Consider the following 121,966-nt stretch of genomic DNA (forward strand, 5'->3'; position numbering starts at 1 on the left):
ATCAAAAATCTCCCAACAAACAAGAGCCCAGGGCCAGATGGCTTCCCAGGGGAATTCTATCAAACATTTAAAGAATTAATACCTATCCTTCTGAAACTGTTCCAAAAATAGAAATGGAAGGAAAACTTCCAAACTCCCAGAATTACCTTGACCCCAAACCAGACAAAGACCCCATCAAAAAGGAGAATTACAGACCAATATCCCTGATGAACATGGATGCAAAAATTCTCACCAAAATACTAGCCAATAGGATCCAACAGTACATTAAAAGGATTATTCACCACAACCAAGTGGGATTTATCCCTGGGCTGCAAGTTGGTTCAACATCCACAAATCAATCAATGTGATACAATACATTAATAAAAGAAAGAACAAGAACCATATGATCCTCTCAATAGAGACAGAAAAAACATTTGACAAAATACAGCATCCTTTCTTGATTAAAACTTTTCAGAGTGTAGGGATAGAGGGTACAAACCTCAATATCATAAAAGCCATCTATGAAAAACCTACAGCAAATATCATTCTCAATGGGGAAAAACTGAGAGCTTTTCCCCTAAGGTCAGGAACACGGCAGGGATGTCCAATATCACCACTGCTATTCAACATAGTCCTAGAAGTCTTAGCCTCAGCAATCAGACAACAAAAAGAAATAAAAGGCATCCAAATCAGCAAAGAAGAAGTCAAACTCTCACTCTTTGCAGATGATATGATACTTTATGTGGAAAACCCAAAAGACTCCACCCCAAAACTGCTAGAACTCATACAGGAATTCAGTAAGTGGCAGGATATAAAATCAATGCACAGAAATCAGTTGCATTTCTATACACCAACAACAAGACAGAAGAAAGAGAAATTAAAGAGTCAATCCCATTTACAATTACACCCAAAACCATAAGATACCTAGGAATAAATCTAACCAAAGAGGCAAAAAATCTGTACTCAGAAAACTATAGAATACTAATAAAAGAAATTGAGGAAGACACAAAGAAACGGAAAAACGTTCCATGCTCATGGATTGGAAGAACAAATATTGTGAAGATGTCAATGCTACCTAGAGCAATCTACACATTTAAAGCAATCCCTATCAAAATAGCATCAACTTTTTTCAAAGAAATGGAACAAATAATCCTAAAATTTGTATGGGACCAGAAAAGACCCCAAATAGCCAGAGGAATGTTGAAAAAGAAAAGCAAAGCTGGTGGCATCACAATTCCGGACTTCAAGCTCTATTACAAAGCTGTCATCATCAAGACAGTATGGTACTGGCACAAAAACAGACACATGGATCAATGGAACAGAATAGAGAGCCCAGAAATGGACCCTCAACTCTATGGTCAACTAATCTTCGACAAAGCAGGAAAGAATGTCCAATGGAAAAAAGACAGTCTCTTCAACAAATGGTGTTGGGAAAATTGGCCAGCCACATGCAGAAGAATGAAACAGGACCATTTCCTTACACCACACACAAAAATAGACTCAAAATGGATGAAAGACCTAAATGTGAGACAGGAATCTATCAAAATTCTAAAGGAGAACACAGACAGCAACCTCTTTGACCTCAGCCGCAGCAACTTCTTCCTAGACACACCGCCAAAGGCAAGGGAAGAAAGGGCAAAATGGAATAGTATGCAACCCTCAAAAAACACAAAATCTTGCCATTTGCAACGACGTAGATAGAACTATAGGGTATTATGCTAAGTGAAATAAGTCAATCAGAGAAAGACAAGTATCATAAGATCTCACTGATATGATGAATTCTTAATCTCAGGAAACAAACTGAGGGTTGCTGGAGTGGTGGGGGATGGGAGGGATGGGTTGGGCTGGGTGATGGACATTGAAGAGGGTATGTGCTATGGTGAGTGCTGTGAATTGTGTAAGACTGTTGAATCACAGACCTGTACCTCTGAAACAAATAATACATTATATTTTAAAAAAAAAAGAAGAAGAAGATAGCAGGAAAGGAAGAATGAAGGAGGGGAAATCGGAGGGGTAGACAAACCGTGAGAGACTATGGACTCTGAGAAACAAACTGAGGGTTCTAGAGGGGAGGGGGTGGGGGGATGGGTTAGCCTGGTGATGGGTATTAAAGAGGGCACATACTGCATGGAGCACTGGGTGTTATACGCAAACAATGAATCATGGAACACTACATCAAAAACTAATGATGTAATGTATGGTGATTAACATAACACAATAAAAAATAAAAAATAAGAACATCTGTAAAAAAAACTAATGATGTAATGTATGGTGACTAACATAACATAATAAAATAAAATTAAAAAAAGATTCTTATAAAGTGAATGACAAAAGATGTTAATACATACTAATTGTGATCCAGTTTTAAACTGTCAGTTGACTGCCAGCTGTGAAAGGATGAAATTGGCATTCTCATACTTCCACCTCTTGATTTCGTTATATTTGCACTGTCAAGGTTTATAAAGTCAGTGTTCCAGTTACAACAGCTCATTAATTACAGCTCAAGAGAGAATTAGTGAAATACAAGATCGATCTGAAGAAATTACCAGAATATAAAAGAAGTTAAACTGAAGGTAAAAATCTGGAAAACATGGAAAAAGACATGAGCTAGAATGAGACATACATAATACATACATAATATCCAATTGGAATTTCTGAAAGAAAGGTAAAACATGAGATAGGGGTCATAGTCAAAGAGATTGAGAATTTTTCTGAATTGTTGAAAGACACGATCAGATTTAGGCAGCACGCAGATCCTAAGCAGGATAAAGAAGACAATTTTTTCTGGAAAAAGATATGCCTTTTGAGTTGTAGATCCAACCCTACAGCACTATGCAGTCTTAGAAAATTTTTGCTCCACCTCCTCTCCTAAGATTTGCCAAATATCCCTATGGGAAGAAAGGAGGAAGGAAAGTAGGGGCCAGAAAACCCTAGTCCAGGTTCACATTCGGTAGGGACTCAATGTACCAGTAACAATGTCCAGAAAATGAGTAGAATGTCCCTATATGCCCTAGAATAGTACCAAACGTGGAACAATCCCTCAGAATGTGAAATAGTAATAATAGCTATTATTATTAAGCACTTACTAGAGGAAGTACTGCCTTGTTTGTGGCCCCAGCTACTTAAAGATTGTGATGAAAGTATCCTTCAACACATTTTCAGTGAGGGCTTCTCCTATTAACCACCCCAAGCCCATGGACTCCAGGTTAAGGCAGCCTAAATTAACTGTTTGCCAGAAACTTTATCTCATTAATTCTCACAATTCCCAGAGTACAGATGAAGAACCTGACGTTAGAAGATGATTGAAACCAAAGAATTCATACAGCTAATCAGTGGCAGAGCTAGGAGGCAAGGTGTAACTTTATGTCTCAAAAGTCTAAACTTTCAGCCATTGCCAGTGTTTCTCGAAACATAGAACAAGTACCTCCTGTGTTAGAATCATGAAGGACTGTTCCTAAGAATGTATTTGACTTATTTTCTGCCAACACAATGGAGAAGGGGTTAGAAAACTGAGACTACCTACATTGACTAGGTCTGACTGTTTCATCAGTTCTTTTGAAAATAGAATTTTTCTGACACATATGCCCATTGTAGAAAAAAGAAAAAAATGCTGGAAACTATTAAGTAACAAAAAGCATTACTAATATCTAGTGCATTTCCTTCTACTCAAATATATCACAAATTTGTATCATTCTGCTTTGTAACTTTTGCTTTCACTTAATATGTTGAAAAATACTTACCCATACTATTCAAAACAACAATTTTTAACTTCTGTATACTGCTACATTGTAACCAACCTATTGAATGGCCCTTTCCAGAAGAAAAATGACACTTTTTTCACCTGGAGGGAATTGAAATAGAAGTCAGTCCTATATGGCTGGGGATCCCAGGACTTCCAAGGGAAGGGAGAGCATGAAGGAAAGGTTCTGATTTTTTTTTTTTTAAGATTTTATTTATTTATTTGAGAGAGAGAGAGATAGCAAGAGCAGGAACACGAGCAGGGGGAGTGGGAGAGTGAGAAGCAGGCTTCCTGCTGAGCAGGGAGCCCGATGTGGGACTCGATCCCAGGACCCTGGGATCATGACCTGAGCCAAAGGCAGACACTTAACGACTGAGCCACCCAGGAGCCCGGAAAGGTTCTGATTTGAAAGGGAACCGGCCCTAGCAGAATGGCTGCAAGAGAAATAGGGGTAAGGGGGACTCCTGGAATGGAGTCTGGCCAATGGACTTTGAAAGTGGTCTCTGATGCTGAAGTTTTCCTTTTCTGTGGATAGCCTAAAATCTTCAGTCACCTTCCAAGCCACTAGAATCTAGCATCTATGGTGCTCTATGGGGGCGTGATGAAAGGGTCTACAAGAGAGTCTATGTTAGGTTGTAAGCTTGAGGATCCTGACTTCTAGGCAATTTCCTTATGAACCCCTACCCTGTGGGTTGCGATGTTATAGGAGTCAAGGAGCATTTTATATTTTTAAACATGTGAAGTCTTACCCTGTATTTTATTGCTTTAGAAAGAAAACAAGGGTCACCTGGCTGGCTCAGTAATGTTCCACCTCGGTGGAGCATGCCACGCTTGATCTCAGGGTTGTGGGTTCGAGCCCCACTTTGGATGTAGAGATTACTTAAAAATAAAATCTTAAAAAAAAAAAAAGCTGATGGCATGTACTATTTTAAAAATCACTCTTAAAAGAAAAAGAAAACCAGGCGCCTGGTTGGCTCAGTCATTAAGCGTCTGCCTTCGGCTCAGGTCATGGTCCCAGGGTCCTAGGATCGAGTCCCACATTGGGCTCCCTGCTTGGCGGGAAGCCTGCTTCTCCCTCTCCCACTCCCCCTGCTTGTGTTCCTGCCCTCACTATCTCTCTCTCTGTCAAATAAATAAACAAATCTTTAAAAAAAAAAAAAAAAGAAAGAAAGAAAAAGAAAACCCATTTGTCTTTTTAGGAAAGGGCCTCCCTTTAAAGACAAACCTTTCTCACAGAGAACTTTTATCCTACACAAGGAGATAACCACTCTCATCAACCAAGGAGCAATCATTCCAGGTTGTTTTGGTTGCTTGCCAATCTCAACGGCCAGTCCCTGGAGCTATCCAAGGTTTTATTTCTTGCTGTTCCTGCTCCTGGACCCCTTAATCATACAAAGAGGCAGCAGGGTAAGGAAGAAGAGCACTGACTCTGGAGTCGACTGCCTGGGTTTGAATCCCAGCACCAGCACTGGACAGCTATGTGACCTTCAGCAGTCAAGTAACATTTCTGGGCCTCACTTTCCTCATCTGTCAAAACAGGAATGGTAACAAGAATTCCTAACTTATAAGGTTATTCTGAGGATTTAATCAGTTACTCTTGTGAAAGTATTTGTAACAGTGCCTGGCAAAAAAAAAAAAAAAGGAATCTTTGGCTTCCCTAATTTCTACCATAAATAGATTTTAAAGTTATTTGTCTCCCTAGCACTTTTGCTTTTGTAAATATTACCCTGGCAATCAGGAACACAGAATATGGGAGCATGAGGTGGAAAGAGTGCTCACTGAGCTGTGACTTAGGGTGCCTGGCTTTGCCATTAACCAAGCTGTGTGACCCTTGTTAACTGACTTCTCTGACCTCACTTTCCTCCTCTGTAAAATGAAGTACTTTAACTTCAGTAAATAACCTCTATGCGTTTACTATTCTTTGAATCGCATTCCCTGCTCAGCACTCAATTCAGTGACTTGGCTTCCCTGTTGGTAAACTGTGAAAATATTTGGCACCACCATTAGCGGGAAGGCTATAGTTTGGGAGTAGGCAGGAGATTAGGGATTCACTGCCTAAGTGGTACCAATGGAACCGGACATAATGTCTGCGAGGACCCAGGCAGAGGGTGGTATTAGCACTTCTTTCTGCAGAGCCTAAACCCTGCCAGACTCACCCGAAGGAGCTGTCACGGTGGTTTGCTGAAAACCCCGTTCTGTTGGGAAGATTACTGGGTCGCGGTCTCCCAAGGACACGGAAACCCTTGATCAGGAGGCTCGAGCGGCTCAGTACGAGACGTGAGTTGACGAGAGCTGTGTCAACCTTCTTTGGGCGGTGTCGCCGCTTCCCATCCATGCTGTAGGAGGGACTCTCTCTGCGAGAGGGTCAAACCCCCCTCCTCCAGTGTCCGCGATGGGTGTCCCCGCGCCGCGCACCCACCTCCCTCCAGCGCCCCCTTCCTGGCTGCCATAGAAACCGGCCTATGAAGTCCGGGCCCGCGTCCCGGCGCCTGACCGGCCCCAGGCCTCCTCCCCCGGGCCAGCCCCCCGCTCCCGATTGGTCCTCCGGGAAACGCTGCGGGGCGCCTCTGTGCCCCCCCCTCCACCCCCCCTCCCGCCGCAGAGCCCGGGCCGGGGCCAGCAGGCGGGGTTTGCCGGGGCCGCTGTCGGTCAGGTCGGCCGTCCCTGACAGCTCCAGGGACCTCCCGCGCGGCCGCGGCGCCCGCCAGCCACGCACCCACCGCGCGGCGCGCGCTCCAGCGCCAACCGCTCGGAGCTCCTGGCCCGGCGCCGCCGAGCCCGTGAGCCAGGCTCGCCACGAAGGTAAGCGAGGGCCGCGGGGCTCGCAGCCAGCACCCACACCCCGCCTGTCTGTCCTCCGCCAGGTTGCTGAGTTGGGGAAGGGGGTGCTGCGAGCGGCGCCCGTGCCCCGCGCGAGCCGAGGGGGAAACGGAGACACGACTGCCGGCGGGGCGGGGTGCGGGGGAGCTGGGGTCAGGAGAAGGGTAGGCGCTCGGGCGGGACGGCCCCTCTCGGGCTGCTGGGCGCGCGCGAGCAGAGGGCGTTGGAGCGGGAGGCGCGGGTGTGCCGGCGCGTGCGGGCCGCTGCCTGTGCGGTGCGTGGCGCTCCTGGGTCTGGGCGCGCGTGTATCCCCGCGCCCCGGCGCGGTGCGGGCTCCGCGTCGGTGCACGCGCCCGCACGGGAACCCGGGAGGACCGCTTCGCGCCTCGGCCGGCGCACACCTGGCGCGGACCAGAGCCCCAGGGCGCGAGGCCAGGTGTGGACAGTTCGTCCGGAGCGCTGGGGACTGGCGGCGAGGGCAGTGACCGCGGACGGCCGTGCCCAGCACACCCCACACCACGACGCTCCCTAAAGAACCGTGCTTCTTTTGAAGACTGCACAAGTAGGGAAGAACCTCGTCTCCTCTTCCCGAAGTCCCTTCAGGAATGTTAGGAGCGTCAGGATGACCAGGAAAGGATGGCAAAGGGGTCTTTAAAATGTCATTTCGGGTCAGCTTTGACACAACACCTGGGCAGATGGACAGGTCAAGGGAACAGATAAAGGTGCTCTTAGGGCAGCAAAGATTCAGCCGTCCGCACTTATTTCTTCCCTTCCTTCCCTCCCTCTTCCTTTGCCTCCTTGCCTCTCCTGCCCCTACCCCCAACCCACCCCTCCCCCCCGTTTTCGTCCTCCGGAGTTTAGTAGACAAGAGGGCTCTCTGTTAGACCCACCCTCCCCCACCCCATTTCCTCATCCCGTTTCAAAATGAGAGCAAATGAACCACGTTCTGAGCTCTTCCCCGTGCAATTCAGACAAGTTTGGAAATTAAACAAATCGCGTTTGCGCTTGAGACCGCGGGAATCCAAAAGGGAAACAAACAGAACCAGACCAAAAAATCTATTCCAAGTTAAGTCAAGATTTCAAGGGGGGAATCTAAAAGGAATATTTGTTTATGGCAATATGGTGTGTGTGTGTGTTTGAAAAATATGTATCACTCAAGCTTGCATCATCAGTATTCAGTGTGATTCACAGAAGCGCTTCAAAAGCTGGTTTCTGTTAGTGTTGCAAAAGCACTTCTAATTTTGGTTGCCATGGTAACCGAAGAAGTCGCCCCGCACCGTTGAGACGCTGCCTGGCTGGAACCAGGAACTGTTCTTGAGATCTCCTCACGTCCCCTCATGTCACCATGGTAATAATAACTGAGCTTATAAGATACTTGCTTCTTTTCCTTAAAGTACTAAAAGCCCGGGCATGTTGTTTTTAAATTTTATCTTTTCAGAGTTTGCAATTTGTGAGACAAATCTTCCCTCTCAGACAACTGAGTGTAAACACTGCCCTGCAGCCAGTCGGCCCTGCAGGCCCAGCTCTCTTCCCAAAGCGCACTGCACTAAGGGGAGAAGCCTGAAGGAGGAGAGTGTTTGATGTTAAAGGAATCCTGGCCTGGCACCAGGCTCCCTCCCCATTTAGCATTTAAATCTGGAGTCCTAATTAGCTCTCTAATTGGGAGATGGAAGAATGTGGGTGGGGGTCCCAGAAGGAGGTGAATGGGGGAAAAGCTAAGTCCTGCTCTCCGTGGACTCCTGTTTTGTGTGCTGTTGAATTTGCCTCCATGGATTTATTTTTGGCTTGACCACTGTTCAGTGGTAAGCCTGGAAAACCCTTCAGAGAGGCCTCCTTCTGTGTTAGGAAAAAATGTGGATTGGATCTTTAGTTTGAGGTGTGTGCTTTTTTCTAATAACTAAACTGCATTTAAAATAAAGGCAGGTTTGTATGAAATCTAAATTTCCTGGTAATAACTACAGGTAGGCCATAGAGCCTTCTATGCTCTTGGTTTAAGCTTTAGGGTTTCAGTTGAGATGGATTCATTTGGGGGCAGCAGTGGCATCATTCAGATACTTTCATTAGCAAATGTTGGTGTCTTTAAAGAACCATAATTACTGGGTGCCTGGGTGGCTCAGTTGGTTAAACGACTGCCTTCAGCTCAGGTCATGATCCCGGAGTCCCCCAGGGACCCCCGCATCAGGCTCCTTGCTCAGCAGGGAGTCTGCTTCTCCCTCTGACCCTACCCCCTCTTGTGCTCTCTCTCTCTCAAATAAATTAAAAAAAAATAAAAAACAAATAAAAAATAAAGAACCATAATTATTTATACATCCACAATTCCTGAGCAATGAATCCTGTAAAATCAATTTTGTACATTGATGGCACATGACTGGAAAATTTGAAAACCTCTAGACTTACAGTTTTAAAAAAAGAAAAAAACATTTTGTCCCAGTAGGTTAATGTTTTCAGCCAAATATATAGTTTCATTTTGAGAAATTTAAAAATTAAAATATAATGTGAAATCCAACTTCATGTTTTGAATCTCATTGTAGTATTTCAGTAAGGACTAGAAAGCCTCAAATTCATTGGCTGATTTCTTTCAGTTGTTGAGAGGACCAGTTGTTTATAAAATTAGCCTCATTCTATTGTTTTCATTTCCTATTGTCATTCTAGAAAAAGTTTTCTAGGGGCATCTGGGTGGCTCACTCGTTAAGCATCTGCCTTCCGCTCAGGCCATGATCCCAGGGTCCTGGGATCTAGCCCCGCATAGGGCTCCCTGTTCCGCGGGAAGCCTGCTTCTTCCTCTCCCACTCCCCCGGCTTGTGTTCCCTCTCTCACTGTGTCTCTCTCTGTCAAATAAATAAAATCTTAAAAAAAAAAAAGTTTTCTAGAATTGAAGTTATATATTTCAAGAGAAAAAATATTCAAACTACTTACAAAGACAATAGTCTACAATTTGAATTAAGCAGATCACAGCTTCTAAAATTATTTTCTCCCAAGAACTTCAAAGATAGCTCAGCCAGTATTATACAGTATACTGAGGAGTATTAACCAGTTTTACAGATGAGCAAGTTGCATTCAAAAGACTCAGGTCATTTCAGCTAACCACATGAAAAATTGAGAGACAAAAATACATGAGGGGCAGCTAAGACTTAGAGAAAAACCAGGATGAGAAGAGAGACAAGGTAGGAATGGTGAGAAGAATTTAAGATTAGAGAGAAAAATAAAACTAGGGAAAAGGGAGTCTTTAGTGAGCAGAAAATACATAGATTAAGGGAAAGGGAGTCAAAGAGAAAAAGGCAGGTGCAAAGAGAGTTGCACAGAAACAGACACACAAAACCAAGATAGAGAGCAGGAAACTAAAAAGAACTCTTCATCTTCCAAGGAGAACAGAGAGCTTGATGCTTTTCCAGAAAGCCCAGGTATCCCACTTAGCAAACTCCTCTGACTTATGTCAGAGAACCCGAGGGAGGCCTGATCTGGGCGCATGCTGGCCCACTGCATCCAGTCACCCATCTCCAGCCCTGCCACGGAGCAGCTCACCATTCTGTCTTCCCAGTCCTGTAGTCACCAAGAAAGCCTACATCTCCATTTGTTGGGCTCATTTAGCTGGGATAATTTATAGACACACTTGATTATGTAATTGTAATTTTTTACTTTAAATTACAAGTTTTGACTTTTAAAAACTGCTTGTTATCAAATAATCATCTAATTTTATGAATTAGAGCATTATAAAAGATTCTAACAAAAACAACAGTCCCCCTCCTTGGATATAGTCACTCTCTGCTCTTGGCTGTTTGATCACTTCCCTCCCTATTGCCGAATAATTTGCATATGTAGCTGATCTTGATTTATCAGTTTTGGACAGAATCTATGTGCTTTCTCTTATTGTAGGGGTGGGTATAGCTCTCTCATCCCACCCCTTACAACTTCCCTCCCTTTATTTTTGCAACATAGTTGGTGGGAAGAAATCAGCCAGGGCACCGTTGGCATAACCTTTTATTTGAAAATGCCAGGCATAGGAAAGCCCTTAAGAGCATCTGGCTTGGGGCAGGAGGGCTAAATATTTCCTAGGACTTTAGCCAGATCAGCCAAAGTTCAGCTACTGTCAGAAATAGTTGATCAAGGGTGGCTCTTGGGAGAGGGAGGAATTGCTCTCACAGATTAGCATCCATTGTTTGCGTGATTTGGATTTTATACAAGGGAATGGGGAGGAATAGTCGGGCTAAGTCTTATGGGAAGGTAAGGAGCCAGAGCTGCAGGGGACAAGGCCTTTTTTGAATGATTTGGTTGCTGCTCTTTGGAATCATGCATGCTGCCAGGCCATTTTGCATTCCATTTCTGTTTTCTTGCCACTTTCTGTCTTTTAAAATTGATCAGTGCTCTCATTCATATAGGATCATTCCCTTAGCTCTACTAATAGTTTTTATACTCTGTGCATTTGCTTTATGGGACATGTGGGTTTTAAAATGTAAATTAAAGCACAAAGACAGCAAATTTGCTGTAGACTAATCAATGATGTGATGGCCAAGTCTAAAATGATGAGGCATCTTTCATGTCAACTATTGGTAACGAGCAAGGTAAATATTTCTCTAGAATGTAGTCTTGTTCACCCTCTTGTTTTGCAGGTGAGATAACAAACCCAGAGATACTAAGTGTGGGGTCATTTCTCCTTACTCCATGCTGGGCATGGAGCCTAACATGGACCTTGAACTCACACCCGGAGATCAAGACCTGAGCTGAGATCAAGTCAGACACTTAACCAACCAAGCCACCCAGGCGCCCCTCTCTTGACTCTCTTTTAAACACTCATTCTTTCACCCTCTCTCTCCTTGACTACCTTGTCTTATATTCCTTTTCTTTTTTTAAACCTTTTTTCTTTATTATAAAGAAAGATTAGGGATGCTGGGGTGGCTCAGTTGGTTGAGCATCCCCCTTTGGCTTAGGTCAAGGTCCCAGGGTCCTGGGATTGAGCCCTGCCTACATAGAGCCCCACATTGGGCTCCCTGCTCAGCAGGAAGTCTGCTTCCCCCTCTCCCTCTGCCTTTCCCCCTACATGTGTTCTCTCTCACTCTCTCTGTCAAATAAATAAAATCTTTAAAAAAAGAAAAGAAAGATTATACTTCTTTATTATACATTATGTATTATAAAACAGTACATATTCTAGAGATAGCAAGAAATAGTGGTTAAGTCTTATTTTTTTTTAAGAATTTTTTTAAAGATCATATTTATTTATTTATAAATATGGGAGAAGAGAGCACGAGCTGAGGGTGTGTCAGGGGCAAGGAAGGAGCAGAGGGAGAGGGACAAGCAGACTCCCTGCTAAGCCACAGAGTCTGACAGGGGGCTGGATCCCATGACCCTGAGATCATGACCTGAGCCGAAACCAAAAGTCAGACGCTTTAAATGACTAAGCCACCCAGGCACCCCAAGTCTTATTTACTTTTTAAAAAAATTTTTATAGTTAACATACAGTGTTATATTAGTTTCAGGTATACAATATAGTGATTCAACACTTCCATACAACACCTGGTGCTCATCACAACAGGTGTACTCCTTAATCCCCATCACCTATTTCATCCATCCCCCTACCCACCTCCCCTCTGGTAACCATCAGTTTGTTCTCTATAGTTAAGAGTATGTTTCTTGGTTTGTCTCTTTCTCTTTTTTTTTTCCCCTTTACTTGTTTGTTTTGTTTCTTAAATTACACATATGAGTGAAATCATATGATATTTGTCTTTGACTTAATTAACTTGGCATTATACTGTCTAGCTCCATCCATGTTGTTGCAAATGGCAAGATTTCATTCTTTTTTATGGATGAAGAATATTACATTGTATATACATACATTATTTCTTCTTTATCCATTTATCTACTGATGGATACTTGGGCTGCTTCCATAATTTGGCTATTGTAAATAATGCTGCTATAAACACAGAAGTGCATGTATCCCTTTGAATTAGTGGGGTTTTTTGTTTGTTTTTTGGCGGTTAATACCCAATAGTGCGATTCCTGGGTTGTATGGTAGTTCTATTTTTAACTTTTTGAGGAACCTCCATACTGTTTTCCAGAGTGGCTGCACCAGTTTGCATTTCCACTAACAGTGCATTTTTCTCCACATCCTCTCCAAAACTTGTTTCTTGAGTTGTTGATTTTAGCCATTCTGACAGGTATGAGGTGGTATTTCATTGCAGTTTTGACTTGCATTTCCCTGATGATGAGTAATGTTGAGCATCTTTTCATGTGTCTGTTGGCCATCTGGATATCTTCTTCGGAGAAATGTCTGTTCATGTCTCTTGCCCATTTTAAATTGGATTATTTGTTTCTTGGATGTTGAGTTGTATAAGTTCTTTATATATTTTGGATACTAACCCTTTCTTGGTCATGTCATTTACAAATATCTTTTCCCATTCAGTAGGTTACCTTTTAGTTTTGTTGATTGTTTCCTTCACTCTGCAGAAGCTTTTTATTCTGATGTAGTCCCAATAGTTTATTTTTTTAAACCTTTTAAACCAGGTGGTTAAATCTTAATTCTGGAAATAGCTTGCTGCATTTGAATCCTGGCTCTGTGACTCACTTACTATGTATGTGACCTTGGGCAAGTAATTTGATCTCTGTGCCTCACCTTTCTTTGGCATAGTAACAGCACCTACATTCTAGGATTATTGTAAGAATTAAATGAGTTGGTTCATGTAAAGCTCTTAGAATGGTGCCTGGCACACAATAAATGTCATTGTTGCTGGTATTATTATCAAAAATAGAGAAATAAATAATTATTTTTTATTTTATTTTTATTTATTTTTAAAGATTTTATTTATTTATTTGACATAGAGAGACACAGCGAGAGAGGGAACACAAGCAGGGGGGAGTGGGAGAGGGAGAAGCAGGCTTCCCGCGGAGCAGGGAGCCCAATGCGGGCTCGATCCCAGGACCCTGGGATCATGACCTGAGCTGAAGGCAGACGTTTAACGACTGAGCCACCCAGGTGCCCCTAAATATTATTTTTTAAATAATTTTTTATTTATTCATTTGAGAGAGAGAGATAGAGAGCAGGAGCAGTGGGGAGAGGCAGAGGAAGGGGAGAAGCAGATTCCCTGCTAAGCAGGGAGCCCGACGTGGGGCTCAATCCCAGGACCTGGTGATCATGACCTGAGCCAAAGGCAGATGCCTAACCATCTGAGCCACCCAGACGCCCACAGAAATAAATATTAAAATGAAAGAAATAATCATCTATAATTCTATCTCTAATCCTATCTTTAATCCTAGTCAGAAAGATTACCATTAACATTTCAGAGGGTTGTTTTTTTGGTAGTTAAAAACAAAGCCAAAAAAAATTGAGATATTGTACATACAATCTTATTTGTTGCTCTTCCCACTTATCTTTATGTTTTGAGCTTTTCTCCCACGTTGTTGGATAGTCAATATTCTTCTGTATGGCATATTTGTTTTCTGTATTGATCCTAAGACAGAGCATTACAAATTGTGTTCTCAGTAAGTACTAATAGTCTGGTAAGCCAACCTTTCTTCTGGACCCTTTGGGCTTGGACAGGTGTAAAGAGAGGTCCTCCCATCATGAATTTGAGAAGCCCCCTGCAACTAAGACAGATCTTATCTTTTCCTATGCAGTAGAAACATTCTGGAAATGGCACCTGAAAAGTGTGGACACAGCAGAATAAAGGAATACTCATGTGGGAAGATGATGGAGGAGTATGGGGGTGACAGGGCAAGAACCAGAATGGAAGTAGCGAGACATGACTCAGTGGGGCCATCAAGCTGGGAGGTGTGGGTCTCCATACTGCACAGCAAAGGCCAAAAGAAATGTAGGTCTGATGTTTTGGTTTTTCCTTGCAACCTCAGAGATTAGGTGAGGCTGGGAAGCCAGTGAGAAAGCTTCTGTGTGTGGACACCTCCTGAAGGCTGGCTGCGTTGATCTCCCCAGTCTCCTTCTGGGAGATCTGACCCAGTTTGGCTCTTCCACAGTCCAGGACAGTCACCTGCCTGCTTTACTCATGCAGGACATGAGTGGCCAGAAACAGCCACTTAGCAACACTTTCAGGGTTTTGGAATTAAGCCTTGAGCAGCCCCAGTGAGGATTCGTGCCTCCTAAGAGCACTGCATGGAGCATTGTGGCAAATTTGTGTTAGTGGATTTGTGTTCTGTCAAGTTGCACAGGCCAGAGAATTGCTATCTCCCCAGGAAGCAGAGACGATATTCAGAAGAGTGTAGGCTGGGTGGCGGGCTTTGGCTAGAGACATTTTGTAGGTAATTTAGAAGGTAAAGAGGTGTACTTCTGTCTTGCCTAAACTCAGGCTTCCTTAAGTAGGAATCACTCTCTTTGTGTAGCACATCTCATCCACGTGAAAGCCACTTGTGTGGTTTGTTGATGACTGTCTGCCAAGGAAAGTAAAAAAGATTTGCCAAAGCTCTAAAACAATTGCATTGGTTAATATCTATAGGAAGCAGGGCATCACATGTTTAGAGGTTACTATATAGCAATGCTAGGTAAGGAGACTCTCTGCTCGCTGTTCTTCCTCCTGCTCTCGTATTTCTCATTTCACTGTCCTTAGGTGACCGCTACACCTCGAGACAATGTCCACACAGGAAGAAAGGGAAAGCAGCTGTGCTAGTTACTTGGTGTAAGCCAAGAGTCTCCTTACTTAGCATTGCTATATAGTAACCTTTCAAAGTGTTATGCCCTATTTTATCAGGAAGCACAAGTTATCAGAAATCCCTTACTAAGGTCGCATTATCCAGAGCTGTGGCTCCTGGCCAGTGTTAGCTGTGGGAGAGAAAGAGAAAGTGGGCTTTCCAGCTTCTATAGCAGAAGAAGTCAAGGAAGGGAGAAAAGAGTTCGTAAAGATGTTAAGTGAGCCAGCCCGTTATGTTTGCCACACTGTCACTTAATGATAGGGTGCCCATATGTCCCCATATTTGAGGGATAACCCTGGTTTACACGTGTTGTCCCAGTGTGATTATTAATAGCAACCCCTTCTATTCTCAAAAGTATCCTGGTTTAAATGACAAATTCTATGTTCACTCTACTTATTGAGCACCAGCTATTTATTGTAGGCTCTTGTTAAATAGTGGTTATTAATAAAAAAGATAGAATGTAACCATAAGATAAATAATAAGCCTGTGTGGTACAGGGAGCAGATGTGTTGGGTTTATAGGAAAAAGAGATGAGTGAATCGGTAAGTGAGTTGGAGTGAGCTGATTGGGTTGGAGATGAAGTATAGGGGGAGATGTGACACCATGGCATGAAAAATAAATGGATTGGGCACAGTTTGAAAAATGGAAAAGTTTATGCGCCAGGGTTTGCGTTGAAAAGACTAACATGGGTTCTTGGGTGGCACAGTTGGTTGAGCGCCCATCTCTTGATTTCGGCTCAGGTCGTGGTCTCAGGCTGTGAGATGGAGCCCCATGTCAGGCTTCACACTCAATGTGGAGTCTGCTTGTCCCTCTCCCTCCTCATGTTCCTCCTCCCCCCACTCCTGCACACTTGCTCTCCCTATTTCTAAAATAAATAGATAAATAAAATCTTTAAAAAAAAAGACTAACAACAAATAAGTTTTAATGCTGCCTTTGTTTAAGTGATGAACACTTTGTAATATGGGATACAATACTAAGATACTGATTTGGCCTAAGTATTTTGAAGACTTAAGACACAAACTAAAAAGCCATTTATATATTAAGTCAAATATACTCTTCTGCCATCACAAAATTTATCAGAGAAATTTTACATATGTGAAGAAACATTAGTTTCTAGATTATTATCTTGCAGAGCATGTAGTAGAGTATGACCTTGAGCTATTTAGTAACAAAGTCCTCCTTAATCAAGATAAAATATTGGCATCTTCCAAATTTTCTTTTGAGCTGATTTGAAATGAAAATATTTACTTAGCTGTTTGTTGTTTTTTTTTTCCTTAGCTTGGTTTTAAAATCCCAACAATTTGTTTTACATGTTCATTCATTCTGTTGGGCTGGTTGGTGGGCTAACATAGTGGAAATAAACAAAGTAAGGAAATTTGGATCTTGTCTTGTCCCTGGCCACTAACTAGTAAGTCTCCTTCCTCTGTGAATCTGTTTCTTGAATACAAAATGAGAGATTAAATAATCCTGTGGCTCCTCTACTTTGTGTTCCTAAGAGTCCATGAGTGTGTTTGGGTTATCGAGGGAAACCATGAAACAGCCAATCTGCTTGTAGTCTCAGGTCACTTTGGTTTAAGGAGGTGTTAAGAAGTAAGACTGCAGAGGAAAACTGACATGAGGCCACGAAGTGCCTGACTGTCCATCTAAGCAATTTGCCATTCATTTTTGGCAGAAGGAAGGTTTCTAAGCATCATGGAAGGTCAGTGGCACTCAATGGGTTGGAGGGAAGAAAGACAAGGGAGGAAAAGACTTGTTTTATTCCAGGTTCTGAGCTTTCTGCAGTGTTCAATGACCTAACACGGTTCAAAGAGCAATGAGGCTTAGCTCACCTATTTCCAGGTTTATGTCCTGAGAAGGCACATCACGGGTCTGATCATTCTGACACAGTCTACTGGTGATGGTCCAACACCAGCCCTCCCACTCCCATTCTGCTGCTACAGGTACCCCCCACTTTTCAGAGTTCACGGTACACCATTTCGCTTTTACAAAACATCTACATTGGTACCTGTTTTCGCTAACCCAATGAAATCCAAAGAGGATTTTGGCTTTTATGAAAAGAGGCAAAAAGTGAAAATGCATTCAGCATTGGTTTTGCAGCGAGCCATTCTAGAGGCAGCGCACCCGGAGCGGTGGCAGAGGCCCTACCCAACTCCTTCCCTGGGAACTACACTCCGCATCTCAGCCTCACGCCACCAGAGTTTCCAACAGTGGTCTGTGAGCATCTGTGCTTTATCTCAATTTATTTTGTGCATCCGCTAGCAAACTGTGTCTGAAAGTATCAGAAAAGCCCAAGAGGAGCTATTTTTTGGGGTCTGGGAATGCTAAAAAAAAAAAAATCCCATAAAAATTAATTGGTAATTGCTCCTTTACTTTATGCCATTTCAGCTCATGAAAGGTTTCGTAGCATCCCTCTACTTTCGAAAAGTGACGGAACCCTGTATCTCCTTTCTAAATGACATCGCCAATATTCTACAGCCCCATTTCCCTATTACTTTTATTTTTGAAGGGAAAGATTTAGAATCTAGATAATTTGCCTGTTCTGTCATCCCAACCACTTTGTGTTCAGGTTTTCTCTTGAGAAGTAATGTTATCAAAGAGCTGAAGAGAGGGGCACTCCAATGTCATGCTGCCACTCTCAGGAGTAACCACACCGTGGATTGTGGTATTTAAGTTGCCTGTTGCGGTGGTTATCCCGGACTGATGTCTTCAAGGTTCCAAAGACTGCTGGTCCTGACCCGTTCCACGATCCCATCTCTGACCACCTTTAATGTGGTTTGGAATTATTTTGGAATTTTTTTTTTCTCCTTCTAAGTCCTCATCTTTACCTCCTGTCCAAGTATCTTATCTTCCCCATTCCTAAAAACTCGTTTCTTTTTATGAAATCGTCCTTAGGTAGATTTTTATTTTCTCAACTTTTCACTTGTCAGATTTAGAATCATCTGCTGAGCACTTCCTACTTTAGCTAACTGATGGAAATGTTGAAAAATATTCCTCCCTGTGCCATTCCCAGGACAACTCATTGCTTTGTCCAAAATTGCTCAAAGCGCTGGGCTTCTGTGGCTCTTCTGAACCACTCATAGGTAATAGTTGTGCTCATACCTCTTTCAGAAGCTATGAAGATGTTTGCAGTACCAATATACATTGTGATATTGCAACAGGTCTGCTGGTATGTGGGTGGCATGTAATACAAGACTAAATATACCATTTTAAGCATTTCCACACAGAAAAACAAAAACAGTTGAGATTTCAACTGAAATCCATTAAATTTATAGACTCGTTTGGGGGAGAGTTTACGTCTTTATAATAGTGATTATTCCCTTATCAAACATGATATGTCTTTCCATTTATTAGATCTTCTTTTATGTTTTCCAGTAAGCTTTCATAATTTTCATAACTTATGTCTCTCTCAACTCCTTTGTTGGATTTATGCTTAGGTATCTCATGAATTTTATTGCTACTCACGTCAATGAAATATGTCTTATTATTTCCTTATTATTACCAGATTATTATTGGTGAATACAAATGTTATTGAATTTACACTAATCTTGTCTCCAGCGACCCTATTAAACCTACTTAGCAGTTCTAAGGGTTTATGAGTAGGGGCTCTGGGATTTTCTATGTTTAAAATCTGTGTCTGCAGGGGCGCCTGGGTGGCTCAGTCGGTTAAGCATCTGCCCTCAGCTCAGGTCATGATCCTGGAGTCCTGGGATAGAGCCCCACATTGGGCTCCCTGCTCAGCAGGGAGCCTGCTTCTCCCTCTCCCTCTGCCGCTCCCCCTGCTTCTCTCTCTCTTTTTCTCAAATAAATAAAATCTTTTTAAAAAATTAAAAAAATAAAATCTGTGTTTGCAAATAAGAACAATTTTATTTCTTCCTTTTCAATATTTAGTTATTGTCTTCTTTCATTGGCTAGAGGCTCCAATAAATATTAAATAGAAGCAGTGTTAGCAGGTATCCTTGTTTTCCTGATGTTGTAGAGAATGCTTTTAATATTGAGCCACTTAAAAAGATATTTGCTATAGGTTTTTGGTAGATAGCCTTAATTTGCTTGAGCAAGTTCCCTTGTACACCTAGTTTGCTAATATTTTTATTAAGAATGAGTGTACAATTTTATCAAATGTTTTTTCTGTACCTCCTGAGATATCCTTTCGTTTTTCTCCTTTAACTGATTTATGTGTTGAATTAAATCTACACATCTTCTATTGTTAAGCTATGCTTATATTCTTGGGAGAAATTTTACTCAGATAAGCTTTTATAAATATGTTGCTAGCTTTGATTTAGTATGACTATTTTGCATTTTTGGTATCTATGTTAGGGAGTGAAATTGGATTATAATTTCACTCTCTTGTACAGTCTGCCAGACTTTCAGCAGGAATTCTGTTCCCAAAAGGCCTGAGTAGTGCTTGTAGCTTGAAGTATAGATTGTTTCTTCTGTGGTGTGTGCATGTACAGCAAAGAGTGCTAGCTCTTCTTATTCATTTATAACTTCCTTTGAGGCATTTGGAATCATTTAGTAGTAATGATAATAATCATGACTCATTTTGGACTTTCCCTGTATAGATTGTCATTCAAAAGCACAGGGTTATCTAGTGTTTCATCAGGTCAGTTTGGATACTTGCAGTGGTGATAACAAGTCCATTATGAAGTTGGGAATAAAGAATAATTTAATTTGTGTAATAACTATCACTGATGTTCATCGGACCCAATGGTTTATCTAAAAACAAAGCACTTTAAAGGATATTCCTTGCTGGGGAGGCCTGGGTGGCTCAGTGTTAAGCGTCTGCCTTCGGCTCAGGTCATGATCCCAGGGTCCTGGGATCGAGTCCTGCATCGGGCTCCCTGCTGAGCAGAGAGCCTGCTTCTCCCCCTACTTGCTCGCGCTCTCGCTCTCTGTCTCTCTGACAAATAAATAAAATCTTTTCTTTTTCTTTAAAGAATATTCCTTTCTGATTCTCCTGCCTGCTTTTGCTACTGACACTGATTCATGTCATGCCCAAGCTTGGACTTCATGGTGATTGCTGGTGCCTTAGAGCATTATGTTCCACAGTAGAATCCACCAAATGGAGGCAGCAAGTGGAATCAGGCAGGCTTGGACGCCGTGCTGGCCCTGAGACAAATTCCTTAACCTCTCTAAAACTTTAATTATTCCATCAGTGCAATGGGAATTTTAATATGTCTTACAGAGTTTGTTATAATGATTAAATCTGTAAGAGAGCAGTGTCTGGTATATTGTAAATGCTTAATAAAAGTAGCTTTTAGTATTTTTTTCCCTGTTAGAGTGAATAAAATGCTAACAGTAATATGCTGGCACCAACTAAAAATATGGCTTCTTTCAAATGCCCTTCAAAATGTGCTATTAGTTTCTAGATTTTAAGTTTATGTTATAGTGCCTTTCATATATTCTGTCTTAATTCTTTTTCTTTTAACAAATATTTATTTGGTGCCTCCTATATCCTAGGACTAGATGCTGGGGAAAATTGAAGATATGAGATAAATAAGTAGCAGAGATCAGTCTAAAGAGACCAAACACAATTAGAATATGAACTGATAGAACATAAGATCTGAAATATCAAGATGGACTATAGGATAAGATATGAGAATACCAAGATATGAGTTCAGTGGGACTACTGAGGAAGAAGCAACTAACTGTCTAGGTAAGTAGAAGAAAATACCAAGAAGATGATATTTCAGCAGGGTCTTAAAGGCTGGAAAAGGTAAGGAGCAAATGTGTCCCAGGCCGAGCAAGCTGGGTGTATAAAACTACCCAGGCATGGAAGGATACTTTATGATAGGAAAGGTAAAACTTTAGGAGTAAATTGCATAATTGATTCAGATGTCAGAACTTCCCTTCAGGACTGGATATGTAGCTCTCAGTCTTTGAGCTTGGGGGAAGGGGACCAGGGATGCTTTGGAAGCCCAGGTAAACACTGACCCTCGAGTGTCCTAGAGGTTGGATTTAATTCACTGCTAATTAGTGCTGGTTTCGGCTCCCCTGGGGAAGTGTAAACATAAAGAAGGAAAGGAGTCAGGAGAAAGGCAAAGGCAAGTGCCGGATGTGAGTATTTGCCGAACTGTCAGAGGAATTGAGAAGTGCAGAAGCGGTCTTCAAAACAGAGCAGGGATTATTTTGCATGCTTTAAAATAAAGCAAATTCTGCTGGAGGCTGCTAACATATCACACCCTAAAAATAAAAACAAAGGGATATGGAGCCTTTTTCACTCTTACTGTGATCATTTTAACCTCAGTGACCTTCCAAAGGGAAGCCATAACTGGGTTGTTTTTATTGTCTGTGGGCTGGAGCAAATGCTGGTGTATAAACATTCTGATGCTTCCAACTCAAATAGCCTTCTTAGGAATGTCTACCCACATTTGAGGTGTGCTTCACTGGGAACCTTAGAATGTTGTATAAAAGCGACAGGGCATCTCACCAAACTCCACAATGTTTCAGAAATTTTCCAGCCAGAGGTGCTTTGGTTAGGGGCACTTGTAACAAACCTGCCCTTCTTTCAGGAGGAAACCCTTGAAAGAGTTTTGGGGGTGGTGTTTTTAAAATTTTTTGCCTTTATTTTTTCTTTATCATAGAACAGTTGTTAGTAGTGGTGGTGTTGTTTTTCCACCAGAGAAGGATATGAAAGAAATATCTATGTCTGTATCTTCTGGGATCCATGCTACCTTTTAAAATATCTGTACAACTCAGATCAATTCAGGCAGCATGTACAAACTCCTCCTGGGTATTTGGTGTCCAGAATCATGAAGTTAGTAAGATTGAGGACCTGCCCCATAGAAACCTGCATTCCAGTGGGGAGGACAAATATGTACACAAGTAGCACAAATACTAGACAGAATTTGAAGATGTTCAAGGAAAACACAGAGTTCATGGGGGAAATACCAGAGGAAGAGCTGAATTCTGCTTGGAGTATCAGGAAAGGAAGAGAAGGGAACTGAAGCTACATTTGAATAAGTAGAATTTTAACCATTAGATGATTGAAATAAGAAAAAGAATGGAATGAGCCTCTTGTAAAACAAGAATTTAAAATAATTGTTGTGCTTAACAACAAAATAAATCTGTTATAATTTGTTTATTAATTCGTCTTTTCCATAAACAAGTACTGACTACCTGCATTGTGCCAGGCACCACTTAGAGAGAGGTGAATAGAACATCCTTCGTCCCTGCCTGCAGTACCCTCACGGTTGACACAGACCGACAGAGAAGTGCACACAAGGACAGATGTCCACAGAGAGGTGTATGAAGTACTCTGAGAGTACCTCCTACTTAAAGGAGGCAAGGACGACTTCACAGTGGGATAGAGTTTGGGAGGTTCAATGGTGAATGGGTTGAAGAAAGCAGTCCTTGTAGAAGAAATGCCATGTGCAAAGGCGTACAGGCACAAAGCAGCATGGGATGCTTGTGGGACCTCAAGTATGGCGCTATGTCTCAGATACAGGGCTCCATGGAGGGGAGGAAAAGTGCTCCTTGACCTTCGTAGAGTCCTTGGCTGGGTCTGAGAGTTAAACTGACAAAGATTAACAGGAGAAAAACATGCATGTGTATTCAGTATAAGTTTTATGTGACTTAGGAGCCTTTATAAGGAAATGAAGACTCACAGAAGCAGTTGGACCTGAGTATTTTATGCTAGGTTTGTTGAGGAGTGGATAGTCATGGAGGAATATGATGAACTAAGGAGTGCAGAGGTCCCCCCTTATCTGCGAGTTTGCTTTCCACATGGTTTCAGTTACCTGAGGTCACGTGGGGCCCAGAAGCAGAGGATTCTTCTGACTTACTCTCAGAAGCAGCCCAGGGCTCCATCGCCATCCTGCATCAGTCCCCTCACCCCACCTCCTCATGTAGGCCTTTTATCATGTTACATCATCACAAGAAGGGTGAGTACAGTACAGTAAGGTATTTTCAGAGAGAGACCCCATTCCTATAACTTTTATTACAGTACATTGTTATAATTGTTCTATTTTATTATGAGTTATTGCTCTTAATCTCTTACTGTGCCTAATTTATAAATTAAACTTTACCATAGTTATGCATGTACAGAAAAAAACAGTACATATAATATAGGGTTCAGTATTATCTGTGGTTTCAGACATCCACTGGGGGTCTTGGGACATATCCCCCAAGGATAAGGGGGGACTACTGTATGAGGTAAGTGTAGTAAATTGGGGGAAGCTTAGCAAGGCCCATTTGTTAGGATTCTAATTTTTGCCCCTTGTCTTCAGAGATAAGGATGCTCCTTTCCTCCAGGTATAGCGAGGGTACCTCTCACCTGAAGGTTTTATAACAGGTTTCAGGGAAGAAGGGCAAGGGGAGAAGGAAGTCAGACTGACTCTCCTGCTTAAAATATTCAATATATCAAGGTGCCATATTTGGGGTAGCAGGCCCTGAACCCTATCAGGGCATATGGAGGAGGGCAAGTGGGAGCAGGGAAGATGAGAAATGAGACTAGGAACAAAATCAAGAGCCAGATGTTGAAGAGCTTTCTAGACGGTGCAATGGTGATTGAATTCTATCCAATATTCATTCTAATGAAGTTAGTTTAAGTGGAGCAGTAATAACTACATTTGAGAAAGATCCTGCAGGTGGTTTCCTGGAGCATAAAGTTGAGCTGGGAAAGACAGGAAGTAGGAGGCTGTTTCAGCCAACCAGGTCCAGCATGGGATTAAGACTATTAGAGGCTTTTGGCCCTCAAGAGCCCAAGATGCAATTTCGAATTTAAGCAAAGATAGCCATAAGATGTCTAATAAGACACAGATGCCTTGAAAAAAATATATCAAATATCAAAATATTTTAAGACTTCTATTGCCTCCTCCCTGCTGGTGCCCTAAAGCATGTGCATCTCTCCCTATTGTGGGATCCAGCCCTGCTCAGGAGGCAGCAGTCAGGGTGATGGGTAAAAGAAGTGGAGTGGTATTGAAGTGGGAGAATTTATAGCACTAGGGGAAGGCAAGAGAGAAACCTGGGATGGCGCTTAGGTTTCCGACTTGGCTGACGGTATTGGCCATGGCCTGCCTTTGGATTGCTACTACACATCATTCCTGATGTCTGGCAGAGGCCTCCTCCAAGGCAGGCATGCCTCTAAAATCTGTTCCCCTTGCAGAGTCCCTCCATTTTTTGCACTTAGTCCAGGCTCCAACAAGTATTTTTAAATGTCCTCCTCTGAGGGCCCTAAGCAAATCCCTCACAGACCATCAGATCCTCAGAACAAGATTCAGCCTCTGAAATAAGCACCATTTCAGCACAGTCCTGTCAGGGGGCCTCTAACACAAGCTTGGCTCAGGATAGGAGGGCTCAGCAGGGGCAGCCAATCCTCTCACCCATCTCTTGTAGTTCCCTGGCTAGCGCTCTTCCATGCAAAGGTGTCCTGGTCCCCTTACTCACTGTAGGACTGTGGCTCAGTGACAAAAAAGAGAAGATGCCGCCTGATGGAGACACGTCTTTATCCCAGCATCATGCGTAATTAACCCACTCCCAGCCCCCAGATCTGTCTGGGGACAAAGCCCCAGGCAACAGCCAAATGTATCTCTGGGATTGTTCCTGAATATTCCGAAGTGTCAAGCACTGAGAAGAGAATTTCCCTTATCATCCTGGGCCTCACGTTCACTACACTGTTTTCTTCAGGTTTCCCAAAGCCCCAGCCTCAAAAGAAACCAGACAGTATTTAGAGATACATTCTCAGATAGAGGTTTAGCTCCTCCTCCGCGCTCATCCAGGCCCAGGGCAGGAGTCAGGCTTCAGTTGTACCACTGCTTTTCATGACCAATAACTGAGTGTCTACTTTTGCTTGGGAATATATTCTGTAGTTAGTTGAGAACTATGTCACCATTTCAACAGCTTGATTTACTATGGTGCCGGGTTTCATTTCTAAGTCCTCCTATGTCTGGATTCAAAACTAAAAAAAATCTCAGCTTTGGAGTGCTGGGCCAGACCATTTCAGTCAGGGGGCCTGGTGTATCGTACTGGGGATGAGTCACTTTTACATACGTGGTCATCAGAAGCCGACCACAATCCCCAGATATTGGTGGAGATAAATGTGTATTTTTATCCTGTAAGCCAAGAAAACCTCTGTTGTAATCATAGTCAAAATAGCATCAAGGGGCACCTGGGTGGCTCAGTTGGTTAAGCGACTGCCTTCAGCTCAGGTCATGATCCTGGAGTCCCGGGATCGAGTCCCACATCGGGCTCCCTGCTCGGTGGGGGGTCTGCTTCTCCCTCTGATCCTCTTCCCTCTCGTGCTCTCTGTCTCTCATTCTCTCTCTCAAATAAATAAATAAAATCTTAAAAAAAAAATAGCATCAACAACGAAGGCACATACAGAAGAATATAGAGTAAACTATGATAGAGCTCTTTGAATTCTTCCCCTTTCCCCCAATTTCATTTCCCTCCTCCCTCTCAACAGTTGGGAACTCTTGCACCCAGAACTTTTCCTGCACTTTGCAGATATCTTTCCTTATACATGAATAGATCCCTGCTTAAGTGAATAGTGACTCTTTTCATGAAGCTCCCGGAAATGTGTGCATTTCGTGGACCCTGTGGCTGTCCCTCATGATCCCTTATCCTTAGAACGATGAGTAATTCATAAAATTCAAACTAAAGTAGTAGAGGGCAGTGAGAGGGGAGTGTGGGCTGAGAATCACAGTGGAAACCTTGATGCATCGTTCTGAATCTTTTCATGTTCAGTCCTTGACCTTCTTGCACTTTTATGCTTTGAAATAATATCTAGTCTCTGGAGCTCAAGCTTTGTTTCCGAGCTGCCCTGGGAGATGAGAGATCCTCATTGTCTACTTTGACTTGCCTCCTTGGGGAAATGGTTTCGGGCAGAAATACCGGGTCAATTAGCAAGGACTACGGAACAGCTTGTAATTCTCAGGACTGGCTTCGAAAGCCTCCAGGCTCCCTGGTGGGCAACACTTAAACTGCCTCCTCAGCACTGGGTAATCACTTCTTCCATCAGCCCCAGAATGGTGCCCGCTCTGGGGAAGAAAGCGTCTCCAATTACATTTGCCTTTCTCTTCCTCAATCATGAAGGTCCTGTGTGTGGACGCCTGTGCCGAGCAGTCCTTGGAGGAGTAAAGGCACAGCCAGACGCGGGAAGGCCTGGTCTCTCCTCTCAGAGAGCAGTTTCTTTTGCTTTTCCAAGCCAGGTAGGCCCACAAGATCTTTGACTTCATCACTCCAGTTCTTTAGTGGATTTACATCATTATTTACCAGGCTCCCTGCAGATGAAAGGCCAGTCTGGTTTTGATGAATTTTCTCTTCACATGAAGTCCAGAATGACTGCATGATTTATGAATTTCCTGCCCCCCACCCAAGGTTTTTCTTTTCTTTTTTTTTTTTAAGATTTTTAAAATTTATTTATTTGAGACAGAGAGAATGAGAGAGACAAAGAGCACATGAGAGGGGGGAGGGTCAGAGGGAGAAGCAGGCTCCCTGCCGAGCAGGGAGCCCGACGCAGGACTCGATCCAGGGACTCCAGGATCATGACCTGAGCCGAAGGCAGTCGCTTAACCAACTGAGCCACCCGGGCGCCCTCAAGGTTTTTCTGTTTCCCATCAAGATGAATACTTTTTTGTTTTAAAAAAGCAACTTAATCTTTGATCTCGGTATACTTATAGGTATAAACCTATAAAGACATGTACATGCCCTTCGTAACCATTTTCTTTCCTGAGAGCATTTAAAAATGTAGAGAGGCTGTATTTTATATGGACTGAATCTCTTTTCTGAAGACCTTAGGAATGGTTTTCTGTGAGGTGAGTTGAGGGGTTATCCTTTATGGAAACCGGGCAGGGAGTTTGTCCCTGTGTCTGCTGCTGGCTGGCCCTAAGCCAGCCTCCTACGAATTTTGAGTTGTTCTTCATGACAACAGAGGAAAAGCTGCAGCAGCTGAGATCAGATGTAGTGGCCACGGAGATGAAAGAACCGCTTTTTCCCTCTGGAATGTGAGATTGGAGTTTAAATGTGAATGGTGTCTTGAGATCAGTGCATTTGATACCTTTTAGTAATGCAGTAAAGGTATCTGAGATTGGGTAGAAAAATAAGGAAGCATTTGCTGAACGAGTGGATGCTTTTTGGAGGAGGTGAGTAAGGACAAGCTGTTTTGGGGAACTGTGGACAAGTCATGTAACGTCTCTGGGCCTTTGTCCCCTCATCCCTAAAACGAGGTGGGAGGAGAGGAGCACTGAGGTGACTTCCATTTCTGACCTTCCAGGATTGTGTAATTCTTTGTTCTATCCATTTTGGATAGTCTGGGCAAAGACCAGGAGGCAAAAAAGGAGAGAAAGCTGTTAAGAATGCAAGCAGGAGGGGCGCCTGGGTGGCTCAGTCGTTAGGCGTCTACCTTTGGCTCAGGTCATGATCCCAGGGTCCTGGGATCGAGCCCCGCATAGGGTTCCCTGCTCAGCGGGAAGCCTACTCTCCCTCTCCCACTCCCCCTGCTTGTGTTCCCTTTCTCACTGTCTCTCTCTCTCTGTCAAATAAATAAATAAAACCTTTGAAAAAAAAAATAATGCAAGCAGGAGGGGCGCCTGGGTGGCTCAGTCGGTCAAGCATCTGCCTTCAGCTCAGGTCATGATCCCAGGGTCCTGGGACCGAGCCCTGCATCGAACGCTGCATCGAGCCCTGCATCGGGCTCTGTGCTCAGTGGGAATCTGTTCCTCCCTCTCCCACTCCCCCTGCTTTTGCTCACTCTCTCACTGTCTCTCTCTCTCTGTCAAATAAATAAATAAAATCTTAAAAAAAAAAAAAAAAGAATGTAAGCAGGAATAGAAGTTGCAAGCAGAGATGTGAATGGCCGAAAAGGGAACATGAATGGTCTGGAAGCAGAAAGTTTTTAATTCAAAAGCATGGTCAAGGTGGCTACAGAAAAGATATGGAGGCAGCTGGCTGGGTAGTTTGCATTAAGTGAATATTTTCTAGTGTAACATTTTCATTTTAATTCCTTTCATTATTTTAAATATATTTAAAAGTATACATTTAGAGTATACAGTTCAGTGGCTTTTCGTATATTCACCGAGTTGTGCATACATCACCACAATCAATCTTGGAATAGTTTCATTACCCTAAAAAGAAACCCTGCTCTACTTAGCAGCATTCCCAACCCCTTCCCCAAACCCCAGTCTGCCACGAATCTACGAATCTACTTTCTTTTTTTATTGATTTGCCTATTCTGAACAGTTTATGTAAATTGGATCATATGATATATGGTCCTTTGTGACTGGTTTCTCTCACTTAGCGTATGTTTTCAAGGTGTTTCCGTGTCGTGGTGTATATCAGTACTTCATTTCTTTTTATTGATGAATGATATTCTATTGTCTGTATATACCACCCTTTATTTCTCCCCTCATCAGCTGATGGATATTTAGATTGTTTCCACTTTTTAGCTATTATGAATTATGTTGCTATGAACATAATTGTATAAATTATACAAATTTATAAATTGTATAAATTGCATAAAAGCGTAGACATGTTTTCATTTCTTGTAGGTATAGATCTAGGAGTGAAACTGCTGAGTTATGTGATAACTATATTCAGCTGTTTATTTATTTATTTATTTTTGGTGCCAAAAGGTGATTTTATTAAAGCATGGGGACAGGACCTGTAGGCAGAAAGAGCTGCTGCTATTCAGCTGTTTTAAAAGCTGACAGATTGTTTTTCAAAGTGCTGAACCATTTTACATTCCCATCAGCAGTGTACCAGGGTTCTAGTTTCTCCATATCCTAGCTAACACTTGTTACTATGTCTTTCTGATTCTAGCCATCCTAGTGGGTGTGAAGTGGTATCTTGTGGTTTTATGCTCCCTGATGACTGATGATGTTGAGCATCTTTTCATGTGTTTATTGGCCATTTATATATCTTTTTTGGATAAATGTCTATTCAGATCCTTTGCCCATTTTTAATTGGATTATTTATCTTTTTATTATTGAGCTTTATTTATAGATTCTAGACACAAGTCCCTTACCAGATACATGATTTGCAAAATTTTTTTCCCATTCTGTAGGTTGTCTTCTCACTTTCTTGATGGTGTTCTTTGAAGCATAAAATTTTTAATTAATGATGGCCAATTTATCTATTTGTTGTTGTTGTTGTTGTTGTTGCTTGTATTTTGGTATCACAGTTAACAAATCCAAAGTTGTGAAGATTTATGCCTATGTTTTCTTGTAAGAGCTTTATAATTTTAACTCTTACAATTGGGTCTTTGATGTGTTTTGAGTCAACTTTTGTTTATGGTATGGAGTAGGGGTATAACTTCATTCTTCTGTATGTAGATAGCCTTTTAATTATTTTTAACTTATATTTCTAGTTATTTTCTGAGTGGTTGCTCTAGGGCATAAAATATATATTTTTTTAACTTATCAGAACCTAGTTTAAATTTATACTAACATAATTCCAGTGAGATCTAGAAATTTTACTCCTTTATAGCTCCATTCCCAGCTCCCCTTTGTTTTGCTATTGTTATAATTATTACATCTGTATGTGTTAAAAATATAACATATTGTTATAATTATTACTTTGTATAATTTTATGTCCTTGAAAGAAACTGAGAGAAGGAAGGATAGCAAGTATGGACAGACTTGGGGGTTATTAGGAGCCCCTTAGGTGCAGAAATGATCTCTGCTTTGCTCATCATCATATCCCCTGCACCTAGAACAGTGTTTGTCACATAGTAGGTGCTCATCTAATATGTAAACCAATGAATAATGATCTCCATACAGATAATAAATAGACTCCCAGGGAGAGAGATCATCCCAAAAAGATGGGGAGATGAATAATGAAGAGATTAAGAGAATAAGATTACATGATTGTGGTGGTGTTGTGGGAGAGGTAATAATCACAGTAAAAAGTAAGAAGACAATGTCTTTCTCATTCAGTGTCATGTATCTGATGCTTAGCACAGTGTTGACATTTGGGAGATACTCAGTAAAGGTTGGATGAATAAATGAAGCATCCCATGGCTAGTGCAGGTCTTGGGGGATGAGGCAAGAGAGTTTCAGTCTTAGACATTCCTGTGCTCCCCAAATGGACACATTTTCTGCCTCTTCTCAGTGACCGTGGCTCTGCACTGGTGCTTCTTCTGGGGTTTCTCACCTTGTGTCCCACATCCCCACTGGACTGTCAGTTCCCTTTGTATGTTTTCATCAGAGTGTCCAATCACTGAAGGAAGAGAAGTATAAGCCCATTGGCTTAGGACTTAGCAGAGGGAAGACAGGATAAATTTATCATTAACCAAGTTTGTAGGGTGGAGGCTGGCCTATGAGGAAGAAGAAAGCTATTGGTAATAGACTGAGACAACTGAGAGATTCTAGACTTATTTAACTCATTCATTCCCCCACAATACCTAAAGAAAACCTGCTTTGTACTAGGCTAGAGATGTATATAACAAAGTGTTCAAATTTCCTTACACCAAATATTAAATCCAAGACATAAAGAAATTTACTTCATTGTAGTAAGAACATTCTGGTAATAACTATATAGTCCTTTATAGTGGCTAAGATGTCCAAGATTGGAGCTTCCCTGACTTGGCTTGAATCCCAGCTGGATGGAGTCACCTGATGACCTCCTTATGCTGACTAAAGCTCCCTTTCCTGTAAAATTGAGGTATTAGTACTTACCTTCAAGACTTCTGAATTAAATGGTTAGTACACATAAAGCACCTAGGACAGTGCCTACCACATAACATATAAGAGCTAACTACTATTATTGATATAACAATTACTATTTAAAAAGGACCACAATAGTTAATTGAGATCATCTAGTAAATTTCAATACAATTTTAGACTTCCCATTATCCATAGTACCTAGCTACCTAGAAATCTTCTTAGTAGCAACCATTTATGTGCATAAGAATTTACTTATTTAAAAGCTTGCACTGTTAAGAAGGAACAACCCTCTTCTTATCTATGTTTGTTTCATTTTGTTAAATGATTACTATGGCAAAGAGCTGTTTTCTACTTTTGAAAACCAACTCCATTCCAGAGGTTACCAGAACAGAGGGGAACCCTCTGAATTATCCAGTGGATAATGCCAGCCCTCTGAATTATTATTCAGTTATCCATTGGATAATTCAGAGGGCTGGAAAGAAGTTGCTTTTTTTCAAATTAGGTTCATATGAATGAATTCCCATCTGAGATTTCAAAGCTGTGGCAGATCAATGGGCTCAGGAATCAAAGGCACCAAAGGTGATGTTGCTACTATAAATGTATAAGCCATTCAGAACACTAAAATTAAAGACTGTTCCTAGTTGGTTTTATCATGTAAAAGAGCAGCATCATTAAAGATTCTTTTTGAGGCTTAAAAAAAAAAATCTTTAGATCAGAAAGATACAGTAGAAAGGTTGAATGATTATTTCCATCACTGTATGCAAGAACCTTCCCCCCCACCACCTAGGTGTTCATAACCCACTATTGCTTGGACCCCTAAAGTACAATTCAGGAGTTATTAAGATTTGTTTTACTGTAGAACTGCAGGTTCCCTTCAGTCAATTGTTTTCTAGTAGAAGCATAGAACTTACTTCAAACATTGAACATTAGTACCTGATGTTCTTTTCTCAGCAGCAGATTGCCTCTGTTAAGTCATGCATGTGTAGTGAATGTTCAGAACTTTGGGTCCTGAATGATGCATCATGTGGAGAGGAAGTTGATGGCACATTATAGCTGCTTAATTTTTAAATGAATGAATGATGGTGGTGAAGGTGAACTGAAAATAAATTGATCATAAATAGGAGTCTCATCTAAATAATTTTACCCTGAATGATCCCAGACAAGTCATTTAGCTGGATCATTCCATGCCTCAGTTTCCATGTCTTTAAAAGAGTATTGATTAATATAATGTGGTTTAAAATGAAATTGTCAATTAAAATATTGATTAAAAAGTTGGTGCTCTTAGGAGAAAATAGAACTCTGTTAATTCAAAATAATAACACTGAAGATTCCCACTGTCCAGTTCACATGGTTAGGGAGCAGAGAACCAATCAAAACACCAGGTTTACAGTTGCTCAACCCAGTCATACACTGATCATCAGGAGAATGAGCACTCACTCTTATTTGGCCTGAGATTCCTTCCAGGGAGTGATCCTACAATGGATATGCAACTATGTGGTTATTCTTATCCTCAGGGACTATCCAGAGGAAGAGGAAGAAAAAATAAAGTAAGAGGAAGAAATAACACATATAAGTAGGATGATCACACTATATATCATGCAAACAAAGACACTTTTGAGAGTGAAAAAGCAGCTAATATTGATTACATTGGGAAATGCTTGGATAGTCTTAGGCAAACAGGAATGTCTCATTAGCCTGGGTCTATGCCATGCCCAGAAGCACACTCAAGCATATAGGACCAGTTTAACCCTTTTTACCTGATTTTTTCCCTTACTGACGCCATCTTTTGTGATAAAATTCCTCCCAGCTCCTCTGGGTAAAACACTGGTAGTTCCACCTTCATTTGCTAGTTACAGCATCTACAGTTCTCATAAATTAGCATCACTGAGGCAATGAAGAATGAGATATATGCCTTCTGTTCCATTTGGTGAAATTACACCTGTATTTTGAGCTAATTTACTTATGTGAATGTTCTATAGTTATCCACTCCTTATCTTGTCTGATTCACTGTAAATCCTCATAATCTGTAGACAATTTCTCAAGTTTGCCGACTTGACACATTTTATTTCTACTAACAAACCTTGATACTTTTCTTTCCCCCTAGCTACCACTGTCCCCTCAACAGTCAAAGGGGGTTGACATCTTGGCTGGCTGTACCCGTTAGAATAGCTGTGTGTTATGATGGGAAAGAGGCAGGTCTTTTATACATTTGTTCAACAAATATTTAATCGAGCATTTATTGTGCGCCAGATACTGTTTAGAGCCCTAGATTTGTAGTGCAATCTGTGATCTATCGGCTTTCTAAATGGTATCTTTTGATACCCAGAAATTTTTAGTTCTGATGAAGTCAAATTTACCAATTTTTTTCTCTTTTATGGTTTGTGGTTTTCGTATCTAGTCCAAAACCTTGCCCTACTTCAGGGTCCAGAATATATTCTCTTATGTATACTTCCAGAAACTTTATGGTCCTAGGTTTTATGTTTAGGTCAATGATCCATCTCAAATTCATTTTTGGTTATGGTGTAGGATAAAAGTCAAGATTCAACTTTTATTTGCACAGATATCCAGTTGATCCAGCACCATTTGTTTAAAAAAAAAAAAAAAGTGTTCCCTCTCTCCATTGAATTGGCTTGGTGCCTTGGTGGAAAAACAATTTACCATGTATATGTAGGTCAATCTCTAGACCCTTTATTTTGATCTATTGGTCTATCCTTACATACTTTCTTGATTACTATGGCTTTCATGAATATAGTCCAACTAAGTCAAACACAATCACTATCCTTATGGGTTTACAATCTGATGAGATAAACAGTCTGATGTAGAAGTCGTAATTGTACGAAAAGGTGAAGCAACCCACAGTGCTAGCCACAGATGTTGGAAGTGCAAAGGAGAACTCCAGCTGGTTTAGGGTGAGGTGGGTAGGGAAGCTTCCTGAAAGAGGTGACACTTAAAGTGGACCTTAAAGGATCAGTAGGAGTTTGCAGAAGGTGGAGGCAGGCCTGCTGCCCTCCAGCAAGAGTGAGGGGGCTGGTGTGGCTGAAGTGCAGTGGAATGAAAGGGAGACTAGAGGAGATGATGCCAGAGGGAAGACCACCTTGGGCAGAGCTTGGAAGAACATTTTAAGGGTCTTGGCTTTTATTCTGAGGAAGAAGAGAAGCCATCAAAAGGTTTTGAGTAGAGTAGTAATATGGTCTGACATCTTTTAGAAGGATCTTCCTAGATGCGCTGTTTGAGACAGACCATGTTGGGGGTTGGCACGGGGCAAGTAAAGTCAGAAGCTCTGAGACGAGCTATAAAGACCGTTACTATAATCCAATTAAACCTGATGTGGCTTGGACTCAGTGGTCATAATGGGATGATTGTGATTTGGGTAAAATGGGATAAAGTGACTGTGTTGTGGACATATTTTGAAGGTAGAGCCAATAGGATTTGCTGACAGATTGAACACGAGATATAAGGTAAAAAGAAGAATCAAGGGGTTTGGCTTTAGCTGGAAGGATGTGTTGTCATTTACCAATCTGTGATCATTTACCAAGGTGTGAAAGAAGCACATTTGGAGAAGAAATCAGAAGCTTGTTTTTTCTACTTTAGAGTAAATATGAGAGATTACCACCCAAAATACAAGCAATTTCCCCTACAGAGGAAGTAACTGGAGGATGCAGTAGAGATAGTCATATTGTGTATTGTCAAGCCCAATGTGAGCAGCACTGTTCTCGGTGATGGAGGCATGATGCCCTGCACATGGATTCTGCTCCCAAGGAGAGTTTGTGAGAAAGCTTGACTCACACAAAGTGAAAAAATCTTGGAAGTCAAGGACCAGTTAAGGAGATGCAGGTCTCCTTAGTAGCGGCACAGGAAGAAGTAGTCAAAGAATGCTTCTAGAAGGAAATGGGAAGGGAGCCATCTTCACAGGATGGGGAAAACTTAGAGGAAAAAGGGCAAAATTGTGGGAAGAAGCAGGAGCCACTCAGGACACAGATATTCTTGGCCTAGCTGGAAGAGTTGTTGGAAGGATTTTTTTAATTGGTTAAAAAATTAGTTCTTGGTACATAGTAGACATTTGATAAAGGCCAGCCAATAATATTTATCGTATTGGGGGGAAGAGAAGGCGATTCTACTGTGTGTAAAACTCTCCTGAGTCCAGCCCCACCCCGCTGTCAACACCTACTCCTTTGATGCCCTTTGCCCTTTCTCCTTTCCTGGGTTGTCTTGTAATAATTCTATTGGAAAACCTTCAAATTGGGCTTTCTAAACTGTTTGTGAGGGGAAAAGAGTTGAGCTACAATATTTCAGCATGTCCATGTCGGCTTATGGATTTTTAATAATCTCATTCATGTGAATGTTACAAAGGTCCAGAAGGGGGCAATGTGACACTTGAACTTCAAGAGGGTTTATTTTCACAGATGCTTTGGAATTCATCCGATATTGTTAAAATCAAGAACCTTAGGTCAGGGAATGATTCTGTAGACCTCACAGGGTCCATTACTCTCACTTGCCAGTAAAGAAACTGAATCCCAGAGAGGGGAAGGGATTTGCTTCAGGTCACACAGGTATTTAGTGGGAAGGTCTAGACCCTAACCTCATTCTAACCCTAAGTCTTTATACTTACAGCTATAAAGCAAAACAAATTCTATCAAGTTAAATACAAACAAAACTTCAACCAATGAAATTTAGATTAACAATATCACCTGAAAAGTATGGATGATATTTTTCTGTTGAAATTAATTTGTTCCTCAAAAGTAACTTATTATGGTGCTTTTAAAAAAATGACATAGTTATTCGTATCACATCTTAGTTTCTTTCATATGACCAGGCCTCAATAAATATTTGTGAATTTTCTTTGTATGAAGGTATAAATAATTTGAAATATTTTGATATATCAGAAAACCATTATCTGAAGTCTCTGCAATTTTTATTCTCTCCTTGACCCAAGTACTTTCTCTCTATGGATATATACACTTCTCATTTTTAAAGTGATTACACATGTTATAAGACTTTCAAATAATATGGAAACATAGGGAATAAGAAATGAAACAAGTTCATTTTGTAAACACTATAAATATTGTATAACGTCAGGTTGTAAAAATATTAGGTTCTTTAACAGAGGTCAAAACAATGGAGGCTTAAAGAAGGTAGAATCTTAATTCTCTCACAACAAATCTACAAGTAAGAAATCCCAGGCTGATATGGTGGCTGCACAGCGAGGGGGGCCAGGTTCCTCCTCTCTTGTGGCTCTGCCATTCTCAATGCATGTCTTCCATCTTGGTCTAAGATGGCTATTTCCATCTACACCACCATATCCATATTCCAGCCAACAAGAAGAAGGGAAAAAAGAAGAGGAGGATGACATGCTTTTTCCCTTTTAAATGCACAGTCTGGAATTGCATTTGTCATGTTTGCTCACAGCTGATGACCAGAACTCAGGCACATGGCTAAACTGAACCAGAAGGGAGACTGGGAACTACATCATCAGCGAGATAACATGGTGCCCAGATAAAACTTTTCTGTTGTAGAATAATGGCTTTCAAATCTGGTTATGCAGCACAATCACCCGGGAAACTTAAAAACGGACCAAAAAAAACCCAACAACAAAACCAAAAACAGACAAAAAAATTATGCCTTCTCCTAAGATCACTGAAATCAGAATCTTTGGCAGCAGGGCCTAGGCTTCTGCATTTTAAAAAAGTTTGGTGGTGATTTTGATGTGGGCTGGGGCTAAGAATCAGTGCTATGAGAAAGGGAAAGAAAGAAAAAAGAAAGAAAGAAAGAAAGAAAGAAAGAAAGAAAGAAAGAAAGAAAGAAAGAAAAAAAGAAAGAAAGAGAAAGAAAAAGGAAGGAAGGGAGAAAGGAAGGAAGGGAGAGAGAGAGAGAAAGAAAAAGAAAGAAGGAAGGAAGGAAGGAAAGAGAAAGAAAGAAAAAGAAAGAAAGGGAAGGAAGGAAAGAAGGGAGGGAAGGAAAGGGAACAGATAGAGGGGGTACAAATAACAGCCTCTACTACAATCCTCTTCACTACTCCCAACTCTGCACCACCCACTCCCTGTCTCCATCCCTGCCAGGTTGTCATCCACTAGTTCAATCTATATTCTTCCAGACCTTTTTCAGTGAATACACAAATGGACACATAAATGCATATGTGCGTGTCCAAACACCCAGTAGTGACTCTCCAATTTCTATATGTATGTGTCTTGGGATAGTAATCTTACCAGAAAAGGTGTCAGCCTCTGTGTTTTTTTGCATGGAAGTTTACATTAATTTAAGAAAACATGAGTATCAGAGAATGGGGGAATCTGATGGGAGAATTTGGGGTGCTGGGAGAGCAGAAGCCTACCTGAACCACCTGTTGGCTCAGTCTCCACAAGCACCCCGTATGGAATCATTTATCTTTTGCCAGTAGTTTAGAATGCCATGTCTATTACATGGGAAATTTCCATAATCCACAAGATCTTTTTTTTTTTTAATTCTCTATTCTGTTCATTCAGATTGCCATTGTATGCTGACATGAGCTCACTTTTTCATGTTTGATGACTTCTGTCCTGTTCCCTGTCATCACTACCCTTACTTACCTCTACTACTGGGTAAATATTTAAGAACTGTCAGTGTGAAGGGATCACTGAGGTATGGGAGGCTCGTCATCAAGGTTCCAAATCCACCTGAACCTTTTATATGGTAAAAGTAAGAGCTTTTGTTCTGGAACACTGTTCTCCCTTTCCCTGACCCTCGCCCTCCAGCCTCCTGTCAGGCTAACTTTCTTGAGTTCTGCTCAAATAGAAAAGGACAATGTTTTCCTATTTCTCCTGAGGCCAACACTCAAACATTATTCCCTGCTTCCTAGTGAACATACTATATCAGAGTTGAAGAAAGTTCTAAGGCAGCAAAAGAGCAGTTTCTGCTTTGACTTGCAAATATTTTTAGACCCCTAAAAATAAATGAGCTGCAAATAGGCATGAACGTTCCCACACTGTGTTTCCTAAATTCATTATTTCTGAGGAGACAAAACATTTTGTTTTTCTGCTCAGGGCCACCTGCTTGTGAGTCAATCCATGATTCCATCCTGCACCTTAAGGCTATTCCTTATCCATCCTGTACCTTAATGTCATTTCTTATTTGTTTAGAGGCTGGCATAGTTCCTCAGAGGAGATGGGAAGATTTGTGTTTTGGAAATGAATTACAGATGAGATTAAAATCTTTACGGGGAAGGCCTTGGGTTTCTGCTATGGAGCATGACAGCATTCTCTTCCTTATGTGTGTGAAATTCCTGGTTCTACATGTTACAAGCCTTACTTACACAATCTTCATCCTCATGGAGCTAATAGTCAAGAAATCAAAGGCAACTTCCTTTTTCTTTTGACTTAAATACGTATTTCCATTTTTAAAATAATTTTATTTTTTTCATCGTGATAAGTGTACTCTTGAATCTCCCTCTATTTCCCCCATCTCCCCACCTACCTCCCCTCTGGTCATCATCAGTTTGTCCTCTGTAGTTAAGAGTCTGTTTCTTGGTTTGTCTCTTTTCTGTTTTTTCCCCTTTGCTTGTTTTGTTTCTTAAATTCCACATATGGGTGAAATCATATGGTATTTGTCTTTCTCTGACTTATTTCACTTAGCGTTATACTCTCTAACTCCTTCCATGTCATTGCAAATGGCAAGATTTCCTTATTTTTTATGGCTGAATAATATTCATATACATATTCAATAATATGGCTGAATGATGGATTATTCAGTGAATTATATTTTATATTCCACATCTTCTTTATCCATTCATCTGTCAATGGACACTTGGGCTGCTTCCATAATTTGGGTGTTGTAAATAATGTCACAATAAACATGGAGTGCATGTATCCCTTTGAATTAGTGGTTTTTTGTTTTAGGGTGTTTTTTTTTTTTTTTTTTTTGTATTTTTGGATAAATACCCACTAGTGCAATTTCTGGATTATAGGGTAGTTCTATTTTTAGCTTTTTTGAGGAACCTACATACTGTTTTCCACAGTGGCAGCCCCAGTTTGCATTCCCACCAACAGTGCACAAGAATGTGCTTTCTCCACATCCTCCACTTATTGTTTCTTGTGTTTCTGATTTTAGCCATTCTGACAGGTGTGAGGTGATATCTCATTGTGGTTTTGATTTGCATTTCCCTGATGAGTAATGTTGAGCATCTTTCCATGTGTCTGTTGGCAAAAGCAACTTGAACTCTAGTCAGGCTTAGTTTTGTTTTTTGTGTTTGTTTTGATCTATGCAAAGGAGATGACAATACCCCACATCACAGGACTGTCATGTCATGTCATGTTATTCATCCATCCATCCATTTATCACTGTTGTAAAATATCTAACATTTTAAAATTACAAATATATATTTGTGATCTAATAAATTTTAACAATCCTTTTAAAAATAGCATTATAGAAAATTTTAAACAGATACCAAAATGGTACAAAGAATGTTATAAACTTCCATGTGCTCATCACCCAGCTTCAAAAATGATCAATTCATGGCCAATCTTGTTTCATTTAAATCTCCATTATTCCCTCCACTCCTGGTTATTTTGAAGCACATCCCAAACGTATCATTTCATCTAACAATTATTTTTTCTGGAACTTTGTTTTTATTTAGTTGACTTAGAGTGGACACACAGTGTTACATTAGTTTCAGTTGTACAACATAGTGATTCAACAAGTCTATACCTTATGTTATGCTCACCACGAGTCTAGCTACCATCTGTCACTATTCATTTTTACAATACTATTGACTATATTTCCTATGCTGTACCTTTTATCCGTGTGACTTATTCATTCTATATCTGGAAGCCTGTATCTCCCACTCCCTTTCACCCCTTTTCCCATCCCTCCACCTCTCTCCCCTCTGGCAACCATCAATTTGTTCTCCATATTTGTGGGTCTGTTTCTGCTTTTTGTTTATTTGTTTTGTTTTTTGGATTCCACATATAAGTGAAATCGTAAGGCATTTGTCTTTCTCTGTCAGACTTATTTCACTTCACATTATACCCTCTAGGTCCATCCATATTGTTGCAAATGGCAAGATCTCATTCTTTTTTATGGCTTAGTGATTTTTATGGCTTAATAATTGTATATATAAACCACATTTTTATCCATTCATTTATTGATGGACACTTGGGTTGCTTCCATATCTTGACTACTGGAAATAACACTCCAATAAACATTGGGGATGCATATATCTTTTTGAATTAGTGTTTTTGTTTCCTTTGGGTAAATACCTAGTAGTGGAATTACTGGATCATACGGTATTTCTGTTTTTAGGGGAACCTCCATATATTGTTTTCCACAGTGGCTGCACCATCCTTACCATCCTACCAATAGTGCATGAGGGTTCCTTTTTCTTCAACTCCTCGCCAGTATTTTTGTCCTTTTGATTTTAGCCATTGTGACAGGTGTAAAATGATATCTCATTGTGGTTTTCATTGGCATTTCCCTGATGATTAATGATGTTGGGCATCTTTTCATGTGCCGGTTGGCCATCTGTATGTCTTCTTTGGAAAAATGTCTATTCAGGTCCCCTGCCGATTTTTAAACAGATTATTTGTGGGTTTTTTTCCCTGTTGGATTGTATAAGATCTTTATATACTTTGGATATTAACCCCTTATCATTTATATCACTTGTAAATATCTTCTCCCATTCAGTAGGTTGACTTTCTGTTTTGTTGATGGTTTCTTTCACTGTGCAAAAGCTTTTTATTTTTGCTTTTGTTTCCCTTGCCTCAGGAGACATATTTAGAAAAATGTTGCTAAGGCCAATGTCAAAGAAGTTACCCCTATGTTTTCTTCTAGGAGTTTTATGGTTTCAGGTCTCACATTTAGGTCTTTAATCCATTTTGAGATTATTTTTGTACTTGGTGTAAAAAAGTGGTCCTGTTTCTCATCTAACAATCTTTTTTTTTTTTAAGATATTTATTTATTTATTTATTTATTTATTTGACAGAGAGAGAGAGACAGTGAGAGAGGGAATACAAGCAGGGGGAGTGGGAGAGAGAGAAGCAGGCTTCCTGCTGAGCAGGGAGCCTGATGTGGGACTCAATCCCAGGACCCTGGGGTCATGACCTGAGTCGAAGGCAGACGCTTAACGACTGAGCCACTCAGGCGTCCCTAACAATCATTTTTAAAGATTAATGTTTGATCCCACTTAAAGCTTTTAAACTGTATCTATAATTTAGTTCATTTCCTTTTAAAGTATTTTATTTGATTAACAAAATACTTCCAAAATACTAATTTTTATAAATATGATGATTTATACATATAAACAGGGTAAACCTTACATTTTCTTAAATACATTCCTATGCTATTTATGAACAATAAAATTTCAACTCAAAACCATAAATCTAAACCAATTATTCAATTCTTCACTTAAAATTAGAATCACCAAGCTTTTTGTTATTTATTCTGTTAACTTTTCTTCACATTGCAAGTACATAAAATACTAACTCCATACATCATCAAAACAAAAGTATTAATACTATGAGATTTGAGTCTCTTAAACATTTCTGGTTTTGATGATAACTCTTCCCAAGGTTAAAAGATACTTCATCACTAAGTAACTATGTCATTCTAGATGTCACAGAAGTAGGCATCTCCCAGCCAGCCTGCCACATTTGTGGATAAACTCAACTAAATCCGTTTTTTGCTTGTTTGTTTGTTTCATTCTATACTGAATAGTTTTACTAATTTTATTCTTGGGACCCAAATTCCTACAGGTATTTAATGGATAGTTGAGTATTTTATAGCTTTGTCTAACTCTGAGGGCAGAGTTGTAAGAAAAATACCAATGACATGGCGTGTCTGGGTGGCTCAGTTGGTTAAGCATCTGCCTTTGGCTCAGGTCATGATCCCAGGGTCCTGGGATCGAGCCTCACGTCGGGCTCTCTGCTCAGCGGGAGCCTACTTCTCCCTCTCCCTGCCACTCCCCCGCTGCTTGTACTCTATCTTTCTGTCTGTCAAATAAATAAATAAAATCTTCAAAAAAAAGAGAAAAGAAAAATGCTAACAACAAAAAGATATTCTGTGAGAATGAATTAGATAGTTAAATAAGCTTCAAGAACACTGAATCAAACAAGCAAATGAACAAAACAGATTATGTGTGTGTGTGTGTTTTAAATACAAGACTGTAAAGTACTAATGCAGATAGCTGAGTGGTATCATATGTGTCACTCCCAGGTGACCTTGACTGTGGACCTTTGGATGACCCTCCCCTTTTCTTCTGGTGATGTTTCTAGAAAACCTAGAGCAGACTCAGCAAATTGACAACCTGAATGCCAAATCTCGCCTGATGGTTCAGTTTTCCTTGGCCACAGAGTATTTTTAAAAAATTTAATCCACCATTTAAAAATTGAGAGCGTTCACCAAAATTCTTGATTTCCAGCTGCTTTTAAACAAAAGTCCAGGTGAAAATAAGCCCGCATTCTAGCATAACTACTCTGGCTGGAACTGAATGTGGGCTTCTTCATCATGCTTGGGATAGGCACTAAGCAAGGTTTGGGCATTACACTAAGCCCCATAGAACACCTGCTTGGTCCTCTAGGTATTTGAGTCTGTGACCTTGATGGTTGAGGTTGACCTTGATGGCTGAGGGAATCTCACGTGTGGTAGAACTCCATGTGGGGAGAGCTGATGTAGTAAGTTCGTCAGACTAGGTGGACTGAGCATGGATGGTGGATGTTAAGTGGAATGGGGGAGACCTGGGCTGAGTGGCTGGTAAAGTAGCCTGTAAGATCAAGCAGGGTGAGAGGTACTGTTAGGAACAACACTGCTCTTCATCCCTAGGGCACACCCAGTTCCCATTGATTTTTCATTTGCTTCAAAATTTCCCAATGGCCCCCCATGAAGATCTTGACATGTGTGTTGAGAAATAAAGAGCTCAGGCCAAAAGCTAAGGCAATACAAATGATTTTTAAGTGGTAAAATATATTTTTAAATGAAACCTATTTCCTCAAGATCCTCCCTGAGGGTGCACCGTGCCTGAAAAGGGATTAAATGGGATTTGTCTATCATTGGATCCTGTGCCACACAGAGAAAACCCAGCTTTTCCTCTAAGCAAACCAGTGCCTCTCCTTGCCGGCCAATGAAAAGGTTGTCTGAAAGCCTTGTGCAGAAGTTTTGTAATTTAAACTCAGACAAAGAGAACAAAGGCCAGACGGTTTTCTTTGATATACTCTTCCCAGTGGGTTGCAAGTCAAGAGAATGAATTACTAAGTAAGTTCTGTTTTCTTTAATCTTATTTAATGCGTTGCTATTCAGCAACAGTAAGCTAATAATTAAAGACCGGTCTGCCTCCTCCAGGAGCTTTGATCTACAGTGATGTGACTCCATGTTTTTGGCTGGTTGGGTTTCTAAACTCTCATTTATGTCCATAAAAATTGGTCAAAATCAAAAGGGCAAAAGGTAAAGCCCCCAACAAATGCATCTGAGAAAAGGGTGATTTCATCTGCAGTTAGGTATGTCACTATTTCCATCATTTGCATATTTTCAGCATGATGTAACTTGATGTTTTGGAACACTCCTAGAAAGTAATCTGAAAATAAGCTATTTATAGCAACCCCACAACCTATAACCAGGATTTCTATTTCCAAACATCTAAGAAAAGTCTTTAGGGGAAAAAATTATGTAAAATAAAAACAGTATTCATTATACACTTACCCAAATGGTATTTATCTTTCCAGTAGATTTTTTTTCTTCTATTTTTTTATTCTATTGGAATATCTGAGAATCTGGAGTTTTCCCTTATTCATTACTATTTTTGAAATTTCTGAAATTTGTTGGCAATTCAAGTACAATAGGAACCATGTCTTACTTTACTGGGGATACAATAGTGCAACTCTAGAAATTCTAATAATTAGATGTTAGATTTCCTGAGTTGATTACCTAATTTTCTTTTTTTCTCTATTGTTCATGTCTTCTAGATTTTTTTTTTAACAAATCTTCAATTGAATTATTTAATTTCACTTTCGAAAAGAGCTCTTTTTGGTTCTCTGAGGGTTTGTGTTTGTTTCTTTTAGCATTTTGTCCTGTTTTTTATAGATGCAATATCTTTTCTTTGGTCTTCTGCTTCCTGCATTGCTCTGTTTCACGTTCCTTTTGGTTTTTGTTGTTTTGATTGAGGATGGTTTCTTTCTTTCATTTTGGAGCCTTTCCTCGGGTATCTGGTGCTTCTCGACTGGACATTCATTCAAAGCAGAAGGCACTAAAATCTGATTGGAAGCCCCCTGCCTGCAAGTGAACCGGGGCACCAGGTGGTCAGGCAGCTTTTGTGTTGAAGAATCTGCAAATACTGGTTTCAGGAGATCTTTCCTCTTGAGCTATTTAGTTTATCCAAAAGAGGAATCCAGGGCACCTGGCTGGTGACTCTTGATCTCAGAGTCATGAGTTTGAGCCCCACGTTGGGGATAGAGTTTACTTAATAAAAAAAAAAGAAAGAGAGGAAGGAAGGAAGGAAGGAAGGAAGGAAGGAAGGAAGGAAGGAAGGAAGGAAGGAAGGAAAAGAGAAAGAGAAAGAGAAAGAAAAAGAAAAGAAAGAAAAGAGGAATCCCCTACCTGGAAGATTCTCCACGTGTTTCTCTCCATTCTGGAAACTCAGAGTGCGGGGGTACGGAGAGAAGAGGATGGGGGACCCCACAACTCGGAATCTGACTGAACCCTCTGTCCTGGGCCTTGCACTCCTGAGCTGGGCTGTGGGTGGGAGGAGAAGGTAACAAGCTGGCTTTGAAAAAGGGCTGGGGATCTTAACTGCTCCACATTTCAAACAATTCCCGTGTGTTTTGGTCTGCTTCATTCCTCCAAACGTGGAGGCACTTGGTCTCTCAGAGTTTGAAGTCTTTCTAGTGTTCAGAAAGGTGAATCTCGGTGGCATGTCAACGAGATAGACGTTGCAGTTTTTGTCACTGTCTTTGCCAAGTTACTCACTGCTCCTCAATTTGCTTTCCAACCCCATAGAAACATGTTGACATCTCACATCGGCTGCTCTCCTGTCTCTTATTCTCTTTGTCCTTGTGAGTTTATCCCCTTTTTCCTCCTATTCCTATTGTGGTTTTTGGAAGGAAGTAGAAATAAATGAAAGTATAAAATTTTCTGTATTTAATCAGAATTCCTAATTATGTTTTGACTTTAAAAAGCAATCCATTAGATATTAGAGAATTAGGTGTAGTAATTTCTCTGCATAACCAAAATAAAGCAAACTTATTGTGTAAGATGACAACACATTACATATTTTTAATTGTTTTCTTTTTTAAGTGTAAATACATGCACATGGGAAAAATGTAAATCAGGTAAAAGAGTAAATAGTGAGAAGTACACCTTTCTCTCACTTTGGACCCCAGCCCAGTCCTTTTCCTCAGATGCAGGTCCTTAGGGGTGCCTTCCTCTCTCTCTCGCTCCTGACATCACATATTCTACTGATCTCTTCACAGTACTTGTTGGATGTTGTAACTCATTCTTTTCCGCAAGTGCATAGCAATCCATTATATACAGATGGTCGTTTATTTAACCAGTTCCCTACTGATGGTCACATAACACAATTTCTAGTTTTTGCTGCAAAGCAATGCAGTAGTGTATATCAATCTAGCAATCCTTATATTAGAAATAGGTATATTTTTGTGCAGCGTGCATAAGTTAACTCTAGAAGTGGTATTACTGAGGCAAATGGTACGTACGCTTGCGCTTTCCTAGTTACAGCCCAATCGCCCTCCAAGCATTTGTACCACTTTATACTCTCAGTAGCAATGAATGAGAGTCCCTGTTTCCCCAAAGCCTCTCTCGCCGGTGCTTTATCAAAAACATTTTTGTAGGGGGGCCCGGGAAGGCTCAGTCGGTTAAGGATCTGCCTTCAGCTCAGGTCATGATCCCAGGGCCTGGGATCGAGCCCCCGCATTGGGCTCCTTGCTCAGTGGGGAGCCTGCTTCTCCTTCTGCTGCTCTCCCTGCTTGTGCTCTCTCTCTCTCTCTCTCTCTCTGTCAAATAAATAAAACCTTGAAAAAAAAGTTTTCATAGTTTCCAAATTTATTGGTAAAAAATCTAATTTCAGTGTAGTTTTATGTGCATTTCTTTGGTTGTAAGTGAGGCTGAGCATCTTTGTCTATATTATAGACCCATTTGTATATTCTGTGAAATGTCTGCTTATGTTCTTTATCATTTTGGGGGGAGATATTGGTATTTTTCTAATCAATTTGTAAAAATCATTCATCTAAAAATCAGACCTTTGTCTATCATATATGTTGGCAAGCTTTTCCAGTTTGTCATTTAATTTGCTTTAAAATTTGGGGCACCTGGGTGGCTCAGTCAGTTAAGTGTCCAACTCTTGATCTCAGCTCAGGTCTTGATCTCAGGGCCGTGAGTTCAAGCCCCACACTGGGCTCCACACTGGGCATGGAGCCTACTTAAAAAATAATAATAATTTGCCTTATTTGTTTATGCTACCTTTTGGCAAACAAAGTTATCATTTTATGTAGTCAAATCTAATGTTTTCTTTTATGGCCTTCTCTGAGATCATAAAAATTTTTTTTTTAATTTTTTCTAGTATTTTATGGTTTCATTTGTTTTACATTTACTCAGGTGACCTATTTGGAATTTGTTTTGGAGTAGGATGAGTTAGGGGTTCAAAATTTTTCTAGTTGGCTTGCTACATGTTTCAGCAAGTTGCAATTCATCCTCAATACAAATCCACCCCATTTTCAAAATTGCAAAAACGTCTTTTATCTGATCTTAACAGAAGATTAACTATCTCCTTAGCCATTAAGGCAAGACAGTTGGTTTCAAGGCCATTGTGTAAGAAATTTAATTTGCAGGTAGAGGGTATGCAATGCAAGATAAAGCCTGACACTTGACAATCGTGCCTGACCCTCTGTGTCAAATTAGGAGGAGAGAGGGGAGGAATTCCTGGGGGCGCCTGAAGTTAATCTGGGTAGCAAGTCTAAACCCCAACTGTAAATCCCCGGCTTGAATGGAGTTCAAGAAACAGAGCCCAAATCAGGAGCACCTGGGACCCAGGAAAGCAGAAAAGTCCTGGCCAAGCATGGGGAGTCAGAGCAGGCTCCAGGAGGCATGGGTGAGGTGCGGGTCTTGGGGAGAGCCGATCCTTTGGAAGGAGCAGAAATGGGGGAGACTTTGCATTTCTAAGCAGCCCCAGTAACAACTCCCAGTGCTGCGATGGTGGAATTCTGACTAAGCTTTCACCTCCACAAGAAGGTGGGCCAGGAATCCTAACAGCCAGTAGAAGGTACCTCTGGCCTTGGAAATATGGACTGAAATAAGCTTTCTGAGATAATTCAAGTAAATGTTGGGACAGCGTGATTAGTTTATAAATAAAAATATTTACCTCTACTAAATCATACTCAAATGTAATGGCCGATAAGTTGGTAAATTAATTCATCCCTTCTTCATCGAACATTTATCAGCTAACTGTGCTGAGCTCTGGGAGAGAGAAGAAGAAGGTGCAGGTCCTTGCCCTCCGGGTGCTTATCCAGTTGGGGTACAAGTAGGTGAGCTGCAGAGACAGCATGGTGGTGAGGTGTCTCAGAGAGAGGCCCAGGAAGGACACAGAGCCAAGAAGTTCTTCATGGAGCCTGCTGGAACATGAGATGCTCAATCACTGCTTCCTGTCTAAAATCCTTGCTCTTTTTATATAGGTAAAGCTGCAGAATTATAATGTTATAATTAATGTTACTCCACTTCTCATCTGTGTGGTAACTGCCAGGGATCTGAGGAAATGTAGGGCCACTTGATCTTCATAGAGATTCTTAATCTGAGGATGGGTTTCAAAGGGTCTGTAAACCCCTTAAAATTGGATGCAAATTATGTGTGCATGCTTTTTATTTCTAGGGGATTGGGTCATAGATTCCATGAGAATCTCAAAGGAGCACGTGACCCCAGAAAACTTAAGAACCAGTGACTAGATTTTCCTCAACTTAATTAAGGATCTTTTATCTTAAGAACATCTTTTAAAACATCCTAATCAGACTCTAACCTAGAGATGTGTGTGGTTACTAATACCTGGTCCCTTTTAAACCTTTATCCCTTACCCTTCTTCCAGCTTCCTGCCTCCCTGTCCCAAAAGAGGAACAGAGCTGGGTGGCAGTTTACTCTTTCCTGTCCTTATCTTATTTGGCAACCCCATATTTAACCACAATAATAATATAAGCAACTCTGTACTTAATTGTAATAATGTGATATCATCAAACAGAATTCAGAATTCACATTTCCAAGGTAATCTCTCGTGTTCACTCGGGTTTTGGTTCAGAATGCTCAAGTCCAAAAAATCAAGTTCAACACACCTTCTTTATGTAGAACATTGGGCTCCATGCTGAGGGAGGGAGGAGGGGAGCAAAACATACAGATGAATTAAACCCAGTGCCCACTTTCATGGATATAAGGCATTTTAGAAAATGTACAAAGGGCAGTGGGAATTCAGAAAGTGATTATTTTTTACTGGAGGGTGCAGTAGAAAAAGTCATGAAGATGTTCCTGCTGGACAGTATTTCTTCACTGAGGATGCCATAGGCTTTAGCCCTCCAGCAACACTACCCTCGGTTTCTGCACCTTCAGAATGACCTCTCAGGCCTGGAGGCTAACACCTGATCAGAAATACCCAGAAAATAGGCCTAGGAGAAAAATTAGCCTTTGTTATCAAATAGCACATAGAGAGTGGGAGCAACCAATATAGGAAAAATTGTACAAGAACATACAGTGTAACAGGAAATATAACACATTGTTATTTGAATCAATGTAAGAATTTTTGAAAACTGATATTAATAGGAAATCTTTATCATCATTAGTGCCATATTATTATTTTAAAAGTCTGGCTTTAAAGCAATTCAAGGCAATGTGCATATTTTCCTAAATATCAAGAAACAGAAAAATAGTTTTGCTAAAAATATTTACAGGCTGTGAGGGCTTTTCTAAAATGTAGATTGAGGAGTGTGGGGGGGGTATACATTTTCTTCTTAGTAAATCATATATAATCAAGCATTTACTACTGAGAATCATAACTGAAATTTGTGTAGTGGTTTTTTTTTTTTAGATCGATGCTTACAAGGCAGTTTCATTTCATTATAAATCTTGTACCGTACATTAGCGTAGGCTAATAAAATTTCTTATTCTCTGTTCTTAGGATGAATCAGCACCTGCCAAATTTTTGAGACAGCTCACGGCTTAGAGGAAGGCTCATCTAAATAAAGGCCGGCTAAAGTGACATTGCAGGGACTTAATCCTTCTCTGGTAGCCGTGTGACCAGAAGGCTGATTTGCAAGTTTCTTCTTTCCTGGGGTCCAGATCATTGGGTCCCTGGGGCCTGTGACTCGCCAGGAGGAGAAGTGCAAAATGAAGGAGGTGGGAGCCGAAGGCCAGCAGCAAGGACCTGGGGGCCTCCCTGGGGCTCTCACACACCAGAGTGGAAGATTCTCGGGCCATCAAAGGAAATAGCAAACTGGAGCCTTTGTCCTGGGACGCGGTCACCTACCACAGAGCATTTGACCGCATGGGCAGCCAGAAGGTTCCGGGAGCCCGATCAGGGAAGTGGTTATGGTAACTGGATGTGTGTGTGCTGGGACAGTGAGAGCTGGGCAGTGCACTGTGAAGGAAGGTGCGAAATGTCTGCAGTGAGGGGAGCAGCTCTTGGCTTGGCTGGGCAAGCTCTGCCCGCCTGTTCGCCTCCGCCCTCCTCTCCCTGAAGCCACGAGACTACGTGGCTCCGGCAGGCCCTAACGCCCCGCACCCATGCCCTGGGCCCTTGGTGCTGCTCCTCACGCGGCCTTCCATCGGTGCCTCTCGGCCGAGACGGAGATGTGAGCCTGTGGTGGACGATGACTGCGGTGTACGCGAATGGAGGCGGCCTGGTGACACCCCACTATGCCAGGTGGGATCGGCGGGAGAGCGTGGAAAGCGGCGGTCCGGGGGAGCGCTGCAAGGACGAAGAGGAGGGGCAGCCCCGTCAGCTGACACCCTTTGAGAAGCTGACACAGGACATGTCCCAGGATGAGAAGGTGGTGAGAGAGATCACGTTGGGGAAACGGATTGGCTTCTACCGAATCCGAGGGGAAATTGGAAGTGGGAACTTTTCCCAAGTCAAGCTCGGGATTCACTCCCTAACCAAAGGTAGGATCTGACCTTCCAGGATCATCTCCCGTGGTATTGGGAGCTGGTCTGGGGAAGGGGTTAGGAGGCCAGGGCCAGGGCAGCAGGTGAAGCGACATCACCGAGGCCCTGAGGGTCACACACCTTCCATTGTTCCCTCAGTTGATTTTCACAGGAACACTGTGAGGTCAGTATCTTTATTTCCATTTACAGATAAGAAAAAACTGAGATCCAAAGAAGTTAAATATAGTGTCGGCAGTTCAATCTTGAAAGATTTTAACTCTAAAAACTCTCCTATTGTACCATGTGGATGAACTCACTCAACGTTGAGGGGACCCTGTCCTCTCCAGTTTAGGCCTTGGAGAACTGGAGTGGGGTGTGGCTGGTTCCCAGGCAACTCGTCTTCCAAGTCCTTATTTTTTTTTTTTAAGATTTTATTTATTTATTTGACAGAGACAGCGAGAGAGGGAATACAAGCAGGGGGAGGGGCAAAGGGAGAAGCAGGTTCCCCGCGGAGCAGAGAGCCCGATAGGGGGCTCGATCCCAGGACCCTGGGATCATGACCTGACCCGAAGCCAGATGCTTAACGACTGAACCACCCAGGCACCCCCCAAGTCCTTAGTTATAACCTCTGTCGCCACTGTCAGTGGATAGCAGGGTTCAGGCCCCCCTCCTTACTCAAGGCTGCTACTTCTGTTATATTTGGGGAAAAGGCTTTGGATCTCAGGACCTTCTCTGCTCTGGTCTACTCTGTACTACTTCTCATTGTTGCTTGGCTCCTTGCTTCTACCAAAGACCCATGCTGGCTTGGCTCCGGACACTCTGGACCCCAGACCAGCAGCACCCACCACTCTGCCCTCAGGCTGGAACTATGCAGAGAGCCCAGCAGCCCTTTGCTGGCCCAGCCCAGTGTGGGCACTTCCCCATGTCACCTGAAACTTAGCTGAAGCCTGGAGATGATCATTAGGGAGTGTAAGGCAGGAAAAGAACACTTGCAACTTGGTATAATTTACCAACTTCCTAAAACCCACAGACTCCCCTGTCCCTGCAAGTTTTGTACCGACATTTTCTCACCTTGGCCCCAGCCTGCTACCATAAATCCAGGGCCGCTTTTTTTTTTTTTTTTAAGATTTTATTTATTTATTTGACAGAGAGAGACACAGCGAGAGAGGGAACACAAGCAGGGGGAGTGGGAGAGGGAGAAGCAGGCTCTCCACTGAGCAGGGAGCTGGACGTGGGGCTCGATGCCAGGACTCTGGGATCATGACCCAAGCCGAAGGCAGATGCTTTAACGACTGAGCCACCCAGGCGCCCCTGGGGCTGCTCTTTTATATTAGAGTTGTTGTTTGTTTTCTTTTCTCCTCTGACCCCCAATCCCAACCCTATATTCGGCCCCTACATAAGAAGCACCCTCACATACACACACATGTGCACACATATTCCCAGGTCACTGGAGCTCCAAGTCTCCTTCCATCTTGCTCAGAGCCCAAGTGTCTCGGTCCACACGTCCTCACGTCTCGGCTGCTCACCTGACTTGCTCTGGTAAATGCCAGTACTTCTGGGAGCCTCTGCTTCCTCACGTACAGAATGCAGCCAGGGACCGTGCTGACTCTACCCACAGAGGTAGATCTAGTGCTGTAACGCGAATCTGATTGGGACCCGTGGTCTGGAGCAAGAATGAAAGATGGAGCTAAGACACAGGGAGAGGAGGAGCATGTTCAGGAAGGGGAGAGGAGAAGGTGGGTAAAGACAAACCGGGAGAGGAGCCCCGAAAGGAGAGCGTGTCCAGTGCAGCAGAGAGGCTGCGAGGCGAAAGTCCGAGCGAACGCCGCCAAGTGGCCAACTTGGAGCTGTTTCCCGAGTGTGGGTTCAGGTGTTGGATTCCAGTGGTGAGGAGGCAGCATGCGGCAGTGCGGAGAACAGGCACTTCAGAATCGGGCAAATTGTTCCAGATCCTGCTTCAGTCTCTTACTGGGCACTTACTCTGTGGTCCCTCGTTGCCTCAGCCATAAAATAGAGATAATGATTCTTTTCTTAGAATTGCTGGGAAAATCAGAAATGACATGCAAAGTACATGGCACAGAGAAACCATCATTGGTACAACTCGATTTTTTTACTTAAATAAACTTACTTCAAAAGGAAATGTAATATTATTTAAATAATGAAAAACCAATGTCACTTGCTATGAATAGAAGGTAATGGTAAAAAACCGGTAGAATGGAAACAAATGTAAAAGTTTTATTATTTATTTATGTATTTTCCCGGTTTTATTGAGACATAATTGACATGTAACATTGGATAGGTTAAGATATGCATCATAGTGATTTTCTATCTGTATATATTGCAAAATGATTACTGTAATGAGGTTACTTAAAACATCTGTCACCTCACAGAGTTAGAATTTTTGTGTGTATGGTGAGAACTTCTAAGATTGATTCTTGCTAATTAGAAACTTTCAAGAAGTTGTCAAGGAAAATGGCCAAGTAACAGAAGTAAAACATACCAACAACCAATCTGAGACTTTCTCTTTGCCTTACTTAGGAGAATTAAAGAATAACTCAAACGGGGATGATGTTTTTATGCTGTGATTCAGTTTCCCTGCATGAAAATCATTCCGTGCCCCATGAGTGTTACAGGCTCCACTTTGGGAAACACTGACCTCAGCTAGTCCTCCCGCCTTGCAGAATTAGCGTGGGTTCATCTTGCAGCCTCCTTTCTGCCAGTCCTTCTCCCTGTTCAGGGTCTCAGTGACAGCTGTGTCTTTAAGTAGCAGAAGGGCATGCAATAAATATTGTGGAAAGATCCTAGCTTTGGAATCAGAGAGGCCTGGGTGGAGCTTCCTATTCTTTTTATCTCTTGCTGCGCGACACCGAACAAGTGACCTTATCATTCTGTGCCTCAATTTCTTCATGAATAAAATTTAAACATGCAATGTATTGATATCTACCATATGCTTAGACAGGGCACACAGTAAATATTGATTAAATGCTATTATTAATCTGATTTCAGAAAAGTCTAGGTTCTTTGGGCCTGCTGAGTCACCCATCATTGGGTTCATGGAACAGAAGCCTACGCAAATTAGCTCACGTGGAAAGCGGGGGCAGAGTGAGTGGCAAGATCGTGCTCTCTCCATCTCCTCTTTCTCTGGGGCCTCACGGTTTTTCATTTCTACTTCCCTTGATGAAAGTGTTCCATCTTCAGACTTCATTCTGCAGAGCGGCTTTCTCTGTGTAGCTGTCACAAGACTCCTGGCCAGGAATGGTGGTTGCCGGTCCCATGTCTACATGGTCTCCTGGCGTTATTACCCTTCTCCTTACCGCTAGTTTTATTCTGGGCCAGCTCCCATTTTAAAGAGAGAGAATGTGATTGCTCCCCAGCCAACCAATGACAGGCTACCAATAAGAGGCCTCCGCTGAGTTCAAGGGCATGCCCACGTCAGGTCAGCAGCAGCCTCTAGGGTCACGCGTCCCACAGCCGTGTCAGCAGAGCCTGAGGTCCCAACCAGTGTCTCTGGGAGGGGAGAGTAGCAGAGAGCACAGCAAATCGACGGACACGTCCGCCGTGGAGACAATAACAGGCTGAGCAGAGAGATCACAAGCCAGGAGCAAGCAAGCGGCTTGAGTCTGGAGACAGGCTGTTCAGTGAGGAGGGCAGAAGAAAGATGAGCAACAACAACAGAGATTTATGTAGTGACTTCCTGCTCGAATGCCACAGGCTTCTCATCTGCAGTATTGCAAATTAACTGAATCCTAGCTCCCTGAGTTCCAGAGAACATGGCCTTTTCCTGCTGTGCAAACTGGGTGTGTTGGTGGCCTCACCCACATGCACTCCTCACAGCTGACATGCCACAGCGTAGCCCCACTGTCAAAGGTTGAGCGTCACCCTCTGGGTATGGGACACGTGCAGAAAAGGGGAGGGAGGCCCAAAGCACAGGCGGTGGGGAAAATCAGGTCAACGAGCACGTTTAAGCAACAGAAAATGCAAGGGCGGGTCACTGAGCAACAGAGAAATGCAGCCTGTGCCTCACTTGTGGGCCCATCCCGTAAAGGCCTGGTCCTAGAGCTGCACCCCACCTCTCTTCTGCGGTTCTGCCTTTGGTGAGCCCCTAATTAGGAAGGCGCAGGAAGGTGACAAAGCAGCTGAGAAGGGCGCAGGGGGGAGCCCAGATGCAAACGGTTGTGAGGGCTCAGGAGAGAGAGGGGGTGCTCAGGTAGTGGGAGGTGGAGTCCCGGACTGGGAGACTTGGCTGAGAGAAGGAGGGGGGACATTTGACCACCTTGAGCTGACTGGGATGGAAAGATAGATGCCACATACCTCCAAAATCTTCACTTCTGAAAGGGGAACGAGAGTGAAGTGGCTTAGTGAGCGGCTTAGAAAGCCATCCTGGGCATTTCAAATAGCTGTCCCACTGCCCGGCCACATCAGATGGTGTCATGTGACAGAGCTTGTATAAATATGGTCCCCATTCAAAGCCAGCTGGCCCAGAATTGTCATCAGGTTGTCTAGGAAATGTGGACAGCCTAGATGAGACAGTGGAGGGGTTCCCAGGAGAGCAGAGGGTTTGGGTGCCGGGAGCAGCTCCCAGGATGGTAGTTTTTAAAGGGCCCCAGCTGTTCTGGATGGATCTCTAGAAAGAAGGCTCCAGGAGAGGCCCCTGTCGGCTGGAGTTTATTTTTATAGCTACCAGCTCAGATTCCCCTGGGCCTTGCAAGCTGATAGGGCAGCTATGAGTCCCCTTTTAAGCTGATTAGAAATTTCTCAAAAGAGATGATGCACTCAGCTTCTGAATATTTTATGTTCCATCTGTTGTCCCAAACAAAAGTAAATGAGGCTTCGGGTGCCTGTCCCTTTCTCTGTTGCTGTCCTTCCTTGCCTCTTCTTCCCTGGTCTTCCTGTCTGTCACTCTAGTCTCACATTTCTAGAACCCTTCTTTTCTCTCAATTTACTTAGTTCATTCATGCCCCCGCCACCTTCCTTTTTAAAAATACAATAAACTCTCCTGGACCCATATTTTGTTCTGGGCCTTACAGAGATGAGTAAGATACAGTTCTAGCCTGTTAAGAACTCACAGTAGGTCACGGAGACAGGATATAATTGGCAGGTGCTGCCACAGAGTAAGGCCAAAGGGTGTGCTCCGCTGTGCCTGAGGGCAGAAGGAAAGGGTCGCTGAGCAGGACAGGCTTATAGTAGGTCTTGAGGTTTATGAAGGGCATGGAGCTATGAGCCAGGGAGGGGAGTCTTTGGAGATTTAAAATGAATTAAGCAGGGGGACACAGAGAGTGATGCAGGCAGGGACTAGATCATGGAGAGTCTTCTTGCATATTTGGGGTTTGTCATTTAGGTACTGGGGAGCCACTGAAGAGCTTTAAGCAAGCAATTTATACAGGTGATTTATATGAGTTTTCAGTGAGGAAAGCAAATTGAAGTTGGGGTGTGACAAAAGTCAGAGTAGTCAGAAAAAATATTAGTCTAATGGTCCAGATGAATGATGATGTCCATCTCAACTAAAGAAGCGACAGACGAGCACCAGGATGGCTCAGTTGGTTGAGCGTCTGACTATTGATTTTGGTTCAGGTCATGATCTTGGGGTCGTGGGATTGAACCCTGTGTTGGGTTTCATGGGCATCTGGGAGTCTGCTTGAGATTCTCTCTCTCCCTCAGCCCCTCCCCCTGTTCTCCCTCTCTCTCTCTCTCAAATAAGTAAATCTTAAAAAAAAAAAAAAGATTTGTTCACCCCACAAAAAAATGTTTTTTAAAAAGAAGTGACAGAAAGGATGGAGAAAAGGGGATGCATTTGAGAAATATTTCAGAATATTGGAAAACCCTGTGGTGAATTGCATGGGTAAGAGCAGGGAAGGAGAAAAGGTATTGAAGGTGACCCCCAGGTTTCCCGCTTTAACGACTCAGCAGTGAAGAGTGACTGTAGGAGAAGAAACGGATTTGAGAGTAAAGATTTGGAAGCACTGACTTGGAGGAACATGAAGGTCATGGAGTCCAACAGCCACCTTGGAGCCCAAAAGAAATATGAATGGGAAATAAAGCTTTGGGGCTTAACAAATCCAGGGGAGAGTGAAAATATTGGGTGTTCTGGTCACAGTCTCCTTGGTGTCACTGCAGCATTTTGATCCTTAGAATTTCCCCACATGGGTTATAAATAATAACTATTCAACAAATATTTGGGGAATTAGTATAGAACTTCTTGTGAAAACCCAGAAGTGGCAGGGAAGAGATTTTCGAGGGAGCGTTGCATGGCAGTATTCTCTGGTAGGTCCTCTGTGCTGTCCTCTCCTGGCGGACAGGACTGGGGACTAACTCAGTCTTGAGTCAAGCTTCATAGAGAAGGCCCACAGACTTTAAAGTAGTAATATCTTCTTTGAACAACATTCATTAAAACAGCAATTAAAGCTTGTTTTCTTATTTTAAAAATGGTTACTTAGTGGCTTTGGTGAATCCATCCTAAAAATAAGTCTAATATTAGAAATACTAGAACTCAAAAATGCTCCTTGTGGTCTTATTTATAGCACAAAGGACTAGAAATCACTGATGTGATCCAACGACATAAGAATGGTCAGGTAAGGGGCGCCTGGGTGGCTCAGTTGGTTAAGCAACTGCCTTCAGCTCAGGTCATGATCCTGGAGTCCCAGGTTCGAGTCCCACATTGGACTCCCTGCTCAGCGGGGAGTCTGCTTCTCCCTCTGATTCTCCCCCTCTCATGTTCTCTGTCTCCCATTCCCTCTCTCAGATAAATAAATAAAAAATCTTTAAAAAAAAAAAAAAAGAATGGTCAGGTAAATAAAAGCATATATGCTGGATGGAAGGTTATACAGCCATTAAAAATCAGGATTTGAAGAGTCTATGGTAACATGGAAGGTGCCTGGAACAAAATAGTAAATGAAAGAGCCAAGTGCCAAATTGAGTTTACTCTGCGACGATAAGACTCACCCTGGGTTCTTGTGGGGCTGGTGAGAACATTCATTCAACAAAGATTTGTTGAGCACCTACCTTGTATGTAACAGATACTCTTCTAAGGACTGGGGATACAGCAATGAACAAAACAGACAACAATCTCTGTCCTATGGCGCTTATTCTAGTGGGGAGAGACAGACAAAAACAAGTCAGGAAAGTATTCACTCTGTTACATAGTGATAAGTGATAAGAAGGAAATCAAGGGGGGCATAGGGAACAGTGAGGGCCACATTTTAGATAAGTTGGCCAGGACAGCCTTACTGAGGGGGCGATTACTGACCTGAAAGAAATACGTTCTCTGGCCACCAATGTAGGGGAGAGTGGTCAGACAGAGGGGACAGCAAGCCTAATGAGGGAGGGTGCCTGTGGTACTCCAGGAATGGTCAGGGGGCTGAGGCCAGGGGACAGCGGTGACCAGATCATGTGGGGTCATTATGTCATAGGAAGGACTCTGGCTTTTCCTCTGAGTGAAACCAGAGCCCTCTGAGGGAGCAGAGAAGTGACATGATCTGGCTTATGCTTTAATAGGATCACCCCGGCAGCTCTGTTGAAAATAGACTGAAGGGGTCAAAGGCAGAAAGAGAGAGATCAGTGAGGAGCCTATTGCAATTATCCAGGCAAGAGAGAACGGTGGCTTGGAGCAGGAAGGCGGCAGTGGGGTGCTGAGAAGTGGCTGGATTCTGGCTGTGTCTAGAAGGTAGAGATAACAGGATCTGCTGACGAATTCAAAGTGGGATGTAAAAGAGGACTCAGATATTCAAAGATTTGTGGTCTAGACAAGCATAAGACTAGAGTGTCCATTTGCTGACATCAGGAAGACCGTAGGAGGGGCAGGTTTGGGGTGGGGGGAGATCAGGAGCACAATATTGAACATGTTCTGTCGTACATGCTTGTTACACATCTATTACACATATATGGCAGGTGCTGTGGGTGTCTCCCCCACACACACATCACGTCTCCTAGCACCTTACCACGTCAGTGCATGCGAGCCTGGCCTCCACGTGCCAGTCTCACCATCTCCTAGCCTCTGGGCTCTCTCTAGCTGCTTGAGCCTGCTCTTCCCGAATGTATGGGAGGCCAGAAATAGATGGGAGTTTATATCCCCCAGAGCAGCCGACACCAATTACTGGCAGTGGTTGATATATAAATACCCCAGTTCTTCTCGTGATATTTAGGCACAGTAACTCTTAGCAGGGCTGACTGGTACTTGCTTGGTAACACACCATTTCCTGGCCATCTTCTCCCATCTCCGTTCCTCATTCTTCTACCTATATTTCCCAGGTTACCTCCTTCGTCCACCTGAATCCCTGCCTCAGGCTCTGCTTCAGGCAGAACCCAAACTAAGACAACTAAGGGGAGAGATCATACAGGCAGACATGTTTATGCATCTGGAATCACTAAGGAAATGATTGTAGGGAAGGAATCCAAGGACGACGCCTTCAGGTAGCCAACATTCAGGGGCTGCAGAGATGAAAAGGATACAGCAAAGGAGCCTTGGAAGTAGGAGAGGCAGGAGAAAAGACAGATACCATGTGATTTCATTGATATGTGGAATCTAAAAACAAAACAAACATTCTTTTTTTTTTTCCCCCAAAACAAACAGATTCTTAAATACAGAGAACACTGGGTACCTGGGTGGCTCAGTCGGTTGAGCATCTGATTCTTGATTTTGGCTCAGGTCATGATCTTAGGGTCATGATCTCAGGGCTGTGCGATCGAGCCCCATGGGCTCTGCGCTCAGCAGGGAGTCTGCTTGAGATTCTTTCCCTCTCCCTCTGCCTCCTCCCCCACTTGCACAATGCACTCTCTCTAAAATAACTCAATCTTTAAAAATAAATACAGAGAACAAACTGGTGGTTGCCAGACATGAGGATGGGGAATGGGTAAAATAGGTGAAGGGGATTAAGAGCTACAAACTTCCAATTATAAAATAAATAAGTCATGAAGAGGAAAAGCACAGCATAGGCATATAGTCAATGATATCGTAATAATGTTGTATGGTGACTACTTACCGAGGTGAGCATTAAGTCATGTGTGGAACTTGAATCACTGTGTGGTCCACCTGAAACGAATATAACATCATATTCAACTACGCTTCAATAATAAAAAGAACAAAAGAGAGCTAGGAGAAATGCCAGGAGTGTGTGCTGCCCTAGAAACCAAGTGGTAAAGTTGTTTCAAGGGGGAGGGATAAAGCCTAAGAACTGACCATCAGTTTTAGCAACTTGGAGGTCATTGGTGACCCTGAGTGGTCTCCAAAGTAGGGTCTGCATTCCCTAGGGGATGCCCAAAATGATTCACTGGGTGAGGGAAGGCAATATTAGAATTTCCATCTATATTTATTTGTCATTCTATCTTTTTAATTTCTATGATTATATATATTTAAAATGTATATATTAGTAGTACATGTATACAATTTATATATATATATATATATATGTATTAGAGCAGTGCTCAAAAACATTTTATTGATAAAGAAAGCCAAGCAGAAGGTATATAGACAAATACCTTAAGGTATCAAGGTCTTTCCTGCTTCCGAGACCTTCTCTCCTACACATCCTTACCATTAGAACCTCCCCCATCGCCTCTTCTCTACTTTCCTCTAGCTAACGGTCGGATTCCAGAGAAAGCCTCCAAGTGTCCCCTGACCCCAAACTAGGGGCACACCCCCTTGCTTTATGACCACATTGCCTCCCACACACTTACCCTGTAAGCCTGCTTTGCCAGTGACCTTCCAGATCCACTCTCCTCCTTCATTCTACCCTCTGCCCAGGCTACATCAAGTCTCCTTAGTTCTCTGGGTTCCAGTTGGCTTTGGTCTCTTGCAGGGGACCACAGGAAGGAGAGGGAGGGCCTGATCTCTGTTCTCCCAGCCTCTCACTATAAGGTTGGCTCGGCCTGGCTGTGTGTCTGGAAGGAAGGTCTCAGCTCCTCTCACAGCAAGTTTCTCTACACAGCACTCTGTGTTCTAGTATCTATTTTCTCCCTTTGTCCCTTTGGTCCTATAGACATATTTTGCTTGGTCCACTCTAGGTCTAAAAATTTGAATTTTTGCTGACACTTAGTGATTGGAATATTTGCATAAAAATTCAGATGTCTGTGGCACCTGGGTGGCTCAGATGGTTAAGCGTCTGCCTTTGGCTCAGGTCATGGCCCCAGGGTCCTGGGATCGAGCCCTGCATCGGGCTCCCTGCCTCGAGAAGTCTGCTTCTCCCTCTCCCTCTGCCGTTCCCCCTGCTTGTGCTCTCTCTGTCAAATAAATAAAATCTTAAGAGAAATTTTTTTCAGATGTCTGGCTTCTCTTGAAAAAATCAGATTGGACAACACTGAGTCTACATTCCAAACAGGGACAACTGTCTGGGGTGGAGTTTGCACCTGGCCATGTACTCCTCGGGACTCAGGCATCCCCACCTACTCCCTATTGCCTTAAAATAAGCTTGCCACCCTATCCCCACTCTGGCCTCTCGAGATATCTGAGTTTGCAAGTCCTAGTTTAAGGAATGTGTTGCCCACTACACGGGACCTGTGTCAGACTCTTAACTCGACTGGGAGAAAGGGGAGGGCTACTCTCAAATGTGTCTACTCTCTCCCTCCCCTGGCAGCACACGAGAGTCCTGTCTGTGCGATTGCCATAATCACCTCCTAAACCACCAGCCTGCTCTCAGGCCCATTCGTCTATCCATTCCCCACGGTGCAGCCAGAGTACTTACTCTGACACGGAAGTCAGATGATCATGCCCTGCCTTGAAACTGTGGACCGTCTGCCACTGTCCTACAGATAAAGGCTGCCTTCCTCGAAACCGCCTCCAAGGCCCTGGATTTTCCGACCCTGCCGACCGCACAAGGCTGGTTTGGGCCCACCCCCTCATTCTCTGTGTCCAGCATAGTGGGCTCCCCTCCCGTCCTCAAACACATAGGTCGTCCCTCGCCCAGGCCTGTGGCTCCCACGGCCACGTGCTGGGCCTCCCTCCTCACCTCGTGGCCGCAGCTCAAGTGTCCCTTCCCAGAAAGGCCTTGCCGTTCTCCTGCCTGTCCTCCTTCCTCCCCTGGGCTGCACTTGTAATAGGGGCGTTTCTCAAAGTCTCTGTCCCTCACTGGACTGTAGGGACAGTGTCTTCTTCATTGCCTGGTGCACAGTAGGTGCTCACCTGTGCTCACTGAACACTTGTGGAAAGAGTGGATGTGGAGACCTCGCTCTTCGTGGAAGAGCAGTTTCTGCCACTTAGCAACCATTCCGAATACCAGGGCTTTTTATTTTATTTATTTATTTATTTTTAAAGATTTTATTTATTTATTTGAGAGAGAACACATGAGAGGGGATAGGGTCAGAGGACGAAGCAGACTCCCTGCCGAGCAGGGAGCCCGATGCGGGACTCGATCCAGGGACTCCAGGATCATGACCTGAGCCGAAGGCAGTCGCTTAACCAACTGAGCCACCCAGGCGCCCCACCAGGGCTTTTTAAAATGTGTTCTATGATTATCCATTTATGTGGATATCCAAGCATGGCAATAGTCTGATTTAACACAAAGTGGAGGGAGCAGGTGGGGAGGAGCGTGAGGCCCCGGGGTGCCCAGGGCGCAGAGTTTAAAGAAGTCCCCCGCCTCCCAGCTCCTCTCCTGTCCTACTCTGGTCCTACCCTGGGACGGCAGCCTTGCCAAGAACCACTCAAACATAGAATAAAAATAAGACTAGGATTGCGCTCCAGGGAGGCTTGTGACATCAGCCTGACCGCACCATGACCTGGTTGTTGGGTGCTCGCAATGTGGGAGACAGTGTGTGGCCGCCAGCCAAGCAGCAGAGGGGACGCGCGTCCTCACAGAAGTCGGGGTCAGGATCGAGGGAGGCCAGCAGCGGGCTCTTCTGCAGGCCATCTGCCAGATTCAAGGATGGAGCTCTTTATTCCCGCCCTTAAAAGAGCAGCTCACCTAACAGGCTACCCAAACCAAGTTTCTGTTTCTAAGCAGGTGAAGTGAATCTTAATCCTAAACACTGAACGGTTGAAAAGCCACGAGCCGGGCGGCGGCATGCCTCCAGGCTTGGGGGCGGGGGGTGTCCGTCCCTGGGACTCTGCCTGCAGAGGTTATGTAAGCCCCAAGGGTTCTGCTCGCTTATGGCTCGTCTCCTTCTTCCCCAGTATTGCCTCCACCAGAGCAAGCGTGGTCACATCAGACGCCAGTGGACCCTGCCCCTTTCCATTCCAGAAGCGCTAATGGACCTACGTTTAATACCAACAGTGCTCCGATTTCAAACCAGCCGCATCTGTTTTCACACCCACAACCACTGTGCCAAAGTTCTTCAAAACAGTTGTTTTGCAAGTGGGTCAAAGGGGGCCTTGCAATCCTGTTTTCCCCTTTACTTGCCCGGAAACTTCTTTCCTCACCTCATAGAAAGTCTGGTCCAATTCGAACCAAAAAATGAATTGTTTACTTTGGAATAGATTCATCATTTTCAAACATTAACCACTTTTATTACACAATTTATGTTAATTGTATAAATTAATCGTAGGAAAATTAGAGAATACAGGTAAGTAAAAAAAATTTTTTAAAAACCACCCATGATCCCCTTATTGTTTTTTAAAGATTTAATTTATTATTTATTAGAGAGAGAGAGAGAGAAAGTGAGAGCGAGCACAAGCAGGGTGAAAGGCAGAGGGAGAAGCAGGCTCCCCGCCGAGCAGGGAGACCAATGCAGGACTCGATCCCAGGACCCTGGGATCATGACCTGAGCCGAAGGCAGATGCTCAACCAACTGAGCCACCCAAGCGCCCCATGATCCCCTTATTAATAAAATAACTATTATCTAAACATTTTGGTGCATAAGTTGCCAGATTTTTTTGTATGCAGATGTATATTTATATAAATGTAAATGTATGCAAATGGATACTTGTATTTTTTCTCACTTGTTCTCTATTGAACATCTCTTCATTTCAACAGATAAAGATCCACATCGTTATGTGGATGGCTGCATGGTGTACTGTTACAGAGATAGATGAACCAGACTTCATTTTAACCCTCTGTCTTGCTGGATGCTGTTCCCAATATCACAGAAGTCTTCTTCCACGTCCTGTCTTTACACGTGTCAGATGATTTCTTTAAGATTACTTGCCAGAGGTGAAATGGCTGGGTCAAAACGTGCAGCCATTCTTAGGGCTCTCAATACATAATAGCAAACTACAGTCCAGAACGATCGGACTGGCGACCCCTCCCTCCAGCTGCGTGTCCCGCTGTGGGTCCGTCTGCTCGTGCCCTCCCCGGGACTCCGCACACGCTGAGCGCCGCTGTGGCCTGCACCGTGACATTATGTGCCTGGCATGGACAAAGTCAGATAAAATATAGCCACACAGGAAGGGGTAGGAGGGGGAGACAGACAAGGAATCAACATTTATAGGCCAGTGTGCTCAGATCATCGGACAGAGAATACACAGAATCTGAATGTTCCGAGGCTAGTCCGCAAGGCTCATCAGGAGTTACCTGCATAAAGAACAGGGAAGCAGTGGTGAGCCAGGCAGAGGAAATGATCCAGATAGGGGAAAGGCCCCAGGCAGGGATGTTCAGTCCCTTTTTAGGAGGGACAAACAGTTGTGTAACAGTTGGAATGGAGCTGTGTGCGCGATGGTGGAAACTGTGAACAGGGGTGATGCCTGAGGAGGCAGAGGGCGTGGGTTGGGTCTGACCTGGGCTAAGAAAAGAAGCTTTAACTTTATCCAGAAAAGTGGATAAAGATCAAACTGAAACTTCCTTGGAAGGCAGGAGTTGGCATCAAAATCTGTGCGTGGAAGACTCACGCTGATCCAAGGGATGAGCCCTGATCTCAACTCAAGAATTGCTGTCATCACCGCTGACAAGCTCTGTGAGCTTGGGAACAGCCATTTACCTTCTGTGTCTAGTGAAATCAAGGGGCCAATCTAGGTCCCCTCCAGTTCTAAATCTCTCTATGCACCCAGGAACACTGGCACTGCCCCTGACTTTTTTTTTTTCCCCTCCCAGAAAAGGTGGCCATTAAGATCCTGGACAAGACCAAGTTAGACCAGAAAACCCAACGGCTACTATCCCGTGAAATTTCCAGCATGGAAAAACTGCACCATCCCAACATCATCCGTCTGTACGAAGTTGTGGAGACCCTATCCAAGCTCCACTTGGTGATGGAGTATGCAGGAGGTGGGGAGCTCTTTGGAAAAATTAGCACAGAAGGGAAGCTCTCGGAGCCGGAAAGCAAGCTCATCTTCTCCCAGATTGTGTCTGCCGTGAAGCACATGGTGAGTGGGGGTGAGGAGTGGAGTCTTGCTCCCACACTCCGCACAGTGGGAGCATGGGCTTTGGTTCACCTGCATCCAAGCATCCTGGAAGGCTTTAGTCCTGTGAGGGCTGACAGGAGTCCCTTCTGTGAGAGTGCAAAGCTTGGATGAGATCACACTCTCAGCCTCTGAAGCAACGCCCAGGTATCTCCAGTTACACGGCAGCCTCCTGGTTCTGAGGCCGTTGGCAGGAGTCACTCCGAGTAGTGGGATGACCCTCACCAGGCCCTGGCCACAGCCATTCCTCCACACCCACCCTCCATTACCAGAGAGCTGGCTCCTCGCTGCTGCTTGGTCCTGTCTACCTGCCTGTGTGTGTAGGATGCTCTCTCCCCTCTTACCGTGTCTCACATTCCAAATCCTATCCACCCTTCATGTCCCTGCTCAGCTGTCTTTGTCTGGTATTTTCTTCAATCTCACGTCAGCTCACACAGACCCTTCTTGCCTTTGGTGAATCCCTCCAGCTCTGGCCGCCTCCGTGCTCAGCAGATTAACACTCGGTGATGTCACTCTTACTTTAGTTCTCCGATTGTTTCTTTAGGTAAGTCTGGACTCCTAAAGCACACGCCCTAGTTTCTCCAAGGGCTGGTTCTCCTGTGCCCCCTCCGCCATTGGCCCATATCGTTACGCACACAGAGGAGCTTGGCACGCGGGCCTGACCACCGCCTCTGTGGCTCCATTAGTCCAGAAGTCTGGGCTGTCCTCTACCCAGCTGGCAGAGAAGACACACTTGTCTGGGGTCTGTGTGAGCTGAGAGGCTGTTTCTAGTTCGTTCCTCTGACTGAGTGCTGTGGGGTGAGGCTGGGATCAATGACTTTCTGGACAAACTACTAGAGGGAAGTTAGTGACCCGGGGACCCAAGATATGCATCAGGAGAGAAAAGGGGAGGAAAAAAACTGAGCAAGAGAGAAGAGCCCGACTGTAATGGCAGTGGGTGTTTCAGACCTGGGGTGCCACGGGTTGGCATTCAAGTGGTCCTATGCTGCCGTGAACTTTCCCAGGGCCAGGGAGCAGGCAGGACCCACATCGAGCAATAGAACAGATGGGAAGGGTCTTCCACATCCTCCGTAGAAAAGAAATTGGGCGGGAGAGCAGAAGAGAATCAGGCTGAGTCCTCTGCAGCTCTGTGCCCTGACATTTCTCCCAGCTACCTGGTCTCTGAGGAGAGGAAGAGAGAATCATGGCTGTAGATCCAGGGTCCACGGAGTGTGTTGACTCCGTGCCAGGCCCTTGCTGAGCATGGCAGATACAGCACCACCCGCCCTCCTCACAGCGATCTTGTGAGGTGGCTGTCGGTATGTCATCTTACAAAGAAAGAAAACACATCACACAGCTGCTATTGTTGAACCTAGAATTAACCAAACCATCATGCTCCAAAGCCTGGATTCTTACCCCAGAAAGCCCAGCAAAGTAACATTAAACCATCTCCCAAGAGCCCTTGGGACTAAGGAAGTCAGGGGTCCCAAGGTTGTCTGTCTGGATCCAGAACGTGAGAGTGGGGGTGGGGCATGCGCTTGCCACCCTCAGTGGGACCTGCTGCTAGAACCTTGCCGAATATAGCCTCTTTCTTTCTACTGAACTCTATAAAGATAAAGGAGACCCCAACCCCCACAAAAGAGCATGGTTGAAAAATTGGGGGAGGGTTCTAAACCTTTGGTGTTAGCCCTAGTCAAGATACTGCTCAGCCAGAAAAGAACATTTATGGCCTCAAATATGAAAGATGATTTTCACTGTGTTTCAGAATACGCAGTTTCGAAAGATCCAGACCTCATTTCTGGCACTAATTCCTGAGTCACATGTGTGGGACAGACTCCAACCTTTGCCCCACCGAAGAACAGAATCTTTGGTCTGTTTGGGGGCCGTGTGGGTGTTATGTTTGCTCAGGGTTAGGACAGGGCAGCTCTGGAGGTTTGCAGATCTGAGTTAAGGTGACATCCATTGAACTCCTGTTATTACCCCATCATCACCTCACTGTTTCAAGCAACTGATGCATTTATTTTTTTTTTATGTTGGTATTATACCTTGGAAATGATGACTTTTCCCTATGTTTTCTACCACAGCATGAGAACCAAATTATTCATAGAGACCTGAAGGCAGAAAACGTATTTTATACCAATAATACTTGTGTGAAGGTGGGTGATTTTGGATTCAGCACAGTAAGTAAAAAAGGGGAAATGCTCAACACTTTCTGCGGGTCGCCTCCGTACGCTGCGCCCGAGCTTTTCCGAGACGAGCATTATGTCGGCATTTATGTGGACATCTGGGCCCTGGGGGTGCTCCTGTACTTCATGGTGACGGGCACCATGCCCTTTCGGGCAGAGACCGTGGCCAAGCTGAAGAAGAGCATCCTGGAGGGCGCATACAGCGTGCCTCCACATGTGTCCGAGCCCTGCCTCCGTCTCATCCGCGGCGTCCTCCAGCCCGTACCCACCGACAGGCACGGGATCGACTCCATCATGAACAATGAGTGGATGCAAGGGGTGCCCTACCCCACCCCTCTGGAGCCTTTCCAACTGGATCCCAAACATTTGTCCGAAACCAGCACCCTTAAAGAAGAAGAAAACGAGGTCAAAAGCACTTTGGAGTATTTGGGTATTACAGAAGAGCACATCCGGAACAGCCACGGGAGAGGAGCCCGGAGCTCCATCACGGGAGTCTATCGGATCATTTTACACAGAGTCCAAAGGAAAAAGGCTTTGGAAAGTGTCCCGATACTGATACTACCAGACCCTAAAGAAAGGGACCTAAAGAAAGGGTCCCGTGTCTATAGAGGCATCAGACACACATCTAAATTTTGTTCAATTTTATAAATTGCGTTAAACTGCTGGACATTAACCAAGAGCATTGTTGCTGCTTTTAAATTTTTTCATGGACAACTTGGGTGGGGACATTTTTGTAATTTTTAAATAAATTTAAACTTAAGATATGCATTTCCCCCCCCCCCAAAAAAGTCTAGATTTGCTCTCTTGTTCTCAAGCTCTAGCATTCATTCATTTATTTAATCAAGAAATACTTATCCAGTGCCTCCCATGGGCCGGCACTGTTCAAGGTACTGAGGAAAGAGCAAAGAATGAGCTGGGCCGGGCCCTTGCTCTCCCGTGCAGTATATTCTAGGGCTGGACAAAGGCATTGACGAAAAAAAAAAATGCTGTAAGAAAAACACGAGATAGTGACAGATGCTATCCAGAGAATGCAAACTGGGTCATCTGATATCAGAGGCTCACTCCCTGGGATGGGACCATTGTGAAAGGCCACACTGAGTAGAGGACAGTCTGAGATCTGAGTAGGAAGCAGGGGTGACCCGCGGAAAGCCGGCCAAGAGCATTCTGGGCAGCTAGGGGTTCTGGACTGGGTTCCCCCCAAACAGAGCCTAGTAGCTTTTGGGGAAACAAGCCTGGAGAGGAGGGAGGGGCTGGGAGGGAAACAGGAAAAGTCCACACAAATCAGCCAGTGCTCCAGGTGGTTGGTGCTCAGTCCTGCAGGATGCTCTGATGGGCCTCAGGAAGCACATCTCGGGTGTCTGACGCCCAGGGTGCAAAAGGGGAAAGCACTGTCGCACCAGCTCTTGTTCACCGCTGGTCAGGAGCAGTCCCAGGTGGTCACCTGCCCTGCAGTTCCAGATTGTGTTTAAGTACTACCCCACCCCAAGGCACCACTGGAGCCCTGTTTTGGAAGAACATCTGCAGATGAGGCTGTGCGAGTGTCAGATGGGCTCCCGGAGCTTCCCACACCTTAGTGTCAGGAAAGCCCAAGGGACGGAAGAGTCCAGAGCATTGGCCCGAGACAAGATGCGGTCAAGTAGGACCTGCATGACGCTGTCCAAACTCGAGTGGAAACGGTCACGGCCTCCGGGGCTGGAGGGGAAAGTGAGGCTGAAAGGACCTGAATGGTGCCTAGCAGCTGACACAGCCCAGCCCAGGCCCCGCTCCGAGCAGTCCTCTGTTGCGTCCAAACCACTGCAGGCAGCTCCTTCAAGGCGCTGGGGCCTGGAAGGACTCCACGCAGTGGGGTGAGTCGGACAGCTTACAGGGGTGGCTCTCAGTTCCAGCGCATCAGAATCTCCTAGAGGGCTGGTGGAAACAGACCGTGAGGACCCACCTCCAGAGTTCTGATTCTGGAGCGGGGCCCAAGAATGTGCATTTCTAACAAGTTCCTAGGATGCTGCTTCTAGGGACAGACCGGGCTTCGAAGACTACGGAGCCACAGTCCGCGTGCTGTAGCCGGTCCTGAGGCTGCAGACTCGTCCCTCCCTCCTTCCTTCACTCATTCTAAATTTGCCTTACCTGTGGCCAGCATTTTAGCTGGTCTAATTGGGTAGTATCATGCACACCTTTATCATCAAAGACTTGAGTCTGCAAGGGTGCCTGGCTGGCTCAGTTGGTGGAGCATGGGACTCTTGATCTCGGGGTTGTGAATTCAAGCCCCATGTTTGGTGTAAAGATGACTTTTTAAAAAATCCTTAAAAAACAAAAGATTTGAGCCTTTAGTTGCCTTGCCCTTGTCAGGCCGTGTTTGCTACAATCTCTGTTCACTGGTATCCTGAGGCCCCAAAGTTAGCTCCAGGGAATCTCTTGGGTCCCGGACATACTCCTCTTTATCTCCTTATGATCATCAGGGTCAATAATCTCCACCAGTATAATAGCTCCTTTCTTTGCCTGATTGTCAACTCACACAGAGACCTCAACGTGACCATGCGATAGCCATGGATTCCAGTTCACTGGACCCTTACTGGGTCCCCTGGGGAAAGCATCCCCCGGCCCCCGGAAACCATAACCTCCGATCTAACTGACCCTGGGATGTAGGAAAGAGAAGTACCAATTCGACTGTGATGGCGAGAGAAGGCTATCCCACTTCTACCCGTTGGTGCCCAGGCCTGGGTAGCTTTGTTTAAGATTTTATTTTATTTTTTAAGATTTTATTTATTTATTTGAGAGAGAGAATGAGAGAGAGCATGAGAGGGGGGAGGGTCAGAGGGAGAAGCAGGCTCCCTGCCGAGCAGGGAGCCCGATGCGGTCCAGGATCATGACCTGAGCCGAAGGCAGTCGCCTAACCAACTGAGCCACCCAGGCACCCCTAAGATTTTATTTTTAAGTAATCTCTACACCCAGCGTGGGACTCGAACTTACAACCCTGAGATCAAGCGTTGCGTGCTCCACCGACTGAGCCAGCCAGGTGCCCCCCAGGCCTGTGTATTTTAGCAACAGTGCACACCAGCCATCAGGCACGGAGACTGTCGGGCTGCGGGCCACTGCCCTACAGCGCCGGAGCCTTAGCAGGCTCACCCCTGTCCCGTGAATGCCGGCTGCTACTTGTGCTGAGGTATACAGGAGGGTGAGTAGGTCCCACGGTCAAGTGTCCGTGGCCTTTACCAAAAGAGTCTTTGAGGCAACGTTACGAGAGACCGTGAAAACGGAGCAGATGTTCTCTGGGTCAGAGCCTGATTGTATTAGAGGATACTCTGCAGTCAGGACAGGCAAACCCCTTCCTCAGTAGACGTCAGTTCCAGTAAGGTGAGTCGCTGCGGCGCCCATCTGAATGGATGACTCCATGGGTCTGATAACGCCCAGCTCCTGAGGAGACAGCAACGTGGGCTCTGTCTCTTAGTGTCCCATCACCAGGGGCTCCGGCTCTACCAGGCCCAGGAGCCCCCCAGGAGCGGGAGCAGGTCTCTGCCGTGGAAAGCGCGGCCTCGCTCCAGGCCCCCAGAGCGCTGTGCTGTAACCTCCTACGAAGCTGGCCTGAGACCCCACGGTGTTCTTCACTGCCCTGCCCTGTATACAGCCTGGGTGGCAACGCAGATTGCAGCAAAGCCCAAACCGGGCTCTGCGTGTGTGTGTGTGTGTGTGTGTGTGTGTGTGTGTGCGCATGCGCGCGGGATCCACTTGAAACTGACAGCCATGACCCAGGGGTTGGAGGACTATACTAAGTACAATGCATGCACTTCCCAAACCCAGACAGGCCACCAACCCTGTGCCTCTGTCTCAGCGCTAAGGGGTAGAAGAGGCAACAAATGGTCCTTTACTGTGGAAGGAATATGGAGCCGTGCCCCCAGCTCGCTGCTCCTCTGACTTCTTCCTCAGTGTGGCAGGCCCCTGATTCTTCCTGCAGTTTATCACCCCCACTCTGGCACAAACACGTCCTACTAGGGTTCTGAGTTCTTGCCACTTTCTGAGGCTAAATCCACCCAGCACGTTGTCACAGCCCAGTGGACTAGCATGACTTTCGGCAGACGGCAAGATAATTAAGGTCCTTCGGACTCTCCTGTGACACAGAGCGGGAGCTTTACAATTGCTTAGAGTGAGGACGGTAGCTGCCCATCCCTGGGGGATATGAAGTGCTTGGACCCTCCTCTCTGAGGGAAATTGAGAAGAATGCATTTTCCAAAGTAACAGCTGCAGATGGATACCAGAGGCTTCCAGCAAGGATACCTCAGCCGGCGTGGCAGCTACAACCTACTACCCGCGGTCGTCCTCTGCTCTCCGTTGCTCTCTTTAGAAGCCTGATGGAGAAGTTAAAGGAGGTTATGATGGAGCCTGTCACCTCTGTGTCCTTAAACATTTTTGATGATCATACTGATTTTGAATGGTAATGCTGATGGCTGCATTTCCTCATGTGATTGCTCATGATTTACTAACATGACCTGGGAGAGGGTAGGGTTCCAGAGGTTTCCATGTGGTTCTTCCTCCCATAATGCCTCTTCCTCCACAGGTCAGTGGTCTAAATATATTTATCCCAAATATATGCTTGGAGATTGGCGAAAGAACCCCAAGGTGGGACCCACTGTGAGACAGACTTTGGTATGAACTCCACCCATCACCTGGTTTCCAAAGACCCGCATCCCCACATAAGGCCATAATAGTGTTTAGGATTCCCTGTATCCGTTTCAGTGGAGACTTTTTATCCAAAAGTCCTTAAAAATTCTGGGTATGTATATGGCATATACTCGTGCCCCAGGGCTCTTGCTCAAGAAGACCTGGCCTTCCCTATCCCTGTGCCCTGGGTCTGTAAATTAACTGAAATCTGGGCCCATGATTTTCCCGTCGTGACAGGCTATATCAGTCTCTGCTCACCAGCTTGCCTCTTTTCATTCTTTTTTTTTGGGGGGTTATACGAGTCAAGCAACACTCTAGCTAGCTGTCACTCAGAACTCTGTGACCTATTAGCCCTTGTCACAAAGCCCGGCAGATCAAGGTACCTTGATTGCCACTGCAGCCTGACTGTCCATTCTATTATGTCCATCTTGCCTCTGACGCTGAAGTAGGAATACACAGCCTCTGCCGTTCTAGAATCTCATCACCCCTGCTGAGAGCGGCATGCCCGGTTCCATTTCCTACTGTCAAGGCCTGCTGGCAACGGGCAGCCACCACTGACCTTTTCACAGGTGCTGGGACACCCCTCCCCAGAACATTCTTTATTGCCTCAGTGAAGGCAGTGTCCTCCTGGACGATGTTGGTAGGTGCTTCTTCAGTCGACGTTTTCCTTAACACTGCTATCTCCGACTCACTCACTGTGTGCCTTCCTCAGGTCCAAAGCTCTGTAGCCAACCCAGCTGCACATGGGGACCAGCTGCGGGTGTCCTTCAGTCCAAGCCATGGCTAAATGCTCCTGTGATGATGAACTCTCCCGAGCCAGCCTAATAGTTTTCCCTCCACCTCCACCCCTGGCCCAACACCCTCCAGATCCACTTGAACACATTTTGCCCTGGTTCCCGAGAGTACATATTACCCCGATTCTGCAACTCCTTCCGCAATCAAGCTATTTCCTCCCACACAGCGGTGTATTTCTCTGCGCAGGCTGTGTTGAAACCATGTTGAGACCTGACCTGATTCTGGGTTTACCACTGGAGGAGGATCTCAAGGAGGTCATTCACCATCTTGCAGGCATCCACCTCACCAGAGGTCTCAGCAGGTCCTCAGGTGAGGAAGGACAGCCACTCCAGCCAGCCCCATGTTAGGGGAACCCTGTTTTCAACATGTTTGGGTGCATCTACACGGTGTTATTAACCTAAGTTACTAACTTAGGCCCCAGTGTCCCAATCTCTTCCTAACAAGGCTCTGACTTTGATAAAGAATTGTCAAGACAGCATTTTATCCCATCTGCAGCTCAGCCAACCTTACCATTAGACCCCAGGCCTCTTTGAGGTACTTTTGCCTCTGCTGCGGGAGATCAGGCTCTCCTTAATCCCTGCCGCAGAGGCTCCCGAGCTTCCACAGTGGGCCTCAGGTTGGGAGTTGGCTGACTTATGCCTGCATTTTTTTCCCCCAGGCTTCCCAAGCTGTTAATAAAAACTAGCCAAATGCACAGTCTTTCTCATGGGCCTCCTACTGTTCAAGTGCCGTAGGTACCGAAAGATCCGATCGGTACTCATCCACCCGCACCAAGACATGAGCCTGGGGGGTAATCGTGCTGCTCCCACACATCAGGGCCGGTCAGTATCTGCTTACCAACAGCCCCTCAGTATTCTGTTATTGTTAACAGATTACTACAAATGTCGCTGCTTAAACACAGATTACTATCTGACAGTTCTGAGGTAGAAAGAAGTCCGTCACAGGTCTCGCCAGGCTAACATCAAGGTGGCATCAGGGCTGAGTTCCTTTCTGGAGGCTATAGAGCAGAATCCATTTCCTTGCTTTGTCCTGCTTCTAGAAGCTTCACATTCCTCAGCTCGTGGTCCCCCCTCCCATCTGCAAAGCCAGCGATGTTGCATCTCTCTGGCCGTCTGTCTATACTCACATCTCCCTCTGATCACAGCCCAGAAAAGTCTCAGCGTTTAAGGACCTACATGATTAGGGTGGGCCTATCCAGACAATCTAGCATAATTTCCCCATCTCAAGATCCTTAACCTTAATCACATTTGCTTTTGCCAAACAAGGTAACATATTCACAAGTTCCAGAGATAGTCATCTTCGGGGGTGGGGGTGGGAGGAGTCCTATGGCTACTACATTCTGCCTACCACAAATGGCAGTGGGGGTGACTGCCACGATGGGTGAGTAAATCAGCTCCAACCTCCTATCCCGAGGGTCTGCATTATAGAGCTGGTCTGGGTACTGACTGTCTTAGCCTGGATTCTCAAAAAAAAAAAAAAAAAAAGCCTGAGACAAAAGCTTACATGTAACTCTCTTATTTGGGAAATGATCCCAGGATGCAGAAGACGCACAGGAGTAAAAACAGAAAAGAGGAAAGCCAACGTAAGGATACACTGCCAAACTGGCCATGGGCAACTGGTAGCTGATTCTACAGGATCTTCAGAGGAAACTTCTGGAATGCTGCTCAGAACTGTCTACCCAAGGGATGAAAGGAGGAAACATATATCCACCAGCCAAATGTCCACCACGGGTCAAGGGTTGCTCCATGGGAACTTCTCTGTACTTCCAAGCTATGAAATTGTACCAAGTGAGTTCTGTGAGAATCCCACATTACAGTGAGGCTAAAGTGAAAGGTACGTAGCAGGAATCCAAAGGAAGGTGCTAGGTCTTCTCTGAGATCCTGGTCAAAGACTGAATGGGAACAGTTACCACACCTGTGGCTGGAGTTGAAGGCAGGGCAGAGAGCATCTGATTCAGGGCCCGAGGGTTTGGCTATATAGACCAAAGGCTCTAAGACTGGAAAAATAAACTTGGCACATCTGAGGAATGGAGGAGACAGGGTAGATGAAAACATTGTGAGCCTCGGTGAGTGTGGTACTGACTTGAAGTAGGCAGAGAACAGATCCCCTAGGAGTTTGCAAGCCTGAATAAGAAATTCGATACATTGGATGAAATGTGCATACTGCAGAGTAAGGCAGTCCAGTCAGCCTTCAAGGAGGAAGCAACTCTTGAGATGAGGCCCCAAAGATCTACAAAGTTTTGCTAAGATGGGCTGGAGGTGCTAGTGTAACAGGATCTGAAAGACGTGGAGGCACAGGGACGCTTTTGCAAAATTCGTCTAACAAAACTTTTTTTTTTTAAAGATTTTATTTATTTGACAGAGAGAGAGAGTGAGAGCAGGAACACAAGCAGAGGGAGTGGGAGAGGGAGAAGCAGACTTCCCGCCGAGCAGGGAGCCCGATGCGGGGCTCGATCCCAGGACCCCGGGATCATGACCTGAGCCGAAAGCAGACGCTTAATGACTGAGTCACCCAGGTGCCCCATCTAACAAAACTTCTATTCCTTTTTAACTATAGATGCCTGCACAATGATGAAATAGGACAAAGATGAATTCCTTTTTACTTCTAAACATTTAAAATGAAAATGTATTTTTTATTATTATAAGCTGGAGCCCTGCTGATCTATAAACTTCCTGATTGGTATTCATAATCTTCAGCACCAAATTACTACCTTTATAATAATTTTTTGTGGCAGTGGGGAGGAATCACAGGTCAATTATTTACTTTGACCACCAATTAGGGAAAAAATGAGGAACCCAAGGTTTAATTAAAAGTAGTTGCTAGATTTCTTCCCATTCAGTTGATGATGTACTGTATGTTGGCTAATTGAACGTAATAAAAAAGGTAGTTGCTAGAAATTTTAAAGTGTTCATTTTTATGTCCAGATTACCTAGCTCTAAATTATTTAAAGATCCTGTTACGTTCCCTGCTCTACTGACCTCTTCAGTGTTTTTTTCAGGACATTTCAAATAGCAGTCATGAGGTGTTTCAACTAGGAGGCCTGGGTGGCTCAGTCGTTAAGTGTCTGCCTTCGGCTCAGGTCATGATCCCCAGGTCCTGGGATGGAGCCCCGCATCGGGCTCCCTGCTCGGCGGGAAGTCTGCTTCTCCCTCTCCCGCTCCCCCTGCTTGTGTTCCTGCTCTCGCTATCTCTCTGTCAAATAAATTTTTTAAAAATCTAAAAAAAAAAAAAAAGGAAGTGTTTCAACTGAGTCACAGGAAGATCAAAAGTAGCTGTTTGCATCTGTTTGAGTTTTATCTCCTGTTAATCTTAAACTTACTCATTAATGCTCATAAAAACAAAAACCCAAAAGGTTAAAAACAAAAGTTAAGTGCCCAATAGAGAAAGCACAAAATTCCAACAAGCAGAGGGAAGGATAGAACTCCTAAAGCACATTAATTAGGATGGAAGAAGTTGCAAAAGTGACCTTAGAGAAAGAACACTAGCCCATTTTCTAAATGACCCAGAGGGATAGACTGGCCCAGAAAATAAAAGAAATTATCACTAAGTGTTGAGTCTACACATGACATGATGATATGAGCTGAACAGGGCTAGAAAATAGTCTGGGTTAATTCCTAATTCATACAATCCTGAGAGTGGATAGGCTCTTAGAGGTGACCTAGTCCAGTGTTACTGCCACTGCAAAAACTCTCTATAAAACCCCTGCAAGCACCAGCAACGTGTGGCTCTTAGGGGCGCCTGCATGGTTCAGCTGGGTGAGTGTCCAACTCTTGATCTTGGCTCAGGTCATGATCTCAGGGTCATGGGATCAAGCCCCCACGTCAGGCTCCATGCTCAGTGGGGATTCTGCTTGAGAGTCTCCCTCTCCCTCTGCCTCTCCCCTGCTCATGCTCTCTCTCTAAATAAATCTTAAAACAAAACATGTGGCTCTTAGGTCAGAGGCTCTTGCTGACAGTAGGCCATTCTATATGGGCTTTTAATCTTTACTTGGCAACCCTAAATCTTAGGTGGTTTTTAGGAAAACATAGTAATTATCTTCATAAACACTTACAGCAAAGTTTACACATGTTTCCTACCCAATTTGGGAGTTAATGTCTTTGTTTGAAGTGTAAGAATAATAAGTTATCCGTACAAATTCTTCTATACTAGATGAATAGCTCCTTGAAGCCAAGACCATATATCTTTTAACTCTTTAATTCAGAGTATCTTGCTTATATCAGGTTTTCAAATGTCTGTTAAATGATAAATAGAGGCATCTGGGTGGCTCAGTCGGTTAAGCATCTGCCTTTAGCTCAGGTCATGATCCCAGGGTCCTGGGATCGAGCCCCACATCAGGCTCCCTGCTCAGCAGGGAGTCTGGTTCTCCCTCTCCCTCTGCCTGCTGCTCCCCCTGCTTGTGCTCTCTCTGTCAAATAAATAAATAAAATCTTACCAAAAAGGTGAATGAATAAATTAGTGAGTGAATGAATAGAAATGAAACAAACACCCACATTTAAAAATAGCATATTAGCTGATTTCTTGCCTAAACTGTTAGTTCAGGAGGGGAAAAGAATATGCAAATATCTGAAATATTTCTCTAAAACTTTATTCAAAGTTATTCACCTCACTGTTAATAAGGTGTACAGTTAATGCTGTGCCAATATTACCAGGCTTGCCCATTGCCGGCAATGGACTTTGAGAAAAACCCATTTCCTGACACCCAAAAGTTAAATTACTCTTTTCAAAACATACCAAACTCCCAATACTTGTGAAAGTATTACATGCACCATTTCCCCATTAATCTTTAAATGTGAGCTTACATTATTAATCTACATCAGTGGATGTTAAAATGAAGTCATTTTAACAAATTACGACTGTACAAATCACAATACCACTAGTTAATATCAGACAAGAGTATTTTACAAACACTACATTACATATTACCTTGCAGTCTGAAACATTACAGTTCATATTTGTGTAAGTTTTAGATAACTGAAACTTCACAGAATTTAACAGCAAATAAAGTTTAAAAAATTTAGTTCTGTACATTAGTTCCAACTATCTCTATTTTACAATCTATAAGGCTCATGTCATAGATCAGCACCAAGAAAATCTACAAAACTGTCTAACCAGTCGGCTTATTCATCCCATGTGATAGTTTTTGTTGTTTTTTTTAAGGTGACAGTCTGAAAAAAAAAAAAAATGCTTTATAAATCCTACTTCCAGACCTTGAAATGGAATACTTTTTTTTGGCTGGTCCTACTATATAAAACTTGGGTTGTACTTTTTAATGTTCATTGAAAAGATACCCGAAAAAAAGGGAAAAGAAAGGAAAAAGAATACTTACACCATGAATTTAGGCTGTCAGTCTTTAAGTTGAATTTCTAACACTGGAGCATCAGAGGTAACCTAACAATGCCCTGCGCCCCATCCTTCCATTTTGCTTTAAAATTTTAAAAGGCAGCCAGGAAACTGTTTTATTTATTCTTCAAACTAAGGTGCAAAGAAGGCTTGCACCAACTTCCTCATACACCGCTCCACTGACCTCTCCACCTTGAACCAATGATTCCGGAGTGAACCAGAGCTACGTCCGTAGCTTCCCGACGTGCCCCGTTGTCTGTACCAGACGCCAGCTCAATGCTAGCATCTCTCTGTTCACAGAACTCATGGCAATAACTCGCCACTGCCGGCCTGGAGTTGGAACAACATTCCAGCTTCCAGAACCAGTGCTACCATCCCAACTCTCTCCCTCTTCAGAATTTATAAATTATAGAAAAAGAGCATGTTTGTCTTGCCATTTTTAAACAGCGTTTGTGCATATCACATTTTAAGACTACGCTCCCTAAACTAGAAACTTTTTTTCAAAAACCACAGGTACGTTCAGTAAGCTTGTTTGTTCAAAGTACAAAATTCTTTCGTGTTTAAAAAAATTAAAATTGGAGACTAGTATCTCTGCTTTCTTCGCCTGAAGCACACGATTCATCAAAGCACATTGAAAAACTAAGCTTCATGCATACAAATGGCCAGAGAGGTATGAAGTTTACAGAGCCCTTAAACATTCCCGTACATTAAGCATTGGCTAGACCACAAGAGGAAGCACGTTAGCAAACTGAGCAAAGAGACTTTCCCAAGAACACGATAGTTTTCCAGGCTCCATGTCAGTCACATAAAAAGTCACGCAACATGTAATCCTTTACAACTGTCCCCAGACATCCCACATTCCCAGAACTGTTCCCGTACACCCCCCAACCCAACCCGCACTGAAGTCTTCCACCGCACGGAAGTATCTCAATGCTCCCCATTACTAATGACAGCCGCTTCGGGTTCTGCTGCCGTGGCAGGGAGTCTTGGCACTTTCTTGGCAGGACTTGGAATATGCTAAAATCAAAGGAAACAAAGTTGTTGACTCTTGGAAGTTTTTTTTGTTGGTTGGTTTTTTGTTTCTTTTTAAAGAGTCATGGCGCCACGTTCTAGTCAAAAAACTGAGAAAGGACAATTTTGGAGAGGTTTATGCTAAATGTATATTCTCTAGAGCTTTTTGTGGAAGGAACTAAGTAGCTACTCTTTACTTTCTAATGAAGTTATTATACAAATACAGAGCAAGGGAGAGAAGGCCACAGAAAGCCACCGTACGCGGTATTCTCCTTGTTACTCTCGCATCCCCAGCTCTGACTCTGGTGGCCTGCCTAGCTGACTAATTGGTGTAATAGCAAGAAGCAAGACTACGCATTCATCAAATCTGTGCTGAGCAGATAAAATAAACAACTTCAGGGTTATAAAGTTTTCAGGTTGAATTGTGGCCATGATCCTTGGCAAGCCATTTAATTCCTTGCAGCTTTGTCTCTAAAATGGGGATAGTATCATTTACCTCAAGATGGATTTTGTAAGGATTAAATTAGAAAATGTAAATAAAGTTCCTAGCATGTAACAGGAATTCAAATTATTGCTATTAGTGTTACTTCTTGATAATCTGTAGACAGATTTGACAATGGCCTGAGAAGAGATGAGAGCCTCCAAATTCTGCCCTCACCCAGGCATGACGGGCCTTCTCTCTACACCAGTCTTCCTTTAAATGTTGGTATTATTAACAGAACCTAGTATTTACTGCACGTTTTAAAAATGCTAGTCATCTGGGGCGCCTGGGTGGCTCAGTCGTTAAGCGTCTGCCTTCGGCTCGGGTTGTGATCCTGGGGTCCTGGGATCGAGCCCCGCATCGGGCTCCGGGCTCCCTGCTCGGCGGGAAGCTTGCTTTTCCCTCTCCCACTCCCCCTGCCTGTGTTCCCTCTCTCACTGTGTCTCTCTCTGGCAATTAAATAAATAACATTTTTTTTAAAGTTTTAAAAATGCTAGTAATTTAAGAAATTAGACTAAGAAAATGGCACAGCGGGAATCCAGTGCCAGATCCCTTGCTCTGAAGGACTCCGCTTTATAGACATTCCTTTAAGTGGCTCAGTCTCAGGTCCCCTAAGCCCTGAGATCTGGGAATGGAAATTTCTTACCCTGTCAGAGGCCAAGAGCAAACACGACGCGCTTTACCTACCTCAGTGGCTGTACTTGAATGGACAAGTCCTACTCCTTCCCCCAGAGTGCCGTCACTGGGAGAGGGGCGCCGGGCATAGGTCCTCCTGTGCTTCTCATCCACTCTGACTAGGTACCATGTTCCTTCGAAGAGCGAATCAACTGAACTTTGGGGAATATAGTTGACTAAAGGAAAGGCATGAACAATCAGTTGAAAAATCAGTTATGATATACAAGTCACATGAAACATGAAAAATCAGTTATGATATACAAGTCACCCGTAAGAAGTTACCTATTTCCCCACAATTTTCACTGACATCAGATTAGTACTGAATAAAGCCTAGATACCCTTATCTTATATATATAACATGTTTCAGGTTATTAGCACCCTCCAATAGGCTTTGGGTGTATACCTATCTATTTAAACAAAACTTAATATTTTTACCCAAGTGATGAGTGTCCTCTCTGAGCTTCATGTTTTCAGCAAAGACAGCTGGTGCCACACAAGTTCTTGAGTCAAGTCTTGATTTAAGATCACATAAACTTGCTGTTATTTTATCAAGAGCAGACCCTAAAAGAGCAAATCCCAATATTAAAAGACAAAAGTAGGGGCACCGGGTGGCTCAGTCAGTTAAGTGTCTGACTCTTGACTCAGGCTCAGGTCATGATCTCAGGGTTCGTGAGACTGAGCCCCGCATCGGGCTCCGCACTGGGTGTGGATCCTGCTTAGGATTCTCTCTCCCCCTCTCTCTCTGTCCCCCTCCCCACACCCCCCCACACTCTCTCTAAAAGAAAAAAAGAGAAAAAGACAAAAGCAGCATACCCCAAAACCTGAACTGGATGCTGCCAAATGGAAAGACAACTTGTCATTTCTTATGGAACTACCAGATACTATTTAGTCGAAAGAAAAAACGGTATCTGTTTGGCGCAGCTTCCTATGATCTCTGCCTAGACATTTGTTCGGTGTCAGCCAGTAGACTAATTAGGAAATAGATGGGATTTGAAACTATAAGTAACTTGTCTACGGTCAATCCATGACACAGTTTTCATGTAATGCCAAGTGTCCCATCAGTTTTTCTCCATGTTTTTGCTCCTTCCTGCTCAGGAATATAAGTCAGGACTGTAAATCTATAAAAATTAGATATCTTGTATAAAGCCAAACCAACAAGGAAAGATTTGGTATTACTCACTCATATGATCAGACTCCACAGCTGCCTGCATTAGACAGACACATTCCCTTTCCCTGCCTGCATCATCCCCCTGGTTATAAATGCTTTACGAACGAGATAAAAGGTAAAAATTAAAGTTACTTGCTGAAGAAGGGAAAGTCAAACATAATGCCATCAAAAGATTTTTTAAGCTCATTATATATATTTTTCTGACTTGGAAAAAGGAAAGAAGAGAATCTGACTCGGACAAAATCCTGCCATTTACCCGGTTAAGGCAGATGCTTAGAGTACAGAGTAAAAATCTGGCTGTGTTGAAAGAAGTGATGAAGACACAAATGTAATGCTCTACGGGACGGAATCCAGTGCTCCCCTGAGAAGGCCGCTGAGTCAGCCTTGGCACTCAGCATGGAGTGTTCCCAACACGTTCCGGCTGGAAGAGTCGGCATTTACCTGGTGTGGCGTCTTGCGTGACTTTAAGGGAGTACAGGGTGGCAGCCAAACCAGAACCATAAGAGAACACGCCAATCCTCTTTCCTGCCAGCTGCAGAGGCGAGTGCCTGTGTAGGGGAAGAAGAGCTACGAAACAGTCTCACGGACGGGTGCCTGGGGGCTCAGTCGTTAGGCGTCTGCCTTCGGCTCAGGTCATGGAACCGGGGTCGCGGGATCGGGCCCCGCATGGGGCTCCCTGCTCCACGGGGAGCCTGCCCCTCCCCCAGCTTGTGTGCACGCACGCACGCTCTCTCTCTCAGATAAATAAATAAAATCTGTACAAATAAGTAAATAAAAATAAAGAACAATAAAAAGTCTCACTGATCCAAAACTATGTGTGGGAAGACAGAAGTTGGGAGTAAAAATTCATCCTGTAGCCTTAGGAAGCTGACCTGAAGCTTTACAATAAGGAGATTGAAAACAAGAGTTTCTGTCTCTTTGGGAATGATGGGGCTTATGAAAGTTACTACGCCATAAAATAAGTTACTTTGTCAACTAGGGATTTACAGCTCAACTGCAGGTCAAGAAGAAGACGACCATGAAAAGAGCAGCCAGGAAAGCCAGCATGAACTCAAGTACTCAGGGGTAACTGTAGCCTCGTCCCACTCATCCTTTAAGTCAATGGACGGCAGGCTAGAGAACCTGGAAATAAAATGTTACCCCGTGACCTGCCACCAACATGCCTGCCACCAGCTTTGGCGTTCAAAACCTAACAGCCCCCGATGAGAGGAGGCAGAGGAACTAGGTACTTACTGTGCTAGAACAGAAGCGAGGGAGCCGTACACAGACGATGTGTACATATTTCCATTCTGATTTGACACAAGCAAAGATGCCTTTGTTTTCTGATTAAAGAGTTCAGAACTAGCCTTCATAAATGCTTTTTCCACATCTCTGTCAAAGTAGGTATCTTCCAATTTAACATCCCTGAAAGATTTAGAAAAAAGGCCATCTTACAATGTTCAAAGACTACATTTTTATTATACTAGCCGATGTAACTAATATTCTAATCTGCGTGTACGATTCGGTTTGCCTATTTATTAAAAGCCAAGTAGCAATATGCTGATTATCAGGGAAGATGTAACAGTTGCACACACATGATCCTTTTTGTCAAAGCTTTTTATCAAGTTAAGACAACTGCATTCTCATGGGTCAATAAACTCACAAAAGTTCTGTTGTCAGCAAACAGAATACACTACTATTTCAAATCCATCATAATGTCTATTTCGTTACAAAAGTCAGGATATTGCAGGAGCCAAGTCTTAAAAAGTTGAGTAGAATTTTACTAGATGTAGAAGGGACAGAATGAGTCTAACAGGCATGGCGCGTTAGGGAGCCTTACAAGTGGGGAAATGTGGAAGAAGCAGGAAAGCCGACTTCAGTTTGGCGGCTGCAGGAAGGGATGGGGCACAGGGGCTAGAGAGGCAGGAGAGATTTCAGAGGCTGTCGTAGGAAATACACCCAGGCACTCATGGGGCTCTACTATCATGGTGACAAGGGGAACAGATTGAAAAGGACGAAATCCAAAAATATGAGTAGAAATGACTAAAGAATTCATGGAGATATGCTTCCACCTCTCTGGGACTGTTTCTTCACTGATGATATAAATGGCTTAGACTTGAAGACGTTTAAGATTCTTTTAAAGTATTCATATCTATAAAAAGAACAGTTTAACAGATGGATAAAATATTCACACACAGAAGAAAAAAAAAATCCTAATAAACTTCTCTTACCCAAAGGCTTCCAGGCCACTATAGATACTATTTTTATCTCTGTTCTGGTCGTTAAGGAAGTCATTCAGCAACATCCGAGCTAGAGATTTCTGAACCAGCTTACAGTAGGGCGAGTGGAAGATCATGAAACCAAAATCATTCAAGGTAAAATCTTTATCATTTCCCTCTGAAAGAGAAAACCAAAGAAATTATGAAATTCATTTAAAACACTAACTTTTGAAGTCTGATTTTAGAACAAAGCTAGGATGTTCTTCTATCTTTAAACAGCAACCAAAAATATACTGTATAATGAAATATCTCTAGGGCTTAAAATGTGTATCAAAAAGACGTCCAGGGATAGAATATCACTGTTTTCAAACTTCAGAGTCTTAAGAGTCTGTAATTCAGTTAGTGGGTTGGGGCCAGTTTGTTTTTTTTTTTTTAACCTTAGGATATTCTTTTAAATGAAATAGAATAGGGTAGAAGATAGCAAACTGCATTAAGTTGTGGCATGCTAAGTGATTTCATGATACTTTTGAGTGAGTTGAGCACGCACAGACAAGGTAGAGTGTCCTTCTCACTGTGGGGCCTAATAACGTTAGAAAATCACTGTCCTGTTCAATACTGGCAAACAGTATGACATTTTACACACTGCAAGAATGCTTCTTCTCCAGGGCCACTGTGAATCTTACTACATTATTCACTACTTTTTTTAACCCTCTCTTACAACCTCTATAAAGCAAAGTTGGTCTACGGAAAAAGCCTAATTTGTATGATACTGTGTTTTAATGGCACTAATTCAAATGCTGTCCTTTTGAGTATCTTAAGAACTTTTTCAGGGTTAAAGACAGAGATTAATGAGGATACTGGAAAAGCAAGTATGAATTCACAGGTCAAATGCAAACAACCTGTGGGAGGAAAGGGGTCACTTCAGTAATTTATTTATCACAGCTGCAAACTAAAGCCTTGTAAAAGTACCTCCCTCGAAAATGAAAATGATTCAAGTTACTTTCTTTTACCCTAGTTTTGATTTTTTTTTTTTTTTTTAAACTGGGGTAAGTCTAAATAAGCGTTTTTGCATAGATATACCTCATTTCCAAAGCTTCCTTGTATCCCTAAATTACACATTCCCCGAATCTGTGGGGAAATGCAATCTGGTGGGTGAGGAAGAAATAGTTCAAGGACACTAATGAAGGATGCCCACAAAGCATCATCTCACTAAAGACACTCAGCACACCACACTGCCCCCTCAACAGATACCCAAACCAAGGCACGTGGATGAAACCCACCCTTCTGCCACTGGGCACGGATCTTCTTACGGTAGACGGAATAGCAGCGGTCTAGCGCACTGAGGTAGCACTGTATGGAGAGTTTCCCATCTACTATAGGGTACTCCGAAAGCATATCAGGCTTGTAGAAGTCATAGGCGTGTTGCATATGTGTCCCACGAAGTCCTATTAGAACGAAAAAGGAAGATGACATTATTTCTGCTCCTTGATGACTGTATGTTAGTCAGCTGATTGCATTATCTAGGGACTTTCCTAAACTCTCTAAGTCAACTCTTGCCACTTGCAGCATGGAAATCACAAGGTGAAACCGACATGTAATTGAAATGAAACCTAACAGTATCCAGGACAGGCCTAAGACTCCTTTGATACACAACATTTTATGCAAGTTTCCTATCTCTAACTGGGAGATCACAATTACTCTACTGAACTGAAAACAAATTAAACTTGTCACTGATGAGTGACTGTGGGCAAGTTACTCTTTATTACTCAAACCCATTTTACTGCTCGGTAAGATGAGAATGACATTACTTACCTCATAAAATTGCTATAAAGACCAAACACGCTATAGCACATATAAACCACTGAGCAGGTAGTGCCTGCATTTAATGAACACTCAGTAAGTACTAGCTTCTGTTTGTATTTTCAACTTTCTCAGCATACGTTGCTAGTAAAAAAAAGAAATGCTCTCCCAAACACTCACCTCGGTCAAAAATTAAAGGAGCATTTGGCCCAATCAGCAGAGCAACGGCTCCCACTCCACCTGTAGGTCTAGCATTTCCTGTGGCATATACAGCAATATCTCCCGCAACTACCAGCGCATACCGTCCTGAAAAAGATTTTTGTTAATACACAAGAAGGCGATCTCCACTAGAAGTATCATACATATACAGTGAAGTCTTCTATTTTCCTAGAATATGCTTTCCCATCTTTGGCAAAGCAAAAACAATTCTAAATTTTTATAATTTTGTCCTATGTGATAAAGATAACCAGTTTATAATTCAGGTTAAGTTGAAAGAGCTACATTTCTGACCACACTCAAACGAGCCTAACTGGTAAGTCTGCACGGGGCATTCACTGAAAGGTCATTTGGGCCTATGTATGTATCCTGGAGAGTTTCCTTGGAGCAACATGCAACATACCATCCCAAGAACTGGACTCAATCCAATTAACAGCATTGAAGACAGCCGCTGTGCCTCCATAGCATGCATTCGTTGTGTCTATGCCTTCTATGTCTGTGTTCCCAGACTCCTCAAAGAGCTGCATCAAATTAGTCTTCACGGACTTTGATTTGTCGATGATTGTCTCTGTTCCAACTTCTAAACGCCCAATGCAATCATACGAAAGGCTATGTCTCTCCATCAGATTCTGAACCACAGTCAGGCAAAGAGAGTTGATATCTTCTCTATCTGTGCAGAAGCCCATCTTGGCCTGGCCCAAGCCAATAGTATACTTTCCAGCGTCTACACCATCGTATTTTTCCAACTCTGCTTGATCAACATATTGAGAAGGAAAATAGATCTCAAGGGCAACAATTCCCACATCTTTTGGCCAGCAGGCTTCTGCATTCAAAGGAAGTGACCCAGGCATGGTGAAAGAGCTTTAGAAAGAAAAACAGAAGAAAACACTGTTTTAGGTTATAAATTCCAGATTGTCAAACTTGAGAAATCAACATTAAAAGTTCAACTACAGCCTGAAACGTTAATTTAGTTTCTAAGTTTAGTATATTTTATTTAGGGTGATTTTATTTTATTATTATTTTTCTTAATCGAAGTACAGTTGACACACAATGTTACATTAGTTTCAAAAGGTGTACAACATATTTTATTTGACAACTCCATGCATTATGCTATGCTCACGGTTTAAGTGGAGCTACCATCTGTCACCATATAATGCTATCACAATACCACTGACTATATTAGGGGCAATTTTAATATGTGAAAGCAGCAATTACAGTATGAATGGAATACTACTATTTAAAATTACTGTCTGTTAAAAAGATTTGCACTTTTTAAAAACTAGACCTCTTCAGGGGCGCCTGACTGGCTCAGTCAGTGGAACATGTGACCCTCGATCTCAGGGTTTTGAGTTCAAGCCCACATTGGGTGGATAGAGTACTTAAAAATAAAATCTTTTAAAACAAACAAACAAACAAAACCCCACCTAGGTCTCTTTAGATTTAAGACAGGATTATTAAAGGTAAAGAAAACTCAAATAAGATTCTTCTATTATAAAAAACTACAAGATAAAATACAATGACAATTTAGTAATATGGTCCACAAATCAGAATTCAAGTACCTGATCTATTCCTGGCCACCCAAAGAAGTTTAAATTGGCCAGTCAGTTATTCATCAGAAATATATTGCATTCTTCAATGATCTAAACAATTTTAGCAAGTAGAAAAGCCACACTACAGAAGTCTACCAAGTAAATCTCTACAAGCCCCTGTTATTATAAAGAAGCCCCCCACAACCCAAATGATGAAAATTTTAAGCAAAAGTAAGTTCTAGGACTCATCACAGGGTCATATGCCAATATCCTATACTTTCTACAGCTAGTCTATAGGCAATAAATGATCGTAGAACCACAAGGTATCACTTAGCTTCTAAATCAGGGAAAAAAAAACAAACTCTGATTCACATTTGAAAACTGGTAATCCACATATTATTTGTGTGGCATCTAGGTAACATTTCTTAAAACCACCCCTCTCTTTTTTAAAAAGACTACTGCCACACTGTAAATACTTTCAGTAGTATCTAGATTTATTTACTAACAGTAAAATAAATGTGCCACTCAAGAGCATTGCTGTGTGCGTATGGGCAAGTCACATAACCTACTAGAGCCTCCTTAATTTCTTTAGAGACTGTATTCATCAGGAAAAGAGAAGTCATTCTAGATATTTCAAACAGGGGAGGATTTAATACAGGGAACTGGTTACAAACTTGTTGGCAGGGCCAGAGGAGTCAAGGAGGAAGGTGGTTATTTAGATCCCAAGAGCTCACACTCCTACTGAAGCTGCCAGAGCTACTAGGATGAGCACCTCTGCTGCGGAGCTCGAGCCTCGACCCGCCTCCCCCTGCCTTCCCGCTGTCGCCACTGACAAAAACAAGTACTCCCTTGAGTACTTCCACGGGCAGTCTACCCAGAACCCAGCTAGCATAGGAGTCTGAAATACCTAGGTGTCAGGCTTTGAAGAATGGCACAGCCTATTAGTTTTAGAGAAAGAATCTGTTTCCCCATTTAAACTTCTACAACTCAATTTCCTTTTTAGGCATCACATTAATTGGAAGGTGCACCCTCCATGACAAAATTTCAGGTCTTCATTCACCTAAAGGTCTTGGCTTATGAGAGTTACCTGGGTCCTACTGGTTCACCAAAGTTCTTTAGCATTTACCAACTACTACTTTGACTCCTAAAAATGAAAACTCAAATCCTATATTTATGTCATTTGTGCAAACTCTGGGATAGTATTAGGTATATTGAAATTACAGACTACTGCCTTGGTGAGTTGTTAATTATTGAAATCTTGAGAGAACATCTAAAGCAGAGAGGTTATTCTTAAATCATGTAATCTACCCTTAGCCCATAGGTCATCAAGTTATAAGTGTATTGGGATGCCTGGGTGGCTCAGTCGGTTAGGTGTCTACCTTCAGCTCAGGTCATGATCCCAGGGTCCTGGGATCGAGTCCCGTATCGGGCTCCCTGCTCAGCGGGGAGCCTGCTTCTCCCTCTGCCTGCCACTCCCCCTGCTTGTGCTCTCTCCCCTCTCTCTGACAAATAAATAAAATATTTTTTAAAAAGTTGTAAGTATATTAAAACCTAAAAAATAAGCACCTAGAAATATAATCACAAAATCTAAGTTAAAGGTCCCAAGGGATACCACTGAATCTTCCTACTAAATATAAGAATTTATATGTTTTTTCATTTATTCAAACAATGACAACATGTTACATGCCAAACATTTGGGATAAGCTTCACAGGAGATAACCCTTCCCTTTTCAAATAGTCACCATCTCCATGTGTAGGATACAAACACCTAATAATAAACAAGTGAAACAACAGAGACAGTCACATTATGTTATGAGAACCACCTAACCCAGCCTGGAGGAAAGGGGAGGAGTGGGAAGAGAGGCTTCTTGGTGCTGCCTTGAGTCTTCAGAATGAGTAAGGAGTTATCAGTAAAGCTCTGCAGAAGCGAACAGCAGTAGGAGATTGTCAACAGGGTGGACAAGGTACAAAAAGGCAGAGTACAAAGAGCCATGAAAAGCTTTACTGATTTCCCGAAGTGAAATGTGAGGCCCAGTGAGTACAGCAGGCAAGCAGCAGGTCAAGAGAACTAGACCCGAGTCGGGTTATAACGGCTCTCGTATGCTGCTGTCAGGGGGCTTCCAAGTCATCATGAAGACAAAAAGAAGCCATCAAGGGTTTCAGACAAGAGTAACAGGGTCATATTCGTGTGCGGGTCAATGTTTTTCCAACTCCGGAATCAATTTAGTGGATGGCGAACAACACCTTTTAAAACGTAGTAGAAAAGAACAGAAAACATCAAATTGCACGGCACACAGTAACTTTAAGAATTCTTCCATGAAAAATGTTTCGATTATTCAGACATATCCTAGGCTGCAATGTAAAGTATATTTCTTACTGAGGGTCACAGCCAAAAAAGCTTGAGAGTCACCGTTCTGCACAGCCACCGGCGCCGCATGGAGAACGGATTTGGGTGAGGGGGTAGACAGCGCAGTCCAGATAAGACAGGTCATGTACTAGAGCAATTACTACATGAGGGGTGAAGAAGGAACAGCTTCAAAAACTATGCAAGCAAAAAACTGGCAGAAATTGTGATTGATTAGAAGCCAGGAAAAGGAGGAAGATTTTTAGCCTCAGCCGTTTAATGACTTCACAGCCTCGCTGTCATAACAGCTAAGCGAACAGAGAACCACCTCTTCACTCTGTTCTACCCTTTCCCGTCTTCCACAAAAACCTCTCTGCTTATGATAATCTAAACTGTGCTACACCGGAGTTGAAATAAAGACAAAGGAACTAAAATGTCACCAGGCAGATTCTAATTTTATAGTAAAACAAGATTAAGTCCTCTGCATAATCCATAGAAAAGAGCTCTACAACTAGTGTTCAAAACCAAAGACCAGTCCATGTCCTTATAAGAGGAACCCCTCCTATGTGCTACCCTCTAAGTCGCCAAACCAGAAGCAGGAGGATTAGGCACCTTCCCAGCCTTTCCCACAAGGTTATCACTTTGGACTCTTTCCATTCTTCAAACTGCTCTAAACACGCTGAGGACAGTGTGATTTTCTCTGCCTTGCCCAGCAGCTTGCAGTGCTTTTGGAAATAAAATGGACAAGTATATACAATCTTCCTGAACATATAAACCAGTTTATTAAAAGCCGCAATGCAAGGCTTTGATTCCAGAATTAATCCATATTTACCATAATCTGACTAGCTCTGATCAGTTCTTATATTATTGTACTTAAGAAATAAGGCATAACTCTGTTACGCTTAAACCTCGGAGAGGTTAAATAAGTGCCTTATTTCATTTGGGGGGAAAAACGTAGCTTAACTAACCCACATACATCAAGCTGAAAGTGAATCATGACTCTGATCTTAGTGTGGAAAAAATTTTTACATTATCTAATTCAGTCAATATTGCTCATTCTCGGAGGGGTTTTGACGCCCAAGATGTTCTCATTATATTCCTGATAAAAAGCTGTCCAATTTGAAATAGTTAGCTTTTGGTTGATATTAAGGAGGAGTAAGATTAAGTAGGAAAAGAATGGAAAATTAATACAGGGAAGTAATTGTTTCCATGGCATTTCAAACAACAAAAAGTTTGATATAGTTTGTGATCTGTAATCTCTACTTTTAACCATCCTATTAAGTGTATGCTCTTATGCTGTCCTCTCAAATGCTCTCTGAAGTAGACCAGATTCAGGAAGAAAAAGGCCAGCTGAAGATCCGAGATGTTCACATTATGGTGTTAACTCCATACACAATGGGGTATTCTAGTCAATTCACTAAATATCACAAAAAATTTCTAAATAGAATATAGTTTAAAAATCTGACAGTTTAAAAAATTACCTGTGTAACTTTTTGCTGATTAAAAAGGTACTTCACTATTTTTCAGAGCATTGTATCCACAAAAAAAAAAAAAAAATCTAAGGATAATGGGGACTCTGTATTTATAATAAAATGTGTAAATTTTCTTTTAAAATTTTATCTTTAAAAAGGTTAAAAAATTAGTTTCTAGATTTCAAACATGAGTCTAATAATCACAACACTGGACAGTTTCCCAAAGCACTAAGGCATTAACTAATATTTAAAGAAACATAACTCTGTAATGGGTTTTAAGAATGTGTAGGGCACACAAGTGGTTATTTGCGCTGGGATAAAAATTAAATTTCCCTCTTCCATTAGAGAGGAAGGCTTTCTTTAGCAGCATGACAGGATGCCATACCTGTGTGAGGAATAAAGAACTGCAGTCTCCAGGTCTGTCACTCTGTTTCCTCCTTCAGGCACTAGGAATTTCAAATAAGAACTTCTTTTAAAGTCATAAATCACCGCACAAATTCAAATAATGACTCCAATTCAAAATAAGTTAAAATAAACATTTCTTTTTCCCATTACATTGCATAGAACAGAATTTATTTTGCTTAGAAAAATGGTACTTAAAGCTTATAAAACTTTTCCCCCCTAGTTCATGAGTGTTTAGAGTGGCAGGTTCAGTCCTGGTAATGAACTGACATGCGAGGTTCATATCACTGATTCAGGCTTGAAACCAACAGTGATGCCAGGGGAGTTATTAGTTGTCTTTACTAAATTTGAATTATTAAGAATTAAAGGAAAGGCATATAAATAAATAGCAAGCTCTGGAGTAATGAGACTCCCACATTCAAGAGTTTGCTCTAGGGGCGCCTGGGTGGCTCAGTCCGTGAAGTGTCTGCCTTCCTTCAGCTCAGGCCATGATCCCCGGGGTCCTCAGCGGGGAGTCTGCTTCTCCCTCTGCCCCCTTGCCCCCACTCATGCTCTCTTTCTCTCAAATAAATAAAATCTTAAAAAAAAAAGTTTGCTCTACCCTTAGGAGTTTGTGGCTTTAGCAATGTGTGCCTCTATGAGCTTCAGTTTTCTCGTCTATAAAATGGAGTTAAACTGTCCTCCCAAATGGTTGAGAAGATAAAATATGTGAATTACACTTTGTAATATAAAGTACCAATACATCATTATCCTAGTTCTTAGTATTTTTCAACAAAACACATATCTCTGTAGCAAGACCTAATTACCTTCATTTATTTAAATCTTATGCTCCTACTTTTCAACATGTCCACCTCCACCCTCCCCAACCTTTTAAAAGTGATTTTCCCTACAGTGCTTGTATTAAAAAGATAAGCATGTGATATCAAGATAAAAGAGCATTAAGCGGGGCTCTTGGGTGGCTCAGTCGTTAAGCGTCTGCCTTCGGCTCAGGTCATGATCCCAGAGTCCTGGCATTGAGCCCCGCATTGGGCTCCCTGCTTGGCAGGAAGCCTGCTTCTCCCTCTCCCACTCCCCCTGCTTGTGTTCCCTCTCTCGCTGTGTCTCTCTCTGTCAAATTAATAAAATCTTTAAAAAAAAAAAAAAGAGCATTAAGCTTTCGCATCATTTAAATTATGTGGAAATAAAAAGGGAAGGTGACACTGGAGCATTTTCTTCAGTCCATCTGTTCTGAAGGATTGTTACTTGAGACAACAGTTTCTATGCTTTATGAAAACACAATTACCTTTGCTCTCTACTTAACTGCTGGCAAATTTAGCTTCTGCCCTTGCCTGATTAACCAGAGACTACATTCAGTACTCTGAATTACTTTTAGTAAATAATTTAGTAAGCTTTCTTTTACAAGATTAGATCATTTAAGAGCTCTTTACAGATTTAGTTCCTTTTACTTCATTAAGTTTACCCTGCCCCCCAAATAAATAAACCCTGAGTTTTGTAGGAAAAGATAAAGACTTCTACCTTCCAAGAAACCTCTTGGATTACAGAATTATACATATATTTTGAGAAAATAACCTTTATTTTGTTCTTTATTATCTCGAATTACGCTTTTGTAACTTGCAAATTAAGTAGACCACAGACTGGCTCTCACTGGTGAGGGGAAAACAGGACTCCCCCTCCATGGTGAGACTAAATAACTTAGTAATATTTCTCCTTGAAACCATGTATGCATATGCGTTTGACGCTATTTTCATCAAGGAAATTCCTCCCAAACTGCCAGTATTCCCTCTTTCAATTTTGATCATTTCAATTGGGGAGAGTTTAGGTGGAGAGAGCCGGGCCAAGAGAAGAGGAGGGGAGGGGGAAAAAGGGGAGGAGGGTATAGATAGGATGGGGAAGAGAGGAGGGGCGAGAGGAGGACATTAGAGCAAAGAAGAAAGAAACCGAAGAAAAGAAGATTCACAGAAGACTGCGGCATACTTAAGCTCTCAGGAGAAAGAGAGGCCTGGAGACCAGGGATGGAAATGGAGGCGGTAAATGCCACTCTCGGAAACAGTCCATTAGAAAGCAGTGAGGCTTTCCCTCCTCTTCTGCAACTGCTGGGAGGGTTCTCTACCCTGACTGAAACAGCACTGTCACAGTCTCCCCCAGGACATCTGCTTCTTTCTAACAGAAGGTCTTTTCAGAGCATCGGATGCAGGGCAGCGGGCCAGGGCAGGAAGCAGGTAAGGAAGTGCAAGCGGCTGGGCAGGTAACTACAAAGCATGTCCGGAGCCTCCAGAGCCTCCGGAGCCTCCGGAGCCACAGTATGGGATTCCTGGTTTGGCAAAGATAAACACTGAAGAATGCGGAGACTGCTGGGCCCAACCAGCCAGGTTCAGGCAATGATGCTTTCTCCTGGGGTTGACCCAGAGTTCTGAATTCCTTCTTCTGGATCCCTCCTCAGCCTTGATTCAAACAAGTAGTCCGAGAAGTGCATCCAGCACACCTTTAGGTACATGGTAAACCAGAAGCAGTTGCCTGCTGATCTTTTTCACTCTAACAAGAGAGAAATCCGGGACATCCTTTTTAATGAGAAAAAGCTGGCAACCTTTCCTCCTTAGGAACAAGCAAGCACAACTACTGGTAAGGCTTTGCCCATGCCCGTACACTGCGGTCTAGTTCTCTCAGTAAAAAACAGACATTTCTGGCTCTCCCCAGAGTTCCCGGGCTGCTTATAAATTCGACTCCTACTTCAAAGGCCTGTTCTAAGCTACCTCTTCCAAGAAGGTTTCCTCAAGTTTCTAATCAAGGCCCCGCACTTCTACAGCAGGTATAAGACATTCACACAAAGTCCTCATAGTCTACTCTCAACGAAAACTAGTTATGGGCAGTCTTCCTCGCCACACTTGATTCCTAGACTCCTGCTGGGAGAGGGGCTGTATTTTGATTCTTTTGAACCCTTTGAGATCTTGGAGTAACGGGCATTCAACTGCCATTTTTTTTGAGGGGCCGAATTCGGAGTTATCACAGAAGACAAATCTTTTGGATTCGAGTACTTGTAGCAGCCCTCATTAGTAAGTTCTTTTTGCTATCACTTTTTAAATAAGCTACTGCACCGAACAGTGCCCAGAAAGTGTTTAAGCAAACTGGCTTTCTACCGAAAAATGTAAGGGATCCAAATGGAGTAAGACAACATTTGCTGTTCTTACCATCCTTCCCATAGGCACACATCCCCAATCACAAGACTTGCAAAGATGAAGACTTTGAAAAATTAGCTTCTCCTCTACTGCTCTAACTACACTCAGCTGACAGACAGCAAGTGAGCATCACCACATATCAAGAAGTCTCAGAAAGAACAGATTTGAGTTGAGTCCTACTACCCTCTCATTAGGTTGGGTAACATGTTTTTCAACCTTCTGAATCTGTACCACCATCTTGAGAGACATAAAATATCACACAGGATGCCTGGGTGGCTCAGTTGGTTAAGTGTCTGACTCTTGGTTTCTGCTCAGGTCATGATCTCAGCGTTGTGAGATCAAGCCCCACTGAGGGCCCCATGCTCGGCAGAGGAGTCTGCTTGAGATTCTCACTCCCTCTCCTTCTGCCCACCCCCCACTCTCTCTCTAAAATAAATAAATAAATCTTAAAAATAAAAATCACACCCTTCTATGATATTTGGTTTGTTAGTAACCCAACATAAAATTATAAGCCTCTGTTCTTTTCCACATGAAACTATAGATTCTGATACACAGCCCATCAAATTCCTCAAACCAGAACCTCAACTGTATCTCCCCTCATTCAGTTCCACTGCTTTATGGTTTTAAATAATTCTAGGGCACTGAGGAAATAGCTATCTAAAATCTCAATCAACAAATCTTAACGTCTGGGGCGCCTGGGTGGCTCAGTCGGTTGAGCGTCTGCCTCCGGCTCAGGTCATGACCCCAGAGTCCCTGGATCGAGCCCGGCATCGGGCTCCCTGCTCAGCAGAGAGCCTGCTTCTCCCTCTGCCCCTCACCCCACTCGTGCTCTCTCTCTCTCTCTGAAATAAATAAAATCTTAAAAAATATATCTTAAAGTCCATCCCGCAGTTAAGAGAAAGATGTAAAAGCACTCTGGAGGAATCTGTAAGAAGAAAACAAAATCAAAAGCAAGGCTCAGAAATAGCCAGCAGATGACATGGCCTTCTATGGTCCCAAACAAAATATCCCATAATTTCTCCCCATTGGAAACCTCTTCCTAAGAACTGGGGTTACTGATTAAACTAGAACTGAATAAAGGGCAAACCTACAAATTTAGGAGAAAGAGACCTACAAAGGTTAAACACCAAGAAAATAAAGTCTTTCTCCTCTCCCACAAAATACGCTATCCCTGCCCTCCTTACCCTTACAAATATAACTGAAATTTTAAAAAACAAAGTTTTGCTCAAATAAAGGACACAAACTGCTTAGAGGTCTCAAGATACAAAGAACCATTTGGACAGATCCATGTTAAGGACTTTCAATCTGCTCCCTCTGCACAATGGAAGTCCAAACTCCATCCCGGAAGGAAAAACCTGTTAACTATATGAACACTTCCATTTGTCTTAATTTCGTCCTTTATCTTGCCATTGTTTTTCACAGTTCATCAGTGTGAGGGAGCAAATGGTACTCAGCAGCAGCCAGAGGACATCATCCTACTGCAGGAAGCTGACAAGAACATCAGCAGCTGAAAGGAGGGGCGGCAGAGGTGGGCAGTCACAGAAGCCTGGGATGGCCTAAGGCCAAGGCCACAGGGCAAACATGACAAGCAGAGACAACCTCATTACCTGTTGTCCAAATCCCTCCTTCAGAGTAGATCAGAGTAATCCTTTTCTCTACCACTGGTCAAAGGACACACGTTTTTCAAAGACACCTTATACTTGGCTTAACCCCAAACCCCACTGTGTGAAGGCCCTCTGGGTGCCTGCCCATTACATCATATCAGGTCAGGCTGGCCCTGAAGCTCTTAGCAGGAGGGAGGGGTACGGGATTTCAGAACACCAAGGAAACCCATTTTTTCCTTAATATGGGCATAAAATATATGGAGGCGGGAAGGTGGGAGGCAGGAATTTGTGAGATAGGAAGCAAGCCGACTGAAGCATTCAACAGCCCAAGTATTCAGCCAGTTTAAATCACGGGTTTGATGCTTTCTTGCACCTGAGCTGGGGAAGAAAAGTTATGCTTGCCCACTTCCCTTCCTCCCAGCAACTCTCTAGATGTGGCTGCAAAGGGACACACCCCCTGCCAACCTACAAGCCTCCATCTATTTAGGCGTGATCTTCCCCATCCCTCGGCGTCCACCCTTAACCCAAAGCTCTGGGAACGCCCAGGCAGCCCAGCTCCTTCCTCATCCCCTCCTGATGCGCCTCCCCAGCCCCAATCCCCTCAAAGAGATCACAGCCACGTCCCTGGCACCTCCAGCCCCTGGCTGACTATGACATTTGAACCCTAGCCCTCAACGCCCTTTCGCCTTCTCCCCGCCGCGACTCCCCAGCCCCTCGTCAAACCCGCCGCAGTCGGCCCCAGGCCCCTGGCAGGGGAGGCCCCGCACGGCCCTGTTCGCGGCGCCCCCATCCTCTCGGGCCGGGTCCATGCGTCCGCCCCACCCGGACGGAGCTGCAGCTCCTTCGGGCCTAGTCAAGGACACCGCCTCCGCCCGGCCTTCACCCAGCCCGGCGCCGCAGCAGCCCAGCTCTCCCCCTCGTGGGGCACTCACCCAAATGTGACCGGGCGGTGGCCGTGGAAAGGGAGTGAGCCACGAAAGGCCAATACGCGGCGCCTCCCCTCCGCCACCAGCTTTATAGCTGCCGACCCACCCGACTCCGGCACGGCCGGGAGTCGGTGGGAGGCTGGACAGGGGTTCCAGCAGCCAATCGCGGCCCGCAGAGTAGTCCGGCAGTGCCCGCCCCCTGGTCCGGCTTCTACCAATCCGAAGAAAACTAGAGGCGGGCTCTTGCTAGGGTTTTCCCTCGTGGCTGGAAGGGCGGGGGAAGGGGCGGGGACAAAGTTGGAGGGCCGAGGAAGTGGGGTGAGAGAGTGACGTGGGGTGGCCCGAGAGCCGGCCTGCCAATTACAGAGCGGCGAGAGACAGCGAGAGCCAACGGGAACGGAGTGAGAGGTTCTCCGACCAATTGGAGTTTAGTGAGAGGAGACGGGAGCCAATGAGGTCTCCGCGTCCCACCACTGGGGAGAGATGGTCAAGTGTGGGAGGCAAGTTGGTCCCCACTTGCGAGTCTGTCAGGTTGCCTAGCAACAGAGCTGGGCTTCACCTGTGAGATTTCTGCAATACTTTATTTGAATTCAATCTTAACGTCTTCTAATGCCCAGAGCAGCCAAACGCGCCTGCATGACAAGTTTGAACAGGATGTCACTCAGAATTTGTAAATGTGTAAGTATTCTAAACACCCGATTTGTAAATACCTAATACCTCTATTCAAAACTACCTTGACTTTTTAAGAGACTGCTATTGGGACAATTCTTCCTAAGTAAACTGGAAACAAGATAGTTTGGGGTTGGACACACCAGTGAGGACAGTAAGGGGCCTTGCCTGAGCAGGGAAATTGATCCTGATTCTAGGAGTTTTACTGGCTCATGCACTCTGAAGGAAGGGGCTCCATCTGACCCCAGTGTATCTTCTGAGCTAGATATGTGGTAGGTGCCAAATTGTTGAAAGAAGGAAGGGGCCCCATAATTGTTGGTACAGCAAATCCATAGGATATAAACTGCCTAGCTCCCCCAGCAAATAGAGAGGAGCAAGTTGGAGGAAATCACTGGAACACTGTGAGAATCCAAAGGAGGACAATTATGGCTTTAAATTAGACTCTACCTCATCTCCTCAGATTGAGAAACCGTAAAAATTAGCTTTGATGGGGACCATGAGAGATTCAGAGTTGTTTATATCTCTCTCCCTCTGTTTTATTGAGACCCAGGAATGCTGTTGATAAGAGGCCATTGATGGTTCTGTGCATCACACAACTACCGTTATAGGAAATTTATTATCCACTATAGATACTAACCTAGTAAGGACATTCTCAGCAGCAAAGTGGCAAAATATATTGGCAGTGGAAACGCTGTGAAGTGTGGCATAAGTTACTCGTGGGAACGGACCACTCAATGGTTATCACTCCGTAGTATTATTGCCCATTTCAGACTCTCATAAAGTAACTGGGTGATAAAGAGAGAGGAAAATTGCCTGATTGTGATCATCAGCAATTGTGAGGGGGGAATTAAACATTCTTGGCATATTAGAATGTACTGAAAGGCATTGAGGACAAACACAAGAAAGTAGATACAGCTTTGTCCTTAGGAAGGGATAGCAAATAGTACCAACTCCAGGAGTTCATAGTAGGAAATGATTAGCCAGATAGCTGTGAGGATGATCATCTTGAACAAACAAAAAAGTCCCACAAGGTACAGATTGTCTTTTTGATCAAATTAATCTTCAATTAAGCAAAGTGAGCTTGGTACTGGGAAGCTAAGCAATGAACAATGAAATGGGTTAATAATTAGATGTAGAGCATCTCAATTGAATTTTTAAGAACAAGCCTCTGAGATTCTGTGGAATATAATAGCAGATAATACCAGGCTACAGAAATATTAGCTATGGCCCATGCGAATGAGGACAAAATATACATATATTTATTTTCGAAGGGGCTGCAAGTTTTTTGAGCCACAATTTTACACAAGCACAGTGGAGTCAATGTCATACTAGAATGTGCATATTAAGATCTTTGTTTTGGGCGCCTGGGTGGCTCAGTTGGTTAAGCGACTGCCTTCGGCTCAGGTCATGGTCCCAGAGTCCTGGGATCGAGTCCCACATCGGGCTCCCGGCTCAGCGGGGAGCCGGCTTCTCCCTCTGACCCTCTCCCCTCTCATGCTGTTTCTCTCTCTCTCTCAAATAAATAAATAAATAAAATCTTTAAAAAAAAAAAAAGATCTTTGTTTTATTATAGTTTCTAAATTTAATGCTAAGTCATGTTGGTCATGCACTATAGATGCTTTACATCAAAGGCAAAATATAGTTTATTGTTCTGCCCTACTTCGAAAGGAACAAGTTTATTAAGAGGCAGGAAGATGTAATGATAACATTTTGTATTATAAATTCATTCACTGAACATTTACTTTTTCCTTACTCTGTGGCAGGGATTGTGCTAGACCCCTGCTGTCCAATGACAAGCATTAGTTACCTGTGGCTCTCGAGTACTTGAAAGGTGGCTAGTGCAAAGTGAGATGAGATCTAAGTGTAAAACACACACCACATTTTGAAGACTCAGTACAGGGGCGCCTGGGTGACTCAGTCGCTAAGCGTCTGCCTTCGGCTTCGGTCATGATCCCAGGGTCCTGGGATCAAGCCCCGCATCGGGCTCCCTGCTCTGCAGGAAGCCTGCTTCTCCCTCTCCCACTCCCCCTGCTTGTGTTCCCTCTCTCGCTGTGTCTCTTTCTAATAAATAAATAAAATCTTTAAAAAAAAAATACTTAGTACAAAAACAGGAAATATCACCTTCATTATTTTTATATTGATATATGTTATAATGATAATATTTTGACTATATGGGGTTAAATAAAATATAATACTAAAATTAATTTCATCTGTTTTAGTGTAGCTGCTAAGAAATGTAAAATTTTATATGGACTCCCATTTGTGGCTCCCATTTGTGCTAGACAGTGAGAAGACACAATGAAAGACTCTTTCCTCAAAGAGTTCATAGTCTAAAGAATGGAGAAGAGAAAAGTAAATATAGCAAAAGGCTGGGTTTCCAGCCTTTTTCTCACTAGGTAAAGAGTAGGAGAGGGTGGAGTAGGAGGTAAAAGGAGTGTTAATAGAACAGCATCTGATATTTTTTCCTTACCGCTTGGAGGGAAAGGAGTGAGTTCAATGGAATATTCTTCCCACAGTGTGATCCTGAGGTTAATCTCCTTCTCACTTGTCAACATTTGTAATAAGAGTTTCCTGAGTATCAGCTGTTTTTCAGGGTTGGTAGTATGTGTCTTGTATACACTATCCCTCCAGTTTACCACTGGGGAAACTGAGGTGCAGAGAGGTTAGGTGACTTGTTTCAAGTTACTCAGTTACAAAGTAGAAAAGATGAGTTCATATCCAGGTCTTGTGATGTCAAAACCCATGTTCCTTCTATGTTCTATATACAAAAACACAGTTGTGTTCAAAGAAGGTAGACTGGGGTGGGTGGTAGATGTTGAGTAAAGGAAGGTAAGTTACTTCTCCCGAGAGGCCTCGGAGAACAGCACTTACTAGTCTGGGGACTCTTACCATACAACAGTTTGGTGCCTGGCTCATGGGCTCCGCAGACTTTTTTCATCAGCTTGCTAAGAACAAGTCCATCTCTGAGTGTTGCACTACACTCACCAAGTTTATGATGCATAAAATCAGAATGCCCCTTTACTATTTATCGTACAAAAGGGACCACAACCCTTGAAGTCTACATGACTCACCCTCTAGGTTAACCAACATGGGAAGTCATGTCATCCTCAGAACATTGATTGGTAAACATGGAATTGGGAAGAAAATTAGAAACACAGTTCTTTCAAGCTCTTCTTCTCATCAGGTTAAGATAACATTATGTATCCATTTTTCAATAGGATGGTCTTCCCAACAGGAGTGAAGATATGCCAAGGCCATGAAACTACCAATGAACTTTACCCATGCCACCGTAAGGCTTTGCCATTGACTCAAGAATATTTAAAATCCACTCCTAATCTCTTTTTTTCTGTGCCCCATCCTTAATTGGACACCATTTGCATTTGTATCTATCTCCTTTTTTATTAGTCCATGGCTGACCATCTCTACTTCCCCTGTCTGTTCTCTAAACAAGTCAGTACAATCAATCAGGTTAAAGTCTAGTCCTAACTGCCTGAGCAACATTTGATTTCTTTAAAGTGACTTTTTTTTTATCTCTGCTTCAGCGTCAACTTTTTAAAGCTTATTCTTCAGCAGATGACCCTGCTTCCAGGTCCTTAGAGGACAACTCACAGAAGACTCCACGTCCTGAAAGAATGCTCTGCCTTCAGTCTCCCTCCCAGCAGTGTATGGAAGGAATGTGTTAAGACAGTGCCCAGCCCACAAATAGCCTGAATAATGCAATGTGGTTACAAGTGAGTAACCCTAGATTTGGAGCAAAACAGGCAGGCATGAACACTGAGGCCCAAAGCTGAGAAGTGAAGAGACACTAAATACTTCACACTGTAAAGAGCCGTACTGAAGCCAGTTTCATTCCTACAAAGGGCTTTTGAACTGGTGAAAGAAAAACCTTTCTACCATCAACCACCACCTGCCCTCACCACCATGGGGTGGTGAGGGTAGGAAGAGAGGGAGGTCAAGAGACATCAGTCCGGGGAGGAGCTTGGGATTCCAGGGAGAGGACAATATCTTCTTGCCCTCTGGAGGAAGGGTGGTTCTCTCTCCATTACTACCAGGTTAAATCAAAGTTTGGGGTTGTTCACAGGAAGAGGAGACTGGCATTCCCCTCCCCCGCTGCCTGATTGCTGAGCTGTAGAGCCTCAGCCTGTTCCACTGCTGCCTTAGGAACACTTCGGGGCAAGGAGGAACAAGTCTCGGACGAATTTTACATATATCCCGGGGGGAGGGGAGGGGAGGAGCACATTAAATATAAAGATTAGGGTCTGCTATTGGTCCGTAGATTTTTGAAAGAAAACATGTTGGACGGGTCGCACGAGGTCGCATGAGGAAGTGCCTGGGAAGAAGACCAACCCTATCCTGACACTACAATAAGGGAGTATGAAAGAGAGCCTCGGAGGTTCCCACAGCTCCATGTAAAGGCGTTCGTAGTACACAAGGAGCAAGAGCTCTGTGGCTGCTGGGTACCCATCTCCCCATGGTTTCATTCCACTAACCCCGTGGCTTTGGTTGGCTTTTATCTCAGGCTTATTTAGTCCCATCACAAGATGGTTGCAACAGGTCTAAGCATGTCCTCGCCTAACAATATCCAAAGGCTGGAAGAAGGAAAAAGGGCATCCTTCCCTAAATCCCTTTGGAAGAGCAAAGACAACTTTTCCAGAAGCCTCCTTAGACTTCCTCTCATATTTCATTGGGCAGAATTGCATCACATGCCTGTGCCTAAGTCAATCATGATGGGAGAATGCCATCATCAGTATTAGCTTCAGCCTTCCGAAAAAGAATTTCTCCATTCTGGGGCGCCTGGATGGCTCAGTTGGTTGAGTGTCCAACTCTTGATTTCAGCTCAGGTCATGATCTCAGTGTCATGAGATTGAGCCCCGCATCAGGTGTGGAGCCTGCTTGCGATAATCTCTCTCTCCCTCTTTCTCTGCCCCCCCCCCCCACTGTTCACATTCTCTCTCTCTCTCTCTCAAACAATTTTAAAAATAAAAAAGAATTTCTGGATTCTATTTACAAGGAATGTGGATCAAAGGACTAAAAGATAGGCAGGAACTGTGTCTGCCATGTGGAGGAGTCCCCAGCTGGGAGCTATACCACGGTCACCTTCCTATGTGTGGATATGGGTGTCTGGGGGCTGCATCGAGGCTGAGTAATCACAGAACTCTTCCTACCAGATGTGGGATTTTATGGCAAGACACTCCCTTTAAGCCCTAATTGGTTGCTGGTTGATTTAATTTGGAGATGCCATTTACTGGTGTATTAGTTAATACTCTTTTGGTTGCAAAGAACAGAAACCAACATAAACTAGCTTAATCAATTTGTTCGCATAATGAAAAATCAGGAGGTTGGTTTTATTTCAAGGATTATTGGATTCAAGAGGTCAGTTGATGTCTTTTACTATTACAGTGCTCTCCAATGTTGAAGAGTGATTTCCTTGGTGTTGGCATTTTTCTCAGAAAGGCACCCTTTCTTGCTCAAGATTCCCATCCCACACAAGGTTATCAGGTGGAAACAAGACAAGCAAAGTCCTACTTCCCATAGAGCTTTCTTTCTAGTGGGGTGGTCTAAAGAAGAACACACTCCTATGTGTTTCCTCTACTCTCAGTCCTCGAACACTACTTCACTTCTGACACCAGACATGTGGGTTTCCCACACATTAAGTAATTCTTTGACATCAGCTAGCTGTCCTGCAATTTAACTCAATTCTGACACTGTCTACCTGGAAATAGCATCCGATCTTACAGTTTCAAGGCTCAGTCTCACGAGACTACCCCCCTCTCAAACCACTTCAGATCCCAATCACAAGTCCTGGTTATTACCTGTGCTTCTGACCCACCACCTATACATCAGAGATTCCCACAGCACCTTCCTTAGGTTTCATTAATTCGTTAGAGCAACTCACAGAACTCAGGAAACCAGTTTACTTAGTAGATCATTGGCTTGTTACAAAGGATTTTAAGGATACAAACCAATAGCCAAATGAAGAGATACATAGGGCAAGATCCAGAAGTGTCTCAAGTACAAGAGCTTCTGTCCCCACGGAGTTTGGAGTGTGTCATCCTCCCAGCATTGGGTGGGTCACTAACCCAGAAGCTCTCCAAACTCTGTCCTTTTGGGGTTTTATGGAGGCTTCATTTCTTAGACATGGTTGATCAAATTCAATCTCCAGCCCCTCTCCCCTCTCTGGGGGTCGGGGAGGGGAGTACCGGCGCGGCGGGGAGGAATGAAAGTTACAATCCGGGGCGCCTGGGTGGCCCAGTCAGTTAAGCGGCTGTCTTCGGCTCAGGTCATGATCCCAGGGTCCTGGGATCGAGCCCCACATCAGGCTCCCTGCTCTGCGGGAAGCCTGCTTCTCCCTCTGCCACTCCCCCTGCTTGTGTTCCCTCTCTCGCTGTGTCTCTCTCTGTCAAATAAATAAAATCTTTAAAAAAAAAAAAAAAAGAAAGTTCCAATCCTCTAAACACAATGTTGGTTCCCCTGACAACCAGCCAGCATCCTTAGGTGCTTTCCAAAATTTACCTCATCAACATAAACTCAGGTGTGGTTGAAAGGTTTGTTATGAATAACGACACCTTTATCACTCATCACTTAGGATATTCCAAGGGTTTTAGGAGCTCTGTGCCAGAAATGGGACACAGACCAAAAATACATTTCTAATTATAAATCACAATATTAAAGTTGGGAAGGAGCCAGAGAAATATGTAAGCAAATATATAAATAAATTAATTAATAAGCTGAAATATTTCCAGATAGAATAGTATTAAGCAAATAAAGCAGGAGAATATTATTGGCTGGGAGGAGGATGGTGATACATGAAGTGATGAGGAACACAGTCATTTTTTTGTGACAGTGGAGCTGAGAAATGATCAGAAGGCGCCAGCCATATGAAACGCTGGGTGTTGCAAGAACAGCAAGTACAAAGTTTCTGAGACGAACATAAACTTCTTGTGTTTGAAGAATAAACAAAAGACAGGGTGACTGAGCTGAGTTTAAAGAACTAATAGGTGTTAGCCAGACTTGGAGATGGAGAGGGGGGATAATCATAATTTATTTTAGGCAAAGAGAATAGTAGCAAGTAGGGGAACCATAACTTTAACCAGAAATACACTCAACGTCAACCAAGTTTTCGATGCTTATTATGATACACTCGGGATGCCAGTTTCGACGATGGTTGCCTGGAAAAGTGCAGGCAAATAAAATACGTAATCAAGAATATGGAATGCCAATTCACAAACATGTTTAAAGATATATTTTTGAAAATATCTTTGATGCATGCAGGCATGTCCTGTCCAGGATTGATGTGTTTATGTGGGGAAAGTACAAAGAGCTCTAACTTTCAGGGCTTCCAACTGAGCAAAGGAAGTGCTACTATGCAAAAGTTGTTTTAAAATAGTAACTTTGGGGCGCCTGGGTGGCTCAGTCAGTTAAGCGTCCAATTCTTGGTTTCCGCTCAGGTCACGATCTCATGGATCATGAGATCAAGCCCTGAGTCAGGCTGTGCTCCTGGTTCAGCGGGGAGTCTGCATGAAAGATCTCTCTCTCCCTCTGCCCTTTTCCCCACTTGCTTGTGTGGGCACATGAGCCCTCTCTCTCTCCAATAAATAACTCTTAAAAAAATAAAATAGTAACTGTTTATATTCCAGAATACCCTTACTCTCAAAATGAGAGTCCTAAATTGTAGCAAATGTTAAAATAAAGAATAATTAAGGATCAATATGCCCAGAATGGTTATCAACATTGTTACTGAAAGCTGAATATTTAAGAAAAAGTCAGGAAGAAATAAAAGGAAAGTTTGGTTGCCATTTTTAAGTATTGGCTTGAGGGGTGCCTGGGTGGCTCAGTCATTAAGCGTCTGCCTTCGGCTCAGGTCATGATCCCAGGGTCCTGGGATCCAGCCCTACATCGAGCCCTGCATCGAGCCCTGCATCGGGCTCCCTACTCAGTGGGAAGCCTGCTTCTCCCTCTCCCACTCCCCCTGCTTGTGATCCCTCTCTCGCTGTGTCTCTCTGTCAAATAAATAAATAAAATCTTTAAATATTGGCTTGAGGCTCAGTTTCTGAACACAGAAATGGATGTTAAATTTGTACCCACATACTGAATGCTTCTAGTTTAAAAAGTAGAAAAAATATGATATAATGAGCATGAGAACTTCAGTATTTCTTGTTTTAGCTATTTTCTTACTTGATTCTCCTACTTGGGACCAAGATTTATTGTTGTATTAACTTTTTGTTTTGTGGACTTTAATTGTTTTATATATGTAAAGATTTATTTTAGAGAGAGTGTGTGCATGACCCTGAGATCATGACCTGAGCAGAAATCAAGAATCAGACGCTTAACCAACTGAGCCACCCACGCGCCCCTGGGCTTTAATTCTTGATAAGTTGAATTTCGTGTTTGATCTCTCCAGTGATAATAAAAGCACTATAGAATATGAAACTGTGGGGTTAGGTATGACCTGTTTTAATACATGAAAATATTTGGTTATTTGCCCTACTGCCAAAAATTGTTGTAGTACACATTTGTCGCTTTTTCTCTTCCCTTCTTCGCATGTGGACCTCTTTCCCATATTTAAGGAACTCCCCGTGAATTCTTTTCCTCCTACAATCAGATGAAAACAGCAGACATTTACTTTCCCAGATCACCTAACGAGGAGAAAGCATTTAGCCTCTCAGATGCATCCACCTGGGTCTTTGAATCCGAGGTTAGTGTTGCAAAGAAGCAAGGCAAGGAGAGAATTCTGACAGTGGCCGCACCGCCCATTTTCTGGGGGCCAAAGGCCAGAAGGGTGCTCAACAGCAGTGATGCAGACCATGGCCCTTGCACTCGTGCAGCGGGCGCATCAGGCCCCTCCTGATGGGCGAGCCTCCTTTCGTTTCTGTCCATTTTCCAATCCTGCCTTTTCAGCCTTCCCTGAAGGTCTCTAAGACACACCCTATGGTTGTAGTAAATCCCTTTTCTGTTTAAACCCAGCCAGAACTGGTGTCGGATACGACGGCTGACTTTCTATGGTTGTACTTTGCTGAATTAATTGTACTTTGCTGAATTTAGGTTTTAAAAAAAAAAACCTCTGAAGTTATTTCATTCCCTGTGCTGTTATTGGGAGCTTGTGAGTGTGGGATTTTAACTGATAGGTGTTTTAATCCAACTGTGTCTGTGTCTTTTTAAAATTGGTCCTTGCGAAACCCAGAAAGATAACACAAAGATGGTGTAGCCCTTGTTGGGGTGGGGGGATGGCACGTGGAGGGTATGACTATATAATTCTCCTGGCCTCTCCGTACCCACTTACTCTCCCCTCCCCTGACAGGAAGGAGTGACTTACCTAACTAGAGGCTTTGGAAGAAGACGCTAGGGATATACTGCCCCCTTCCTGTTGAGAGCTGCCGACTCGCAGAAAGAGGGTGCTCCCGGCGATTCTTCACCAGGTAGGAACGATGCAATGGCAGCCTGGCCCTTCTGAAAAAGGCCTGCCCTGGTCCACCACAGGTTCTGCTAGGATTTTTACCACTCCTTTATTTGCTTGCCCACAAAATTTTGTTCCTTTTGTCTCTTTTTCAAGGCTTTCTATTTTTATGGATGTATGGCTTTTGAGAAAGCCCACATGTGATCATATTAGCCAGTTTTCACTAGGAAGCAAATGTCAATGTTGCTTCATTCATATCTTTACTTGGAAGTCTCCGTCCTGGTTTTGGTGGCCCCTCTAGCTAAAGGAGAAAGCTCACCAACTCTCAGCCTGGGTCCAAGCTGCCCTCAACTTCAGGGAACACATGTCAAAATCTTGGGGGTCCCACCACAGCCGCACCTCAGTTGAGGTAAGATGGTCAAAGCACACCTCTGTCCAAAGGAATTCTCCTCACTAACTGGTCTTTTGAGTACTCCTCTTTCAACTCGTTCTTTCAGTCAGGGTTCAACCAGAGAAACAACCAACAGGGGATACATATTAAGAAATTTATTGCAGGCATTGAGTTACATGACTGTGGAGGCAAATCCATAGGGCAGGCCGTCCAGAAGGGCAGGCTGGAAATCTCTGGCCGCAGCCAAAGCTGTACCCCACAAGTGAAACTTCTTTTTCTAAGGAGAAACCTCAGCTCTGCTCTTAAAGCTTTTCAACTTTAGTTGACTGAATCAGGCCCACACAGATTACCTAGATAATCTCACTTAAAGTCAACTGATTTTGGATTGGGTTTTTTTTCAAAGACTTATTTATTTATTTCAGAGAGAGAACATGAGCAGGAAGGGCAGAGGGAGAGGGAGAGAGAATCTCAAGCAGACTCTGAGCCCGACATGGGACTCTATCTCACGACCCTGAGATCATGGCCTGAGCCAAAACCAAGAGTCAGATGCTTAACCGACTGTGCCACCCGGGTGCCCCTGACTTTGGATTTTAATTACACCTACAAAAGACCTTCTCAGCAACACCTAGATTTCTGTTTGATTGAGTGACTGGGGACTGTAGTCTGGCCCTACGGACACATAAAATTGACCATGACAGCCTTATTATGGGGTGGGTATTTTTAGAATTATGAAACTAGTGTTTGAGCCTTTCCTTTGAAAATCTGCAACTTATTCTAGCACTCATTTTGGAATTTTGTGTCTATTATACCAATTTAATTTCCTTAAGTACCCTCCTGATGCTCAACATAAGAGAATATTCCAGACAAATGAGCCTCTTATTTGTAGTTTCCTGACCCTCCCAGCCTCGCCCTCATCTCGTTGCATAACTCCCTCCTCATCATATAACTGGCTATGCTTGTGTTGGTCCACTTAAGCCCCATGTCCTCTGGGTTCCCGCGCTGGAAGTAAAGTGTGGCTCTAACCTTGCTCCTCTGTAGTGAAAAACACCAAGCCTGGGAAAGTCCCACATCTTCATTCCCTGTGGCACAAATTGGGCAGCCTTATTCCTTTTTTTTTTTTTAAAGATTTTATTTTTTTATTTGACAGAGAGAGACACAGCGAGAGAGGGAACACAAGCAGGGGGAGTGGGAGAGGGAGCAGCAGACTCCCAGCTGAGCAGGGAGCCCGATGTGGGACTCGATCCCAGGACCCTGGGATCATGACCTGAGCAGAAGGCAGACGCTTAAAGACTGAGCCACCCAGGCGCCCCTGGGCATCCCTTATTCCTTACAGAATTAAATACCAAAGCCACAGTCACTGAAAGCCCTACATCATGCTATTCTAGTCTATTGAAGAATCTTCTTACCAAACCCAATGGTTTGTTTTTCCTCAAATGCAGACTATCCTTTTCCATGTTTCGGACGTGGCTCATGCTCTTCTGTTCCCAGTGTCTCGCCCACTCCCCACCTCTGCCCTCAACTCCACCTACCAAGATCAGCCATCCTTCCAAGTCCACCACAAATGAAACCCCCTCCATGAATCCTTTCTTGATAGCCTCAGTTGGATGTCATGCCTCCCTCCTCACAACCTTATACTACTTATGGCACATACATTATTCTTGCTTCTATTATATTTATTCCACATATGGGTGTTATTTTCTACCCATCCCTAGAGTGGAATCTCCCTGGGAGCAGACACAGTTCTGGCTCATGTTTCTGTTGCCTCCAACATCTAGCACAATGCTTTGCCCAAAGTAGCTACTTAATAGCTATTTTCTGATACGAATGTAGTTGATCTGGGTCATTATTTCTCTAATAAGTTCGTGTAAGGAACTGCACATATCATGTCTGCATTAGGAAACCTGGTTTTGAGCTTAACCCTGTTAACTTTATTTTTTCTGGCCCTCATCTTTAAAATGAGAGGTGTAGGCCAGATGATTTTCAGAGTTCCTGCTATGATGTTCTTAACTTCTAAGATTTTTTTGGTGCCTAGAATGAGAATGCTGGGTTGTTTTCAGAGTTCCTCAAAGAAATAATCTTTGCTCAAAGAAAACAAGATACGCTCTTTAAGATGACAAAGTTTGAGTGGCTGAGATGATGGTGGGTTGGCTGCCCTGACCTGCCCGGTCTTGCCCTGGCCAGGGTGGCGTGCTATCGACACGCACAAATCAGGGAACAGGAAAACTGGTCAGATGTGCTAGGATGACAGCAGGTGACATAGGAGCAAATGAAGGGCAGGGAGATAAATTGAACACACTATCTCAAAGAGAGGTGAGTGAACTGGGATTTCCAAACCTTAAGGAAAGAGAAGGAAGCGATATCAGTGAGTGAAATCAAAGCAAAAAAATTTTGAAAAGTCTTTGGGGGGAAAAGTGAGAATTTGGCTAAGAAAATCGTACTGTTCTAGTTGTTAAAAATATACTTTTAATTTAGACGAGTTTTAGGTTTACAGAAAAAGGCAAATATTGTACAGAGTTCTCCTGTACCCTGCACCCAGATTCCCCTATTGTTAATGTCCTACATATGGTACATTTGTCACAACTAATAAATCAATATTGATACATTATCATGAACTAATTTAGATTTCCTCAGCTTTTCTTTTTCTCTTCAGCATCCCATCCATGATACCACATTACATTATTATGTTGCCTTAAGCTCTGACAGTTTCTCAGACTTTTCCTGTTTTGTTTTTGCTTTTAAATATTTTTTCTTTCAGTTTAATTGAGATATAATTGACATACAGCACTGTATAAGTTTAAGGTGTACAGCATAATGACTTGACTTACATATACTATGAAATGATCACCACAACAAGTTCAGTTAATACCATCATCTTGTATAGAAAGAAAGAAAGAAAGAAAGAAAGAAAGAAAGAAAGAAAGAAAGAAAGAAAGAGAAAGAAAGAAAAGGGAAAGGAAAAGAAAAGAAAAGAAAAGAAAAGAAAAAGAATTTTTTTTTTCCTTTTGAGGAGAACCTTCAGGATCTAATCTCTCAGCAACTTGCAAACCACACAGCAGGGTAAACTATAGTCACTATGCTGTATACTCCATCCCCAGTACTTCTTCATCTTATAAGTGGAAGTTTGTACCTTTTGACCATCTTCATCCAATTCTCCTCCCCGCAGACTTCCCCTGTTTCTGTTAACCTTGGCAGTTTTGAGAAATGCTGGTCAGCTATCTTATAGAATGCCCCTCAATTGGAGTTTGATGTTTTTGCCATGCTTAGACTGGGGTTGTGGGTTTGGGGAAGAGGACCAGAGGTTAAGGCGCCATTCTCATCATATCACACCTGGCTTACACACTATCAGCCTGACTCACCACTGATAATGTCGACCTTGGTCACCAGCTGAGGTAGTCCACTGCCAAGTTACTCTTCCCCCTCCCCCTTCCCCATACTATACTCTTTGAAAGGAAGTCACTTTGCACAGCCCACTCCTAGGGGTGATACTGCTCTGATTTTATTTTCTCTCATCCTCCAGATTCATCTTGTTTTTCTTATAGCCTCCTTGTCACCCTAGCCCCATTACCTTTTTTCCTCTCCAGCCTTTGATGTAGTGGCATTTCCCCGGTGACAGATGAATTCCTATCAAAAAGCATTCCTTTCTACCTCCATTCCACCAGAAATGGGGTGTATTAGTCAGCTACCACTGTATAATAAAATCACCCCAAAACTCAGTGATTTACGGCAGCAATCATTTATGTGTCCACGTGTCCACAGGCTAACCAGAGGTTTAGGCAGGTGTCAGCAGAGAAGCTCCATTCAAGCTGTGGGTCTGGCCAGCTCAGACCTTTTCTCTGTGTGTTTTCATTCTGGGACCCAGACTGGAGGGAGAAGCTACCCAGAGTGGAGGATTCTTCTCCAATAACAGAGTGCAAGAGGCCAGCCTCACCACGCAAGCATTTTTTAAGCTCCTAATTGTGTCACATCTGCTACCTTGCCAAAGTAAGTCATGGGGTCAAGTCCAAAGTCAAGGGGAAGGGTAATACACTCTGCTTTTGTGTCAGGAACTGCAAAGTCACATGTGGGTACAGGGAAGGACAAAGAATTGGGGCCACTAATTCAGTAGAGCACGGATGATCATAGTAGATGTCAAGTTCAGTGATCTGACACCACTCCCAATAACACAGGAGAACAGGTACCAGTTATTGGCATTGATCTTTAGCTATGGCTTTGGGGAAGCAGGCTCGGTGAAAAGTGGAAGCAGAGGGAAAACAAATACAAGCAAAAACATTACAGGCTCCCTTATGTCAAAGAGATGTTGCTTTATCCTTTGTAACTTTATCCTTTGCTATTGTGCTCACTGTCTCTCTAACTTTTCCCATCTAGGTCTTCTTGGATGTTCTTGATAAAGAAAAGACAAAGGGAGGGTAGACAATGACATTTCCTCAAACTTCTTTCCAGCCCAACGGAACAAATAAAGCGTGTGCCTAAGAGATAGGGACGCGTTATTTCAATGCTCAATGGAGAGATCGTGTGATTCCACCAACCTTATGGTCAGGTTTTACTTTTCTTCCATGTGACCACCGCCCCCACCAGAGCCCAAGGGTATTATCCCAACTGTGCTGAGGGACAGGCAATTTGTGTACTTTCTGCCTTATTCCTGCTGCCCTTTGCAGCCTCAGCTACCAATGACCCACATGAAGTTGCTGCTCTGAGGGGCACAGACCTCCTCTGTTCTATTGGTGACGGCCCCGGTGTCACCACTCGGGTCTTGGGAGGACACTGCTCTCCCCTTGGCTATTCTTTCTGAAGCACAAGGCAGACCCCTGCCAACCCTCCACAGCAGAACTGAGGCCAGGTTGTAAGTCTCACAGGGGCTCAGGGGTTAGCAATTGGAAGGCGAGAGTCGAGCTGGGGAGAATACCTTCACGTCAGAGGTCTTTCTTACTTTAAACAAACCAGAATACAGTTTTCCTTAAAACACAACTAATAGTTACTGGGCACCTCTTACATATCAAGCACTGTGTTTTGTAGTAAATCCTCACAACAATCTTTTTTTTTTTTTTAATGACTTAAGACAACACAAATTGATTACCTTAAAGTTCTGGAGGTCAGAGGTCTGAAATGAGTGTCACTGGGCTAAAATCAAGGTGTGTCCGGGGCTGCGTTTCTTCTGGAGACTCTGGGAGGGGATCCGTTTCCTTGCCTTTTCCAGCTCCCAGAGGCTGCCATGTGTGTGGGCTTCAGCTGTTCTGCAACACCCCCCCCCGCCCCGCCCCAAGCCCCTCAGCCAGCATGAGAGGGTCGGATTCCGTCACAGCACATCACCATTCTTCTTAGAGACAGACTATTTATTCTTGAGGAGGTCGCATCTCCTTCTCTGGCTGCACCATCTTTTGAGCTAGATTTTCCTATCTCCATTTACAGATAAACAATCCAACATCCTGTATAAGGACTGCAAGCAAGGTCTGATCAAAACAATCCGATGCTTTCTCCACCACATAATGCGGCACAAACAAAACAAAATCAAAGATCAACATTAGCTCCTAAAAAAGTAATACTCATTTTAAAATGTAATTCAACTTATGGCAATAAATTGAATACTGACATCGTTTTTAAGTGTTTCATAGTATTTCAGGGTTTATAGAAGACAGTGTCACATACAGCTTCTAAGTTGCGTGTGTATGTTTTAAATAGCAATTTTTAACTCCATAAAAACTCATGCAAGACTATTACAACACCTATTTTATTGGAATTATTTACATAATGGTTATTGTGAGTATATTAGTTCCAGAAAGTATATTTGCTGTGTCTTCACGGCCTCTGGTTTCTCAGCCTGAAATATGGGAAGATTGGCCTGATTTGGGGATTTGGTGTGGGGAACGAGAAATGCTGAGTTTCTCCTTTTATCCATAAAATGTAACTTGAGCCCATTTTGGAGTGAGGAGCTATTTCTAACATAAAAAATGAGTGTGGTTGTGTTGAGGGCAAACCCAGTTGAAATAAGCCTTATTCAGACATGTCCTGTCAGGGAATCAGAAGGTTGCCTGTGATCCCCAAGAGTCAAATACCTGAAATAGTCTCTTACGTAACCATTACTACTTGCTCCACTGTCTTGGAATGTAAATACAGTTAGATTTCTTTTATTTTCAACTGATTGCAAATTAATCTACCTTTATTCTCCACCACTAGAGTATTTCCTTCTCGAGACCTCTCTCTCTCTTCCACATGAATAGTCTGAGAATTCAGTGCAAAACGGAGCACTCCTGTTTTCCAGACGCCAGATAGAGAGAGAGGTTGGAGTCTCCCAGCACAGTCGATGTGCTTGCTACCATAAGGTGTTGTTACTGTATTCCATTTCCAGAATCCTTTATTAGCAACTTTATGGGTCAGATATCCACGGAGCACCATCTATGTGCCAGACGCTGGGCTAAGCACCAGGAGTGTAGCTGGGGACACCCTAAACCTGGCTTCTGTCCTCATGAGCCTGTCCCAGTACCATGGAGTCCACAGGATTACTGGCCCAGACGCACAGAGCGGCTTATGGAAATGCTCTATGCTTTGGTTCCACAGGTATGGCTCTCCAGGGTCACAACCAGGCTCAGACACTAAAACTTGAGTGGCAGGGTCTTGAGAGCTTTGACTCTCACCCACACCCCGAGGTAGAAAGGAATCCGCCTCCGTGCCCAGACACTAAGCCTCCATTATCAACCCTGAGTCATCAGCGGAGAAGAATCCTGCCCTTCAGCCGAGTTGGGTTTTTTTTTTAGTAGCAGTTGGTGCCTTGCCTGCCAGTGGGTTTTGGCAGGTTACTCTGACAGTTTTGCCTAACCCCCATTTCGGCAGTTCAGGTGAGAGTGTCGATCCCTTTTCCCAGATGCTCTGACCTCCTTGGGCCCATTATACGCTTCTTCCCCAGAATGTTGCACTGATCAGTGGAAGAAACTGCTGCTAAGCCATAAAGGGAGGGAGGAGATCTTACTGTGTGACCTTTGCCTTCACTCACTGATCTTATATCCATGCGGCAAATGGAAGCCACTCAGGAAACCCTTCACAGAACAAGTAAGACCAGCGAGTTACCATTGCAAAGTGACTTCCTGTTTCTGCCTAGAAAAAAAGGGGCTGAGATCATTGAAACCATAGTAGCACTGCATGCTCCAGAGAATTCTTATTTACAGACTGTATTTGCTAATAAACCTTGAGTTTTTTGGTTTTTTTTTTAACTGAGATATAATCGACATATAACATTGCATCAGTTTCATGTGTACAACATAATAATTTGATAGATGTATATACTGCAAAACGATCACAATACATTTAGTTAATATCCACCACAGGTGTTACAATTATTTTCCTTGTGACGAGAACCTTTAAGATCTACATTCTTGGGGTGCCTGGGTGGCTCAGTCGTTAAGCGTCTGCCTTCAGCTCAGGTCATGATCCCAGGGTCCTGGGGTGGGGCTCCCTGCTCAGCGGGAAGCCTGCTTCTCCCTCTCCCACTCCCCCTGCTTGTGTCCCCTCTCTGGCTGTCTCTCTCTGTGTCAAATAAATAAATAAAATCTTTTTTTAAAAAAAATCTACATTCTTAGCAACTTTCAAGTGTACAATACAGTATTAACTATAGTCACCATGCTATACATTATATCACCATGACTTATTTATTTTATAACTGGAATTTCATACCTTTTGGCTCCCTTCACCCATTTCACTCATCTCTCACCCCCTGCCTCTAGCAACCATCAGTCTGTTCTCTGAATCTACAAGTCCAGGGATTTTTAGATTCCACATACAAGTAAGATCATATGTGATCTTTTGTTAATTAGAGCCATCGGTGGGGGGGGGGGGGGGAAAGAAAGGACAGTGATGCCTTGGGGGGGGGAGGAGGGGAGAAAGAGAGGACAGTAATTTTCCACAAAAGCAAAATGTCTGTGTGTGTATATGTGTGTGACGTAAGGTGTTATATATAAATACAAAGTATTTTGTATATTTATGCCATTGCATGTTTTATTTATGAAATGTTGATTGCCTGTCTGCTAATCCATGAAGTCTAGAAATGGGCATTTCTGATGTCTCCCATACAGATCGTCAAATCACTAACCCAAACTGACAATGAAGTGAATTAAAGTTAAGCAAAAAGCTAAGCCAGCCAGCTTGCTACTCGCCACTGTTTGTGATACTGATTCCTTTGCATTGAATCCTGTTCCTTCATCAATATACTTGGGAGATACATCCATATTGTTGCATGAATTATTGATTGTCCTTTCTCGTTGATGAATAGTATTTCATTTTATGAATGTAACATTCTAAACCTATCCATCCTACTGTTGATGGGCACCTAGGTATTTTCCCATTTTCTGGCTGCTGTAAACGTTCTTTTCTTTCCCTTTTTTTTTTTTTAAGATTTTATTTATTTATTTTTGCAAAAGAGACAGAGAGAGAGCATGCACGAGTGGGGGTAGGGGGACAAAGGAAGAAGCAGACTCCCCGCTGAGCAGGGAACCCAAAGCGGGACTCGATCCTGGGACTCCAGGATCATGACCTGAGCTGAAGGCAGTCGCTTAACCAACTGAGCCACCCGGATGCCCTGTGAACATTCTTTTACATGTATTTTGGTGAATATATTCACTAAACTAGATATTACTTAAGTGTAGGATTTGGGGACATAGCATAGGTATATAATTTTAGTAGATACTTCTAGACAGTTTTCCAAAGTGATTTTATTAATTTATACCCCCTTCAGCACACAGATTTCTAGTTGCTCCACATCCTTGTCAACACTTGGTATTTTCATTTTTTTAATTAAACCCATTCTGGCTCTCTCTCTCTCTGCTGCAGGAGGACACAGTGAGAAGGTGGCCATCTGCAAGCCAGGAAGAGAGAACTCTCACCAGAATCCCAACCATGGCAGTGCCCTGATCTGAGGCCTCCAGCTTCCCGAACCAGGGCCAGGTGGCACAGACTAGAAGGACAGGAGAATTGACACTCTGCACAGGTGAACTTTGACCAATGAGAGATGGAAGCCAGAAGACAAATTCTTCTCCCTGCCTCCTCTGGACTGGTTGGAGGCCAGTCACCTCATACAGCTCTCTGAGGACATCTCCCAAGATAGCAGCAGCCAACTCATGATGCCCTCCCTTAGTATTTGTTTCCCTCTTTGCTTCTCTCACTCCCTTTTCCCCTTACTCCTGCTCTCCTGAGATTGAATTCCCAATAAAATGTTAGCACTTGAAAAAAACAAAACAAAACAAAACAAAAGAAAAAAACCTATTCTGGTAGGTCCAGGGCAACTCTGAAAGTAGAGAATCAAACAAGGACTCATCTGTTTCCTTCACCCTTTATAATTCCCAAGGCCTCCATGATCCCATTTTCTTCTCAAACCTATATTTTCTTGCAGATTGTACAATTTGTCTGCACTGTGATCTGGGTTTAGCCAAATCAGTCCATCAGAAACTATTTCTTCTGCCCTTCCTCCTCTACAAAGAATGTTCTTTAACTCACTGATATAGATCGTTATGCCCTGGGAGAAAGATGAACAAAAATGGAGATAAAGTCCGTTTTATGGATAGGCTGATGTCAGAGCTATAAGGAAGAGTTAAAGAACATAAAAATTCTGAGATTAAGAAAACTTGAGGGACACCTGGGTGGCTCAGTTAGTTAAGCATCCAACTCCTGGTTTTGGCTCAAGTCGTGATCTCAGGATCGTGGATCGAGCCCCGCATCAGGGTCTGCACTCAGCTGGGAGTCTGCTTGAGATTCTCTCCCTTTCCCTCTCCTGCTTGCTCACATGTGCTCTCTCTCTCAAATAAATAAATAAATCTAAGAAAGAAAAAGAAAGAAAGAAAGACAGAAAAAACTTGAGAACACTGGAGCCCAGTCCCACTGGGTTTATTTAATGTACTCTCTCAGGCCAGGTCTTGGTGGAATTTAACCCTTAGTACCCTTCTCACTCTTCAGTGGAGGGTGGTTATAGGAGGGCATGACTCTTCTGTGGTGTCTTGTTTTCATTGTAATTGGCCGAATGAGAGGTCATCTGCCTATATAAATTTTATCAGTAAATATTTACTGAGTGCCTACTAAGTGCTAAATCCTGGATGAAGGAAGGAGATATTTACTCGCTCAGTGGTTTATGCAGAGGTAGAGTGGCAACAAGATGGAAAAGCTACAGTATACCAATTAATCGAATTATCTGCCAATGATTTGTGAGAAAGAGTATAATCACAGCATTTAGGTTAGGTTGTGGTGAACTTGGAGTTCTCTTAAGTTTACCAGAGGGAAACCATGTGATTTTAAAAATGCTATAATCGGGGCACCTGGCTGTCTTAGTCTGTAGAGCACACAACTCGATCTCAGGGTTGTAAGTTTGAGCCCCATGTTGGGTGTAGAGATTACTTAAAATAAAATCTTTTAAAAAAGTGCTATGGTTGGGCGCCTGGGTGGCTCAGTTGGTTAAGCGACTGCCTTCGGCTCAGGTCATGATCCTGGAGTCCCAGGATCGAGTTCCGCATCGGGCTCCCTGCTCAGCAGGGAGTCTGCTTCTCCCGCTGACCCTCCCCCTCTCATGCTCTCTCTATCTCATTCTCTCTCAAATAAATGAATAAAATCTTTAAAAAAAAAAAAAGTGCTATGGTTGTCAAAAGAGCATCCAGTTGATTATATAAAGTGTGAAACATGCCGTAGTACTATTTGTTCTGTGATATATAAAAATCCAGATCTCACAAGGAGGTGTACTAATACCAGTCTCAGGTCATCTTTACCCACCTTCCCACATGTGCTAGTCAAGCTTCCTGATATGATGAGTGGAAGCATTCTAAATTGTCTTCTAGCCAACCCAATTTGGACTGGAATATTTAGTGGATGTTTGATGGTGCTACATAGAGTCCATGTTTCTACAAAATGGAAGATCCTTTTCAACTTAGATTAGATTGAAAGCTACAGTAGTCTTCCCATCAAAAGGGATAAATAAAAAACTTACCCACCACCTCAGGGTGACCAGAACACAGAGGCAGGCTTTTATCTCAGAAAGAGAAAGCTGGGAGCTATGCTGATAGGCCATTGCCAAATTTTAGGTATTTGGAGACAGACGTAGTGCAGACATTTTGCATTATTGAAGGGCATAGCTCTCTCCAGCAAAAGAATTGATAGGAATCCTATTATTTGAAAAACTTAGAATTTTGAACAGTTTCTAATACACAAATGCAGAATTCTCTGCAATTAGGAGGAGGAACCCTGGTATCTCCAGTGAGTGACTGACAAAAACAAGATGAGCAGATATAAATAATCTGGAAGCCTGGCCATACCTGGGAAAGAAGTAAAATATCCATACCAGACGAATAATATAGAAAATAGTTGTAGTTTATCAGACTCCGGTTGCCTGAATAGTGAATTATATACATAGTTCATTATTAGAGAAGGGTATTACACTCTAACACACTACTTGGCCCAGCAGAGAACAAAACTTACATAGTCAGGGTGGTTCAAATGCTGTTTATTGATTGTGTTAATTTTCTAATGCTGCATAACAAAGTACCACATATTACCTACCTAAAATAACACCTACTTATTAGCTTACAGTCTGTAAGTCAGAAGTCCAGACATGGCATGACTAGGTTCTCTGCTTAGGGTCTCACAATGCTGAAATCAAGATATTAGCTGGACTGCATTCCCTCTGGAGGCTCCATGAAACAATCTGCTTCAAGCTCATTTTTGTTCCTGGCTAAATTCAGTTCCTTGTGGGTATAGGACTGAGGTCCTTGTTTCCTTGGTAACTGCCAGTTGGAGGCTGCTCTCACCTGACTTGTACTGGGGAGCAAGAATTCCTGTCCCCTCAAAGGTCCTTCTAGCTGTGCTAAGAATCTAATTGACATGAGACAGATTAGCAGGAGAAGATCAAATTTAATAAGTGTACATAAGGGGAATCCACATAGACATGGAAATTCCAAAGACAGTCAGGCAAAATGAGGTATACATGTCATTCTGAACCAAGGAGAAGGGGTTAAGTGTCTGGGATTTCAGAAAAAAGGAATACATTTCACAGGGTGATAAGAAGAGCAAGGTTTGGGAATTAAGATATTTGCCCTACCATACAGATGGGTCACACAGATAAAATTTATCTCTGTTAATAACACTTATTCTGGGAATTGCAGAGGTAGAGATTCTTCTATATAGTTTAGATTCTTCTATACAGTTAAGGGGGGTGGGGCTGGGAGGGGCTGTCCTGAACCCCTTCACTTGCCCCCCTTCATCTTCAAAGTTAGCAATGGCAAGTTGAATCCTTATGTTTTGAATTTCTCTTGACTACGCCATCTCTTGACTTCTAGACCCAGACTTAGAGAACTCCTGTGATTAAGTCACACCCATGCAGATAATCTCCCTATCTTAAGGTCAACAGATTTGTGACCTTAATTACATCTGAAAATTACCTTCCCTGCAACACCTAGATTAGTGTTTGGGAGAAGGCACGTGTATACCAGGGCAGGAAATTGGTGTGGTGCATGTGTGGAGGGGGTCAGCTTTAGAATTTTTCCAACTACATTGGTTTTCAATTTTTGAATCTACCTTAGATTCTAGACCAGTGATTCTCAACTGGGGTAGGTAGTGATTTTGCTCTCCTCTCATAGGGAGCATTTGGTAACATCTGGAGAACAGCTAATCCACCTATAATGGATAAGAGAGTCCCCAAAATAAATATCCAACCCAAGATGTCAGTAGCGTCAGGGTTGAGAAACCCCACCTTAAAGAAAGCGTGAAGGAACATTCTCCTCCTCCTCCTCCTCCCCCTCCTCCTCCCCTCCCTACACCTCCTCCTCTCCCTTTACAGAATTATCATTATCACCCTCAGCCACATAAATGTAAAAGTACTGCAGATGTGACACAGATGGAAGATAAAAAAAGAGAAGGAAAAGGATCTGGAGTATTATCTACATCTTACATACAGATGAAACTTAAATTCTAGAATCCATAGGTTAATGGATGGTATATGGTGGGTATATTATTCAGTTACAAAGATAAAGAAAAAGAATAATAATAAAACTCAAGATGCGGAGGGAGAAGGGAAGGGAAGTTGGGAGTAGTAAGAAGACAGTAGACATTGCCTAAAATTGATAAACAAAAAATACTTTCAGCATTTCATTTAAAATGATGGAAGTACCCACTGATGGGTTACCCCCAAATATGGCATGTTGACATATTGAATATTTTAAGCTGAAGGACTTCAAGAAAACGGGACAACCAAGAAGGTCACTCTGACCTTCTCCCCATCTTTCTCTTTGAAACAGGTCATAAAACTCTCAGATACGAGATGAAAACTTATTAAATAAATGTGTATGTTTTTCTTCTGTTAATGCCTTTGTCAGCTTAATTTTCAGACCCATTTAGGGACCCTAAGAGGATCAAGGAAAACTTCTCTTCCCTTGTAACACCAGAACTAAAACTTCTAAAGAGATTTTAAAAGGTTGTATCCAAGAAGTAGGTCTGGGAATAGGGAGGATACAGTGAGAAAATGATAAATGATAAATTCTGCTGTACTTTTGATTTTTTTTTTTACTACTCACTTGTTACTTTATAAAAATATAACCTTCAAAAAACTGAGGGGGTTAACCCAGATGATCTATTTGTATAGGAAAAGTAACAGTATTGATGACACAATAATGTTTTAGTAAGTGTGACAGCCTATAAAATAGAATTTCTTTAAGAAGCTGCTTGCCCAGGCACAAGATCCTCATACAAAGTTTCACTTACACTGCAGTAAAATCGCATTTTAAAAATAAGCATAGAAACCTACTGTCATTATGGCTGCCCCCAAATTGTGTAGAATTATGGATCTGCCCTGGAAAAAGAGACAAAATTTAAAATAATTCAAGTTCTCGGTTGAGAGTCTTAGAGACCAATTTTTAAAAATTTTTTCTTGACTATGTTTCCTATGCTGTACTTCCAACTCCATAACTTTTTTATTTTATAACTGGAAATTTTACCTCTTAACCAATGTTTTTATTTTATCTTAACTTTTCAGTAATGTTGATTATTAGGATTCATTTAGAAACTTGTGATTTGTTTTCAAGTTACTCTCCCATTACTTTATTATTATTATTATTATTTTATTTAATGCTGCTTTCTCCAGCATTTGAAACCTGTCATTTGATGACCCTGGATGATATTACTACAAGATTAAGAAGGACTATTTAGTGCTCTAGTCTGAATGTTTGTGCCTCGCTAAAACCCATGTGTTGAAATCTCAACCCCCGAGGTGGATGGTATTAGTAAGTGTGGCCTTTGGGAAGTCGTGAGGCTGGAACCCTCAGGAATGGGATTCGTGTCTGATAAAAGAAGTTCCAGAGAGCCCCCCCGAGTCCTTTCCACCTTGTAAGGACACAGGGAGAAGTCAGTAAAAGTCTGCAACCCCACAAGAGGGCTTTCACCAGACACCCAATCTGCCAATGCCTCCAGAAACATGAGAAAAAAATGTTTGTTGTTTACTAGCTCCCCAGCCTCTGGCATGTTCTTCTAGCAGCCTGAACAGGTAAGACATTTAGCAACCATTTTCCTTAGGTTCGCCTGAATTATCATATTAAAAAGCATGATGGGTTTAAGTGGAAGAATGCCCTATTTTTTTTTTACAAAATCTGTCTTTCCATTGAAAAGAAAAACGTGGTGAGGGAGATTTTGCAGAACAAAGGTTACAAATACTGTGCAATTTCCTCCACTGCCTAGGGGTGTGAAATTGCATAAAGTCAGATTGGGGCTCTTTTACTCTGTGAAGGTGCTTGTTGCCACTCTCAGCACCCACGATGCCCGGAGCTGCAGGTTTCAGTACTAGACTTCCCAGGAGAACCGTCGGCCGGCTCCCCCTAGCCCTTTGTGAAGCACCAGGTGCACAGATTTTGATCTGATTTCGTCTCCCTCTGCCCCACCTCCGCCTGCACACCTTTTAGGGCCCACTGCTGGGGCTGCTGGACTGGGGAGGGTCTGGGGATCTGGATACAAAGCTTGTCTCTGCCACTTCCTGTGGGAGCATGGGCAAGTCATCTTACCTCTATGAGCTTCAAATTTCCTCATCCATAAAGTAGAAATATCAGTACAGAGCTCGCAGGATTGTTGGTGAGAATAAACAAATCACATGCTAAATTAGTGTCGATGAGGGGAATTGGACAAAGCCCATTTGATGACATTTTAACCTACATGGGGCTCAGCACTTCCATGCGACCCATGACCTCCTCCAAGTCAGCCTGGCAATACCGCTGCTTGGAACTGGCCACAGGACACCTGACACCTGGCAAGATGGACACCGTATTCCTGCCATCTGACGGCTGTTTGTGAAAACTATGTCTTACTCTGCATCTGGAAGCTTCTGTGGACACACAAGGAGGCCAAAAGACAAGCCATGCAACAGGATCCACCAACAAGGTGTGGGAAGATGGGCCAGGAGTTAAGAGATGTATGCTCCTTGTTAGGAGAGTGTAAGATAATCCCACATGGCATCCAACTCT

At 43.3% G+C, this 121,966-nt stretch overlaps 2 protein-coding genes and 2 long non-coding RNA genes across 9 annotated transcripts; 2 read left to right on the forward strand and 2 right to left on the reverse strand.

Annotated features, from left to right (window-relative positions):
- The first annotated feature begins 6,335 nt into the window (after positions 1-6,335).
- Positions 6,336-67,027, forward strand: LOC118006551 (serine/threonine-protein kinase NIM1). Of its 5 annotated transcripts, XM_034999258.1 has the most exons (5): positions 25,446-26,069; positions 26,198-26,313; positions 48,884-49,866; positions 63,798-64,066; positions 66,166-67,027. In XM_034999258.1, the coding sequence occupies exons 3-5, from the start codon at positions 49,575-49,577 to the stop codon at positions 66,913-66,915; spliced, it is 1,311 nt and encodes a 436-aa protein (XP_034855149.1). In that variant the 5' UTR covers positions 25,446-26,069; positions 26,198-26,313; positions 48,884-49,574; the 3' UTR covers positions 66,916-67,027. The 5 variants fall into 5 exon arrangements, with proteins under 5 accessions (XP_034855148.1, XP_034855151.1, XP_034855150.1 ...); XM_034999257.1 differs by lacking the exons at positions 25,446-26,069; positions 26,198-26,313 and adding an exon at positions 6,336-6,520; XM_034999260.1 differs by lacking the exons at positions 25,446-26,069; positions 26,198-26,313 and adding an exon at positions 7,403-7,886.
- LOC118006552 lies at positions 56,607-59,974 on the reverse strand. Its single transcript, XR_004678111.1, has 3 exons — positions 59,518-59,974; positions 58,824-58,873; positions 56,607-58,366 (listed from the first exon to the last, which is right to left on the reverse strand). It is a non-coding gene; the product is annotated as an uncharacterized LOC118006552 (long non-coding RNA).
- Positions 67,028-76,279: 9,252 nt separating the features above from the next.
- Positions 76,280-96,172, reverse strand: LOC118006561 (hydroxymethylglutaryl-CoA synthase, cytoplasmic). 2 transcript variants are annotated; one of them, XM_034999272.1, is made up of 11 exons: positions 96,058-96,164; positions 90,332-90,392; positions 85,005-85,462; positions 84,566-84,691; positions 83,866-84,030; positions 82,598-82,763; positions 81,621-81,791; positions 80,829-80,935; positions 79,655-79,780; positions 79,232-79,395; positions 76,280-78,069 (listed from the first exon to the last, which is right to left on the reverse strand). In XM_034999272.1, exons 3-11 carry the CDS (start codon positions 85,450-85,452, stop codon positions 77,980-77,982), a joined length of 1,563 nt encoding a protein of 520 aa, XP_034855163.1. In that variant the 5' UTR covers positions 85,453-85,462; positions 90,332-90,392; positions 96,058-96,164; the 3' UTR covers positions 76,280-77,979. The 2 variants fall into 2 exon arrangements, with proteins under 2 accessions (XP_034855163.1, XP_034855164.1); XM_034999273.1 differs by lacking the exon at positions 90,332-90,392 and having other exon boundaries at positions 96,058-96,172.
- A 223-nt stretch (positions 96,173-96,395) lies between these two features.
- LOC118006527 lies at positions 96,396-116,097 on the forward strand. The gene is made up of 3 exons (XR_004678104.1): positions 96,396-96,729; positions 106,019-106,136; positions 115,320-116,097. It is a non-coding gene; the product is annotated as an uncharacterized LOC118006527 (long non-coding RNA).
- Positions 116,098-121,966: the final 5,869 nt, after the last annotated feature.

Source organism: Mirounga leonina, unplaced genomic scaffold (genome assembly GCF_011800145.1).
Source record: "Mirounga leonina isolate KUSES-001 unplaced genomic scaffold, KU_Mleo_1.0 Mir_97, whole genome shotgun sequence".
NCBI classification, from domain to species: domain Eukaryota; kingdom Metazoa; phylum Chordata; class Mammalia; order Carnivora; family Phocidae; genus Mirounga; species Mirounga leonina.

Bases quoted from the DNA above. Each gene is read 5' to 3' on its own strand.
- LOC118006551 (XM_034999257.1), top strand. From the start codon at position 49,575: ATGACTGCGGTGTACGCGAATGGAGGCGGCCTGGTGACACCCCACTAT. The intron at 49,867-63,797 runs GTAGGATCTGAC...TTCCCCTCCCAG, and splicing joins GATTCACTCCCTAACCAAAG to AAAAGGTGGCCATTAAGATC. The intron at 64,067-66,165 runs GTGAGTGGGGGT...TTTCTACCACAG, and splicing joins TGTCTGCCGTGAAGCACATG to CATGAGAACCAAATTATTCA.
- LOC118006561 (XM_034999273.1), bottom strand. From the start codon at position 85,452: ATGCCTGGGTCACTTCCTTTGAATGCAGAAGCCTGCTGGCCAAAAGAT. The intron at 80,936-81,620 runs GTAAGTACCTAG...TCCCCTACACAG, and splicing joins CTCGCTTCTGTTCTAGCACA to GCACTCGCCTCTGCAGCTGG. The intron at 78,070-79,231 runs GTAGGTAAAGCG...CTTTGATTTTAG, and splicing joins ATTCAAGTACAGCCACTGAG to CATATTCCAAGTCCTGCCAA.